Source organism: Tursiops truncatus, chromosome 17, assembly GCF_011762595.2.
Source record: "Tursiops truncatus isolate mTurTru1 chromosome 17, mTurTru1.mat.Y, whole genome shotgun sequence".
NCBI classification, from domain to species: Eukaryota; Metazoa; Chordata; class Mammalia; order Artiodactyla; family Delphinidae; genus Tursiops; species Tursiops truncatus.
In genome coordinates this window covers 33,613,029-33,734,924 of record NC_047050.1, presented here as the reverse complement: position 1 = coordinate 33,734,924, position 121,896 = coordinate 33,613,029, and the positions used below count along the sequence as shown (strand labels likewise).

The window sequence follows — 121,896 nt, the reverse complement described above, 5'->3', positions numbered from 1 at the left end:
GCGCGTCACCCGACTCTACACCTCATTGCAGTCCCCTCCTTCTCCGGTGCCCGCATACTCTCTGATCTTTCTGCCCTCCCAAACGCTCCCCTCAGCATTCCAGCCCTCCCTACGCGGTCACAACCCCTCTCTTTACCCGCTCAGCCGGCTGGGCTGTGCGTCACGGTGGCGGGGCCAAAATGTAGCTCCCGCCAGGCCCCGCCCCGCGCGCCTAAGGCCCCGCCCCCTCTGGCCGAAACTGGGAGGGCACTGCTTGTGTGGGGTCCGGAGTTTCTAACTCAGCGGCATCATCCCACCGTCTCCGAGTCCTTGCCTTTTTCTGAGGCCCTCTACTGCCACCTGAGCGAACGCGGGGAGTCAAGGCCAGGTGTGCGGGGCGCCATGAACGGCCGCCGCCTGATGGGCGCGGCGGCGGCGGCGGCGGCGGAGGGACTGGTCGGCTGAGGGCCTGTTTGGGGCCGAGGCATGTGGAGCCCCAGCGGGAGCTTGCTTCAGACTCTGCCACGACTTCTGCAGCACGACACCCTTCCGGGCCACGCAGAACTGCCGCCCCGCTGGGCCCTGCCGCGGGCGGCGGGCGGGGACTACTCGGCGGACCGCCTTCCCCGCGGGGGCGGGGCGAGCGCGGCGGAGGCGGCGGCGGCAGCGGCCTCCGGAGCCTTGCTCGGAGCTTATCTGGGGCACCACGGTCAGCCTGCGGCCTCTGAGCTGCCGGCGCCGGGCGCGGCCTTGGCGGGCAGCCCCGGGAGCGGCGGCGGCGGCGGCGGCGTGGTGGTCGGCGTGGCCGAGGTGAGAAACTGGCGCTGCTGCTGCCTCGGCAGCACCTGTTGGTGCCGGAGCCTGGTGCTGGTCTGCGTGTTGGCCGCGGTGTGCTTCGCTTCCCTGGCCCTGGTCCGCCGCTACCTGCAGCACCTCCTGCTCTGGGTGGAGAGCCTTGACTCGCTGCTGGGGGTCCTGCTCTTCGTGGTGGGCTTCATCGTGGTCTCGTTCCCCTGCGGCTGGGGGTACATCGTGCTCAACGTGGCCGCCGGCTACCTGTACGGCTTCGTGCTGGGCATGGGACTAATGGTGGTGGGCGTCCTCATCGGCACCTTTATCGCCCATGTGGTCTGCAAGCGGCTGCTCACCGCCTGGGTGACCGCCAGGATCCAAAGCAGCGAGAAGCTGAGCGCCGTTATTCGCGTCGTGGAGGGAGGAAGTGGCCTGAAAGTGGTGGCACTGGCCAGACTGACCCCCATACCTTTTGGGCTTCAGAATGCAGTGTTCTCGGTAAGTGGTGTCCCGCTGGTCCATCTCTCTCCAAGTCTGTTTTTGAGCGATCTTGTGACAGCCCTGGGAGGACGCTCCAACAGATAAATGCCAACAGAGAAGTGACATTAACAACAGGAATTAAAATTACTTTCCGTCGTACCCTGAGAAATCTCAAACAAAGCAAATCTAAGTCCGGCACTCAATAGGAGATTTGGTAGAGAAAGAGCTACTCCTTTTTTGGCGTATGAGTTTGATTAAAAATGAAGAGCCCTAGAGAGGGTGGGAGGGAGGCTCAAGAGGGAGGGAATATGGGGATATACGTATACATATAGCTGATTCACTTTGTTGTACAGCAGAAACTAACACAACATTGTAAAGCAATTATACTCCAATAAAGATATAAAAAGAAATGAAGAGCCCTTTTAACTATGAGGGGAGATGAGTGGAAATATCCATTTTAAACATTTGTCATCTGATTTCTGTAGCAGCTTTGGCAACAGTCAGGGGGTAAAGGCTTCACATGCCTAGCTTTCTCTCTAACCTGCGTAAATGCATCCAGTGTTTTGACTCAAGTTTTTAACAACGTGGGGCTAAAGGAAGTGTTTGGGTAAACAGTGTAGAGGGTAGTTACAGACTCCATATTTTGGAGTTTCCTAAAATTTTTAATAGGCTTTTTTTTTCATCAAGTAATGTGCTTTTACAGTGTAATGAGGGGGAAGCCTCCTTTTTATCTTATTTTGGAGGAACTTCATTTTGAAATCACTAGGTAGTAGGATAAAACAAAATAGGACAGATAACCTTTCTCCCAGTGAGAATATATTTGTCTTTTTACACACCTTCTGTGCTCTTTTTGCCTTGTATTCATATGTTCTGCTTATTCAGTTTAGGTATTTCTAGTTAATGTACATCACATTGTAACTGACTGAGGAAGAGAAACACTGCGAAGTGAGGAAACCATCCCATTGGAAGAAAGGAATCCAGTATTTACAAACTTAGTGTCTTTGGAACAAATTATTAACACTATCTGCCCTTGCTTTCCACTTTTCTAAGGTGAAGGGGTTGAAGTGGTTCCTGAGTTCCTCAAATTCAATGATTCTAAAGTTCAAAGAGTTCATATAGAGATTCCCAGGAACTCAACTCTTCAGCTAGACCTAAAGAAAACTGTGTGAAGAAAGAAATTTAGCACTCAAATCCATAGGAATCAATGTATTTTATGTTATTCTGACACATTCTTTTGTCTCAAAAATAAATTGGTAGTCTCTAGAAACTTTCTCATTTGTTTTATGTTAAGAATAATTCTAACCAACCTACCTCTCTGTGATGAAGTTAAGATTTTTCTCTTTTTTCTTCTTTTCTTTTTAAATGCCTTTTGCAAATCTCATGTTGATTCTAACCAACAGCAGTAATGACTGTAGATTGAAGCTTGGGGAGGCATGGATATAGATAAGGAGTTTTCTGTACAGATACAGTTTGGTGTTTACAGGCAGTTTGGTATGTTCGCTTCCTTAAACTTTTACCTTTTCACAACCTCCTATAAACATGAACTTTGACCCAACCTCGGATAATAATAGGTCAAGTATCCTAAGACTTTGAAAGAGAGTGGGAACTAAGGAACCTGAATAGTTTCATACCTTTAGTTTGCTTCCTCTCTAGTATAATTTCCATGTGCATTTTCTTGTCCACCTACATGTGCCTACTATCCTAGGCTCTTTCCCACATATTATTTCTAATCTAAACTAACCCTGCAGAAGGTGATTATACATATTTTATAGACTATTGTCTAATAGTCTGGAACACAGGGCTGGTGCTCTGGAATTCTACTGTCCCCATAGAATCTGTTGACCTTGGTCAAGTTACTTATCCTCTCTGTGGTTCATTTTCTTATTTGCAAAATGGGGAAAGTAACGGTACCTACTTCATAGGATTATTGAGACAATTAATAAAATAAATACTGCTACTGACCTTGGATTAACAAACACTCACATGTTGGCTTTTGTCACCATTACTGTTGTTATTACCCAGGGTCACCTAGGTAGAGTCAAACTTTGCACTATGGTTTGAAGATAGGGTCTCAACCCATAACTCTGTTTCTTCATTGTATATTTAATACCTAGTATAGTCCCGGGTATATAATGTGGACTCTATATATTTCTTAATTAAAAATAAGTTAGGTTTTTTTAAAAGTAATCTCTTAAACATATTAAACATGTGATTAAGAAGTTATACTTCGTACTTGGAAATAATTTAAGGTAATTATGTAATTGAAACCAAACTTGACAAGGGGCAATTCTCAGTTGGCCTTGTGGGGTCAAGAGAAAAGAAGGAAAAAAAGAAAACTGGCCTCTTAAAATAGGTATTATTGGTACAGTTTTACTGAGGAAGAAATGGAGGCTCAAGCATGCAGGAACTTGTTCAGGATCACCGACCTACCAAGTGGTGGAGCTGAGTTATAAACCCCAGACCAGCTGAAAAAGTGCATGGTACTGTGTGTAATTCTCACTCTTGGCCATAAGCAGGGGGTTTGTGGAGCCATTGGATATAGTCTATTATATCTTGTTCATTTCTATTATTGACTGTCTGCTTAGTAGCTCTTTCAACCAAAACTGTTTACTGAATTCACCCAGGGTATGTGAGTGAAAAGAAAGCTTAGTTTAGGCTGATTTTTGTTTTAGCCTGACTTTCCCTTCAGCCTTCTAGAACTTCATTCTGCCTCTAACCTCTCTGCCCTTCTACCCCTCAGGCTACCCACAGCTGCCCCCTTTCCAGGCATATTTCTTTTGTTTTTTTCTTCCCTACTTATCTTTTTTTTTTTTTTTTTTGCGGTACGTGGGCCTCTCACTGCTGCGGCCTCCCCCGCCGCGGGGCATAGGCTCCGGACGCGCAGGCCCAGCGGCCATGGCCCACGGGCCCAGCCGCTCCGCGGCATGTGGGATCCTGCCGGACCGGGGCACGAACCCGCGTCCCCCGCATCGGCAGGCGGACTCCCAACCACTGCGCCACCAGGGAAGCCCCCTACCTATCTTTTAAATTATCCCATTTCCCCGCTATTTCAGTTAAAACTCATCTTCAGTGTCCACGATTGATTGATCTTTAATCAATGCCCATGATTAAAGAAATTTATCTGGGCCTACTTCAAAGAGGAAGTGAAGTATAGTGGTCATGAGGGGCACAGGCTTTGGAAATAGACAGTCCTTGATTAGTCTGTGCTGAGTTATGAGGCTTAAATAAGCTAATGCAGTGAAGGCATTGAGTATTTGCCTGGCACATACTCAATTCTCAAAAATTATTAGCAATTATTATTCTTAGTGGTTTTTATATTTTAGAGGCAGGAGCTGATTGTAAAAGGTGAATGTATAGAAGAAGGAAAGGTGCTCTCCCTTGCTTCCTATCTATTCTTTATTTCTTTCCTTCTCCCATGTGTGCTAGAAAGGGATAAGCAAACTGACACTCACTTTTGAAAAGCTTGAAATGGAAAATAAGTACATAACACTTCATTGTATCAATTCTTAGATTATAAGAAATATAATTTCCAAAGGACATATTTAAATTTTTTCCACTTTTAAAAATGCACTCATTGTTTCTGTTGGGAAATAGTTAACCCCTCTCCCCCGACCAGTGTTTTTGATGTAGTCTTGTATCCGTAGGTATTATTGTACATTAAGACAGATTTCTAGACGTGCAGTCTGTGTGTGTTTCTAGATACTGTTCTTATCTGGGCACGTATCTAGGATGACTGTTTCTTACTGCTTCAGTCAGGATAGGCTAAGTTATGCTACAGTAACAACCCCCAAACCTCAGTGGATTAAAAAGCAAAGGTTTGTTAAAAATGCAGCTTGAATTATTGTTTATGATGAAAAGGAGATAAATTTAATTTATATTTTGAATTCAGCTTTTATGATTTGGGGGACTATAATATATGCTTCCAGCATTTATAATACAATTAAAAAATTTTTTTTGATTAAATAGACTCTATATTGCATATGATGCCATAGTTTTCCCATGACTTCTCATAAATATATGTTCTTTAAGTATAAAAAAGAAAAAAATCAAAGGTTTGTTTACTTACTTGACACAGATCCAGGTTCAACTTGGTTTGGGGAAGGGGTGGGGAGTCTCTGCTTTATGTCGTTTTTACTTTGGGATCCAGGATGACAGAGCCACCATTTTTCACTTGGTTTATGTGACATGGTGAATTGCGCACTGGTTTTTAAAGCTTTCACCTGGAAGTAATCTCACTTTTTACTGGCCTGAACAAGTTACATGGCCACAGCTAACTTCAAAGGGGTAGTGTGTGTGCCAGGAAGGAGAGAGAACTGGAGTGTTTGGTAGCAGTCTTCATGACTCTGGCACTTGACTTATGGATTCTGCCTCCCAGGCCCTTCAGTTCAGTCCACTGCCACTACCCTGGTTCAGGCATCTCAGGCTCCCATCTGGTCTCCTTGCTTCTTAAACAAGGGTTTCTAATTTTTTCTCTCTCCAGAAAGATCTTTCTAGAATGCATATCCAATCTTGGTACTCCCTGCAGGGAAACTCTCAAGTGGGTTTTCTTTTCCCCTCAGGATAAATTCCCAGTGCTCATCTTACCTCTATAGCCTCTCTCTTATCATTCCACAATTACTAAGTGCCCTTTGATGTGTTAACTATTTCATCCTCATTCTAAGAGGTAGACATGATTATTTCTGATTCAGACATAGCAAATCTTGTCTGTAGCCTCAGAATTTCCTTTTTGTTGATAAAGTTGAAAACTGTAAACATTCATAAGAATAACATCCCATGCTGTATTGAGTAAGCATTAAAGCATTCTTGTAAGGTTTCCTATAAGATGCCCCCTTGGAGACATCTGAACTTCTACAGTTTAAAGTTACCACCTGTGAAATGTCAACTTTAATCCAAATATATTACACGATAATTGGTTGTTATGGGTAACAGTATTCATATTGGTGCTTGCAACTTCCAAAGGGGTTTGATTTTGTTGTTGCTGTTGTTCCATAGGAGATCCTAAAAATCATTCTCTGTTTTCACTTCGGTTATAGAAAAACTTCTCAAACAATTCCACATGGGAAATTTTCTTTCCATCATGGTTAAATCTTTGAAACCTCAAATAAAAACATAAAACATAGTATGGAAGCTCCTCTTTTTCATATGTTGTATACCACTTTACAGTATGCAGAGCAAATTTACATACATGATATTCTTTAATCATCACAACACTCCTCTGAGGAGTTATTAGTGACTTATAGGCAGTTATATAGAGGACAAAATATCACACACTTGAAATTAGATTTAGTTCTAACATTTACTCTGACGTCTTGAGCTACTCTTTTGAGCCATACTTTCTGTTGTAAAATGTGTTTACTAATACCTGCTACAAAGCTGTGGTAAAATATATAGCTTGCTCATTACTTACTATTTCTTTCTGTCTATCCTCTGCGTTCCAAAAAAAGGACATTGATACTCAAAGTTTTTTTGGTTTGTTTGTAATTTAACCATTATTTATATTGTACTTAACAACTGCCAGGCACTGTTCTTCTAACATGTACACATTACTTATTTAAGACTCATATAAACCCTAATCCTCATCTTAAGCTAAGGTAGTTGAGGCAGAGTGATGAAATAACTATCCCAGAAACATACAGTTAGTAAATTGTAGAGTCATGAACTTACCTAAAATTCTATTGTTGATCTGAGCAGAGCTGGGTTGCTCAGAGATCTCCTTATTCCATTGATAGTTGCAGAGCACTTGCCCTAGGGCCTCCCATGTGTCAGGCACTGGGCAAGGTTCTACACAGTTGAATTAGACATCATCCCAGGAAAATGATTTGAAAAAATATCAGAAGAATAATGTTTTGTGCATGTGAGAATTACATGAAATTGGAATTTTAACATCCGTAAATAGTGTTATTGGAATACAGCCATGCTCATTCATGTATGTACAATTTGTGGCTCTTTTTAAGATAAAACAGCAGAGTTAAGTAGTTGTGACAAAGACCCTATGGCCTGCAAAACCTAAGATATTTCCTACCTGGCACTTTGCAGAAAAAGTTTGCCTTAGAGCTACAGCAGTCACAGCCACCAGGCCTGAGCCCCTGCAACTGTAGGAGGAGGCCGTTAAGCTCTCATATATATATTTTTACCTTTGTATTTAGCAAAACCCTTTTTATAAAAAAGACCATATGTGGATAAAAAGAAAAAAAAAAGAAAGAAAAGAAAAGCAATGAGTAAATTTAAAAGTGCAAGGCCTGACCCATCATCCTGGCTCACTTCTCAGTGGAACCACTTTAAAGAATTTTATGTTACCTAACTGTTAGTTACTTTGACTATTTTTATTAGCCCACAATAGGTTAGAAGCAGCAACAGAAAGGTTCTTTGTTTGTTTTGGGAGGGGCAGGGAGCTGTGAAACTGGTGTACTGACTAAAATAATGACAGCAAAATAAGATTAAAGACAAAGTTGAAGCAAATGTAACTGTAGTGTATTTTCCTAGAGTTTGCCTTGAGTAATCAAGAAAAAGATACATTACTTCTAGTAATTTAGTTCACAATCGAACTGAAATTTATTATAATTAAATAAAAGTATTTTATTAGCTAGTGACTGAAAGACCAGAAAAATGGTAAAATCTTAGCCTCATGGACTCTTTGGGGACCTTAGGTTCTGTCTCAGCTCCTGTGTGACTTTGGTGAAGTCCTTTAATGATCTGGCCTCCAGTTTTTGTTATTTGTAAAATGAGAGAGGTTAGACCAGGTCTCAGAGTTTGCTCTTAAAAAGACAAATGTTCTGAGTAACTAGCATTACTTTTTATTTAACAGTTTGGTGATAGTATGTTTTATAAAAATGTTTTCTCATCTTCTTACATTCTGATTCTGTGTTACAGATATAATCATTCATTCATACACAGATGATGGGTCATGATACTTGTCACTGTACCAGTATATCTAATGATTATTTCTTCTTACTATTAAAGGATACTGATTCATTGCCAGTGGTACAGTTCAGGTGGAATAGAAAGACAGAGGCACAGTCTGTGTTTTGAAGGAGCTTGGAGTCATCAAGTCTTAAAGGTTGAGACATGATGACCAAGTTGAAAAATGTCATGCCACCTTAGCCCACATCCTTAGACCTCACAGTACCACTGAGTATAGCTGGCTATTGCTTCCTCAAAACTGTGTTCTCCTGTTTGTGCCTCTTCAGTTATCTCACCAGCTTCTGTGGTTTTCATGTATCATATATGGGGTTAGAATTCACAAATCTGTATCTCTAGCCTGTTGTATCACAGTAATGAATACAGTATATCTTATTACCCCTTCCTAGATAAAAAAAAATTTCTTTAGAGACAGAGAGTCTTATTAAAACTTATTTTAACAGTATTTGCTTTTTCTATGAAATAAGTATTCATTGTAAAAACTTTGAAAAGTATAGTAAGTACAAAGAAGAAAAATCAGTAACATTTCAGTGTTTGTTTTTCTAGTCTTTGCGTTTGTTAATGCATGTGTTTTCATTATATAACATTGTGGGTGAATGTTATAAATGATTTTTGTGACTTTTTACTGAATGTAATGAACATTTTGGTCATTAAGTATACTACAAAATGACTTAAAATGACCACACAGTCAGCTGTGGTTTTCTATCTTTGTATCTTTATCCTTGCTTAGACCTGGGCCTTACGTGTAGAAGGCATTTGATAAATTTTTGTTGAATGAGTAGAAGTAATAAACCTATCGTTTGTCATAACTCTATAAAGAAGATCTTTTTAACTTATGTTCCAGAAATTATATGCAGTAAGATATATATATATTTTCCCCCCCCGGGGAGGAGGTTCAATGTGTGTATTAATCAGATTCTCAAATGGATCACTGACCCCTAAAATATTTAGGAACCATTAAAAGCAGTTCCTAATTTAGGGATAGTAAACTAATGAAAAAATCTGTATATATGAAGATGGTTTCTGCATTGTAGACAGATTTATTGTCCTATCTCTGTCAGTAGAAGCCTCTACACTGATGCTCTCTCTACCTGTTATTGTGGGGTCTCTCAGAGCCCTTGCCTTGTTGGGTTTTTTTTTTTCCGGTAGCAAGACTTTTCTCAGTACATTGAGGGTTGCTGCCTGAACAGAGGGTCTTAACCTTGATAACAGGTTGACCTCAGAGGTTACTGGAAATGCTTTTAGTGTTCATTCAGTATTCACTCAACAAGTAACTGATAGGTACTACTCTGTGCCCACTGCTGTTCTAGATGCTAGAGATACAATAGCAATGAATAAAGCCATCCCAGATCCTTCAGGGTGCTTGCAGTCTAGTGGAGAAAACATTCTGGATATATCAAGGCTAATATTTTGCTGATAATGAATTAATTTCCATTTAATACATTATTTCTCTGAGGGGAAGGGGGAAAGCATGTTTAGTTTCTGAACAGCCAATTACAAGTGGACTTTGCCTCCTAGCCTGTTTATAAACTGGCAACTATTATAAGTCTCCACATTTATAAACAAAACAATTTTAATGTTGGTACAGTCTACATCCAATCAACATATATTTAGTATCTGATATATAGTAGGCATCATACTAAAGACTAGAGACACAATGAGGACCAAGACAGATGGGTCCCTTCCTTTACAAACTTATAGTCGGAGGAAGGGGTAAAGGGCAAACAGATGGTGAAACCTTCCGTTACTCTCTAGTGTGAAGGGACTTGGCAAGTAATAGTGTCTGTCAGAGAACTTGAGAGCAGTTCTTAATGCAGACTTGGGACCTTGGGATAGGTGTACTAGAGAAATTGATGACTGAGTAGTGAAAGATAGTTTGGGACTTTGCCCAAATAAAAGGAGTGGGAGGAAGGGTCTAAGTGTTCTTGCCAGAAGGAACAATGTATAAAGGCCCAAAAAGAAGAGAGCAAGGAATGTTCTAAGAACAAGAGAATTTTGATGTGTCTGGAACATAGTGTGATATGAAGCATGAGACATTCAGAGGCCAGGTCATGAAGCAGTTTGCATGTTGAAGAACCTGACCTTCATTCTGATGGCAGTAGGAAGGAGTTTAAGCAGGATTGGATTTGCATTTTTAAAAGATTTCTGCAAAATTTAGCATAGGTTGTGAGTGGAGGGTAGGTCTAGAGTATCAAGACTAGAGAGGGGGAGACTGAATAGGAATAGGCACAGACAATGGGTAGATTTCTAACATATGTAAAAGGTAGAATCCATAAGAAAGGGTAGATGATTGGATGTGAGAATGAGGGAAGAATGAGTGCTGTGACTGACTTCTGAAGTGTTTAGCTAGGGCAACTGAGATTGGGAACCCTGAAAGAGGTATTTTGGGGAGGGAAGGGAATGGGCAGTTAATGTTTTTCCTTTAACCAGTTTTTAAAATTTCATATTTCTGGAAATGAAAACTACTTGCCATTTGTTGACTATTTCTCCCTCTCTGTTTCTGAAATATTGATAGTAAGTATCAATATTTAGGATATATATTATAAAATATATAATTTATCAATAATATTTAGATGAAAAGAGCAAATGTAGTCATTTTAACTTCTTTTGACCATTCCTTAAAAATTATTATAGGGATTCATGATTTTTTTCTGTATAATATTACTAAATATATATTTTAATTGGAATTTACTTTAATAGTAACTTTGTCAATAAGCAGCATTGCTTTTATATAAACTAAGAAACACACCTATACAGGAAGGTGTAATTTGCCAAAACTAATAGAGATTCACAAAGCTATGGATAAAATTTGAGTTCTTCCATACACAGATCACCTTTATATTCTTCACTCGATCTGTGTCAAGATATTCTTTGTAAAAATGATAAAGTTTCTTAGTGTGTTAAATTAAAGCCCGTAAAGCCATTGTGTAAACAGCCATAAATAGAGAAAGCAGAGGGGCTGGAGGCAGGATTGCCAGGGGAGCTGTGCTTTGTGCCGTGCCTGAAAGGACAGCAGGCCTCAGGTTCAGTGAGCATCTGAGTGATCCATCTAAAGACAGAGTTCTCTTATTGTCAGCTTCAAAAATATGTGTTCAGAGAAGAATCAGCTCTTGCTATTCAGAATTAAGTGTTTGTTTCTCTTTTTTTTCCTTCAGATGGGCACGTCTTTGTTTTCAGGATCTATCTGGTATATGGTAAAGTAATATTCTACAGTAACCCCTACTGACCCAGACAAGTGAGTTACATCTCCAAGTAAATCACAGTACCTCTGAGAATAAGAATGTGTATACTTTCATGGTGCTTCTAGAGTTTTAAAAGCATGGGAAGATGGCTATCAGGTAGCATTCACCATCCCTGGAACACTCACTGGAGTATTTCTGATCACAGAATCTAACCAGCAGGATAACACTGACATCCTAGGCTGAGATTTCTAGGAGTCTTTGGAGTAGGAAAACAGTCCTGAGCCAAGATCCCGGGGTATTGTAGTCAGGAATTCCAGTGGGAATACTCTAGGCTCACATTTAATGTCTTTTTGGAAAGTAGGACAAGGAGTCATGTTTTGTTTTGTTTTGTTTTAAAATCTTTATTGGAGTAAAATTGCTTTACAAAGGTGTGTTAGTTTCTGCTTTACAACAAAGTGAATCAGTTATACATATACCTATGTTCCCATATCTCTTCCCTCTTCCGTCTCCCTCCCTCCCGCCCTCCCTATCCCACCCCTCCAGGCGATCACAAAGCACCAAGCTGATATCCCTGTGCTATGCGGCTGCTTCCCACTAGCTATCCACCCTATGTTTGGTAGTGTATATATGTCCATGCCACTCTCTCACTTCATCACAGTTTACCCTTCCCCCTCCCCATATCCTCAAGACCATGCTCTAGTAGGTCTGTGTCTTTATTCCCGTCCTACCCCTAGGCTCTTCATGACATTTTTTTTCTTAGATTCCATATATATGTGTTAGCATACAGTATTTGTTTTTCTCCTTCTGATTTACTTCACTCTGTATGACAGACTCCAGGTCCATCCACCTCACTACAAATAACTCAATTTTGTTTCTTTTTATGGCTGAGTAATATTCCATTGTATATATGTGCCACATCTTCTTTATCCATTCATCTGTTGATGGACACTTAGGTTGCTTCCATGTCCTAGCTATTGTAAATACAGCTGCAATGAACATTGTGGTACATGATTCTTTTTGAATTATGGTTTTCTCAGGGTATATGCCCAGTAGTGGGATTGCTGGGTCATATGGTAGTTCTATTTGTAGTTTTTTAAGGAAACTCCATACTGTTCTCCATAGTGGCTGTATCAATTTACATTCCCACCAACAGTGCAAGAGGATTCCCTTTTCTCCACACCCTCTCCAGCATTTATTGTTTCTAGATTTTTTGATGATGGCCATTCTGACCGGTGTGAGATGATATCTCATTGTAGTTTTTTTGTTTTTTTGTTGTTTTTTTTTGCAGTACACGGGCCTCTCACTCTTGTGGCCTCTCCTGCTACGGAGCACAGGCTCCGGACGCGCGGGCTCAGCGGCCATGGCTCATGGGCCTTGCCGCTCCGCGGCATGTGGGATCTTCCCAGAGCAGGGCACGAACCCGTGTCCCCTGCATCGGCAGGCGGACTCTCAACCACTGCGCCACCAGGGAAGCCCTCATTGTAGTTTTGATTTGCATTTCTCTAATGATTAATGATGTTGAGCATTCTTTCATGTGTTTGTTGGCAATCTGTATATCTTCTTTGGAGAAATGTCTATTTAGATCTTCTGCCCATTTTTGGATTGGGAGACATGTTTTTTTAAAAGTCGGTGGGTAAAGGCTTACCAGGGAAAGAAGGTTGGATGGGTCTCTTTGTGGGAACAGGTATTCTAAATTAGCTTTGTTTGTCAAAGACTGGAACTAGGTGCAGATTCTGAATAGGATCATGGCTTATAGGAAATGCCATATTAGAATAATTTAGAAACTGTTTATCTTTAATACACTTAGTAATAGTTGAAAAACTGTATGTGTGTGTATTATTGTTTTGTTCTATTGGTTAAATTATTTGACATGCCAGCAAAACAGTTTACAATGATTACCTGAAATTAGTTTCTTTGCTTTATTTAGCTATGCAGCTTTTCAGAAAAGAACCGTATTTAAATAATAACACTTGCTTTTTCTGTAGGATGAGGTTCGGTCATGAAACGTTTGATAAACTTTGATTTATGCTTTGGACAAGGGTCTTGTTAAAGAGTTAAGTGGCAGGGTTGTTTCAGATTTATGATATCTGTTCTTAAAATAGCCGTTTGGATATTATTGACGTCATCCATGAATGTCAATTATGTGTTCTCTTTGGAGAAACTTCATTACATTTAAAGATTATGAACTGAAGCTTTGCATTCTGATATTTTGGAACTTAAATATTTATTTTAAAAATAACTTCCCTAACATATAATGTTATTATTAACTGCAGTGTAATAATTTTTATGATTCATTTTTGTCATATTTACTTATTTTATATATTTGACATGTTTAATTCTAAAGCAAGTTTTCCATTCCTGTAAGTGCTCCAGACTGATAGAGGAACCTTCCTAATACTTAGCCCCATTCATGTCATTCATGTCATTAGACTCCCCAGAGCTTTTCTACTGAGTACAAACTCATTCGCCTTTCACCCAAGGCCCATAACAAGTATCACCCCAAATACTTGCCCTGTCTTTATTTTACAGGATTCCCTTGCCCTATAAATAATCCAAACTGTACTGCTAACTTTACTAATACATCCTGTATGTTCCCTACCACATTGTCCTTATTCATTCTCTTCTTGGAACACCTTAACTTCCTCATCCCACCTATCTTTGCCTGCCAAACCCATATTAGCTTGTGGAGTTCATTTCAAATTCCTCTTATTCCACAATATTGCCCTTTGCCCCCCCCCCCCACTCCTACAGAGATTTTAATCCCTGTTTACTCTTTAATACTTTCTGTGTAGTTCTTCTCAAGGCTCCCTTTCTGCCTGTTTCTGAAGTAGTGTGTGTACTTGTCAGTGTGTAAATTCTTCAAGGTAAAAGTTGTGTCGTACTGCCTCTCTTGCAGGCACCTACCAGAGCATCTTGCATGGAGCAGTCTTTGAGTCAGTAATTGTTTAGGTGAATCTTTAACAAGCAGTCACTGCAGTAATTCTTTCTAAACCAGCAGTGGTGTATCTCCAATTAATCATCTATGAGTAGAGATAAATGTATCTTTATTGAAAACATGATTTACATAATTATTAGGTTAGATTGTAGTTATAGAGTAACCTGTAGCTGATTAAAATACCAGACTCTAAAAATTAATGAAAGTGAAATTTAATAAAATAGCCACTAGCTTTCTTATATAACAGTAATACCCAGTTAAGGATGTGGAAAAGTTATTCTCAAAATTAATGGCAGTAGCAACAACAACTATAACACAGAATGCTTAGAAATAAACTAATAAGAAATAACTGATACATGTGAATAAAACCACCAAACTTTAGTAAGAAATGTGGAGGATTTTTAAGTAATTATAAAAACATTTCTTGATAAGAGGACTGAATATTCTGGAGATTGCATCTCTGTCCAGATTAATTTATAAATTTACCTTAATCCTAGTTTAATATTTACTAATTTTTTTGAGTGACAGAGTGATCCTAAAATATATCTGTAAAAATGAATAGGTAAGAAGGTTATACAAATTTTAGAAAGAAGAGTAATAGGGGTTTGAAGGATGGGAAATTCCTTATGAGATATTAAATTGATAGTCTTTACAATAATTTGGTTTCAACACAAGGTTTAAGATATCAGTGGACAGTATTAGAGTCCCAAATAGAGCCCTTTATATACAGTAACTTCATTTATAATAAAGTAAACATCATATGTTGCTGGAGAAGTTATTGATTATTCAATAAATAATGCTAGGAAAATTGGCTACTGGGGAAAGGGAGGAATAAGGAATCCTCACCTTTAATTCAAATAAATTGCAGAAGGAATAAGTGGTAAATATTAAAAGGAAAATATAATAAAAGAAATATAGGAAGAAATTAACAATGGGTTCTGAAAAGACATTCTTAAGCTAAAAGCAATGGAAAATCAGAGGAAACAATTAATAATATATATAAATAATATATGTATAAATTTAGAAACATTTGAATGTCAAAACATAAAATTAAAGAGACACTTTAAAAGAAAATATTTACCACATATAATGGACAAAAAGTTGCCCTTACTATAAAAAGAATAAATATCATGAATAAATAAGAAAACACTTAACATTTCAATAAAAATGAGCAAATGTGAACAAATAAAGCCATAAAGATGTGCAAATGTATATTTAAAACTAATGTAAATATAAATTAAAATAGTACAGATTAAACAATGATCAAACATTATTTTTACCCCTATCAAACTAAGAAAGATTGAAATTTAAAACTTAAAGTTGGTAAGAGTATGATGAAATGGACACACCTATACATTACTTACTGATAGGTATGTAAAACTGTGAACCTTCTGGGAAAACAGTTTTTACTGTTTGATCCAGTAATTCCATTCCGAATGATCTTTCCTAAAATAATGGAGTTGCATATTAGTCATTTCTTGCTGTGTAACAATCACTCCAAAACTGAATGGCTTAATAAACATTTATTATCTCACAGTTTCTGTGGGTCGGGAATTCCTGTACAGCATAGCTAGGTGCCTCTAATTCAGGTTCTCTCTCAGTACTACAATCAACATGTTGACCAGAAAAAAAAAAAAAAAAAAGATGTTGACCAGAGGTGCAGCCATCTTATGGCTCCACTGGGGGAGAATCTGCTACCAGGCTTACTCTGGTGGCTGTTGGCAGGTCTCAGGTATTTGCTAGCTGTTGGCTGAAGGCATCAGTTCCTTGGTACAGCAAGGACCTCTCCATAGAGCTGCTTACAACATGGTAACTTACCTTCTTGAGGGAGAGATGGAAGTCCTGTTTTTTTTTGTAACCTAATCTTGGAACTAACATCTCATCCTTATGCTGTGCAGTCTGTTTGCTAGAAGAAAGCACTAGGTCCAGCCCACACTCTAGGGGAGAGGATCACACAAGGGCATGAATACTATGAGATGGATTTATTGGGGATATTTTAGACACTGTTCTCCCACAGAGGTTAATGTAGAAAGGTTTTCATATAGGTTTAAAAAATTTATAATAGCAAAAAAAAATACGTAATCACATATACACAAAGAAGTAACTAAGGAAACAATTTTAGATGTTCTACAGCAAAAGAATGGTTAAATTGTGCTACATCCACGCAGTGTTATTGGGTTGGCCAAAAAGTTCCTTTGGCTTTTAAGTAACAATAAAGTATACATTTTTCATTTTCACTGAGAACTTTGTTGACCAATGCATTCACTGTTTTGTTCCACTACCTTCTGCCATTTTCAGGCAACTTCATAATTCCATCTTTCCAAAACTTTTTTTGAGCAAAGAACTGTTCCAGGTGCCTTTTACATCCTTCCAGGAAATTGAACTTTTTTCCATTAAGAGGAAAAAAAAAAATATATATATATATATATATATATTTTTTTTATATATATATATTTTTTTTTGTGGTACGCGGGCGTCTCACTGTTGTGGCCTCTCCCGTTGCGGAGCACAGGCTCCAGACGCGCAGGCTCAGCGGCCATGGCTCACAGGCTCAGCAGCTCCGCGGCATGTGGGATCTTCCCGGACCGGGGCACGAACCCGCGTCCCCTGCATCGGCAGGCGGACTCTCAACCACTGCGCCACCAGGGAAACCCTATTAAGAGAATTTTTTAAAGACATAAATAAATGGAAATCCGAAGGTACAGTGTCTGGTAAATATGGTGGATGAATCAGCACTTCCTAGCCAAGCTGTAACAGTTTTTGCCTGGTCATCAAAGAAACATGCAGTCTTGCATTATCCTGATGGAAGATTATGCGTTTTCTGTTGACCAATTCCGGACGCTTTTCATCGAGAGCTGCTTTCAGTTGGTCTACTTGGGAGCAGTACTCGTTGGAATTAATCGTTTGGTTTTCCAGAAGGAGCTCATAACAGAGGACTCCCTTCCAATCCCACCATATGCACAGCATGACCTTCTTTGGATGAAGACCAGCCTTTGGTGTGGTTTCGCTTGCTTCACGATCGCTTCCATTCCATATTATTGTACAGTATCCACTTTTCATTGCCCATCACAATTTGTTTTAAAAGCAGAATGTTTTTGTTACGTTTAAGTAGAGAATCGCATGCGAAAATACCATCAAGAAGGGTTCCCCCCACCCCCCCCCCACCCACCCCCCCACCCCACCCCCCCCCCCGCCCCGCTTAACTTACAAGGAACCCAAACATCAATGCGATTAACATAACCAAACTGGTGCAAATGATTTTCAATGCTTGATTTGGATATTTTGAGTATGCTGGCTATCTCCCATGTGGTTTAACGTTGATTGTTCTCAATTAATGTCTCGATTTGATCACTATCAACTTACCTGGTCTACCTGACAGTGGAGCATCGTTCAGCAAGAAATCTCCAGCGCGGAACTTTACAAACCACTGTTCAGTCATAGCACCTTCTCCATACACTGCATAAATCTTTTTTTGCGTTTCAGCTGCGTTTTTACCTTTCCTGAAATAATAAAGCATAATATGCAGAAAATCTTGCTTTTTTCTTCCATCTTTAATATTAAAATGGCTACACAAAAATTCAGTTTTGATAAGTTATTGTTTAAATGCACACCGATATGACAGCTGTCACAATACAATCTAACAAAATTGTTTCGAATGAAGTTAAAGACACCTAAGTGCTACTAGAGCCATCTTATGGAAAAAAACTGAATGAACCTTTTCGCCAACCCAATAGTGTAATTGTATAATAATAATAATTTCTACCTTTTTGAGTGTCAGTCATGTGCTAGCATTTGTTAAGATATTTACAAATATTTCTCATCCTAACAACAATCATGTAAGGTAGTGGTTATTATCCTCATTTTACAAATGAAAAAACTGATATTCAAAGACTCCGCCCTTAAATGTCATTCTAGAGTTACCTGGCTTCAAAGCCCAGTGACCACATTGCCATTTAAGTATGCTTATGAAGAATATTTAAATGACATGAGGAAGACTTAAAAAACTGTTTTTACAGAGTGATCTGTGTGTGCACATTTTATTTACGTGTAAGGAAAAAACAATAGTCACAAATGTTAGCTTTCAATGGCAGAATAATAGAATATTAAAATTTTTCTTTAAACTTTTATTTCATCTTTTACATTCTGTATGTATTCCCTTTATAATCATTTTTAAAAACCAGAATGCTTTGAAAAGTAGTTCAGCTTCCTCTACTCCAAGGGAAAACTGCTAGCAAGACTTGTACCACAATTTTATGTAAAGTTGAAATTTTATGTTGTAATGAATCATTCCATTTAATCTGCTCTTCTAGATTACTGATCTCTCCTTACCCAACTATCTGATGGCATCTTCGGTTGGACTGCTTCCTACCCAGCTCCTGAATTCTTATTTGGGTACCACCCTGAGGACCATGGAAGATGTCATTGCAGAACAAAGTGTTAGTGGATATTTTGTTTTTTGTTTACAGGTGAGTTTAAGGCCAAGGCTTGTCTTTTTTTGTTTCCTTTTTGTATGACATTACTGATTCAAATCTAAGAAATTTCACTGAAAATAATTTAAGAAGATTTTTTCCTTTTTACACCTTTTCTTGTTCTTTCAGTACTACTTCATATTTTGACAACACTTACATTTTTAATTGTGTGGATATATGGAAATATATAGAACTGAATTGACACTTATTGAAAATTCTCTTAAACACAAAAAAAAGGAATGACAAAAATAGGTTTCTTTTGCAGTGATTATTTTCAAAGTCATGACTAAATCAAATACTGTTTTGAGTTTGTATGAAGTGTTAATACTACATTTCTAAAGATAATGAGATTTGGTGGGGTTGGGTTTTTATCTTAGTTACTTTACCTTCAAATTTGGAAGGTATTGAACTCTTCTATTTGTATTTTTTAGATTATTATACTGGCAATGTAAATTTATTTCTAGTACATTTTGATGTGAACAAAAATTTTTTAGAAAGTATTGCTTTATAAAAAGTATAGAAGTATTCCATTATAAGTTCAAATAATATTTGTATAATAAATTATTACTACCATGCAGATTATAGCATAGTTTGGGGTACATACAATTCAATATAAGAGGTTAATAAAAGAGGAAACTCCTGCTATGTAGGCAGACTTATTCAGTGCCTTAAAGTATATGCAGGAAGAGTTAAAAATTCATTTGCTTGTGATACATTTCATTCCTGAGATTTACCAAAATATAAAATCACCATAATTTTTGATGACTTAGTAAGATGATGATGATGGTCACTAACATTTATTGAATGCTTTATATGCCATATATTTAAGCTCATTTAATGCCTACCAAAACCTTAGTAGGCATATAATTTTATTATCTATTATCTCGAGCCAATTGTACATTCAGTGATGTCACACTGGTAGCTTGAAATTGGTCATGACGGGGGTATCTACAGTTATGGAAAATGGCAAGTGCTCTAAGTCAAGCTTCCCACCTCTGATCCTTAAGAGCTAATTTACTAGCACACCATTGGATAATAATTTGTCTAATGTCTGAGCTGCAAGGGGTAGGATCAGGATTTGAACAAAGGCAGTTGGTTCTAGAGACCACACTTATAACCAACGGTCTACTGAGCAGATAATACTAGTGAGATAGCTGACTTAACTTACTGGTCCCTTGACTTGTAAGTTTTAATTTATACTGTTATTGAATATATGGTGTCACATTGCAATTTACTGTTAGTGGTATTCTCAATTTATTGAGGTACTATATTGTATTAAAAATACTACGATAAATAAAGCCAGAGTTAATTTTCTTTGTGCTTATGCAGTACAAGTTTAGTAAACAAAGTAAGCCCAAGAATATTTACATTAAACTATAAATAAAGCTTGTCAGTGAAAGGGCTTGCTTTAACAAAAATTTTGTAATAGTTTTGATATTCAGGAAGTCAGTTTTTATTTTTCTTTACTATTTTTTCTTCAGAGCTACATTTTTTTAAGATAACCTGCTATAGGTTTAGAGTTTTTGTTACAGTTGGTTTATTTTTATTAATGTAGCATGCCAATCACATACTAAACTTTCTATGTGTTACGTAGTATCTATGTTAATAATTTATGTTTATAATCATCCCAAGGTACTCTAAGATTCTGATGTACACTACATTCTCAGATTGATTTTTTTAGTATATTTAAGCATATTTTATGTTTTTCAAGTTTCCTGAAAACAATTTGAAACATCTTTTTTTCTTGACATTGTAATTAGAATTCCTCATTATTAGTAGTTTTCAGAAGATATTCACTATTTGATACTTTATATTTCTATGCATCTTAGTAAATTACTCAACTATAATCAATGGAATTGTAATAGAACAAACTAGTTCATGCATTTGTCAGTGGTGCTTCTTAAAATATAGGATGTTCTTTTTTCTAAGCGATTTCTTACCCCTTTGCTTGAATTGGCAAATTATTTAAGCTTAGGATACAAAACAGGGGGAAAAAGGTAAATGTTTCTTAGCCCAGACATTTACAAAAAACAACCACCACAACAACAAAAAAGTGAAGGCATGTTTATGCCTTGATTGGATATATTGATGATGTTACTTGTAATTTGTTTCAGGGAGGATTTAATTTAGCTTACAAAAGATATACAGGAGAATAAAAAGAGAGGAGAAAGAAGTCATCTTGAAGGAGAAAATTAGCATAGGAAAAAAGGATGAAGCATAGGTTAAAGTTAGCAGAGTAAATAACATGAGGTTCCTCATATTCACTAGAAATGAGCCACAAATTTGCCTCCCACTGTAGCCACCTAAATAGAGTCCACAGTGTCTGTAAAATCAAAGAAATACCAAACAGATGTTCAGAGGAAGGCACAAGTATTTACTGTACTGAAATCCAACTTAGATTCCATGGTTTGTCAGTTCAGTTAATCTTTTCCATATATTTTTGTGTGTACTCATCAGCCAAAACCCCAATCCTGGATAAATGCAAGTTTTGATCTGCTTTAGCACCTGCTCTTTTGGGGAAGTCATACAACCAAGCAAGTTGGTGATGTTTAATTCATGGTTGCAAACCTTCAGCTGGTTTCTCAACACTGCCCTATATTCTGTTTCCTTTGTCTTCCCGTTCCCCCATTTTCCTCAATGACTATTTCAAACTTATCCTCACCCTCCTCACAGTTTTTTTCCTCCTCTCCTGGCTTCCTTCTTCATTCTCAACAGATTACCTCTCTTGCTTAACAGAAAAATCAAAAGTCTTCAAATGGGAAACCCCTCAATTTCCAACTAAGAAATGTACTAACCCTCTTATGTTCTGCTCATACTCTCGGCTTGCTTTTCAGTTAACAGCGGAAGAAATCACTTTCTGTAGGCTTTCCCCTTTAAAACTTGTCTTTCTACTTGGGTTTGATTCTTTTGTTTTTCTTTTTGTTCTTTTTTTTTTTTTTTTTTTTTTTTCATTTTAATAGGGAAACTTTTAAAAAAGTTTTTTGTGTTTTTGTTTTGTTTACTTCACTGGGCTGTTGGGAAGAGTCAGTACACATTGCCAGGCCCTGGGCTCCAGAAAGGCATCTGGGGGAAAATCCCATGTAAAGATGTAGCCCATTCACCCTTGCTGGGAACCCAAAAGACTTTTTCAGTGGTTCTAAACTTATTTTCTGTGGCCTCACCAAATTCTTCCCTCAAGCTTTCATCACTAATCTTCTCTAAATCAGATACACTTTCCAGTTCTCATCTTAACAACCTAAGATTCTGTTGACTATGCCTTTTAAAAACACCTTCTTCTCTTAGCTTCTTTGATAACACTCTCCTGATCTTTTTTGCTGTTTGCCTGGCTCATTTATCAGCACCTCCTTCTCTTTTCACCCCTAACTTGGTCTTCCTCAAGATTCTAGCCAGAGCTTTTTAGTCTCACTCTGAAAACTTTTCTTCTTGGTAAATCAAGTTACTGTGGTTGCTGCTATTATGTTTATTGCAAGGACTCCCTAATACACATCTTCAGCTCAGCCTTCTTTCCATACCTTTAGACCCATTCACTGAATTGCTTTGGATATCTAATAGGCACCTCAAATTCAGCATGTCCTAAGCAGAACTTAGCATCTCATCCACACCCTCCCCCAATTAGTTAACATTTTTTTCATCTCTTTACATTGTATCACCATCCACATAGTATCAAACTTAGGGTGTTCAATAAGTATGTCTTGTGTTTTTAAGAGAGCTCATATGTTAGAGAACAAAGACAAGATTTAAAGGCCTACATTTAAAATAACTAATTTGGGGCTTCTCTGGTGGCACAGTGGTTGGGAGTCCGCCTGTCGATACAGGGGGCAGGGGTTCATGCCCCAGTCCGGGAGGATCGGTACAATGAAATAACAATGTGGTATACAATGAAATAACTACTCAGCCATAAAAAAGAATGAAATAATGCCATTTGCAGCAACATGGATGGACCTAGAGATTATCATACTAAGTGAGGTAAGTCAGACAGAGAAAGACAAATATCGTGATATCACTCATATGTGGAATCTGATTTTTAAAAAAGATACAAATGAACTTATTTACAAAACAGAAACAGACTTACAGACATCAAAAACAAATGTATGGGGCTTCCCTGGTGGCGCAGTGGTTGAAAGTCCGCCTGCCGATGCAGGGGACGCGGGTTCGTGCCCCGGTCCGAGAGGATCCCACATGCCGTGGAGCGGCTGGGCCCGTGAGCCATGGCCGCTGAGCCTGCGTGTCCGGAGCCTGTGCTCCGCAGCGGGAGAGGCCACAACGGTGAGAGACCTGCGTACCGCAAAAAAAAAAAAAAAAAAAAAAAAAACTTATGGTTACAAAAGGGAAACTGGCAAGGGAGGGATAAATCAGGAGCTTGGGGTGAACATACGTACACTACTATATATAAGATAGATAACCAACAAGGACCTACTGTACAGCATAGGAAACTCTACTCCATATTCTGTGGTAGCCTATATGAGAAAAGACTCTAAAAAAGAATGAATGTATGTGTATTTGTAACTGAATCACTTTGCTATACATCTAAAACTAGCACAACATTGTAAATCAACTATACTCCAATAAAATTAAAATATTTAAAAAAAGAAAATGTTTTAAATAAGGATGAATAAAATAAATATCTTTGTTTCCTATAACATAAAAAATAGAATAAAATAACTAATTTGATTAGACTTGTATTAAGTAATGGGTATTCGCTTCATGTACAGATTCCCTTGTGCAAGTTCCAGGTTCCCCCATCTACTCAACCTACCTTACTCCCAGTATCCTGCCCTTCCCCCTACCTCCCTCAACGCTTGTATTTAGAATATTTCTCCCATAAAATTATAGGTAGGCTTAATTGAAACAGTGTTATATTTAAGGATCACTATGCTTAGAGCAGCCTTTGAAAGCTTGCTGGGACATTAAACAATATCTACTGAGAATATTTGCTCTGAACTCTAAAGAACTGCTTTAAAATGAACTTTGGAATAAATACCATTTAAAAGATGTAGACTGCTTAGACATTCATTGTGCTGAATTGTATGTAGAATGTTTAAGCACAGAGGGACCACAACTTTTGGACAGTGGGAGAAGCCCATGTGGTTTAAAGGGACTTACCTGAAATCACAGCACTAGTGAGTGGCTAAACCAAGACTAGAACCTGATTTTCAGTTTAAAGCTTTTTCTAGTTATCCCTTTGACTGGCGTTTTTCCCCTCACCGTGTTCCTTTGTTTTTGTTTTGAAAAGTATAGACAGTTTCGTGTTCACAATCTCTAGTTAATTTCTTTTGAAGCTTATTGGCATTTCATTTTTTTTAATTGTTTAATTTATTTATTTTGGGCTGTGTTGGGTCTTCATTACTGTGCGCGGGCTTTCTCTAGTTGTGGCAAGCAGGGTCTACTCTTCGTTGCGGTGCGTGGGCTTCTCATATGGTGGCTTCTCTTGTTGTGGAGCACAGGCTCTAGGCGCACAGGCTTCAGTAGTTGTGGCACGTGGACTCAGTAGCTGTGGCTCGTGGGCTCTAGAGAACAGGCTCCGTAGTTGGGGCACACAGGCTTAGTTGCGCCATGGCAAATGGGATCTTCCTGGACCAGGGCTTGAACATGTGTCCCCTGCATTGGCAGGTGGATTCTTAACCACTGCGCCACCAGGGAAGTCCGGCATTTCATTTTTTAAAAGTGTTTCTTAATATTTTAAATTTTGGCTGCACCAGGTAGGTCATTTGCAAATGGTAGTGCTTCTCTCTAAGTGGGCTTAAAAATACCTATGGACATTTATAGTTCTGCACAGAAATAATACTACATTATTACATTAATAAAGTTTAGCCAGCTTTACCTCTATTGTAGAAATTTTTTTTATTCCTTGAAGGAAACTTTTTGGTACAAAGAGAGAAGCTTGACTTGTATCAAACAAACATCATTTAATATGGACTAAAAGGGATGTATAGTTGCCTTGTGTTAACCGGATACCATATAATGGTTACCCTGTAGATTTTGGCCCTCCACACCTGGCAGCCAAAGGAAGAATAAATGACAACTGTGTGTAAACTATTTAAAAATTTTACCTAACGGTATTTGACAAGCATCCTGTTTGTAACATTTCTAAGACAAATATTTATTGGATATATTTCTCCCCTTTTTCCATGTAAAATATTGTTAACTGTAATATTTTATTTTTATTCACAGATTATTATAAGTATAGGCCTCATGTTTTATGTAGTTCATCGAGCTCAAGTGGAATTGAATGCAGCTATTGTAGCTTGCGAAATGGAACTGAAAACCTCTCTGGTTAAAGGCAATCAACCAAATATCAGTGGCTCTTCATTCTACAACAAGAGAACCCTAACATTTTCTGGAGGTGGAATCAATATTGTATGATTCTAATGAAATGTATGATTGTCAGAGCCTAGTGTGTGGTCCAAGGTCTAGCAGTCCCCTCGCTAGTGGGCAGATGCAAGTTCTAATTGTATTACAGCACAAAAAAACAAAACAAAACAGAAACTGACTAGTTTTTAAATTGCACATTTTTTAAAAAGCAAGAATAATTTTCTGGATAAGTAAGTGTAAATGTAGATGCAATTTTGGCTGCAACTCTTTATCATTTATTATACCCATAATGGCCTATAGGTCTGCACTTTAGTTTTTCTTCATCGTTTTCTTTATGGGTACTTATGAATAGAGAAATAATCCAAATATTTTTTTGCTTAGTGTCTTTATTTATAAAGTCTATGAATAGTTGTAAGCATCTTTCCTACTTATAAAGATGAGTAAAAGTATGCAATTTTAAATGTATAATATTATTGGACATTCTTTGCTTTGGTAGTCTTTCCAGAAAGGATAAACGGTGTGTTTTTTTTTTTTTTTTTCTAATTGTTTTAGGTGGGACCACTTTGCTTTCCTTTTCCTTGCTAGTTAGAAAATAGTCGTGAACTTTTGTTTGAATGTATTTTTGTAAGGATCAATTATACCGATACACACAAGCTTAAATCCTACATTGTGGGACTGAAGTGCTCTTAAGATACCTTTTTTAGTTTCACTGTGTAATATGCAAAGCAAAAGGGAAATTATTTAAATGGGTGGTGGCTCAAATTAGAACTTGAGTTCTAATTTCATTACATTGGTTTTACCCTCCTTAGGTCTTCCATCAAAGGGCTGTCCTATTGCAGTCTTACTAAAACATTTTATTAAAATAAACTTCTTTTTCTTTTTATATTCATAATTAGGCTTTGAAATAAAGATGTTATTCCTTTAAAGTGGTGGGCTTACCATCATTAAAGATGTCACTCAGGTGGCCTTGTTTGATCAAAACGCCTTTCTAAAACACTAAGCTTTAAAATCATGTTTATAATTCCATTGAAGTACATATATATTTTTCCCATAGTCTTCATCTTTAAAACTATAAGTAATGTTAACTTAATGCCCAGATTTGTATTATTTGCCATACTGTAGAGTAGGCTTATTTTGTTTGGTTTCTGGTACTTATTTTTCTCTAAGACTCAGGAATTCTGAAATGTGAAATTAAGTCTCGCAATTCTTTCTCCTGTAGAATGAATTGAGTGTATTTATTAATAGCACTTATGTGTATAGAATATAATGATTTGGCAATATGATTCATATGACATGTTATTCATTTATCACCTTATATTTTTTAAATAGCTTAATTGTGAACTTAATGATTCATTTTTTTTACGATGGAGATTATAGATATGAATGCAAATTTTCTAATAGGTATCTCTTTTTTAGCTATGAAGATGTCACCTTATCAGAGACCTCCCATATGCCTTTTCATTAGGGTAAAATCTTTGCCCTGATTTACTAAAGTGCAAAAGAATTATTTGTAAGCATATTATTTTAGTTTTATGCTAAAGATGCATTTGACCACTTTAATGTGTAAATTTTTTGCCCTGTTGCAGGTATAATTGTTTTCCTGTCCTTCATAATGCCTTTGAGTAACAGTGAAGTTCATATGTACATACCAAGAAGAACTCAGTGCAAATTATCTTATAGGCACCTGGGTCTAGTCTATAGCATTCAATTGGCCTACAAATCCTTCCTTATTTTATTGGTAGAAAAAATATATAGTATTGGAATATTATTATTCTTTTTTGAATCCTAATTACTTGTTTGGTTATCTTTAAAAATTATTTAGTTTAATTATCCCAATAAACAATATGTTTGATTTATTCTTTTCTGTCTAACTTGACAGTATTTCTCTTGTGCTTCTTGTTTGTGTTTAGTTTTTGGTAAAGAAATCAATAATTTAAGATCACTACTTTCATACACTTGTATTACACTTCATGTATTTTGAAGTGCATTTATTTAATTAGCATTTTGTAACTTGAATAATTTTGCCAAATGAATACCTTTTGGTAGTTCGTCATGAGTTCTTCCAACTGTTGCATTTTGCTTAGTACTTAAAATAAATATGTAAAGGTAAAAGAGAAGTAATTTTCTGTATTCTGCCAACATAATTTTATATAATAAAATCATCCATTTTTACTTAAAATAGTATGGATTTACTATTTCTAAAATACTAATCTAAAGCTGCAGTTTTCCTTTTGTTCATCATCTCTAGCCTCCACATAAACTATTTTCCCTTATAGCCATGCTATTTGATAGCTGGTTTTTTATATGAGCTGTCTATAAATTGTACAAAGCATTACCATGCCTTATTCACTCCATCTTTAACTCTGTATCCCAGATTTCTGGCAGCAACAAATTTCTACAGGATCCTTTTATGTTGCCCAAATATTACATCCAGTCGTAGAGTATATATTTATAAGAGAAAATGTTTTGGATTTCTCAGATCATTTAAGTGCAGTATAAAGTTGCTTTATGCATATTTTTAAAAGCACACAATATACCTTATCTCAAATCTGATGAAAGATATGTTCTCTTTTTAATTCGTTGGGCCTTTTTCTTAGTTTTCCACATTTTCTGGGTTATTACTAATGATTTTGTTTACTCTTTGCCAAGTTCTGTCATGTAAATTATTTTTAAACAGCAGCACCTCTTTTTAAAAACATAATAATTTACTAAATGTTTTCATGTCCATTTTCATTTGATCATCTGATTTGTGAAATAACTTGAAATCTGTACTTTGGTTTGTGAAAATAATAGAACCAAATCTCTGTCATTAGAATGTGTATTTTGAGTTTATGTTCAGAAGTGACTTTGTGGGTTTGTTCAGAACCAACCATACTCTCCTTTTAAGCACTTTGTAACCAATTGCAAACCTTTTAAGAAGACTTTCCCCTGATAGGATCAAGCCTATGACTATAAAACATTTCCCTCCCTGAGAAGCTATTAAGTTCAGTATCTACTCTTATTTACCATTGCTCTAACTGAGCTAGGTGGTGGAGCTACAAGCATATACCAGTATGTGTTTGTTAATGTGCAATGCTGATTGGAACTGTTCTTAGGAAAGGTGCTATGGCTTACATACGTCAATATTTGTGGGACTTTCTTTAGAATGCTGAAAGTTGCTAGGTATGTGCCAGGTTGATGCAGGTAAATCCTGAGATGCATGGTAAATCCATGCTGTTCAAAACCAGTCAGCATTTGCAGAGAATAAGAGAGCTTTAATGAGGACCTCAGGAGCAATGATACTGACCTAGGTTGATGACTTCAATGATGGAATTTTGTTTCAGACACAGGCCACTCAGTGTACCAGAATGGTGGTCTGAATAACACTATCTGGTTTTTAAATTGGACATTGCTAATTTCTGTTATAATAAACTGTTCAGGATATAATTTTTTTAAAGGTCATGTCTTTAACCTAAAAAGCTTAAAAGAAGGGAGTGGAATCACTTGTTCCACAGGATATTTAAAGCTAAGGAGTTCCAATAACCTCACATATGTTGAATGAAAACTGTTAAATAATTCAACAACTAAATAATAACTTGGTACTTCTGAATTGCAAAGTGATTGCTGCAAACTATTTTCTCAGGTAGCTGAAGATTTAAAATAGATAATTCTAAAGGTAAATCAGTAAAATCTTTTGATAATTGGTATGCCAGATCACTTGTGTGCCTGAGAAAATAAAAGATTATGCCAGGGGAGGGAGCAATTCAAGAACAAAGGAGGACATGCTCCTAAAAATGGGAATGCTGGTAATTGACCTTAGATGGGGGTGGTTATGGTTATAGCAGAGGCCCTGTGGAGAAATGGTTCTGATGTCTTACACTGACACTCGATCTTCTGTGTTTTTTTTTCTAATATCCCCAAATCATGAAATGCTACCTGCCAGTCAAACAATTGTTAGTCATGTATCTCAGGCTGCAGTAATGCTTATGATGCCTTTCATAATGTTACAGGACTTTGGTAAATCTAATTTCCTGTTGACCTCTACCCTGTTTCTATGACTGTTTCCTTGAGGCCCCATTCCAGCTGCCATAAAACTTTCGTCTTAATACTGAGAAAGACACTTGTTCTTGTTTATTTGTAGCAGATCCCATCCTGTTGCATGTATACGTTTCCTAGACATTTTAGGTCAAAATTGCTTGCTAGAGCATAAAATAGGCCAAAGACGGGACACCACATGTTGCAGACTGCCTTCAGCTGGGGTGGTGCAGTGGAACACTCACTGGATAAATGTGTTAGCAGTGTGTTCATTACCCAAGATTGTACAGTACTTTCTGCCATGCTCACTCTCCTTGGCTGAGGGTGCCTGTCAGCACTCAAGAGTGTGGGGAAAACATATTTTAATAGTATACAGTATTATGAGTTAAATATTATGAGTTAAATATTGAACATTTTTAGGGAAAGCATTATATGTGTGATAGTGTTAAAACAGGATATATGTAGGTGGTAAATTTATATTTAATCATTCTGTCATGTTTCAACAAACCTGATTATCTGAATTAAGTAATTACTAACTGATACTACTGTCTTAACAGTGACTAATATTCTGTGGGATAACCTGTTGATTGAAAGCCTTAAAAATCATAAAATATGCACGAAGCTGAATAGAAAAGAGTGAGTAGAATATATATTGAACCAGAAAAAAAGAGTGATTTGAAAATTATAAAATTCTTGAAGTAGGTATACAATTATGTTTTAATGTAAGTATATTTATCCGAGGATGCATAAAACTCATAACCATCATAAGAGTGAATTCTTTGATTCTGTCTTTGTTAGTTATAAAGCCATTTTCAGTAGAAATGTTTTGATGCATGGCCTGTTTCATGCTCATTTCTTACAATCCTGCACTCAAGTTGACCACAGCTGGGAGGACAGGGAACTGAGTAGTTTTCCACTAAGGTTTTTCAGTTCATTATTCTGCTATTAAGTTAACTAACTGGTTTTATGTCATCATATTTCTACTTTAAATGTATAATAGGACAGCTTTGCTTGGAATCAGCATTCTAGGTAGGTTTCATAGCAGTGCATTAAATTATTAAATGGACTTGGAACAGATTCTGGTAACATTGAACCTGAGAGTGTCTTTGCTTCCCTCCACTTGGCTGCTAGGATCAACTCTATTATGAGTTTGTGGGGGTCTTGGTATAGAAAACCAGAGCAGGGGTTTCTCCTGCATGGGCTGCCAAATGCTGGTAAGAAAGGCTGGAAAGCTGCAGATCTTGGGGAGACTTCAGCTTTGAAATCCTGTGGGTTTCCGAATGGAAGTTTGATATCGGTCGCACAAAAATATGTCAGCTCTCCCTGACCTCTAAAAGGCTGAGAAGGAGCTGAATGACCTTAATATTCCTTGCTGCTCGAAGAGGAGAGAATTCAGGAAGACCATATATAGAGAAGCTTCCTGCAAACTTCCTCGAAGGAATTCGCAGCGAGCCTACTTCACATTCCACCTCTGGCATTTCTGATGCCCCATATTAATTGCAGCATTGTTCTTAGTGCCAAACAACTGGAGACAAAGTGAACACAGTTCATAATAGGGGAATGGCTAAATAAATAATGTACCATCCATACCATGGGAGATTGACTAGCCACTTCCTTAGAAAGGAAGAACCAGATTTATGCCAGTAAATTAGAGGGATTTCCAGGAAGTATTGTTTTGTGAAATAAATGAGATGCAGAAAACTAAGTAAAAATACCACATTTTTGAGAAAAAGTCCTATCTCACTTTCCTGTGCATGAGTTTCTGTATGTGACTTTCTATACATGAATTTGTGTGCATGTGAATAGGTGCATCTCTCCATATCGGATTAAATGAGTAGCGAGAAAAATGTGAAAAGAAACCTACTAGCTTAAGATGGGTTATTTTGATGGTGGTGGAGAGCAGGTGTGGGGGGCTAATAGAGAAGAAATGAAGAGGAGAGAGAATGAAGGTAATACAGCCAAAAGGAAAGTGGGGAAAATTGCACTAATTTTTTTAAAATAGGTAAAGTGAACCTATATTCCTTTCTTTGGCATGGTAGAAGTCATCCTCTTATTAAACCATCCCAATTGATAGATATTCTGTTCAAGTACTCGAGGTCATATAGTACAATATTGAAGTTGGCTCTCTTAAGGCCAACTGCCAGTGGTCAAATCCCAATACCACTGCTTCCTGGCTACATGACCTTGAAACACTAAGAAGTTACTTAACTTCTCTCTGTGCTTCAGTTTCCTCACCTGGATGATAGCCTACCTCGTGGGGTAATTGTGAGAATTAAAGAGATTAAAATGGGTTAAGTGCTGAGAGAATACCTGGTAGGTAGTAAGAATATAATAAGCGTTAGGTATTATTACCCAAAACCAACCTTTTAGGAGTTGAGAAGCACTTTGACTATTTGAGTGTATATTTGGCAGACTACATTGAGTTGATCATTTATGGAACAGAATAGGGGAGAGTATTAAAACTTTTACCTGGCTCCTGTGTTTACAGAGCACACAGTGAAGTTGGAGAGAGAACATATACACAAAATAACTACTATATAATATGTACAGGGTAAAATATCAGTGAAAAATTATAGCACAAATTGAGTAATTAGTGAAAGGAGTACTTAGATCATTGTATTTAGGTAAAGGTTGGGGAAGTTTTCTAAAGAAGATTTAGCTTATTGTTTTTTTGCAGATAGGGGCTGTAAAGTACATGGTTCTCAAAGGGATCTGTGACTAAAAAAGACTAAGACACATTGTTATGTGTCTTAGTCTTTTTAGGTAAAAGGTGAAAGTTGTGCAGATAGGAATTTTGTTCCTTTCCTTATTGTGTACATAGTTTGAATTGGTGCATCAGTATATTTATGTCTCTCCTCTTCCTTTACACCTCATAGACTCTATTCATGTCTGTGAGGCTAGCCACTTTCTAAATGCTAATAAGAAAACAAGTTTCACCAAAGAAAACTGTAATTTATCCTACTTTATGCTATTTGAGGGTTGGTTTTGTTTGTTTGTTTGTTGGAAACTGAAGGAGTTTTCAGTCTAGTAAGTTTTCCCCAGTGGACTGCTTTCTCTACCAGCAGCTCTTTTAATTTTTTAAGCCAACATATAACTTAGACGTATTTGAATTGATATCTTATGAACCTAAGTTATTTCCTTCATAAACAGTTGACTTTAAGTTTATTGCCTTATTGTGGTTTGTGATGCCAATATTACCCTTTTATCAAGATTCGAATTTTCTGAACATTTATTGTCAGTCATTTTTTCAGAAAATACTGAAAAAAAATTAACTAGATATCAGACATTCTGCTAGGCTTTGGAGTTAGAGAGATAGGAATAATACTAGAGGAACTCTCATTTAGTGGGAAAGGTAGAAGAATAAAGGAACAATTACAATAAAATGTGATCAGATCCACGATAAATGTTTATACCATAGAGGCAGAAGGTTAAATTAGAATCAAGAGTTGCAACAAGGACAAAGGGAACTGGGGGTGGGGGGGGAGGGAAATGAACCAGGGTAGGAAAGTATTCCACAGTTAGTGATAACTGAATTGAGTTTGAAAGGATAAGTGCAGATTGTCCAAGGGAAGAGGAAGAAGAGCATTCTAAAGACAAAAGCACAAGAGCATGGCAAATAATTAAATACAGCTAGAATATAGAGAGCAAGTGGGAATATTGAATTAAGGCTAGAGAATTACATATATGATGTGTGTGTACGTGTGTGTGTTATATACCCACATATATATCACATGAATAGATTTATGTAGAATATTAAAAAGTAAGAAGTTAGGATTTTATGTTCATGGATGAGGAGATATCAAAGTGGCAATTGAGTCTGCATTTTATATGACACTAAGAATATTGGAGGAATTAAAGAGTCGAGACTACTACTCACTCTGAAGACCAGGGGAGAAATGATGAAGGCCACAAATAAGACATAACAATAAAAAATTAAAAAAGAGAAAGTGTTACATTTGAGAGGTATAGAAAATAAATTTGGTGAGTATAGGATGAGGGTGCCAAAAAAAGGGGAGAAGCTGTGATGGCTCCTCAGGTTCTGTGAATGGTGACATATTTATGAGCAGTTTGGAGATGTGGGAGATGGTGAGTTTGAAATGTCTATGAGGCATGGAGATCAAGAGGATATGATCTCTCTGATTAAGTGGATATGTGGGTCCAGAGATATGGGCTGGGAATAGAGGTTTGGAACTTATCAACACACATAGATGGTATTTGAGGCTTTTGGTGTGGATTTGGTACCAAGTGAATACGATGGTGACTAGGAGACTGATAGAGAGCAGCCAGAGAGAATAGCAACCAGGAGGGAGTGTCATAGGCAATGGAAGGAAAAAGTTTTGAGAAATAGGAGGCTGTTAAATACTACAGAGAGGCCCAAATAAGTTAAAAACTTGAAAGTATTCATTGGGTTTGACAATTAGGCAGTCATTGGTAACTTGGTGGCAGTAATTACAAGCAAGTAGGGGGTGTGCAAGCCATGTGCAAGTGTGTTAAAGTGTAAATGAAGACTGCAAATGTAGACCACTCTCAATAAACTTGGCAGTGGGAGCATAGAAAATTACAATTAACGTTGAAATTAATTAGAAAAGGACCTGCTTTTCAAAAAGATTTGCATTTCTTTACCTACTCTAAAATTTGCATTGCTTGTATAGTTTCTACATTAATTATGTCATTTAAAGTTTTTAAAAGGCTATGAATTAAAGAGGAGAAAGCAGTAGCTGGGGAGTGGGGAAAGATAAAGGAGGAGGTAGGACTGTGGTTCTCTCACATTGAGTCACCTGGACACCTTTCAAAAAATATCCATGCTTTGCCCTTACTCACCTATTTTCATAATCTCTGCAGGTAGGGCCTAGGCACTGACTATTTTTTAAGAGCTCCAGGTACCTTGATACCCACTGAAGGTTGAAACCACTGAGAAAAGATTTTTCTCTTAAGATGGGAGTGACTGAAGACTGTTTAAATACTGAGAAAAATGAACAACCTATAATTTATATAGCTTATTGATTATATGTTATAATTTATTGATATGAGATACCATTAGCTTATATCAGAAGATACTGTTATTAGAGAATTAAATAGATCATTGACCTGGGGGTTAAGAGACATATGCACTTTATTTCTGACTGTCACCAATTTGCTATATAATTTTGTGCAAGTCAAAAAATATCTACACATGTATACAGTGTGGAGGCTATGATTCTGTACCAAAGGACCATTTCCATCTCAATTTCATTTTATTTTTCATCTACTTCTTGAGCAGAATCATGGCTCTCTAGAGTAAGTATCTAATTTGTATCTGCAGTTAAATATAGTTCCAATTCCAATTAATCTTAGGATGTTTCCTTAATTTTCCTTTTCTTCCATCTCTGAAATAAAAATTTCAAAATGTTTACAGGATGAAGCACATCCTAAGAACTGCATGGCTTAGAGGAAACTCATACTGCGTTTACTGCATTCTCTTCTACTCTCAACATTCATACTCCAGGGAAATTTATTTTTAAATTAGTTTGTTCAATTTTGGAAAAAGGTGTTTTAAAGCTGAAAAGAATGAAGATTCATCTAGTTCTGCATTCTCATGTTGAAAGAGGAGGACACAGGATCAGAGAAAGTTAGCAACGGAGCATCTTATTCCCCCATTCTGTGCCTTCTATACTAGTGCACTCTTTGGCAGATGGGAAGCCTACATAAGCAGTGACACAAAAGCATCCAGCCTGTGTTGCCTTGGTGACATGGGAAGCTTCAGAAGCACCACAAAGCCCAGGGACCATCACCCTGATTAAGTGAAAGTTTTATTACATATCCACTTAAACTTGATATAATTTGATTAACGCTGAATTTTAAACTCACTCTGAAAACATCAAGCCCTAGAAAATTGCATCTATAATAATAACAAATAATTATCAAAATAGTTTGAGACAAATGGAAAAATATGTATTCCAATCTCTTAGTTTTAAATATTTATCATTGAGATCAAGAAAAATGAATTTTAGGGCACTTAGGTTAGACAGTGTCACTCAGAAAAAAGTTTGTTATATGTAAAAATAGATATAATTCCCATGAAGCAAAAGAAGCAAAATCTATTTTCAAAATACAGAGAAATTTACAAAAAGTAATTGAAAGGAAAAGGAAAAGTATTCCTAGGTAGCAGTTGCAAGCGTTATCATATCTCCTGGATGTAGAAGTAGGGCATCAGTTCAGTTATAAGATCATTTCGGCTCCAGCATTAGTCTCAAGCTTAAGAAATGATAGTGAAAGTTCTAAGTATGCATATGGTTATAAAATGCTTTCAAGGTTAAATATGTGCACTAAACGCTCAGGAGTAGATATCAACTGAGCTTATTATCAGACTTAGCTTATGGACTTTTTGTACTTATTGATTTGATAGACAAAATTAGAACTAAAATAGGATTTATTCAAACTGATTGAAAGAAACAATTTTAGTTGTAATACTACAGAAAAGTTGAAATTTTATAGAAACTACTTTGACAAATCATCTAACCTAAAGTTCTGAATTATTTAAATGAGTTAACTCTGCAGAGAGGAAAGTGAACAGTAGTTGGCTTCTGATTCAATTTTTGTACTGTATCCCCCCCAAAAAAGTTAAATGCAAAGCACTTATCCCATAACAGACATTTAAGAAATGTGAATTCCTTCCCTCACTGCTCCCCATTTTTTCAGTGACAGAGTTAATTGCCATTTCTGCAGGGGACACTGTATATAGGCTCCATGGGCGAAAGGGAGGCCCTAATTGTCTCACTGAGATATAAGAGACCAAATAATTGAAAATTATGTCTCTGTTGGGTATCAGAGTTACTCTTGGCTCATCAGTTAAGAATTAGCCTATTTAGATGCAGCTTTTACTACCATTTAGTATCACATAAGTACACTGAATTTCTTGCCTTGTTACTCCTGACACATGAGCTGAAAACTCTTCGTGTTGATTTAACTTGAAGTCAAAGTCAAAATTGATAAAGCATTTTTAAATTTTATAATCAAATTAGAAACACCTCTCTCATTTTGACTTACTCTTTCATATCATCATTCAAATAAATAAAATAAAAAAATAAATAGAATGTTGTACTATTTTTCTTACAGGGATTATAATATATTTAAACTTTTAGCTGTTCTGTTAGCTGGGAATGAGTGAGCGGGACTGTACTATTCTTGTAACATGAAAGAGGCAGTTCATCGCATTGTTAAATCACACATTGAATTCTCTCAAATTATCCTGTCAAGTAGGTCTTCTTACAATAATTATTCCAAAGCATTGTTCTTGATTTTTATTTTAATAAACTGATGCACGGATCATCTGCAATAATAAAAATGTGAAAATGTCCAGGAAAGTTTAAAAAAAAGGTAACAAAAGAGGGCTTTCTGTGCAAAAATTTCATATGTAAAGTCATTGAAATCAGAAGAAATAGTTAGATTAATGGAACAGAAGAGAAAGTGTAGAATCAGACCCATGTATACATAAGAATATATTATGTAAAGAAGGTGATATCAATAAATAGCATTGTGAAAACAAGCTATCTTTTGAAAAAATTAAGGTGAATTAAAGATTTAAAGTGGAAAAAAGGAATTACAAGGTGCTACCCTCAGAATTAATGAACAAGGATAAATTTTAAATTTTTAAAAATAATTCAAGCCTAATTCCACCTCCCTAAAATGTTTAATTTTTTCAACTATTATCCTATACATATTGTTTAATGCAGAAATGTGTGTTCATTATGTTTTACATTACATTTTATTTAATGTTGTATGATTTGTCTTAGGTCTATTTAGTATTTTTAGTTATTTTAATGAAATCTTATCTTTTTAACAGGTATATATAATTCACAACTAACAATTTAGTGCAAAGATTTTTGGATATTTTTCTCTATAAATATGCATCTAAATATGTTTGTATGCATTTATCTCACTGACAAAAATGGAGACATACTATATATACTATCGCAATCCTTAATTTTTTTTCTCTATAAAATATATTTTAGAAATGACATAACCTTTAGAATCAAACTCTCTCATTTTGAAGTTCAAAACAAAAAGACCGTCTGTGGTTTTGTTTGGAAACCAAATTGTAAAGAAATCATTATTTTCTAAATTAATTTCTAGGCTGCATTTAAAATTTTTTCTACTTTGTTATCTATTTTAAAGAATATACTATTTCAAATTATTTTTATTTTTATCTGAGATTTACTTATTTTGATTGATTAATTTTTGCCACTTTTATGTTTTGTCATTTTACTTTATAATTTAAAAATTTATACTTCTCCCTTTTCCTTTTTCCATTATGGTGTTACTCTATTTACATTAATATTTTAATAACGTTTGAAAGTAAATATCGTACTTTTAACACTTTATAAATGAGTTAAAGCAATTCACAGTCATGATACTGCAATTATCAATTTATAACTAATCTGTTCCCTCATTCTTCATCATTAGTTAAATGGGAAAGTCTTTTTGTTGTTAGTTTTAACTAATGTTTCAGTAGTCATAATAAGTAGTAATATTACATCCCTTACCTTTCTAGAGTATTCATAATTACTCTTGTTCTGTCAGTAATTACATCAATTTTTAGTTATAGTAACGTTTTTTACTCATCTCTAAACTATATAATACTTATTCTAAATATTGAACTGCCTCTGTTGGGACCTCTTTATCCCTGTCCACAGGTTGTCTTGAGTTTTCTAGAGATCTTTACAGGAAACATATACTGGGGTAATAAATATTGCAGGTCTAAAAATGTTTTTAGGTACTTTTATACACAGATGATAGCTCTATTAAACAGACTAATCTTTGACTACATACTTTCAGTTTTTAATTCAACTTTTTATTTTGAGATAATTGTAAATTCAATTCACATGCAGTTGTAAGAAATAAGAGATCTTGTGTACTCTTTACCAATTTCCCCCAATGGTAACATCTTGCAAAACTAAAGCTCAATATCACAACCAGGATTTTGACACTGATATAGTCAAGAAACTGAACATTTCCATCACAAGAAAGGAAATTTCTTTCCTTTTATAGCCACAGCATGTTGTTTTTTATAGCCACATTCATTTCCCTCCTCCCACCTCCTCCTTTATCCCTGGTAACCAATAATCTGTTCTTCATTTCTATAATTTTGTCATTTCAAGAATGTTATGAAAATGGAATCATAAAGGATGTAAACTTTGGGGACTGGCTTTTTTCACCAGTATAATTCTCTGGAGATACACATCCAGGATGTTGGATGTATCAATCATTTCTTCTGTGTTATTTTTTCTAAAAGTTTTATAGCTTTATAGTTAAAGTCAGTGATTCATCCTTGAATGACATTGAAAATTTTCCCAGGACATGTTTGATCTTGGTTTCTATTTGTTGGTTTTCTTCTTTACTTCCTCCCCAACTCAAATCATATTTCTTAATATATTGAAAAGCATCTTCAGTTTACAGTTGTACCCCTTATTAGTGATTCTGGGGGGTTTTGTGTGTGTGAATTCTTTACTTAGCACTTCTATTATTCAAAAATTTGTGTCTGTATCTTTTCTTTTCACTGGTGCATGTCCTGCTCTTAAAACAGCACCTGCCACATGGTAGGTGCTATATAATTAACTGTTAAAGGATTAAATAAATATCTTTAATGTTTCTCAGCTTATCTGTCATTTTCTTTCTCTGTTATTTTCCCCTCGTATTTTGTATTTCTTCCTTAAGTTTATATACTATTTCACTAAATTCAATTTTGGTTTTTTGTTTGTTTGTTTGTTTTAAAGGTACAGATTCCTTTTTTTAACATCTTTATTGGAGCATAATTGCTTTACAATGGTGTGTTCATTTCTGCTTTATAACAAAGTGAATCAGCTATACATATACATATATCCCCATACCTCCCCCCTCTTGTGTCTCCCTCCCACCCTCCCTAGCACACCCCTCTAGGTGGTCACAAAGAACTGAGCTGATCTCTCTGTGCTATGTGGCTGCTTCCCACTAGCTATCTATTTTACATCGGTAGTATATATAAGTCCATGCCACTCTTTCACTTCTTGATCGGACTGTTTATTCCAATGATGATAATAACTTGTTTCAAAGACCTGGTGTTTATAAAATATTTTGAGATGGAGTGCAACAGTGTCCCAGAGGAAAGCCTGGGGTTGCTCAAGGAAGGAGCACAAAGTCTAGTGGTGACCTAATGAGGTCATGAGATTGGTTTTATACATGAGGAATAAATAAACACACTGTGTATAATGGAAGTCATGTTTCTCACTGTGATAGGAAGGAGCTACAAATATGGAAAGCAGGAATGTTAGAATGAACTTTTTGGCATTGGATTAGAATTTCAGTCTTGATTTTCTAAACAGAAATAGAGATATGTAAATATATATTTATATATAAGTATGTATGTGTACACATATGTTGTATATGCATATAGATTTTTTTTTTCTATCTCTGTTCACTGAGATGGTCTGGGAGCAATGGCACTCCAATAATAATGAGAACACCTAGTACCCAGATCTTGGTTTCAAAATGCCATTCTCTGCTAAAAGGAACCAGTGCTCCTTGGACAAATGGTTAATCCTAGCTGGGACAAATGGCTAATCCTAGCTTTTTTTTTTTTTTTCACCAGGCAAGGGCAGCTGTGTTCTTCCTTCTCAGACACTTTCTCACCCAGCCTGACCATAACCCGGCCTTGTTCCCACCCCACTTTGTCCCTCCTTTGGTCTTGCTCTTTTTGTGAACAGAGCAGGACAATGTGGTCCTGGAGGTGTTTTTTTGTGGTGAAGAGAAGGAAGTGCTCAAAGAATGATAGGACACCTCAAAGCAAGAAAACAAACAAAACAAAAAAACCAGGAGCTGGCCTGAAAGGACTCCTGCTGGCCAATTCTGGAACAATTTGAGCACCAGCATAAATAAAGATAAAAACAAGTCATAGCCCATTAATGAAATAGGAGTATATGAGTCAACACTGAAAAAAATTAGTAAAGAAATGGGAAAAGAGAAAGCTCTACTTTATAGCAGAATGCCAACTAATAAATCTAGAAGATATTGTGGACATAAAAAATCACCATTCAGCAACTACCAGACTTGTGGTGGAGAAATCTGGCTGGTACCACCTTTAACCAAGTGCATATCACCAGAAATGGTATCATCAAAATTGTATACCACATATATGGTGGCCATGGAAATGCCCTGCTGAGAGAACATACCTTGGAGAGAAAAGCTGCTGACACTTCCAGCCACTATCCCTATGAATGCTGAGGTCCACTTCTCCTAGTCTATTCCCAGCCAATCACTGAGCATGGTGGGGATATTTAAGCCTGTCCATTCCTGCCTGATGTGGGATTCCTCTAACAGGAAACATTTTCTTGGGGACACCCCATCAGTCTGTCTTGAGGTTTTCTCAGAACTGCACTAGAGTGTGAGTTCTTACCTCCTTCTCACCTTTCTCAGGTGTTTGTCCCAAATATTGGTCTAAAGACCCTCTCTCTGCCAATTCCTGCTTCTTCCCCTTTATTCTTCACAGGCATTTCTCCCAATAAGTCTCTTTTGTGTTTAATTCAACTTGGCATGTTTTTCTTGGAAGACAATCCAATATGAGGCAATGAGGGGGGAAAAAACATCACTTCTGTGATATTTATGCCAAAAATGCATAATCTGAATCTCTTTATTAGACAAACCCACACTGAGGCATCTTGTACAAAATAATTGACCTGTAATCCTCAAAAGTATGAAAATAAAAGACTGAAAAACTGTTCCAGGTTAAAAAAGTCTAGAGACAATATAACTAGAATGTGACATGTGATCCTGGATTGAATCTCTTAGTCACAAAGTCATTATCAAGATAATCGGAATTTCCCTGGTGGTGCAGTGGTTGAGAGTCCACATGCCAATGCAGGGGACACGGGTTCGTGCCCCGGTCTGGGAGGATCCCACATGCCACGGAGTGGCTGGGCCCGTGAGCCATGGCCGCTGAGCCTGCGCACCCGGAGCCTGTGCTCCACAACAGGAGATGCCACAGCAGTGAGAGGCCCGCGTACCGCAAAAAATAATAATAATAATAAGATAATCGGAAAACTTGAACTGGTTCTTTGTATTAGATGGTAAAAACGTCTTGATGGCAGGAGAGGAGATACTCACTGAAGAATTTAGGGACTATGAATGCATCATCATATCTGAAACTGAGTTCAGGAAGACCTTTGTCTTTGCCCTATACCTGAAAATTTCCTGTAAATTTGGAATTCTCATTTTTCAAAAAGTAAATCTGGTGGTATGTGGAGTATGGATTAGAAGAGGCCAAGAAGTAAAGTCTCCAGACTTTCACAGGTGCCCAGATGAGAAAGACTGGGCCAGCAGATTTGGCAAAAGCAACAATAGATTCAAGGTAGATTTAAGTGATAGAATTAGTGACTCATTAATAAATTGGGTATGGGGGGGTTAAAAAAAGACTTTTTGTTGTTGGTGGTGTTTTTTTTTTTTTTTTTTTTTGACCACACCAGGCAGCTTGTGAGATCTTAGTTCCCCAACCAGGGACTGAACCCAGTCCCACGGCAGTGAAAGCATCGAGTCCTAACCACTGGACCACCAGGGAATTCCAAAAGAGGTTATTAAAAATAGATTTTTGTTTCTGGCTTTAGCAACTGAGTGGAGGCTAGCCATTCAGTGTAGCAAATAAGATGGAGGGGTTAACAGGTTTGAGAAGAAATTCATGAGTTCTGTTTTAGACATGTTATAATTAAGAATCCTAGTATTAGTAGGCAATTGGTTATATGGGTCTAGAACTTAGAGTAGAAGTTTGGGGCAGAGATGTAAATTTAGGAGTTATTAGCATATAAAAGCCATTGAGATGAATGAGATCACCTGCAGAGAAAGAGTAGACATTGAAGAAAGAAAGTCCATAAATTAAACCTGGATGATCTCCAACATTTACATATCAGTTAAAGGAGGAAAGCAGCTAAGTAGACCAATTCTGATGGAATCTATTTAAATAATTGCTCATCTGTCCCATACTTGTAAAATGCAAAGTAGATAGGATCTGCATATTTATCCAAGAGGAAGGCATGCCAGAGTGCTAGGTTTGTCAGCTCCTCTCTCTCTCCACATAGCTCTCTCTATCCACATAGCTCCCTCTCTCCACATAGCTCCTCAGGCTATGTGGACTGACCATTCCTTCCTTCCAGCATTATCCTCCATTGCAATAGTAGCTGAAAACAGATGAGCTCTAAATCTGGTTTTAAATTTGCACATGCAGTAATATGCTCATTCCTTATAAGAACTTGGGAATTATTGTTTCTCCTGGGGCTCATTTAGAAGCTTCCTAGCATTAACAAACAGGTAACTATTTGCCTTATTACATATATAAGAGAGAGAAAACTACTCTCACTTTCAATTCACTATCAGTATAATCATCAAAGGGGATTGTAAATGAGAGCTTTCTTAAGAAATACAATTAGCTTAAGACTACTTAAGTATTCTTTCACAAAATTTTAACTCTGTCTCTGAAAGATACAAAACATATGTGGATTGATTTTATATATTTTACATTTGCTATTACACAAATTCAATAAAAATAGCTGGCATTTTTATTTTTAAAGATAAGTCGTGGGCTTTCTGGGTACCCCAGTAACTGGTGAATGGGAAAGAAAAACAAAACTAAGTAACCATTAAAACAGTTCTTCCGGGCTTCCCTGGTGGCGCAGTGGTTGAGAGTCCATCTGCCGATGCAGGGGACGCGAGTTCGTGCCCCGGTCCGGGAAGATCCCACATGCCGCGGAGCGGCTAGTCCCGTGAGCCATGGCCGCTGAGCCTGCGCGTCCGGAGCCTGTGCTCCACAACGAGAGAGGCCACAACAGTGACAGGCCTGCGTACCACAAAAAAAAAAAACCAAAACAAACAAACAAACAAACAAAAAAATAGTTCTTCCTAGAAGCAGGATAAAATGGATGATCCTGATGACATTTTGGCAGGGGGATTTCTAGGAAGATGTCACAGATATTCATAGTGACTCCAAGGAAGATATCTGGTCCAGTGTCCATAGGGTATGTACTTTGTACACCCTTACAAAATTGTATTAAGAGAGATATTTAGAATGCTGATGTTGAAAGACTTGAAGAATCTTACTTGATCTGTAAATTTAATAGAAAGAGTTCTATCTCAGCTCTGCCATTCACCTGTGAAAGACTTCACTAAATGGAGTTTGGCCCTGACATTTCCCTCAGTTCATGTTTTTTGTCCTTCTCATGTTTATGAACAAGCATAGCTAGAGTTCTTGGCTCTAACCCTCCAAAATTTTAATAGTAAAATCAGTAGTAGTAGCATATTGAGTTATTTGAATGGTATTTGCCATTGCACAGAGTAAAAGAAGGGGCCAGCTGGAGAAAGTCTCTCTTCCTTATCACTAGCCTGTACACAACTGCTTTTCTTCCCTTTCCTAGAATAGACCAGGGACACTGATTAGGGCTCAGCTGAAGCAGAAATACAGAAACCAGATGTTTCATGGAGTCCTAGTCATAGGTACTATTGTATATTTAATTATTTTATTTCAACACCCTCATTCTCTCAGAGGCACTTGTCTTATTCCCTGTTTTGTTCATCACTGTATTGCCAACACCTAGAATAGTGCTTGATATCAAGTAGATACATTACAAACATTTGTTGACTTACTGAATACTAAAATTAATATGACCTTGTGTAGATGGAATATGACTTGCTTACTTCACTGTATTTAATAAATATTCAAAAATGTTGACTCTAGGGAATTCCCTGGTGGTCCAGTGGTTAGGACTCCACACTTTTACTGCTGAGGACCTGGGTTCAATCCCTGGTCAGGGAACTAAGATCCCGCAAGCCGCGTGATGTGGCCCCCCCAAAAATGTTGACTGTAAATAACTTTTCACTTCTCATACGTGATATAAATGCTAGGGAATATAATTTAATACTCATAATTATACTATACCTGAGGCTCTTTCCTTTTCTGCATTATTGAAAACAAGAACATTTAATTTTTTTGTGAATTTAATAGAAACTTTCTGAATACTTTCATAAATTCACTGAGGGATATTGTAGAGCTCAGTGTAACAAGTACAGCCATTAAGGTTTAGAAATTAGTTTCTTTCTTTACTTTCAGTAATTCAATGTTTATTTTCTTAAGTCTTTTATCAATACCTTAGAAATTTTGATATTTCATAAAAATGGGGTAATTTTTTGATTAATTGATTAACCCTTTGATATTTGTATAGGAAGTATTTTTCCCAATTTATTTTCATTTTATTTTTCTTAGAGTTTTATAGATATCTATAAAAGACTGATATAGATATAAGTTGTTATATGTAAGCCTCATGGTAACCACAAATTAAAAGCCTACAGGAAGTACACAAAAGGTAAAGACACAGGAATATAAGCATACCACTACAGAAACTCATTAAATCACAAAGGAAGAGAGCAAGAGAGGAAGAAAGGAACAGAGAGGAACTACAAAAACAGCAAGAAAACAATTAACAAAAGAGCAATAAGCACATACCTATCAATAATTACTTTAAATATAAATGGACTAAATTCTCCAATCAGAAGACATAGGGTGGCTGAATAGATTAAAAAAACAAGACCTATCTACATGCTGCCTACAAGAGACACCCTTTAGCTGTAAGGATATACACAAACTGAAAGTGAAGGGATGGAAAAAGATATTCATTGCAAATGGAAACCAAAAGAAAGCTGGAGTATTTATACTTATATCAGACAAAATAGACTTTAGAACAAAGACTAAGAGACAAAAATAATAATAGACAAAAAGGGGCATGATAAAGGGGCTAATCCAACCAGAGGATATAACATTTAAAATATTTATGCACCCAACATAGGAGCATCTCAATATATAAATATTAACACACCCAAAGGGAGAAATAGACAGCAATACAATAATAGTAGGAGACTTTAATACCCCACTATGCCAAATGATAGATCACTGAGACAAAAAAAAAAAAATCAATAAGGAACCATCTGCCTTAAATGTTAGACCAGTTAGACCAGTTGGACCAGTTGGGCTTAACAGATATTTACAAAAGGTACCATCCAAAAGCAATGGATACACCTTCTTCTCAAGTGTACACAGAACATTTCCTAAGATACATTGTGTGTTAGGCCACAAAACAAGTCTTAATAAATATAAGGGGATTGAAATCATATCAAGCATTTTTTCTAACCAATGGTAGAAATGAGAAATTAATTACACAAAGAAAACTGGAGAATAAACATGCTATGGAATAACAAATAGGTCAAAGAAGAAGTCAAAAGGGAAATCAAAAAATACTTTGAGACAAATGAAAGTGGAAGTGTAACATACAAAAATTTATGGGATGCAGTAAAAGCAGATTGAAGAGGGATGTTCATAGAGATAAACACCTACCTCAAGAAACAAGGAAAATCTCAAACAACTTAACTTTACAGCTTAAGGAAGTAGAAAAAGAAGAACAAACAAAGCCCAAAGTTAGAAGGAAGAAAATAACAGAGATTAGTGCAGAAATAAATGAAAGAGACTAAAAAGACAATAGTAAAGACCAGTAAAACTAAGAGATGGTTCTTGGAAAAAAGTTAACAAAATTGACAAACATTTAGCTAGAGTCAACAACAACAAAAGAAAAGATTCAAATAAATAAAAATCAAAATTGAAAAAGGAGATATTACAACTGATACCACAGAAGTACAGAGGATCATGAGACCAATATGAACAATTATATGTCAAAAAACTGGACAACCTAGAAAAAAATGGATAAATCCCTAGAAACATACAACCTACCAAAACCAAATTATGATGAAATAGAAAATCTAAACTGACCAGTAACTAACAAGGAGATTGAATCAGTAATCAAAAACTTCCCAACAAACAAAAGTCAAGAACCGTATGGCTTCCTGGTGAAATTTCACCAAATATTCAAAGAAGAATTAATACCAATTCTCCTCAAACTCTTCCAAAAAATAGAATAGTGGGTAATTCTTCCAAACACATTTTACAAGGCCAGTATAACCTGATGCCAAAACCAGACGAGTTTGCCATACACACACACACACACACAAAGAGAAAATTACAAGTCATTCCTAATGAATATAGATGCAAAAATTCTCAACAAAATATCAGCAAATCAAATTTAACAACACATTAAGTGGATCATACACCATGATCAAATGGGATTATTCCCCAGATGCAAGAATAGTTCAACAGCTGCAAATCAATCAGTGTGATACACCACTTTACACCATTAGTAAAGTGAAGGATAAAAATGATATGATCATCTCAATAGATGCAGAAAAAGAATTTGACAAAATTCAACACCCATGTATGATAAAAACTCTCAACAAAGCATGTATAGAGGAAGCATACCTCAATATAATAAAAGCTGAAAGCTTTTCCTCTAAGATTAGGAACAAGACAAGATGTCCACTCTCACCACTTTTATTTAACGTAGCATTGAAAGTCCTAGCCAGAGGAATTAGGCAAGAAAAAGAAATAAAAGGAATTCAAATTGGAAAGTAAGAAAAAACTTGCAGATGACATGATATTATATACAGAAAACCCTAAAGACTCCATCAAAACACTATTAGAACTAATAAAGAAATTCAGTAAAGTTTCAGGATACAAAATCAATATACAAAAATATGCTGTGTATGCTTATTAGTGTATGAGCTATCATAAAGAGAAATTAATAATCCCATTTACAATTGCATCAAAAAGAACAAAATACCTAGGAGCAAAGTTAATCAAGGAGGTGAAAGACCTGTATATTAAAAACTAAAAGACATTAATGAAAGAAATTGAAGAAGACACAAATAAATGCAAAGATATTCCATGTTCATAGGCTAGAGAAATTAGTTTTGTTAAAATATCCATACTATCCAAAACAATATACAGATTCAGTGTAATTCTTATCAAAATTCCAGTGGTATTTTTCATAGAAAGAGAACAAACAATCCTAAAACTTATATGGAACCACAAAAACCTCAAAGAGCCAAAACAATTTTGAGAAAGAATAAAGCTGAAAGCATCACACTTTCAGATTTCAAACTATATTTTGAAGTTATAGTAATTAAAACAATATAATTTTTGGAATAAAAACAGACACATAGATCAATGGAACAGACTACAGAGCCTTTACAACAAAAGAACCAAGAATACACATTGGGAAAGGAGAAGTCTCTTCAATAGATAGTGTTGGGAAAATTGGACAGCCACATGCAAAAGAATGAAACTGGACAGCTATCTTACACAATACACAAATATTAACTCAAAATGGATTAAAGGCTTGAACATGTGCCCTGAAACAATAAAACTCCTAGAAGAAAACATAGTCAGTAAGCTCCTTGACATGGGTCTTGGCAATGATTTTTTTGTATCTGACACCAAAAGTAAAGCAAAAAAGCAAAAATAAACAATTGGGAATACACCAAACTAAAAGGTTTCTGCACAGCAAAGGAAAATATCAACAAAATGAAACGTAAAACTACTGAATGGGAGAAAATAATTGCAAATCATATATCTGATAAGGGGCTAATATCCAAAATATACAAAGAACTCACACAACTCAACAGCAAAAAACAATCCAATTTAAAAAATGGGAAGAACACCTGAATAGACATTTTTCCAAAAAAGACATACAGATGGCCAAAAGGTACATGAAAGATACTTGTCATCATTAATCATCAAGGAACTGCAAATCAAAACCACAATGAGATGCCACCTCACACATTTCAGAATGGCTATTATCAAAAAAATAAGAAATAACAAGTGTTGGCAAGGATGTGAAGAAAAGGGAACTCTTGTGTACTGTGGTGGGAATGTAAACTGGTGAAACCACTATGAGAAATGGTATGGAGGTCCCTCAAGTAATTAAAAACCAAACTAGCATATGATCTTGCAATTCCACTTCTGGGTATTTATCCAAAGGGGAAAAAAATCACTACCTTAAAAAGATATATACATGTCCATGTTCACTGCAGCATTATTTACTATAGCCAAGATATGGAAAGAGCCTAAGTGTCCATTGATGATGACTAGGTAAAGAAATTGTGGTATATATCTACAATGGAATATTATTCAGCCATAAAAATAATGCAACGTTGCCATTTGCAACAACATGGATGGATCTTGACAGCATTATGCTAAGTGAAATAAGTCAGGCAGGGAAAGACAAATACCATATGATCTCTCTTATATGTGGAATCTTAAAAAAGAATGCTCATAGATACAGAGAACAGACTGGTGGTTGCAAGAGGCCATGGGTGGGTGAATTGTTTTTGTTTTGTTATTTTAGTTTAAATAAATCTAATTTAAATTCTTTAAAAGAATTACAAACAGTATTAATTAGCAATAATAATTTTAAAAAGAAAATGAAAATAGGCAAGTAAGAACAGATTTGTTTACAACTAAAGACATGTCTCAGGGGAAAAAAATGGTGACGTTTGCCAGTGAAGCCATCTGGTCCTGGGGTTTTCTGTGTAGGGAGTTTTGGGGCTTTTTTTTATATATATAAGAAAATAATAGATACCACAGAAATTTTACCCAGTATCTCCCAGTGGTAGCATCTTGCATAAGTATAGTACAGTATCAAAACTGGGGATATCACAACTATTGCTACAGTCAAGATATACTACAGTTCTATCACCACAAGGATCCCTCATTTTCCTTTTTCATAGCAACACCCACTTCTCTCCTGTCCCCACCCCCTACTTAATCCTGGCAACCATTAATCTGGTCTTCATTACTATAATTTTGTCATTTCCTTTTTTTGGCCGTGCCACACGCCATGTGAGATCATCTTTCCTGACCAGGGATCAAACATACAGTGTTTGATCCCTGCAGTGTTTCAAAAATGTTATATAACTCATAGCATTCTTCATGGTGCCCAACTTCAGGAAAGACTGAGACGCCATCCTTGTGGGGAAACACAAGTAAGGCCGGATCCAGGGCTCAAACCAAAGCCTCAGGCAGGGGGTCCACAGCCCGCTTTCTGAACCCCCCAAAACTCTTATGCCCTAGACTCTCAGGAGGCCTGCCATGCAGAATGCCATGAGTTAGAAGCTGGGGGAAGGAGGGCTTAGAGGTGCTTGAGGGACGTCCTTAACCTACGTGAAATGTTGGAAGTTGAGGTGAAAAATATGGCTTTGATATCTTCATGGAAAACTGCATTATTTCAATCCTGAATCTGGTTCCGTTCCCTTACTGACTTATTATTATATTAAAAATGTTTATTTAGCAGTGATTGTAAAATAAAAGTAATTAATATGCAATGTTTTTTGTGGGGAGACTAAGGGGAAACAGGTGTTCAGCCTAGAAAAACATTTCTCATTGGATTTCCTGTGAAGTCAGTGTGTCTTGGGTTTAACTTTGAAACAAATTAAAAAGTTTAAAAAGTTTAAAAAAAAAGTTATATAAATGAAGCCATATAATATGTAATCTTTTTGTAATGGCTCTATTTCACTCAGAATAATTCTCTGGAGATTCACGCAGACTGTAAATAATTTGAAAAGAATTCAATCTAGTAATGAAGAAAATATAAATGAAGATGATGGGATACTATTTTGTTAAACCGCCAAAGCTTAAAAAACAAACACACAAACATCCAACATATGTAACACAGCAGGGAAATATACACTTTCATGAAAAACAACTAAAATAACTAACATTGAATGCCTATTACTCAGGCAAGGTTCTAAGTATTTTTCTGTTTTAATTTACTAATTCTTACACAACGCTACGAAGTAAGTGCTGCCATTATCTACATTGTATATATGAGCAAACCAAGCACTGAGACGTTAATTTGCCCAAGGTCATAGAACTAGTAAAGGTCAGAGCCATGACTCAAACATTTATTTCCTGGTTATTTTCAAATAACAGATAAGCATTATTGTAACATCAAAAATTCATCTGCTCACAATTAAAAATCATCACCAAGTGTTCTGGCATCATAATTATTTCAATGCTTCACTTTATCGCCTATGTCCTACAGTGCTAAGCACCAGAGCAACAAATAAAAATTGGTATTATTATCTCTAATACAAATAATAACCAAGTTATTTCTATATTTATAATTTTTTAAATATTTTTTTCTTTTTGACTGTGTCCAAAAGCTCTGAAATCATGATTATCAATACCTAATTTAATAAAATGCTACAACAGTAAGGTGTATTAACATTTTACTCGGTGTTATTTCCCAAGTTCTAAAATATCTGAGGCATCTACAAAAAAATGAAATTTATTTCTTAAAAGGGGGAATTTATTTTAGACATACAGACACAGATATTTAGAAATGAAGGGGAAAGAAATCAATTACCCTGAAAATATCACCTAATATAGTGTTTTAAAACTGTAAGCATTCTTTATGGAACCAGAAATCCACATTAACTCAATGGGTTGCAAATAATCAAAGCTATTATGTTTATCGAAATGATTTCTGAGTGTATATAAGTGAAACATAGTAATAATTTATATAGATTATGTTAATCATTTAAATATTGTCTGTCTACTTTTTTTTTTTTTTTTTGCGGTACGCAGGCCTCTCACTGTTGTGGCCTCTCCAGTTGCGGAGCACAGGCTCTGGACGCGCAGGCTCAGCGGCCATGGCTCACGGGCCTAGCCGCTCCGCGGCATGTGGGATCCTCCCGGACTGGGGCACGAACCCGTGTTCCCTGCATCGGCAGGCGGACTTTCAACCACTGCGCCACCAGGGAAGCCCTGTCTGTCTACTTTTGTAATAAAAAGCTATTTACCATTTTTTCCTCTGATATTTGTTCCACTCTAAAAGTGCTGTTACCGTTTTTCAATTTTAAAACTATACTTTATAAATATATGTACATATACATTAATCAGAGAAAGAAAATTACATAATTATCTTAACATTACTCAGTTAAAAAGAAACTATTTTTCTAAACTTAAAACTACCATATTATGATTACTGTGGCTTGTTGCATTTAAGTGGTGATTAAAATTACAGCAAAGCATTTATGCTTTCAGGCAAAAGTGTTGTATATATGATCAGCTTATTGTCATCATTATACATATAACTGTGAAGGTATATAGACAATCTACCCAATATTAACACACCAAAACCAAAACAAAACAAATAAAAAGTAGTCACTGAAATGTCTGTGAGCCAGAGCACATTTGCATGTGAAATCCCTTACTTCAGATACACAGACTTATTCTTGTCACTAGAAATAATAACAATAAATGTATCTTTCTTTTGACCCCTGCGCCATTATAAATCAAGGTTGAAAATGTGTTCATTTTGGGGCTTCCCTGGCGGCGCAGTGGTTGAGAGTCCGCCTGCCGATGCAGGGGACACGGGTTCGTGCCCCGGTCCGGGAAGATCCCACATGCCGGGGAGCGGCTAGGCCCATGAGCCATGGCTGCTGAGCCTGCGCGTCCGGAGCCTGTGCTCCGCAACGGGAGAGGCCACAACAGTGAATGTGTTCATCTTGGATTTTCTTCTTTTTTATGCTTCTTGAGAGTATAAAATACTATCCCATACAAAATTATTGTGTAATTTTGTACAGAGATTCCTTGTAGCAAATTCTCCATAGGTGAAAATATAGAGAACTCAAAATAACTCTCAACAGATTTCAGATATTAATTATATGTTTTAGCGGGAAAAAAATACCCATTAAATTTGCCCTTCTGCCACAGAACATAAGAATTGGCTAAATGAGATGCTAATTACATGAATGAGATAGAATCTCTGAGAATTAAATTCTATTTAATATTTAAGTATTAACTCTCCTTTCATATTAACAACTATTCAGTTTGATTCACATATTTTGGCTCTTTTCAAGGTAAGTAAAATTACTTCTTGACTTCATGAAATTCACATTCAATTTTATAAAGTTTTCAGATAATAATACTTATGCAAAACCCATATTATCTTAGGTTCTTAATGGTCACAATAAGTAATTTAAATGATATTTTCTTTAATGTAGAAAATAGTTTCATTTCTGAAATGGGACTCTGTGTTTAAAATACTGTAAATTAGATCATGTTTGCCCATTGAATTCTGCTCTGTATCTAGAATTATTCTTTGGGAAAATGTAAGCCACAATCTAGTTTAGATGTGACATGGCTCTCGAGGGCAGAGCATGAAGATTTTGATGGTTATAATGTAGCACTAGCTCTAGTGACCCATTCATCTTATGGGAAGTTTGTGTACCTCTTTACTCCATATGATCTGGCTTACTCATATTCGGATAGTACCAAAGTTTGAGTACAAGGTAACAGCTAACTTTTTTTGAGCTCCTACTGTGTATCAGACATAATTCCAATCACTTTCAGGGATGATCTAACTCTGTGCAGTAGAATTGATTAGCCCCCTTTACAGGTGAGGAAAATGAAAGTCAGAGAGCTCTCATGGCTAAGAAGGGCTTGAGAACACAGTTTGATTTCAGAGATGAGTTTAGGACCACTATGCTATGCTGCCTTCCCATTTTCAAGACTAGAACTTCTCAATCATGAATGGGTAACAAATATGTTCAGATATGGGCCCTCTCAGCACTTGGGATTGATGGACAGGACCTGGAGCCCAGAACCCTGGTCTGTTCCCATGTCTGTGAGCAGCTTCATTTACTTACACCAGTGCACTACACAAAGATGATTTTCTACATGTGCCATAGTGTGAAAAAGTTTGACAAGTATGCTGCCCTAGAGCAAGGAAAACATTTAGAGATAAATATATTAACTGTGTTCCTAATTTGTAACTGACATTAAATTTTCAGAGTCAGCAATCTTCTGACAAGGGATAATTTATATACCTTATATAATTCTACTTTATGTTGCTTTGCTAATAATTTCCTCCACTGATATTTTGTTATGCTTCATATTAATTCTTAACTGGCAACATTTATCCTGACTAGAGTTACCATGAATTCTTTTTTTTTTCAATTCCAGAAATTATCACTTTACTATACAAAAAAACCTAAACATTTACAAAAGAAAATCAAAAGAAGTTGCATTTTTAGACCTCATTGGGAAAGTTACACAAGAGTCTGATGAAAAAACAATATCATAAAACGTCTCCGTACCATGTCAGTACCATCCAGAGAAATCCAATCAACCATTATACCATAGATTGAAGTGTTCAGTACCTGAAAGTCAACCCAGTGCCCTTTTGGTTTATCATTTGCCTATAACAATATAAAACTCTAGCATCTTTACAAAACATGGAATTGTTGTCTATGAACTTTATAGGAATAAAATTTTGTTAAAGGAAATAATATAGTACAAAGATGACATGGTTCAGCTGCCAATCAATATTAACAGGAATTAAGTTATAACAGTCAGTCCAAGCAACATTTTAATAATTTTAGAAATGTGACTATAGTGTGCTGATATTCCAAGCAATCTTGCTCTGACATAGTTTTATTTTACATATATACAAGTCATGTTATTGCATATACACATCAAGAAACTACTCCAGTTATCACATCTCAAAGGTAGTGCCTATTTTTTAGGCCAAAATTTTCCTTTGGCTTCTGGCTCACAACAAGGGGCATAGGCAGCCATTTCTTTCCAAGAGTTTACTACATTCAAGGAAGTCTGGACTCCTAGCTTGTTGTTTTCCTCATGGAATGATGAGCAGTACTGAGGATTTGAACATCGTGTCTCTGAGCATTTCAAACATTAGCTACACTTTTGATTTCCTTGCTTCTACAAGACTGTATGACCCTTTCATGTTAGCTTTTCTAGCAAAGTAAATAATCATTCCAATGGCAGGTATTATTAAGGAGGATGCACAATAGAGCATGAGAAGTTCAGGAGAAAAATAGTTCTTGTTACTTTCTCTTCCTTTAACATCGAGTGTTATGCTTGTTAATTGAAAGCCAACTTCATTTTTAGATTCACATTCATATACTCCCGCATCCTCTAACTGGGCCCTGTGGAGGGTATATGCACCATCTGTAGACTTAGGCACTATGTAGCCTGACTCTGCTTTTTTCTTCAGGATTATCAAAGTTTGGGGAACATTTCCACATGTACAGGAGATAATGACAGTGTCTCCTTCCTTGACATTCTCAGAAGGAAAAGCTGTTAAGTTGTATATCTTTTGGAGCAACTTGGATAATTAATTTGACTTCTTTTCTGCTTATTCCAATCTGTTTAATGCCTTCACAGACATAAATACCAGAATCTCCTATTTTTGTAGACGTTAAGGTGAGAGTGATATTCTCAGAAAGAGGCTATAGATCCCCATTACTTAGCAGCCTGCTCCACAGGATTTTCGAAGCTGGAAGGCCATCGCTAGAGCATGTCATATTCACAGACCTACCTTCCTCCAGGATGGAGGAGGGGCTGACCAAGAGGGTTGTATCACCAGGAGCAACATTAACATATAGTACCTGTGTACTCTGCCTTTGTTTATGTTCAAATTCCATTTCATCAATAGGTAACTTAGTCAGACAAACAAGAACTTTTCCAGTATCTTCAGTGGTGGGGATGAAGATCATTTACAATCTCTTGGTCTCTAGGGATTTCTTACTTACATCTTCCAAAAAGATTTTATTTTTCATAATACTCTCCCCTTTAAGTAATTCAATCTCCAGCCGGTCAAAAGGATACACAACAGGAACCTTGCAGCTTACAGTGACCAGGTTTCCACTCACTAACAGACCACTCATCTCAATTTCTGGATCTCTAGGGAAGGAGTAGAGCTCCACCTGGATTACCTTTTCCAGTTTCTTATGTCCACATGTCATGGTGCAAAATGTTCGTTCTCAAATCTCACAGGGCTCAGGATCAACGTGGACTTGGACCCCTTGCTCCTCACCTTCCCATTCAGAGGGCTGTCTATCTGGGTTCTCCAAGAGAAAGATAGGGACTCGCAACACATGACATCACAGGTCAACACAACTGAGTCGCCAATCTGAGCAGCAATCTGGGATCCAGGAGAGATCTCTACAGTAAACATTTTCTCTTGAACAATTAATTTCACCTCTTTTCTGTCTTTCCCAACCAGGTTAACTCCTTCACACACATAAATTCCAGAATCTTCCATCCTCATAGCAATTAAAGTGAGAGTTGCATTCTCAGAAAGGAGCTGTAGATTCCCATTGTCTAATTTCTTGCTCCAGAAAAATCTGTGGAGCTGGTAGACCTTCACTGGTACATGTCATTGTCATGGAGTCAGCTTCTTGCAGGCTTGTGGAGGGATTCACAGATATAACTGTGTCCTTGGGTGAGACGTAGACTTGCAGTTTTTTTGTAGTCCCCCGTACTTGGGGTTGAGAATCAATTTCATTAATGTGTACTGTAGCTTGACAAACAAGAGCTTTCCCAATATCCTCATAAACAGGAGTGGAGGTTACTTCCAAACTCTTTGTTTCCTGGGACTTCATTTCTGAAGGCTCCAGAAAGTTCTGTGTCTTCACTGTACGGTTGCCCTTCAGTAATTCTATCTCCAGCTTTTCAAATGGGTAAACAGCAGGGACCAAACACGTGACTGTGACTGGCTTCCCAACTTCCAGGGAGCCACTCAAATGAATCTCTGGGTCCTTAGGGAAAGAGTAGATCTCCACTGGGATTCCTTCTTCCAGTTTCTGGGACTCACAAATCACTGTGCACAAGTAATAGTGTTCATTCCCCAGACTAACAGGATCCATGGTCAGCGTGGATTCTGTCCCCTCATTTCTCATCTTCCCGTTCAGCAGACTGTCTGTCTGAGTTCTCCAGGAGAACGATGGGGACTCGCAGTCTGTTGTGCTGCAAGTCAGTGAGATGGAGTCACCAATCTGAGCAATAATTTTGGATTCAGGGAAGATGTTGATTTTAAAAACTTGAGCTGCTAGTATTGGAGGGTCTCCTGCAGAGGTGGGGGTTGGCTGTGGCTTACCACAGGGACAAGGACACTGGCAGCAGAAGCTCTGGGAACTGCTCCTTGGTGTGAGCCCTCCCAGAGTCCGCCATTAGCCCCACCAAAGAGCTGGGGAGGCTCCAGTGCTGGGTTTCATCAAGCCAAACAACCACCATGATTTCTTGAAATCATTAAAATGGAATTTTAATTATTCTTGATAAATTATTTTTTACTGTTCATATGGACTGCCTACTTCTCAATCAGAATTGGCAAATATTTTGGCTTGAATGCTGGAGTAACACAAAGCACATGAGGGTGAATAAAGTATTGATAAATAAGGGAATCCTTTCTTTTTTTTTTAAGATGGGGGGCAGGCTCCCCAAATCCAAGGAGAAGAGTTGCTCAGGGACTTCGAGGTCCAGGCTTTCTTTCTTGCCCCTGAGGATTTCTACTGTGGTCCCCCCACACTTCCGCAGTCCCAGGCTCGACTCCATGCCACTTCCCACACCTCAGCCACTGTTCACCTTGACCCACCACTGACCGCCACCTTGACCGGCCCAGCTGCCAGGAATGCTTTCTAAAGAAGTGATGCTTGAAAGTTAAAAAAAATATATGGAGAGTCTGTTTCTATTTTGTAAATAAGTTCATTTGTATCATTTCTTTTTAGATTCTGCATATAAGTGGCATCATACGCTATTTCTCTTTCTCTGATTTACTTCACTCTGTATGACAGACTCTAGGTCCATCCACCTTACTACAAATAACTCAGTTTCATTTCTTTTTAAGGCTGAGTAATATTCCATTGTATTTATGTACCACATTTTCTTTATCCATTCCTCTGTCGATGGACATTTAGGTTGCTTCCATGTCTTGGCTGTTGTAAACAGTGGTGCAATGAACACTGGGATGCATGTATCCTTTCAGACCATGTTTTTCTCTGGATATATGTCCAGACTTAGAGAATGACTTATGGTTACCAGAGGGGAAGGATTGGGGGAAGGGATAGTTAGGGAAAGTGGGATTGACATGTACACATTGCTATATTTAAAATGGATAACCAACAAGCGTCTACTGTATAACACAGGGAAATCTGCTCAATATTATGTAACAACCTAAATAGGAAAAGGATTTGAAAAAGAACTGATATATGTATAACTGAATCACTTTGCTGTACACCTGAAACTATCACAACATTGTTAATGAACTATATACTCCAATATAAAATAAAAAGTTAAAAAATAATGGAGAGAATAGGAGTGCTGTCTTAATGAGGAAAGCTTGAGCTGTTTAGAAGCCCTTGCACAGCACTGAAGTGAATTTTGAGACTTCACATCACTTCAATGCCAGGATAAAATTAAGACAGAATAGTTTAGAATCCCTGGGACCGTTAGAAACAGCACAGGGAAACCCAACTGGCAATCCCAACTGTCTTAAGTCAACGTGTAGTGATGCATAAACACTTGCACTCAAGTGTTTTCACTGTGTTTAAAATGATTTGTTCAGAACGCATTAACCATGGAAGCTCATCTGGAAGTGTGGTTTGTGGTTTTCCAGATTTTACCTCCATAAAAGTTTTCAGGTAAAGATAAATGTTGCAGGTGAGTCAAAAAGGAAAAAAAATAATTTCCTATTGGTTGCAATAGCCAGAGAATGATTGCCCAATTACACATGTTTGTTCTGGCTTAGAACTTTGGTGGGGGCCATCCTTGGAATTTGGACAGTTTGCCATCTGGTTTAAGTATGTGATTACACGTGAGATACCAGGGAGGGGGAAGGAAAGGTGACTCCAAAGTTGTAAGCCTCACTGATTCAGTAATAATGGGCCATTGTCAAGGAAAGTATTACCAAGAAGAGGAGCTGGTTGGGTGTGTTTGGGGTGGAGAGGATGATGAATTCTTTGGAGAACATGTAGATCTGAAGGAATGAGGAGGAAATCCAAGTGGAGGTTTCATGAAAGCAAATGAAAATGCTTGCTTGGAGTTGTGTGGAGAGATTAGGACTGACGGTTTGTGTTGGAAGTCATCTATTCATAGCCTTAGAAGTGAAAGAGATCTTCTCTCCAAGGAAAAAAGGAAAAAGATAAACTAAAGGGCACATTGCATGGATAACCATCTTCACAGGGGGAGAAAGGTGGAAACAAAGGAGACAGGCCACACTGGCCTCCGTGGTGTCCTTGAACCCACCAAGCATAGCCCCCTGAGAGCTTGCACCTTCCATCCTCAGCCTGGAATACTCTTCCCACAGAGGCAGAGGTGCTTCCTCTGTGCACCTATAATACTCTAAATGTTTCTGATGCTACATTCACCACAGATTATGACTTCTGTTTGTGTTGTCTCACCTGATACATAATAAATATTCAGAGAATGAATGAATGAATGGGAGAAGTGGAATGAGAAGAGATTGCGTTCAGGGCCACATTTCAGAAATGAAGATCTTGGAGTTCTCATAAGTTGGTCAGACAATATGTTATTTCAAGGAAAATATAATCCAGTGCTTATTGTGTGCCAGGCACACAATCATCTGGAACAAAAGCCAGATGTTTTGGGACTTTCCTGGTGGCGCAGTGGTTAAGAATCCACCTGCCAATGCAGGGGACACAGGTTTGATCCCTGGTCCAGGAAGATCCCAAAAGCCGCAGAACAACTAACCCCGTATGCCACAACTACTGAGCCCGTGTGCTGCAACTACTGAAGCCCACATGCCTAGAGCCCATGCTCCACAAGAAAAGCCACTTCAATGAGAAGCCCACACACCGCAACGAAGAGTAGCCCCCGCTTGCTGCAACTAGAGAAAGCCCGCGAGCAGGAATGAAGACCCAATGCAGCCATAAATAAATAAATAAAAGCCAGATATTTTAAAGTAGCGTCAAGACAACTTTCTCCATTTCTTGGCTATGGTTTTTCTAAGTACCGGCCTCATCTTCAGGCAGGTTCTTTTGAAGTGGCAGCAAGTCAACACTCACTCCTTCAAAACGATTCTGTCTCTGCTGGAGTCATTTGCCTACCTTTGTGAAACTAGGGGAGGTTGGGCCCCTGATGGATTACCCAGGCCAGAGGGGGGACAGTTTTGAGAGCAGAGTATGATATGAGGGCAAAATCAAAAAGTAACAAGTCCATTCTTGAAATCAAAAAAGAGGCCATCTAGTGGCACTGTGATCTGAAACAACAGTAGGGAACAGAAGGGGAAAGAATAAATTCACTCTCCCCCTCCTCCATCTTATTGTCAAAATTACACTGTACTGTTCAGAAACAAGGATGGATGCTCTTCCCTGAGATTGCCTCTGTTGTGTGTTTAAAGTTCTGTAGATGAAGGAGAGTTGAAAAAGCATCACCTGAGAATAAAGCCACTTGTTAGTGTTAGAACACTGAGCTTTGATGTTTTTATTTATATAAATCTTGCCTTTGGTATGATATGAAAATATAAATCTAATATAAAAGTTTTATATAAACTTTAAAAAGTTCTCTAAAGTCCCATATATATAATGTTGTACGTATATCATGGGCTTTGTAAATAGGCCCAGGTTCAAAGCCTGCTATACCATTTACTATTTGTGTGAAGCCTAGACATATGAATTAAGCTTTTGTGTCTCATTCTCTCTGGTACTTACCTTAAGGGTTAACTAAGAGAGTGCATGAAAAGCATTTAGCACATTGTCCAGTGCACTAGTCAATATTGGTAGGTATTATTGGCATTATTGCTGTGGCTTAAGAATTTTTTATTATGGTAAATAAAATATGCATAAAACATACCATTTTAACCATATGCAGCTAAGTGGCATAAAGTACATTCACATCATTGTACCACCATTACAAATATCCATCTCCAGAATTTTTTCTTCTTCCCAAACTGGAACTCTGTATCCATTAAACAATAACTCCCCATCTCTCCTCTCCTCCCAGACTCTGATAACTACCAAACTTTCTGTCTCTCTGAGTTTGTCTATTCTAGGTTCTTCATGTAAGTGGAATCAGACAAGATTTCTCCTATTGTGTCTGGCTTAAGATTTTTTTTTTTTAATAACAAAAGCTAAATCCAGACTTTTTAGTCACTGATTCCTAGGGTTCCTGTACTACATAGGCCCCAACAGATGAGCCTAAATTCCACTATCTTGGTGATAGTATCTACTAATTATAGGCACAATCTTAGTAGGTGAGAAATAGTCTCTACAGTGCAGGTTTTAGATACCCAATCTATTTCCACAGCATCACAGAAGCAGAGTTTTTTAGTGTCTATAGAATCTGAAAATATTTCTGAAAGGTAGCTGAAATGCTTGGGTGCTTTAACTGTGGATAAGGATAAAAGTTTTCACAGCTTTTTAGTAATCAGCCTCAGGACCCCTGTCCCAAAGTGACTGTAAATTGTGCAATCAGTAAGCAAAATAGATGACAACGAGGCGTAAAACTTTATTATTAAACAATGATATAAGCCTAAATAAGACTGTTAAGAAAAAACTCTATATAAAAATTTTCTCTCACAACTTGTTTCTTTTTATCATATTATGAGCTTAATGAGTTATTTCCCTGCCTGGCAAATCTGCATTCCTTCAGTTTTACATTTCCTGGACAAAAAGCAAGAACTGCTCAGCCTGTAACCATCAAGTACCAAGCAAGTTGCTTCTGTAGCAACAAATCACCCACATGAAGTCTCTTAGGGTTTTTATCTCTTGACTTCAATGACTTTTCAATGCAAATTTGGCTATTTTCAGTCAAGTGGAAGATCCTAAAACTGCTGCTTAAAAATCTGGGAGCAGACTCTTTCTCCATAGCTCAGCTCCTTTGAGCCTGGTCTCTCTAATGTCCCTGACCCATATTACGATAATCATCACTACAAACAACATATGCCACCACTGACTGTAATTCTATTTTCTTTGTATAATCTTGGGCAAGCAATTTATAATCTCTGAACCTTAGGGTTTCATCTATAAAATAGGCAGATAAAGACAGTTTGTGAAAATGCCTAGCATGGCATGTGGCATGTGATAAGGTACACAGGCAAATATTTAGGAAAGAAGCATGTGTGTATGTTGTACTTTCCAGCCCTCTTTCTCCTTGAGACTATTTTTCATTTCTCTCCTAACAACCGTCTCACAGCTTCTTGCTCTAGTATTTAGGAACTGAAATTATCACCTCATTTGCCCTTCTACTAGCAAGACCTGTCCTAGCATAAGCTAAGACTGCCTTAATCATTGCCCTTCCCACTTAATTATGTTTATCTCTTCCACATCCTGGGCCCTCAGCACTCTGCCTGCTGCTTTGCAGAAAGCAAGTTTGATAGCCTGCTATTTCTAGTTTTTAATCTAAATGAAATGGCATTGATTCAGACATTTGAAAGTACACTGTGATAATTAGAAAATCAAAATTCTGTAAGAACAAAAGCTTAAAAAGTGTTTATATTTTATGTTAACCCTGGGCTTTTTGTCAGAAAAGGTGATGCTATGTTCACTGTATACTTCTATTTCTTTGAACAATTATGCTGGTATTTATTGAGTGCTTACTACAGCCCAGGCACTGTGTTAAACACCTCACATACATTATTATTTCATTTAATCCATCCAGCAATCCTAGTAGGTAGGTGTCACTCATACCCATGTTATAGATAAGGAAACAAAGGCTTAGAAAGGTTAAGTATCTTGCCTAATTTCACACAGAGCTGGATCAAAACCAGGCTGACCCAAGAACCCATGGTCTGGCCACCACACCAGGGTTTTCAGTGGTGTGTTCAAATGCAGGTCCTCAGTCCAGAAAAGACAGTACTGAGTTATTTTAAACTAGGAAGCCTCTGGAGGGCCTTAAATGATGGTCCTTTTTACCGCATATTTTTTTTCCCACTTACCTTCTTTATTTTTCTCTTATTGAGGTCCTTAGGTTTAATTTTCAGTACTAAAATCTATCTGTTCTCTGTTCCTTGCAGTAAGAAACATAAGGCTTCGAGAGCGTCATACAACTTTACAAGTTTGAAATTCCTGTGGCAACATAACACACTGAATCCATTCAAGAGTACATGGTGACCTCAGTGATTCTTGTGGTTGGAATTTTTCTTTTGTAATCAAAATAGTAAGAACACTTGATTAATTTTCTGTGAAAGTGTGCCTGAAATTAAGAATGTTCCCCACATAATATTTTATTTCTTCAAGTAAGAAATATACAGTCCCATGTGCAGAATTTATGAAAAAATGAAAATATGAAAAAAAATCGGAACTCTGATTTTATGTGGGTTATAACAGTTGTCTCCAGAGTGGGTCTTCCAAGTCCCTTGGGAAAGTTCTATTTCTTCTATTAGAATTTTGATTTCTAATTTTTTTCTGCTCATTATTTTTTAATTTCTACATATACTTTATAATGTATATATTTTATACAAAATATATTATATACAATTTATTTGAAATTATGTACTATTATGTACATAACATATGCAATATATATTCACATGTATTTTTATTCTATATATTCATGTATTTTTGTTCATATATATAAAGTATATGCTGAAAACATTTTATTGATGAAATGAGTCATCAAAATTTTAAGCTTCCAGCAATTCTAAAATATAACAAGAATTTATTTTTTTGTAATCTAAACAATCAGAAATTTTTTTAAAGATACAGTATTTTCATGAGAAGGAGCTAAATCATAAATAAATACCCCGTGATAAAGTTAAACGGCCATTTGTAGGATATACCATGTTCATCTAAAATATAATGATGATTAAAAGCTATAACAATGTTCTTGGGGGTTTGCAAAATTCTTAATTATCCTCTAGCTTAAATTGTCATGTGTCTAGTCTAAAAGTAAAATTATATAGAGCCAGTCATTGGTAAGTGATTTTTTTCAAGTTAATTTCTGATACCTGCAGTGGCTCCATTGTCCCTGAGGTGACATACAAGATTTTCTAGTATCCTGATGGTGTCCAATCCTATCTCATTGCTCAACACTACTCTCAAGTCTATGCTAAATTCACTTCTCTTTAACAATTCTCTTGCCTTTGGGCACTTGCAGAATCCATTCCCTCTCTAAGAGAGAAACATCCTTCCCTTCTCTTTGCCTGGCTACCCTCTTCCCATCCTTTCAGCCTCAGTTAAACTACGTTTCTTTTAAATTCATATTAGTTGCCCCCTCTATGTATTCCAGGGCATCCTATACTCTCCTCTCCTTTAACACATTGTATGTCTAGATGTCTGTCTTCCAACCTAAATTTGTAATACTCACCTCACATTTCTGGCAGATTGGACTATTTGGATCCAAGTCTAGGTGGAGAAATAATGGCACATGACTGAAGCCTTCCAACTTGAGTGATACAGAAGTTTCTCTGGCCCTTAAGTGGCACTGCATACCCTCTCTGGTCAGTTGGTTTATACCTTGTGGACTGTTTATTATATGCTTTGATATCTTTACTTAACTCATTCCCTCTTTTTTCTTTTCTCCTTGTCCTCTCTTCTTTTGTTTATTAGACTGACAGGTTAGCCCTGCTAATATTTCTGATTTTCCTCCATATACCTACTGTCTATAGGAAATTAACCTTGCTCATCTAGGCAGTGTTAAAACTTAGGCACTGATCCAGAATGGCCAGTCGAGAAATGCTGCTGAGCAGAGGCAAGAGAATGCACTAGCAGCATGGGGAAGGACCAAGCTGACTTTAGATGAGACCAGATTTAGTAGATATTTGACCCTTGATCAACAATCAGTCTTTTAATGCAAATTTTCCCTACTTTGGGGAAAAAGAGGTAGGTTTTTCTTTCTCAGCTCCTAATCTTTTTTTTTTTTTTTTAAATCACAAAATGCATTTTCTCTATCTTTACATCCACTTGACTCTAGGGCAAGGATAGTTTTTAATTATGCTGTCAGCAAAATTATATTTGATTATGAAGGCAAAAACATTGCTAAATTATTTGAAATTCTATTTCATTTACATTCTAATTCAAATTTGACCTTCCTTGATTTTGTTTGATTGCAATAGTGTATTATAGTCATTCATCAGCCATTTTTCTGGATCATGAACTCAGATTTATATTGTTTGTATTAGTTGATTTGGAAAGTGCTTTCAGTTTTCATTGTATTATTTCTTTGTGGATCTGAATTGTAGATTTGCTCTTCCCACCTCTCATAGTGCTATCATAAGCAAAATAAAGTCTTAAAACCGGCACCATTCTCAAGATTTATTTTTACAATAATTTTGCCTGTAGTGATACTGTTGGCTTTAAAGTCTTCTCAAGATTGTGCCTTACACCCCTTCTCATGAAGGGATGATGTACTCAATTTTTTTGGAAATTACTGGCAGGATGGGGAGGTGATACACTGTTTTCTATCAAAACTGCCTTTCTCGGGGAAGTCTTTGCTGCCTGCCTTGCCCATGGGTAAGGGTAAGACTCGAATACAGATCACTCAGGGAAATAAATTGCAGTATCAATGGAGGGGAAAAAAATGCCTTATATAGAAAATTAATTTGTCAATTTCTTAGTGTCCAAAGTTTTCTTTTAGATTTTGATAAACAGGCAAAATTATTTTAACTAGCTGTAAGTGAAAGTGTGAAACTCTTGTTTAAGGATATTATTTGCCTTTCAATGGTTGAATACATGATGAAGTAAACATCCTAAGGTTCACATTATTAAAGTTATCACAGTAATTGTCAATAATTAATTCTACTTAAAAGTATAAATGATTAATCGGGAGACCATGTATATGTAGAATCACGTTCTGTTAATAATCATAGATTAAGAATAGGCTGAGTTGGACTTAAACATGATGACATCTGGCCTGAGGAATGAGTCCACATAAGTGACTTTTTAAAAGTTGAACTAGTTACTTAAAAATTTTTAAATATATACATTCTTAAAAATCTTTTTTCATGTTGCAAGATGTAGAGAATACAGAAAATCAGATAAACAAAAAGAACATAATTACCCAAAGTCCAACTACCCAGAGACAACTATTGGTAATATTGTGTGTAGAAACAAGTTTTAAAAAGTGTACAAATAGTGTATATAGCATACCTATTTGTGCAAAATGATAGAAAAAGGCAACTTCTCAGTTCCTGGCTGTTGTTTTGTTTTTTCGATAGTACACTTCCTAGTTTTTAATACAGAAATCTTATAGAAAAAATAATATATACATATCTCAACACTTTTTAATAGAGAAAAATAACATATTTACATCACCCAAACTCAGTACAATTTTAAGAAAACAATGCTTGGGAAAGCCTCGAGTTATACTGCAGACACATTGGTAGGTTAAGAATCAAATGTACACGTTTTGGGACGCTAACAAGTGTCAACAAAAGTCATCTGCTTCTCTGAAGTCAGTGCCTAGTCAGGCATACAAAGCAAAGGTTTGTTAGTATGTCTATTATTGGTGATTAGTAGGTGATGTTTTAAGGAATTTTTATCCTAATATTATAGTATGTTACATATATAAACATTTTACTGTGGTTTATATATGATTTAGGAAATTGGGGGTCTGGGGGTTGACATGACACAAGATGCATTAGAATGATAAAAATAGGCACCTGCTTAACATTCTCTTGCAGATTTTCAGGACTGTATTATTAATGTTAATAACACATTACCATTAATGTGCAGGCATTAACATTAACTATACAGGTGTGTGAGATACCTGTATATGTAATTGTGCATACATAAACAATTTCTGGAAGTATATACCAGAAACTGGTATCACTGACCGTCTCTGGGAAGGGGACTATGTCACTGGGACAGGAATGTCAATTTTGAACCATATGTATATGTTAGCTATCAAAAATGAAATTATGTAAGTACAATCAAATATAATGTGAAAAATATACTCATGCCTTTGAATATGACTAGTTTTATCTATTTTCAGTAAAAGCAAACATGATTTAAGACTATGATTCATAGTCTGTATCCATATTAAATGTGCAATGATTTACTAGGGGCTACTGAGATATGAGGAGATGTTCATATCTATAGTAGACTTAGACTGGTGGTCTTGAAACTCTAGTCAGGTATCCAGTGGCCCCTTTAAGGAGCTATTGGGCAACAGCTGGTATCTCTCATTAAGGAGCACTCTAGGGAAAGAAAGAGAGAGAAAGTGAGGGAAGGAGAGAAAGAAAAAAAGAGGAAGAAGAAGAAAAAAATTGCCCTGAGCACTTCTCACTTTTCTGCTTCTTTTTGCTGGCTGTTATCTGATTCACAATCCATTGCTCCCAACTACAGTCGGCCCTCCAAATCCCAGGTTCTGCCTCCTTGGATTCAACCAACTGCAGATTGAAAACATTCAGGAAAAAGAAAAATTCAAGAAAGTTCCAAAAAGCAAAACTTGAATTTACTGTGTGCCAGCAACTATTTACACAGCATTTACATTGTATTTAAATTATTTACACAGCATTTACATATTAGTATTAGGTACTATAAGTAATCTAGAGATAATTTAAAGTACATGGAAACTGTGCATAAGTTATATGCAAATGCTACGTACACTATTATACAAAAGAGACTTGAGCATCCTTGGATTTTGGTATTGGGGGTCTTGGAACCCATCCCCCATGGATACAGAGGGACAACTGTACAACTTTTGTTATCTCCACTGATCAGCTCCAAGTGGTTTTTTTTTTCCTTCCAGTTTTATTGAGATATAATTAACATACAGCACTGTTTAAAGTGTACAGCATAATAATTTGACTTATATACATCATGATTACCACAATAAGTTTAGTGAACACCTATCATCTCATATAGACACAAAATAAAAAGAAAAAAACTTTTCTCCTAGAGATGAGAACTCAGGATTTATTTTCAACAACTTTCATGTATTACATACAGCAGTGTTAATTAATCATGTTGAACATTATATCCCCAGTATTTATTTATCTTATAACTGGAAGTTTGTACCTTTTGACCACCTCCATTCAGTTCTCCCTTCCCCCGCCTCTGGTAACCACAAATCTGATCTCTTATTCCATGAGTTTTTTTAAAATTATTATTATTATTATTATTGGCTGTACCACACGGCTTGTGGGATCTTAGTTCCCCGACTAGGGATTGAACCCTGGTTCTTGGCAGTGAAAGCACCAAGTCCTAACCACTGGATCACCAGGGTATTCCCAAGTTTGTTTATTTTTTGGTGTAGAATTGACCTACAACACTATGCTAGTTCCCAGCGTACAACATGACAATTCAATATTTCCATATATTACAAAATGATCACCATGGTAAGTCTAGTCACCACCTGTTATCATACAAAGATATTACATTATTATTGACTACATTCTCCATGTTGTACATTTCACCCTGTGACTCATTTATTTTGTAACTGGATGTTTATACCTCTCAATCTTCCTCAACTATTTCTTTCCTCTCACCACTCCTCTCCTCTCTGGCAACCACCTGTTTGTTCTCTGTATCTATGAGTCTGTTTCTGTTTTGTTATGTTTGTTCATTTGTTTTTTCTAGATTCCACAGTAAGTGAAATCATATGGTATTTGTCTTTCTCTGACTTATTTCACTTAGCATAATACCCCCTAGGTCCATCCATGTTGTTGCACATGACAAGATTTCGTTCTGTTTTCATGACTGGGTAATATTTCATTACACAGTCATGAAAATACACACACACACACACACACACACACACACCACATCCTCTTTATCCATTCATCTATGGATGGGCACTTAGGCTGCTTCCATATTTTGGCTATTGTAAATAATGCTGCAATGAACACAGCGGTGCATGTATCTTTTCGAACTAGTTTTGTTTTCTTTGGATAAATACCGAGGAGTGGAATTACTGGATCTGGTAGTTTTATTTTTAAATTTTCTTTTTTTTAATTTTTGGATGTGTTGGGTCTTAGTTGCGACACAGGGGATCTTCGTTGAGGCATGCGGGATCTTTTGTTGTGGTGCGCAGGCTCTTCATTGCAGCGTGCAGGTTTTCTCTCTCCAGTTGTAGCACGTGGGCTCCAGGGTGTGTGGGCTCTGTAGTTTGCAAGCATGCAGGCTCTCTAGTGGAGGTGCGCGAGCTCAGTAGTCATAGCACATGGGCTTAGTTGTCTTGCGGCATGTGGGATTAGTTCCCTGACCAGGGATCGAACCCACGTCCCCTGCACTGTAAGGTGGATTCTTTACCACTGGACCACCAGGAAAGTCCCTATTTTTAATTTTTTGAGGAACCTCCATACTGGTTTCCATAGTGGCTGCACCAATTTACATTCCTACCAACAGTGCACAAGAGTTCCCTTTTGTCCATCCAGGTATTTCTTAATGATCTCCCAGATGCTACTTGAGCAAACAAATGAAATCCTGCCTGTAGGAGCAAAGATTAAACTTCTTTCCTGTTCAATGATTTTTGGAAGTGCCCTGTTTAATCCTAGTTCTGGATTTGTCTAGCTCCAGCAGAGTATAGGGACACTGTTAGCTCATGAGGGAAACTCTCAGAGTCCCTGCCCATCTGCAGATTTTTGGAGGCATGTGTTCTAATTGCTCTGACTTATGTCAGAAGTCCAAAGCTAGGTTTCTATTCTCACATGCATTAATCTCAAGATACAGGATCTTCCCATTTAGGAAAAGAATAATGAATGAAATGATTCCTGGCCACCTTTCAGCCTGCTCATCATTATGCCAAACCCTTCATCCTCCAAATGTTTCCAAAAAAGGCTATTTGAACTCTTTTTTGCTTTTATAACACCCTCCTTAGCTTTGGTAATCAGGCATCCACTCTTTGCCTCATACCATATGTACTGGCTTATTATGGAAGTCTAGTCCTGGCTGAAATAAACTGCATGGTCTGTGGCCACTGAGGGTGTGTATGAACTAGTTTTCATATCAGCTACCTGATAAATCTGGTAGCCTGATAAATCATGGCATCTATCATAGTCATGCTATTAAGGTTTATCAAGGCTTCATGTCACTTCCCCTTGAGGACTCATGACAGTCAAAAGCTGATTACTTTAACATGATTTATTTCCAAACCACCAACAGCTCTTCAAATGACAGAAAGTTATCAGAAGTCTTTCAACAGCCAGCCTGACACTCTGTCCTATAAGCTTTAACTGGCTTTCCTAAGAACATTGTCTCTTAAGCAATTCTTCACTCTATAATTTTTAAGCCACTCAACACAGGCTGTACCAAACCAGCTTTTTCCAAATCCTCAGTTGACTTCAGCTGAACACCCTGTTATTATTACTGAGAATAGGTTCCCTTATTGTCATCCTGTCAAGGAAGTACCAGGTGCATGTGTTACACCTAGGCAATGACGCAGTCCTCTTATCACCCACACAAGCACCCTAATGCAGCCTAAGTTCCTATAAGATACCTCTATCAGTCTGCTTTGTCTTCCTCATTACAGTTGTCTGCTTCCTCATATCTGCCTCACATCAGTTTGTATATCTCATGACTTTTCAAGTGAAAAATTTAAACTTTTAACGGTATGCAAAGTTCTGTGCTTGCAGACAACAATCCTTGCTCTTTAGGAACTTATATTTAGAAGGATACAGGAGACATATGCCTTAATTACTGTGACGCCAATCAGCTGATTGTGTGATGTATCAGGAGTCCAGGCAAACCACAATAGAAGTTCAGAGGAAGAGATCTCTGTCTGGGGCGGCAGAAGGCTTCATGGTGGAGACAGCATCTGAGCTAAGATGTGAAGGCTGGCTGGGGTTTTAAACCACAACTAAAATGGAAGAGTTGACATTCCAGGAAGAAGAAAATAGTCAAGTAAATGGAACATCTGAAATTATATGTTTAGAAAACAATCAGCAGCCCATTTCTGGCTGAAAAACAGAGTACATGAAAAATAGTAAATCTAGACATTTTGGGATCATCTTGTGGCATGCTTTGATTTTCCAAATTATAGAGCTGAATTAATATGTATTAAAAATAAAATGGCAGGATTGGAACAATGTTTTAGAGATGAATTTGATACTGAAATGCAGAGTCAGAAGGATGGAAAAATAGTTAAAAGATTACTGAAACAGTAGTAAAGCTCTCTTAGCAACAGGATTGTAAAATAACTGAGTGCTGTAAGGAATTATAAAATAAGTTATGTGATGAATACTATGAAAAAATAGTATCAATGTATGACAACCAGTTAGCTATTTTAGACCTAATGGATGACTTAGAAAGAAAAGGAATGATAACACACTCCGTTTTTGTATGCTATGCAGCATCTATCATTTTTCTTTGCTTATAGTAGGTGTTCTATAAATATGGATTCAGATGCTCTATTTTTAATATCTGATTTCAACATTCAGGATATTTCTAGGTAAGCTAGTCTCAATTTTGTTGTAGCTAATTTAAAATGCTGGATTTATAACTACTAGAAATTGAAGTGCACTATAATACTATTGCTATATTATCATTGAAATTCTTTGATAATTTATTACAAGTTTCACAGGGTATACCATCATAAATTTTAATCCTTACATTTTATCTGCAAGAGTAATACATACTTGTAACAAATTCACAGAATATAAGAGCATATGAAATAAAGGAAGCAAATTCCAACGCCCCTGGAAACCTGGCAGGTAACAACATGAGTCAAGTCTGACACAGAGAGGGTACATACCTTTTAAAGGGGGCAGCGTTTATCCAGCTCAAGCCAATTGTTGCCAGGCAGGAATACGGGTCCTGGGTTTCCAAATCTTATTTTAAGAGAGCTGGAAGTCCAGGTTTTCTCATGAATTCTTTTGATCTTTAAAACATTCTCTCTCTGTAAAAAATACATCTGCTAGTTGAATCAAGCTGGCAGGTCACCAGTTTGCAGTCTCTGATATGAAGTAAAAAAGTAAAGTCTTTATGCTCTAGCCTCATTTCATAAAGATGTGCATTGTGGACAATTTGATGCACTATGATATGATGATTATGTCTATTAGTCTATAAATTGGTTTTTGAAATTAACAATAGATTGAGGACATTTTATATGCCAGCCTATGGAGATGCTCTCCTACTTCATCTCTTCCATCTTCCTTCTCTGGGCTCAGTTTTTCATTGTTGGAATTACATAATTAAATTACCTATTTGTACCACTTTAAGGGAAATTTATATTATTTCCCTTTTTAAAAGTTACCATTGGTAACAGATGGACAGCCTTACAGAGGTATCATTCTTCTCTTGTGCTAACATGGATTCTGTGATGTGGTGTTGCTGGGTGAGTGAAAAGGCACGTAAATACCAGATAGAATCTTAGACATTTTTCTCAGCCTCATTAGAAATGTTGTATTTGATTATTTTTTACTGGTGAGGTCAAGTACCTTTCTCTACACTAATTGGTCATTTGTAGTCTTCAATAAATTTCTTGCTCATAGTTTTTGCTCATTTGTCTACTCAGGTTGTTTGCCTTGGTTACTGATTTGCAGCTTAGTATTTTCTCCCATCCTGTTTGCTCTTGGCTATGGTTCATGTAGTTTACCTTTGGACTTTCTGCCTTTCACTGTATGGAAATGTTAATTTTCTATATAATCAGATAAGATCATCACATCACCAAATATTTCCTATGTGTCTTCTGAGTTCTAGGTCATACTTGGAAATGCCATTTTCTCTTCAAGATTATAAAAGTATTCACCCACATTTTCTTGTACAGTAATATATATATATATAATATACATAATATGCTTATATACATATTAAATACTACTATATTGAATTTAGATATTTAATCCATAAGAAATTTATTTTTCTAAATGGTTGGGGTAGGGATCTACCTGGTTTCCTTCAAATGGTCCAACTGTCCAAATATCATTTGTTTGGGTAACTGGACCAGCTGATTTTAAGTGTCACCTTTGTTATATATGATTTCCCACACATATGAGTTTGTTTTTGTTCTCTCTATTCTGTGCTACTATTTATCTATTCTAGTACCAGTACCAGATTTTTAAATGTCTATAGCATTATACTACATTCTTATATACAGTAGGAAGCTCCTTTTTAAAAAATTTCTTGACTATGCTGAAGCTAAACATCATTTGACAGTGACTTTTCTGATTCGATAATATATCATGTATTACTATTAATCCAAAACTTCTACAATGTTAGTTGAAAAAGTTTGAGTTTATTCCTAGATATTTTATAATCGGGGTTTTTGGTAAATGAGTTTTTGCTTTTTTTATATATATAACTCATTACTTGGATACAGTTGTCATATAAGAAATCTATAGTTATTTATAGTATCTTTGGGGGGACCATTTTATCTAACTTAACTATTTCTAAGCAGATGATTTTAGTCTCCTGTCCTGTAGGATGTTGAGGAGAAAATGATCAGTGAGTTGAGCTGCCACAGAAGGACCTGAGATTTTGGCAGCCTAGTATGTGTTTCTAAAAGTCTGGAAACTCTCAGGACTAGGTAGTGTTGATGATATACATTCTAAAGGAAATTAACTACTAGTTGAAAATAAATTAAGATGTTAGCATTGCATTCCAAAATAGACAGTGGCACTCAATTTAAAGTTCTAAAGAAAACTGTTATAAATGATTATGCTCAGAGGCATTTGTCTGAAATGTTTGCACAACGATTCAGCACTTTATTAAGGTGAAATTTTAAAAAACTGATCACCAACTTGAGTCAATAAGCATATGTTTCATAAACGGACTTACACTGAAAGGTAAAAAACATCAAGTTCTTTTATAAGTGAATCTGACAAATATTTCCTGTAGCAATAGCAACCATTTAAATTTTACAGAGTTTTGTAGTTTACCTGCAATCATTTAATCCTCAGAAAAATTCTATGAGATGGAAAACAAGGCTCTAGTGTTATCCTCACCTTCTCAATGAAGAAACTGAGGTTTAATGAGGTTAAATGAGTTGTCCAAATTTATATAACTCTTAAGTGGTAAAGTCAGGGTTTAGATGCAGATCCCCTGAAGCTTATATCAATATGCACTGCAATCCACACTGCTGCTTCCAAAAGGATCCAGCATATTGTAAAATGACATATGAAATATCCTGATGATCTTGTCTTTGATCCTTGATTACATGGCTGTGCAATCACACATGCAATCTGTGTGACCCCTATCTGACATTAACATTGCATGGGTACACCAAATTCTCCACCATGCAAGTCTGAATACTGTCTTTCTGCCATGGCCAATGAAAGATTTCATTAAAGCCCTCCAATGTTTTTTTGATATCCATATTGACTTTATGCTAAGCAATTGTGTTCTATATAATAATCAATTACAACATAATTCCAAAAGAAGTTTTTTAGTATTTACAATCCTAAATTCAATGAGCTCTTTACTCTGCCATTGGCATGACAACTTGATGTTCACAAGGATTTGACATTTTTGAGTTTCAGAATCTAGAATATTTTAAAAAGCATTTCTGAACTTTCCATAACAATTTTTTCCTTCAAATTGTGAGGCTGTAGAACTCCTTGTGTATTATTTTTCCTATGTCAAATGCCCTCTTCCCTGGTAGAGAAGGGCTGTAGAGAGGATGGAATATTAATGGATTAAATCTCAATGAATGCCCTACTGATGGCTGGGGAACATACTTTTAAAAATTTAATTATACACTAAAACTTTCAAAAAAAATTGAGATTTGTTATGATTCTTACTTCTAAAACCCTCACTTCCTCTCTTTTACATCCCTTTCCTGCCCCACCCTTGTCATATTACTTTTTCCTCAAATTCACCAGATCACCAGGGACTAACACATTTATTCTAAGCCATCTCTATACAGCAAAGTGCTGGATAACAGGTATGAAAAAAAAGAGCCTTTCAAATATTTCTAGTTGAGGAATAATACAGATAAAAGAATATCTTAAGGATTAACTTCTTAGTTCTATTTTGTGTTGGCTCCTGTCAAGCTTCCATAATTTGAACTTTGAATAAAAATACATATGACCTAAAAATTAGTAATCAAAATGAAGTAAAAAAAGTACCTTTCTGTGAAACTCTCAGAAAGTTGTACTTAAACAAGGAGAAGTCAGTATATCATATACTGTATTCAACACTTTTTTCAGATTACATGCCAGGGTTTAACAGAGTAAACTGTCAATCCAAATTATGGCTAGATTAAAACCTCTCTCTAAACCAGTGACTGTAGTGAAGACAAGGAATATCACATAAAAATGTTTTCTCTTAAATAAAAAAGCCTATACATAATGTTCTAACCAAGACAATCCTTGTTTCATGCTTACAGCTGAACTCCTTATAAAATGGAGATATGCTGTCATGGCATTATATATGTAGCACCTCAGGAAAAATATTGTCAAAGCAATAAACTTATGTAGAAATACATAAAACATTCACAAGTCTTTCCATATAATATTCTAGCATATGTTTAATAATTTTCTCACTTATTTCTATGAGTTGTTTACTGTTTACTTGGCTAAAGAGTAAGATATTACCATAATGAGTCAGAATAGTATATTCCCTAAACAGAAAATTCTCTAAAGGTTTAGTTTCTTAGCATAACTTTTTGCCTGCTAATAAATGTTTAACAAGAACGCTCAGGTTGCTTGAGTGCAAGAGATATTAGTTATGTACCAAAAAAGTTTTAATTAAATATTAATTTTGATGTGAAGACATACCCCCTATATTCTCCACCAATAAAATAGGGCCAGTAGCCTCTGCAACAGTTAGAATTTTTCTTTATTTTAGAGAAGAGGAAGTTGCTCAAAATAATAATTCCTGAAATATATTGGCATTTGCTATGTGCAGGAACTATGCTAACGATCTAACAGGATAGAAAATGGGTATTTACACCCGTTTTTCAGCTAAGAAACCTGAAGTTGTGAAAGTCACTTGTTATAAATGGTAGGGACAGGATTCAGTCCAGGTCTACTTAAATTTAAAACCTGAAGCTTCAACTAGACATACAGCTACAGAAGAGCACAGGGAATATCTGGCTTCCCCTGAACATATTTTTGAAAAGAATATGCTTTCTTCTTTTTAAGAAGAAAATTAGAACATTATGTTGATACAATGGTTATGATTACAATAGTGGCAGCAGTGTGAAAATAATAATGTCAGATTCTGGCAACAACCCTGCTTTAAATCACTACACTATAGTACTTTCCACAACACTGAGTACTTCACGAGGACTTTTTTTTTTTTGTCTGTTTTATCTATTCACCCATTGCCCGATTATTTGTTATTTCCTGGTTACCTTGTCTTCTAGCTTTAGAAATGGCCTAGAAGTCAGACATCATTTTTTTAAAAAACTTCTCAGAGAGGAAATATGTGGTCCTCCTAGAATTCCTGGAAGGACTGGATTATCTTTCTTCTCCCACAATAATAATACTATCTTATGAAGAAAATGTCAGGAGGTCATAAAACAGTTACTCTTCCTGATAGTGGTGGTAACTGCACCTAGATGTAGTCCTACTCTTTCACGTGCCCTAGTGACATATATTTTTAGGACATCTGGTAAGATTCAGTAGGTTAGAGAAGCTTACAAACAATCTTGGGGTATTGAGTTACAGCTTCAAGGAAAAGAGCATGAATGTATCCACTGAATCATCACTACTAAAAAAAGACTTCAGAATCTCTCATAGTTAGACTTTGATTCATTAGGTTTTCAATAGCAAAGACTTTCTGCACACAAGTAGACAACAGACAGCTTGGTCAGGAATTAAATATGATCCTGGACTTCACAAAGTTTGCTTATGACATTGGACAATGCTACAGTCTATTCAATGAAATGTCCTAGGTCTGAATCTGTGTTGGGACAGGTTGTTTGCAACTAAAATATTTATCCCACATCATCTAGGTCTATTATAGGTTGAACTATGTCTCCTACAAATTTATATGTTGAAGATCTAACCTCCAGTAACCTCAGAATGTGACCTTATTTAGTAACAGTCATTGCACATGTAATTAATTAAGATAAAATGAGGTCATATTGCAGTAAGGCGGGCTTCTAATCCAACACAAACTCGTGTCCTTGTAAAAAGGGGAAATTTGGACACAGAGACATGCACACAAGGGTAATACCACGTGAACACGAAGTCAGTTGGAGGTGATACATCTACAAGTCAAGAAATGCCAGATTTCCTGCAAACCACCAGAAGCTAGAAGAAACACATGAAGATTATCCCTCACAGCCTTCATAAGAAACCAATCCTGCCAATATCCTTGATATCAAACTTCTGACAATAAATTTCTGTTTGAGCAGCCTAGTTTGTGGTGCTTTATTATGACAGCCCTAGGAAACTTATACATGGTCCTTCAAGAAAGATCTTCATTGATTTAGGATGAAATATATGTCTCTATGCCTTCAGAGGGTTGATATGAAAAACGCTGTTTAAATCATCCTTTATATTTTATAAAACTATTGTTAAAATAGCCACACACTATGATAAAGACTATTATAATGAATTCCCATGTGGATTTAGTTGCAAGAAGTTTTGCCTTAGTATGCTTTTATGTTTTCCTTTTTAATAGTACCTCAATGTGCTTCTCTTCTTACTCTAGCACCCAGAAAGCTTGGAACCAAGTGTATTGCCCCAAACTGAACATGTGTATCTGAAAACATCTACTCCTGAAATGAAAACATTTGCAAAACATCCTTTAGATGTTTTCTCTTGTTGTATCCTTACTGGTCTCATCTGAATGTAATTCGTAAGTAGTTTTAAAGCCTTTCAGGAAAGAAAAATCAATTTTTAAACAAAATGATAGCATATGCCCTCTAGAAGTTAGTCATAATTTGTGACAGTGTCAGAAAAATTAGAATTACTAGCTGAAGAACAGCGTTTGGGTAGCCGAGTACTGAATAGCTATTAATTAGGAAAAAAGTGTTGGGGTGGGGGGGTATGGGCATGGAATCATCCCTTTGAGATCCAGGAAAACTCTTATACAAGAGAAAGCATCAAAGACACAAAGATTTTTCCCATATGGTGTTTCATCAGTTCATCAATAACATTACTTTCTGTGATTGGTTCATGATGTCTAGAAAAGGCTCACCTTTTTTTTTGTAAAAACTGAAACAAGCAGAGGTAGTATATTAATGTCCTAGGAAGAAACAAAAAACAGTTAAGAGGAGGACTGATGGTGGCAAAAGCCTAAGCAGGGAAGTTGAATGATAATTGTGGCAGCAGAGCTGCAAGTAAGCAGGTGTCTTGATGTCAAAATGAAGCAAGTCAATGAGTCAATACCAAATATCAATGAGGTCTGAGTCTGGTGATACAAACTGCAGCTTGCATCCCTGCACTGAAGCCCATTAAGCCAAAGACACAAGAAGTCCAGAAATACAGAGCATCGACAGTGATGCCACAGAACATGTGTGCAGAGAGCATAGCATGAAATTCAAGAATTCACCTTAACCTTAGTAATTCTCCAGATGATGCACGGCAGTATGCCAGGGCACATCAACCAACATATCCAAGCAGCTGGCAAAGTAGGTGGATGTTTACAGTCACTGCATGTAGCTCAATGTTCATAAGCTGTGTCATAGCTCTATGTCATACCCCCTCTCCTTCAGCTACTACTGCATCTGTACCTAGGGCTCCATGAGCAGCCATGAGTTCCAGGCACTCAGATAATTTATGATCTCATGTCATGTTCACAATAACAGTATGAAATAGGTTTTTTTTTAAAATCTTGCTTTAAGGTAAGGAAACAGAGGATCTGAAACGTTAAGTAATTTGTTCAAGGTAACCCAGCTGATGAATGGCAGAGTGGTATTCAAACTTAGGTCTGTTGGAATTTCAAGTGTTCCTACCCAGCCTTTCCAAAGAATCATTGCTATTGCTAACCCAATCATTGTCCCTGCCCAGTTCGGAAATCTCCAGATCAATATTGTCATTTTTCTTCTTTAGGAGAGTATTTCTGGCTTTTCACAAAATGTCTTGCCCCCTTTACAGTCATCCTTGTCATTTCACTAATGTCACTTATTCTTCCCCTCCATAGTGCTGTTGATGGCAGCTTATCTCTGGATACAAGGTCTTTTAGGAGAGGGTGGATAATTGTGTCTACTTGGAATCAGCTGTAAGTATGCCTTCTGATTTCTTCTCAGCATCTCAGAACGATTGATATTGTCCCTGGTGTGACCCAGTTGTCTTGCCCCTTTACAAAGCTGGAGATCTGAAGTCAAAGTAATTTAAGGTCTGAATTTGCTCTATGGAGAAATTTCAACAGCTCTAGGCTCACACAATGGACAATGACAAGAGGGTCTTAGCATCTGCGGGGCATATGGGTCTGGCCACCACACTATGCCTTCTTTCTTTTAGCTTACATTATAGTATTTAAGTCAAGCAACTTAAATTGACACTCATTGTAGTAGCCTGAATAATGACAAATTATGTCCATTTCCTAATCCCTGAGACTGTGAATGTTACCTTATACAGTAAAAGGGACTTTGCAGTTATGATTAAGGATTTTGACACAGATTATCCTGGATTATCTGGGTGGGTCATAAATATTATTACAACTGTCTTTAAAAGAGACAGAGGGAGATTTGATTGCAAAGGATCAGGTGATGTGATGGATCTGATGATGCTATGAAGCTCTAGCAACAGAGAAGACAAGGAAAGGGATTCTTCCACCCAGAGTTTCCAAAAGGGAGTACAGTCCTGTTTACATGTTGACTTCAGCCCAGTGAAACCAAATTTCAGACTTCTGACTTCCAGAATTCTAAGTAAATGTATATTGTTTTAAGCACCAAGTGTGTGTTAATTCATTATAGCAACCATAGGAAACCAATGAACACATATTTTTAACCTTAAATGGAATGGGCCCCAAATACTTGAAATGCTACCATCTTCTTTATCAATGTCTTTCAGAAAATAACTCCCTTAGAGATTCCACTCAGTTTTACTAATAAGGGGCTGGAAGCCCTGTAATACAACTTCAAAAAAATATGCAACCCTTCTTTTCAATAAATGTGTTAATTAATGTGAGCCACAAACTTTGCCTTTTAATATTCTTTGTTCAGCTGGCATAATACAGCTGGGGGTCCTATGCTTAAAAGAAATAGTAGGAAGAGTTCTTGAGTGTCCTTGACTATGCCCCCTCCTCCCCCCACTTACCTTTTAGTGCTGAGGGTCAGGCTGCAGAATGCAAATTTATTTTGTAGATTAGATCTTATTTCTTGTACACCAGGTCTGTGTAGCTGCTTATTTCTAGTATCTGGGTGAAATAAGTCTAGAAAATGCCAAATAGCCCTATGCAAAGGTGAAAGAAATGAAAAATTATCAAAGAATGTCAAATAAATATGCACACTTATTATAGTTATTTTTGTGTTTACCATGTAAAACCATTAGAATATTACTACTCTTTCTGTGGCTCATATGAATTTATATTGATAACTTCTTATTCTAAATAGACGACATGAAAGACCTTTGGATTCAGCTACTTTCCTTTTCAAATTTCACTCTCAAGAAAGTGAAGCCAATGATCAGGAATTGGCACAGTGTACATTTTAGACAGATTCTTAGGCTCATGACCCAGTTCTGCTACTGCTCAGATTTCTGACTCCTCCCTGGAGCTCATCCAAAAGCACCTAAAAGCCACTTTTTACTTAACCATGGTGATTTCAGGGTCCCATCGATCTGGTTCATCTCAGCAAGGCTAATAATTCATTGAACAACATACCCAGGAAAAGAAAACTTAAAGATGTTTTCTGGCTTTATTTAAAATGACTTAGAGCAAGATGCTATTTTGTTCTTTGTGGCAAGTGTTCCTGTTTTAAAGACACAGTACTCCAGTAAGTCTTCCAATTTTGACCAGGAGTTGCTTTGTATAATTCAGAAATTACTGATTGAAAATCCTATAAATCCTTTAAAGTTTTTTCCTCAATATTTCAAATAGGTGAAGATTTACTGTTACCTAAAGCTTTCTAATAGGAACATTTTGATTTAAATGGGATTTGGGGGGCTTCCCTGGTGGCGCAGTGGTTGAGAGTCCGCCTGCCGATGCAGGGGACACGGGTTCGCTCCCCGGTCCGGGAAGATCCCACATGCCGCGGAGCGGCTGGGCCCGTGAGCCATGGCAGCTGAGCCTGCACGTTCGGAGCCTGTGCTCCGCAACAGGAGAGGCCACAACAGTGAGAGGCCCGCGTACCGAAAAAAAAAAAAAAAAAAGGGATTTTGGTCATATTTGAAACTATCAGTTAAAAATCACTGGACTTCCCTGGCTGTCCAGTGGTTAAGACTCTGTGCTTCCAATGCAGGGGGGATGGGTTTGATCCCTGGTTGAGGAACTAAGATCCTGCATGTCACACAGTGTGGCCCAAAAAAAAAAAAAAAAAATCACTTCTTTATAATTCTTAACCAATTGGGTGCTGTTTTTCTTGCACAAATTGAAAAACAATTATTGACCTTAGAGAGGAAACTGCATGCCCTGGGTTGGTGATGAGTCCTTTTCATAATTCATTGTACATACTCCAAATCTCGGTGGAAATCTAGAAATACTATGGAGCAAAAGAACAGAGACTTGCCTAGTGGGCAGAGAAGTTGGGCAAACTTAGGTTACGGGGCAAATGCTTGGGCTAGAAGCATTTGGGAACAATTAGGGAAAGAAACTGAAAAAACAAAAGAAAGAAGGAGGATAGAAGCACAAGGTCGTAAGAGGCAAGAGGGCTCATGGGAGGTTAAACTGTAACAGAGGAGAGGGACGTTCATGAACTTAGAAAAGGGAAAAGTGGGACTAAGTGCTAATTTGTTAAATTTGGAAATGGAAATTGAGGGATGTCAGATGGCATCTATTGTTTCAGTGAGTAAGATAGGAAGGAGACTAGAGTTCAAAGAGGGGAAATGTTCAGGATAATATTTGTGAATATGACAGAAAGTCAATTAATGACTGAAAAAATTGTTGAGTGGAATGAAGGCTGGGTTGAGACTGCATATCTTACAAGTCTGTAATAGAACAATCAGCTAGGCTATGCTTTGCAAATTCAGGTACCCTTGGGTCTATCAGCTGTGTGCCTACAATAAACAAAGCTGTAGGAATAACAACATCTTCCTCTAGTATCAGTTTTACTTGAAACATTTGAATGAAATTTTAAGTGCTTAACTGAATGTTTTAAAAATATTTTAATATAGACAGAATGAAAATCAGGGTAAATTTTTTAAGATAAATGAGAAACTTCAAACAAATTAAGTGCTTGTGGTAAGCTGCTCTTGATTATAACCCCCAACACTCTCAGGACTGCTACATGTAACTGTTCATTTTCTTCTACCCTTGGGGAATGCCTACAGAAAAGTTTCAGATGCTAGGGAGCTGTAGACAACGTAAGCAGGAGCAGAGAAAGCAAGAGGGCTGATTTCTCCCTGGGATTGGCAAGGGCTGGAGGCCAATGAGGTGAGGAATTATAAGGTGCTTGTGCAAGGCATTAAAGGTGGCCTTTTACTCCATAGGATAAAGTGATTCTCCCAATCTGTCTGACATAGATATTATATTTATCTGTTTTACAGATTTGGAAACTAAACCTCAGAGTGGTAAACCATTTGCCTAAGACACATAGTTAATAAGTAACAAGGGAACTAAGTGTGGTCAGAAAGGCTCTGATGGCTTAGGAGACCAAGAGGCAACAGAGGGACTACAGGTCTTGATGACAGTAAAGGCAGGGTCAGCAGGGGCAGGGCCTAGGCAAGGTAGAAAGACATCAAAGGGAGGCACTGTATTTATTGGTTGTTTGAAACCAAAACGTCATGGTTTAGATTTAACAAAACTCCGTAAGCACCATTCAAAAAAATCAAATCAGCCTTATATCCCCACCAGCTATTTAGGGTGGCTGTTCCTCTGCCTCATTTTTCTTTCCTGGAGGACAGAAACTTCAATAAGACTGAAATTTCCTTCTGTTATGCAACAATCACAAATTAAGAAAATGGAGTAAACTACATTGGATTAGTAAGCAGTGAAGTTTTTCTGCACACCATTATTTGGGGAAAAGCACAATCTCTAGCAAATTGTATCTTCTTGCTTCTTAATAACATACATATAGTATGCCAAAGATTTGGGACCTATGAGAGCTTCTGTTCCTCCCAGTTACACATCATTGTGTTGCCTGTGGTCAGGCTCCCTCATTACTTTAAAAGACATTTTCCACATTAAGAGCAACCTTTTCAATCTCTTGGGGATTTCAAATTATTATTTTTGTTACTGTTCATTTAATATGTATTTATTGAGCACAAGCTGCATTTTAAACATTGTGCTATTTGGGGGGCAGGGGGCAGCGGAGGGAGGCACCAAGAGACTTGTTTACAACCCAGGACTCATCTTTAACTGCTACCTAGTTTACCTACAAATCAGACTTAAACCTGTTTTCTAACAGATGGAAATCCTAAATTATCAATAGTAAGGTCAAATAAAGGAGCTTGCAGTAGGCCTGGTTGGTCCATTTTGGAGCCTGGTGTTTCCAGAGAAGCAGGATTCCAGAGAGTGAAGAGTCAGGCAGAGGACTTGGGGGACTAGGTATGAAGTAAAATCACTGTGTGCAGCAGAGCTGGAAGGTCACAATAAAATTCCCACAAATTAGGGAGGTTAAAGATGCACTTGGTGTGCTTTAAAATGCATTCATGAGCTGTGTGCCAGACAGGTGAGAATCAACCAGGGCAGCTCCATCCTTACCCATGATCCCCTTCCTCAGTTCAACTCATCAGCAGTAGCAGTTACAGATTAAAAATAGCAACAGTAGCTCTATGTTGGCTAATCCTACTCCAGAGAGGCCACTATGTCTATATACATTAAATGGCTTTACCAAAAAATGTCCATTTGAAATGATGGACAGGAAATGAAATTTCCTGGCAAAGGAAGTGGTGAATGCTGATTAGAAGACACTGTCTTTCATGAACTCAGTAGAGTAGACTTCTCTATTAAAAATAAGAAGCAATCTTATTGCTTTGTCTGGGAACCAATATTTCCAGATTCTTTTGATATATTTGTCTAAACAGTGGAGGCTGAGTGGAGAAATGTTACTGATTTTCAGATTAGACAAGTTAATTGTTATTACAGAATCGACTAACTTAACAAGTGTGTATCTGAGTTGACCAGAAGTACCTCACCTCATGCAAATCAGTTTCCCAATTAAAAGAATTTCTGAGATCACATCATTTTGTTTAAGGTAAATGGACTAGCTTTTGATGTAAAATACCAAAATCATAATTAAGACTAAGAAATGTGAATGATCCATAATGTATTTTGAAAGCCAAGTAGGTAAAAATCCAAAAATTTAATCATTCAAGAGCAGTAATGCAGAAATGTCATGAAAAACATAAATATCAAATTCACAAATACCATCTGACAGACATTTCAGGTGAATGGTAGCAGTGTGGGTCCAATAACAAGAACAAGAAACAATTATAAAATCTAGGGGGCCTTCCAGTCCTTTCCATTAGACATTTACATGACAAGTCTGAAGATGTCTTAATAGGAAGTTTGGAGATTTTATCAGAATGACTTTTTCCTTCACAGACTCTAAGGAATGAGACATGTATACCATTGGTGCAGATATTGAGATTAAATATCCTCCATAGGATTGTGCAACATTCATTAAACATTCTGGTGTGCAAACTATGTTCTAAGTGTTGGGATAACTCTGAAAAATCTACTTAAGCTATTTTTTAATCTTTAAGTGGAAAAAAGAGGTGTGGGGAGAGAGGCAGTGTGAAAACGGCACTAAGAGGGATATGCTGGGAAAATACTGGAAAATCAAAAGGGTTTCTGAAAACTTGGGCAAATTTAATAACTATGTTTAGGAGAGGCAATTTAGAAATCACGACTATAGGAGCCCCTGTATTGTGTGAGGTGCCATTGCATGAGCAAGGATGGTGTGAAAAGGGATATCCCAGGCTGCCACCATGGCTGACCTGGGTGGATAACGGAGGATCAGTAAATATTTCTTACAAATCTTCCTATTAGATTGCCAGTTGTGGTAACATATTTGTAATTTTTGAAAAGCAATTAGGTCAGGAAAAGATTTTCGAGTTTCTGAAGGTTTTGGGGTTGAGGATGAGTGCTACCATGACCAGGATGGGGGCTCTGAAGCCCAGCCCTCTCCCCTCCCAGCCTTGTGTCAGCACTGGTGGTTTTGGTGAAGTTTAAAGGAGAAGCACATACAGAGCATCTGCATTCTACCTGGTACAAATAAGAGCTATCCTGATCACCAACATCTTTTTCATCATCACTCATAAAGTGCTGGGATATATATGAGACAAATGGTGAAAACTTAATATTTAAACAAAGAATTTGAAATGAAGAGGAGAGTTACAAAAACAACAAGACCAGAATGAGCAGCCAACTCTCAAGTGCCAGGTTCCAATGAAGAGTACACATGCCAAGGGAAAGGGCTCCCAGCCTTTCCTGTCAGCAGGCAGGTTCGGGGGAGAGTAGACTAGAGCACATTTCTCAAAGGGTGCCCACCACATTCACCTGAGATGTTCTGTTGGAAAGGTGGATGTCTTCAAATCACTTCCCAGGCACCCCAACTCAGGAGTGCAACAAAGCACAAATGGGAAAGGAGCCACTGTCAGCAGGGGCGACTCATGGGGATGTCAGGACTCACTTGTTGCTCTCAAACTACTCAGCTTCACAGACCTCTGAGTTTTCCTGAACTTCTCTGTTGCTCTGGTAGTATGAGAACACGTTTCCCAAGGGAAAGGCCTTGTGGAGGGATTGCTTCTTCTCCATGGCATGGAGATCTCCTGTCCATCTTTGCCCTGTGGGAGAAGGCTGTGGCAGAGGCCCCTGGCCTGGGGGTTCAGTGCCTGGGAATCCCACTCAAGCCCATGCCAGGGGGGTCTGGCAGGCAGTCCCTACCTCATTGATGTGCAGGGCCACAACCTCAGTGGAACCATTGTTGGCAGTTGGCACCACCTTCATGAAGCTCACTTTGCTGGGGTCCTACTCCTTTGAGAGGCAAAGTGCTGCTGCTGAACCCTTCTCAAGCCCAGCTCCATGATCCCCAATGGGGAGGCTGCTGGGGCTGCAGCTCTCGGGACATGTTCTGGAACATGTTCTGGGCTCTAGGTGTTGGTTTGGTCATTCCCCAGTCTGTCACTGGGCCAAGGGACAGCACCATGCTGGACACCTCACCATGCCTCTGGTCCAGCTTATATCAAAGCTGGGGTCACAAATAACACCCAATGCCCAGAGCTCTGCTGATGACATGAACTCAAACAGGAAGAACAATACCTGGCATGAGGTTTGCTCTCAATCCACATGAGCCCTGTCACAGGCCACCTGGCCTGCTGCCTCTTGCCCCCAACCCATCACTATTCTTCCTTATGTCCTTAAGTAATGACAGACAATGAGACTTGAGGATTGTTCTTAACTCAGCTAAGGGGCTTGGTGTTCTGTTTTCTCCACCTGGAATAGTCACACAATTGGCTTCAGGCCTTTGCTCAAAGGTCGCCTTCTCAGGAAGTTGCCCCTGGATGCTCCATCTAAAGTTCCCTCACAACATTCCTATCCTTGTCCTGATTTTCTCTCTTTAGCATTGACTGCTGACTATGAGTTCTATCTTCCCCACTAACACCATAAAAGCCATGGGTTTGTCTGTTTTGTTCACTGCCATTTCCCAAGCACCTAACATATGGAGGCATTGAATGGAGTTCAATTAGTGCTCCCTCAATCCTGTGAGATGCATCCACCCCACCCTCTGCTGCCATGGGTGTTTGGGGGATGGGGGTAGGAGGGGAGGCACAGCCCTGATCCTGAGAAGCAAGGCCCTGCCCCTCTGAGAGTTCATGGGCCACCAAAGCAAGCAGAAAATAATGAAAATAGACAAATTTACAAACTCTGGTAACCTATGAAAGAAAAGTGCAAAGCACTACATGGGGCCAGCCCCACGGCAGTCCGTTTGCAGAATAATCACAATGGTACTCTGAGGTATGTGTTACAGTTCTCACTAAGGACCCTGGCTAAGATCCCTGATGCAAACCCAGATCTTCCTGTCCTAACCTCACAGCTGATTAGCTCTTCTTTGTTCTTCATCCTTGGAGAGAAGGTTAACAGTCATACTTTTTATTTGCAGGCCAACAGGCGGCGCCCCCCCACAACTCCCCTCCATTCTTTTGTCCCTTGCTGGGGTCTTTCATTGTACTGACTTGAAGCCACCAAGCCCAGAAGTTTGAGCCCCTCCCCAGGGATAAGGCTTGCTGGGATAAGGGAGATTTCACTCTCTCGGAAGAGAAAGAGGATTCAGTCCACTTTTGAGGGGGTGAGGGATTCCTGTCTTTCTGCAGCCCTTGGTGCTGTTTCCTTTCCCTCTTCTTTCAGCAAACACATGCCTGGGATCTGAGGGGAGGCTGACTAAAGGCTGAACTCAGTGCTCATGGCTCCAAACCTGGTGGTGTCATCTGAGGCAGACCCAGAGGGCCTGATATCAACTGCTGACCCAAGGCAACTCTCACTCATCCATATTTCAGGGCTAAAGGTCACATGCACTATCTTGCTGTTGTATCCTGATGGCAGTCTTAACTAAATCACTCTCGTCTTGCAGAAAGGCATGAAGACTCCAAGCAGTTAAGTCACTTGCTCACAAATAGCTCCTGCTCCTCCTAAACGCTGCATTAACTGCATTTAAAACTACCTTTGGTCCACACAGGATGGGGGAATGAAAGGGTGAGCCTCTGAGCATTGTACAGTAGGACTAATGCTCAATACTCAAACCAAGTTTCATAGATAGAGAAACCTACCCTGCAGGTCTAGCCTCACAATTTGAAAAGCAAGATAGGAGATAAGACTACAAAGAAAACAGGGCCGCTTCCAGGAAAAACCAAGTACCCGCTAACATGGGACCTAGCATTAACAAATCCTATCAAACAGCAACATATACCGGGCCCAGCGCTAAACTATGGAATCTAAATGACCACACCAGGAAGGAATTCCAGAGAAGGGAAGTAACCGGCGCCAGGGTGGCACAGCAAGTCAGCAGTGGGGTCGGGATTTAGCCAGCGCAAAAGGGTGGAGAGCACCGCTGGAGACCTAGGCCCAGAAAATGCCAGGCCCAGGCAGGGTTGGGGACGGACACAGCGCAGTGGCAAAGCCCGACCTTGCTAGGGATTGTGTTCGTGCGCAAGCACTTACCGGGGTGCAGCTGAGCGCGCACTGCGCGTGCTCGTACCAATGCGCCGAGAGAACGGTGAGAGCGCGAGGCACATGGTGGCGAGCGCGAGCCACATGGCCTCGGGGACCTACGTCCAGCTGCCAGCCCTAGCTGCCGCGGCGCCCAGCCAGGCCAGGTAGAGCAGCCCCTCGAACGGCAGCACCGTGAGGCGCCGCAGCAGCGCCAGCCACCGGTTCGGCCACAGGGCGGCGACCAACACACTCACTGTGAGTGCAGGTCCAGCAGCAAGGAGAGCGCGCGCGCGCGGCAAAGAGGGTACGCGGCTGCAACCTGGGCTTGGGCTGCTCGACGGGGTGGGCCAGGTCTAGCAAGGCGGAGCCCCTCAAGACAGGCCGCTGCCCCCAGGCCCAGCCAACATCGTCCCCGTCTTTCCCAGAGCCGCGCTGGTTTCCGCATAGGCACCGCCTCACTTCTGACGTTTTACTTCCGCTGAGCCTTGGGCGCCACCAGAGCATCGCGGAATCAGAACAGCTGGGGACACGTAGTGGGCTGGATCCGGAAGTGGCTACTCAGGGAAACGCCATGACAGGTTGCTGCCGGAAAAAGAGGCTGGGCGCCGCCATGACAGAAAGGGCTTGAAAGGGCTAAAGGCGGCTTGTCTACCCTGCCACGCCGGACTGAGACCGGAAAAAACGAGGCAAGCCCGGGCGCCGTGACAACCTGAACCGGAAAAGGCGAGTCCTCCTCCGAGACTACACGGCACCGGCCTATCTGGTTCACGAAGGACGGAACTTGTACACTTCGGAGGCAGGGCCTGTCAGGGAAAAGCTGGTGTTCAGGGGGCGGGGCTTGCTATGAGGTGGGGCTTGTGTCTCCTGATGAAAGCCTCCGCCTTCAGGGTCCTGGGGAGGGCTCAAGACTGGCAGGCTTACAAAGGTAACACAGGACACAGCCACACATGACAAGAGCCATCATGCAATAGATAGTAATTACTCACAAAATTACTACTTTTAACATAAAATATGAAAAATCGGTGTTTATTTGAAATGATGTATTTTTTCTGTATTATTTACTTTCCAGTTACATAAATGCTGTTGTTTGAACAAAACCAAAATAGTATTGTATTACTAATAGAAAAAGGTATATCAATATGTTTATAGTGTTTCTGCCCTCTGATACAGAATTTATGAGCTATATTTTCAACTGTTTATTGGATATTGAATTTTCTGTTACATTGCATGTTCTTAAGATTCTTAAAATACATATGTGTAAGACTGCAAAAGGAGAATGTAAATGCACTAGGACTTGGATAATATTCTATATTTAATAAAATAACGGTGATGTTTCTTTTTTTCCCGTTACACAGTAGGATATTTTTACTCTTTCACTCTTCTTTTCCAATTATGCTTATATGAACAGACTGCGACCTTTAGAACATCCTTTTCTTTTATGTAGTTATAAAACTAAGGCAAAGATGACATCATTTTGACTTGCTCTTATCAAGTTCACAATTCTTGATTCTTGGTGTCATTCCAATGTGATGACATCAAGCTAAATATCCTCTCAACTAAAGCCTTTCTTTACTTACTAACAACAACAAGCTTTTTGACTTGTAGGACTTTGTTTCTAGTTCTCCAAAGCAGGTTTGTTTTGTAGACCAGCTTATTTATCAATCAAGCCTTTGCATCTATAAATTCATCATATGCTGCTATCGGTGTCCAAAATGTTTGTAGATTTTTGAACACTCAGAAGCACGTGGGATATCAACATACATTAAACCTCCCTTTCTCCGGGAGAATGGTTTTAAAGCATAGAGGTAATTTGAAGTTGTAAAATCAGAGTTGGATTCCAAATAGTTACATTTTTAGGAAAGAAACTGAGAATTTTTTGTTTAGTTTGACTGCCCTTTCCTTATGACATTTTGAATTCTAAAGCAGGTTTATTTCAAAAAATGAGTAATTTTTTGCCATATGAATTTTTGTCACAACCTACACATAGTGTTCAACAACTTAGGGGCAATTGGTTCATCCTTGTCTTGTGCTTTTGGTGTCATATGCAAGAAATTGCTACCAAGACCAATATCAAGGAGCTTATTCTCTCTGTTTTCTTCTAGGTTTTTACAGTTTCAGGTCTTATGTTCAAGTCCTTAATCCATTTCAAGTTAATTTTTGTGAGTGGTATAAGATAGAAGTTCAATTTCATTCTTTTGCTTTTGGTATTCAGTTTTCCCAACACCATTTGTTGAAGAGACTACCTTTCCCCATTGGGTATTCTTAGTTCCCATGTCAAATATTTGTTGACCATATATGCATGGGGTTTTTTCTGGGTGCTGGTGGCCTTATGGAATGAGTTAGGAAGAATTCCCTCTGCTTCTGTCTTCTGAAAGAGACGTAGATGTAATAATTGGTATACTTTCTTCCTTATAGGTTTGGTAGATTTTACCAGTGAACTTGTCTCGGTCTGGTGCTTTCAGTTTTGGAAGGTTGTTCATTATTGATTCAATTTCTGTAATAGATAAATGCCCATTCAGATTGTCTGTTTCTTCTTGTGTGAGTCTTGGCAGATTATGTCTTTCAAGGAACTGGTTCATTTCATTCAGCTTATCAAATTTGGGGGCATAGAGTTGTTCATAGCATTCCTCTATTATCCTTGTAATGTCTATGAGATCTGTAGTGATGTTCCCTCTCTCACTTCTGATGTTAGTAATTTGTGTCCTCTTTCTTTTTTATCAGTTAGCTGGCTAGAAGCTTATCAATTTGATTGATCTTTTTCAAAGAACCAGCTTTTGGTTTTGTTAATCTTCTTTATTGATTTCCTGTTTTCAACTTCATTGATTTCTGCTCTAATTGTTATTTCTGCTTACTTTGGATTTATTTTGCTGTTCTTTTTCTAGTTTCCTAAGGTGGAAACTTAGGTTACTGATTTTAGATCTTTCTTCTTTTCTAATATATACATTTATGTATAAAAATTTTCTCTAAGCACTACTTTTGCTGCATTGTAACAATTTTGATATCTTGTTTTTTTTCATTTTCTTCTAGTTCAAAATATTGGGTTGGCCAGAAAGTTCATTTGATTAATGAATATGTTGTTCAAGAAAATTATTGGTGAAAATGAAAAATGTGTCTTTTACACACATTTACTAGAGAATGGACTTGAGGATATGGGGAGGGGGAAGGGTAAACTGTGACAAAGCGAGAGAGAGCCATGGACGTATATACACTACCAAACGTAAGGTAGATAGCTAGTGGGAAGCAGCCGCATAGCACAGGGAGATCAGCTCGGTGCTTTGTGACCACCTGGAGGGGTGGGATAGGGAGGGTGGGAGGGAGGGAGACGCAAGCGGGAAGAGATATGGGAACATATGTATATATATAACTGATTCATTTTGTTGTGAAGCAGAAACTAACACACCGTTGTAAAGCAATTATACTCCAATAAAGATGTTTAAAAAAATGTGTCTTTTACTTTTACTTAAAACAATGAACTTTTTGGCTAACTCAATGTTTTAAAATTTCTCTTGAGATTTCTTCTCTGACCCGTATGTCCTTTAGAAGTATGTTGTTTAATCTCTGTGTTTTTGGATTTTTTCAGTTATCTCTCTGTGACTGATTTCAAATTTAATTCCATTTTGGTCTGAGAGAAGACAATATGTGATTTCTATTTTTATAAATTTTTAAGGTGTGTTTTTTGGCCCCAAATGTAGTCTATTTTGTTGAAATGGTCCCTGTGAGCTTTAGAAGAATTGTAATCAGCTGTTGTTGGATGAAGTAATCTATACATATCTATTATAACCAGTTGACTGGATATGCATCTCTTCCAACTGGCTGTTCCTGAGTTATATCTTTTTTTAAAAAACTGGTAACCTAGTAAGTAAACTGTTTTTCTGAATTCTGTGAGCTGCTCTAGAAAATTAATTGAACCTGAGGAGGAAGTTGGAGAAACCTCTGATTTATAGCCTGTAGGTCAGAAGTACAGGTAACAACCTGGAATTGTAATTGACCTCTGAAGTGAGTGGGAGAAATCATGTGAGACTGAGCTCTTAACCTGTAAGTTTGATGTTATCTCCAGGTAGATAGCATCAGAATTGAGTTAATTGCTTGGTTTTGTTGGAAAAACAAAACAAAAAAACACATACCAGAGTGTCTGACATTAGTTGGGGGGAAATTCTCAGTCATTAACGTTTCAAATGTTTCTTCTGGTCCTTTTTCTCTCCTTCTGATATTATTATTATATGTAAACTACACTTTTTGCATTTGTCCCACTGTACTTGGATAGCTGTGGTTTTTTGTTTTTCTCTTTTTTTTTTTATTTTTGGAGATTTCTATTAACATATCTTCAAGCTCTGAGATTCTTCCCTCAGCCATGTCCTGTCTACTAATAAGCTCATCAAAGGCATTCTTCAATTCTGTTACAGTGTTTCTGATCTTGTGAAAGAATTTCAATTTAAAATACAACCAGAGGATATAAAATGGAGAATCTCACACATGTGCCCTCAGGAAGACAAAATTTAAGGACTAAGAGAAAGGTTTCCCATAAATGCCTGCTTTACAGAAAACTGATAGTGTCAGAATTTTCTCAGATGATAGGGATTGATCAAAGTTGTCTTATACCAATTTTGGAAAGTTTTGCTGGAGACATGAATAGGTGATAACCCAGGTTGTGTTGATCTCACAAAGTGGGCTGAATTGAGCTTGGTTTGTGTGACTGGACTGATTTTGTTAGCTCAGTAAGTTTTCATGGCTAGTATATATTCTTTATTTTAACGGACTCTAACTGAACTTTCTCTTCTTTACATTTCCTTTGCATAAATACAGCCTACTCCAAGCCCTCAATGGGCTCACCTGTAGCTTGCTACACTTTGCTTGCCCTGACTTGCAATTCCTCTAACTATTCCTGCACAAACTCACCTTTTCGAGCTTACCTCAGTTTATATCTTTATTGTCAACAAACTCTAACACTTCTATTTTGTTATTTCTTAGGATTTTCATCTCACTGTTTACACTGCCCATCTGTTCTTGCATGCCATCTACTTTATCCACTGAAGCCCTTAGTATGTTAATTATAGTTGTTTTAAATTCCTGGTCTGATAATTTCAACATCCCTGTCATGTTTGGTTTTGATGCTTGCTCTGACCCTTGAAATTATGTTTTATGCCTTTTGGTATACCTTGTAATTTTTTCTTGATAGCCAAGCATGAGGTACTGTGTTAAAAAAAAAAAAAACAACTACTGTAAATAGGCCTTTAGTCATGTGTGGTGAGGTTTCAGGAGCAGGGAAGCAATTTATAGTCCTATGAATAGGTCTCAGTCTTTTAGTGGGCCTGTGTCTCTAGGCTCTCCCTTAAGTGGGAGAGAATGGCTAGAGTTGACTGGGATTAGTATTTCCCTTCCCTCAGGTCAGGTAGGCTCTGATAATACCCCAGCAAATTAGGCTTTGGTTAACTAGTTTCCCCTGAGGACAGGCCTTGTTAAGAACAGTTCTATGACATTTATCAAAATGGTTCCTTTTTGGAGGGGGATGGGGAAGATGACAGAGTAAGAGGATGTGGAATTTACTTCCTCCCACAAAAACATCAAAAATACATCTACATGTGGGACAATTCTCAAAGAAAACTAACTGGAAACTGGCAGATCTATACAACCAAAGCTGCAAGAAGGATCTCCACATAACTGGGTAGGATGGGGGAAAAAAGCCATCACATCAGGACCAGCACCCCTGGGAGGGATCTGTAAGGAAGAGAAGGCCCACAGATGAACACTCAACCTGTGGAGCCCCCTTCCTGCTGAGAAATCTTCTGATACTGATTAGCCTAGACTCTACTCATGAGGAGTGTGCGTGTGCTGGCTTGCTAACAATCAGTGCAAAGAAAGACTTGCACTGGCAGCTACTGCCTCACTGCACTTCCCAATCCAAAGGGGTTAATGCCCCAGCCCTGCTTACTCCCCACCACAGCCTGACATGAGAACAGGACAAAGATTTGGTCTAGCTGTGCAGAGACACAGGTGGGGGAGCCTGGGGTGTTATTTTTGCAAAACTACAGAGACCACTGTCAGTGCATGCACAGGGGTGGTGGGTAAAACCGGGCAGACATATTCAGCATGCACACCAGGCAGTGCCACAAGAACGCCAGCAGCTAAGTGTTAAATCTCAGGGTAGACAGTCCCTGGGAAAGGATCTAGCTATGCAGAGACAGACTGGAGTTTCTGGGGTGTGATCCAGGTGAAGCCGCAGAGCCCATTATTAGTGTGTGCACAGAGGCGGCAGCTGTAGCCACAGAGTTCATTGTCAGCAAGTGCACAGTGGTGACAGGTTCAACTGTGGCAGACATTGTCAGTGTGTACACCAGGTGGTGCCACATGAATGCTCAGGGCCTAGGTGCTAAATCTCATGTGGTCAGGCCCTGGGCAGGAGTATGTGGTGATACATTTCCTGGAGGAAGCAGCCCAGCTCTACCCACTCCACACCACAGCTTAGCACCAGATCTGGGGTGGACAGGTCCTGGGAGAGTTCTGCCATAGAGGCAGCCCAGGTCCCAGGCAGAAGAACAGCCACCTAGATTTCTGCAGCCACAATGCCCTGATCCCCAGGCCCAGCCTGCTACACACCACAACCTTGCATTAGATCTGGGATGGACACAATGGAGAAAGGGACACAACCTTGGAATGCTTCTGTGCAGAACCACAGACACATACACAGGCAGTGCATAGGTTCACTATGCCTGGACATGCCTCACTTGCTTCAGCAATCACATTCTTTGGGACAAGGCATGCACTTAAGGGAGATGGAGCCTGATAGAACCTGGCCCTAAGGGCCACTATTCCATCAACTGGGGATCAGACCCACATCAACAGTGTGATGACAGCCAGAGAGTGAAGAGAAGGCCCCACCACACATCCAGCACAGACTCTGGACCCCCCAAAAAAGTCACACTCCCTTTCAAGGGTATAGCGACCAACACACTCTGAGGAAAGATGTGGCTGGCATCCATACCAAAACCAGCCCTCCCACCAAAATTATTTGATGCGCAGTTTACACAGGAACATTCCTACATAAAATCACCACTTCAAGACCACAATAGATAACTGTTTCTCCTAAATTCATAGACACAGAGAAAGTTAAGTAAAATGATAAGGCACTACTCCCAAATAAAAGTACAAGAGAAATCTTCTGAAAGAACAAACCTCAGTCTACTAGACCTCGAGTTCAAAAAGGAGGTAATAAAAATGCTGAAAGAATGGGCATAGAAATGCAGATAACTGTAACAAGGACCAGAAACTATAAAGATGACCCAATTAAAATTTGACAATTCGAGTTCCAAGGTAAAAGTAAATCTAGAAACAATGAATAGCAGGCTAGTGACCCAGAAGAACAAGTAAGTGATATGGAATATAGAATAATAGAAATCACCCAATCAGAACAGCAGACAGAAAGACAAATGAAAAAACTTTGCAGGCCAGAAGGGAGTGGCATGATATATTCAAAGTCCTGAGAGGGAAAAACCTGCAACCTAGGATACTCAACCCAGAAAAATTATCATTTAGAATAAGGTAGATAAAGGATTTCTCAGATAAACAAAAACTAAAAGAATTCACCAGTACTAAACCTACCCTAGAAGAAATGTTGAGGGATCTTCTGTAAAAGAAGCAAGAATCTATAGGAAAGGGAAAATCCCAATAGGAAAGGCAAATATATAGTAAGTATTGAAGATCATTTAAACAAGCAAGTATGTGGATTAAAAAAACAAACAAAAAATGTAAAAGCAACCATAACTGCAATAAACAGTAAAGGAATAAGAATGAAGATGTAAAATATGACATCAAAATTACAAAATGTGGTGGAAGGGAATATAAAAATGTAGATTTTTAAGAACGTTTTTGAACTTGTAGGACTATCAGTTTAAAGCATGTAGCTATTGTTATGGATTAAAATACTTGAACTCCATGGTAACCACAAATCAAAAACCTATAGTAGGTACACAAAAACCAAAAGCAAATTAACTCAAGCATACTACAAAAGAAAATCATCAAACCACAAAAGGAAAAACAAAAAGAAGAAGAAATGAACAAAGAAGAACTAGAAAGACAACTGGAAAACAAGGTTTAAAATGGCAATGAGTACATACATATCAATAATTACTTTAAATGTCAATGGACTAACTGCTCCAATCAAAAGACACAGACTGGCAAATTGGATAAAAAAACAAGAACCTACAATATGCTTCCAATCAGAGCCTCACTTCAGGATGAAAGACACACACAGACTGAAAGTGATAGGAAGGAAAAAGATGTTTCATGAAAATCAAAACAATAACAGTGGAGGTAGCAATACTCAAACAAAATAGACTTATAAACAAGGGCTATAGAGAAAGACAAAGAAGGACACTATATAATGATAAAGGGATCAATACAAAAAGAGGATAGTAAAAAAGAAAGGGGACGGGGGACTTCCCTGGAGGTCCAGTGGTTAATACTTTGCCTTCCAATTCAGGGGGTGCTGGTTCAATCCCTGGTTAGGGAGCTAAGATCCCACATGCCTCACAGCCAAAAAACCAAGACATAAAAGAGAAGCAATATTGAAACAAATTCAATAAAAATTTCTAAAATGGTCCACATCAAAAAAAAAAAAAAAGAGGATATTACAATTGTTAACATATATGTACCTTATATAGGAGAATCTAAATGTATAAAACAAATGCTAACAGACATAAAAGGAGAAATTGACAAGAATACAGTGATAGCAGGAGACTTTAATTCTCCATTAACATCAATGGACAGATCATCCAGGCAGAAAATCAATAAGGCAACAAAGGTCCTAATTGACACCATAGACCAGTTGGACTTAATTTATATCTACAGGACACTACACCAAAAGAATCAGAATACACATTTTTTTTCAAGTGCATATGGAAGATTCTCTAGGATAGACCTCATACTAGGTCACAAAACAAGCCCCAACAAATTTAAGAGCATAGAAATTATTTCAAGCATCTTTTCTGACCACAAGGGTATGAAACTAGAAATCAACACAGAAAGGAAAATGGGAAAAGAAGTAAAACATGGAGACTAAAAAACAGGCTACAAATAAATAAATAAATATATATAACAGGTCAATAATGAAATCAAAGAAGAAATCAGAAAATACCCCAAGACAAATTGAAATAAAAATAAAACCATGCAGTTTTAAGAGGGAAGTTAATAGAAATACAGGCCTTCCTCAAAAAATAAGAAAAATCTCAAATGAATAACCTAACCTAAACCACCACCTAAAATAACTAGAAAAAGAAAAACAAAACCCAAAGTCAGCAGAAGGAAGGAAATAATAAAGATCAGAGAGAAATTTTTAAAAATAGAAATAAAAAAATAATAGAAAATATCAATAAAACCAAGAGCTGGTTTTTGAAAAAATAAACAAAATCTATAAACCTCTAGCCAAGCTCACCAAGAAGAAAAGCAAAAGGACCCAAATAATCAAAATAATAAATGAAAGAGGAGAAATAACAAAACTGATACTGCAGAAATACAAAAAATCATAAGAGATTACTATGAACAGTTACAGGGCAACAATTTGGACAACACAGAAGAAATGAACAAGTTTCTAGAAACACACAGCCTTCCAAGACTGAGTCAAGAAGAAACATAATTTGAACAATGAAATAGAATCTGTAATAAACTCTCAGCAAAGAAAATTCCAGGGCTGGACAACTTCAATGGGGAATTCTACCAAACATACAAAAAAGAACTTATACCTATACTTCTCAAACTATTCAAAGAAATTGAAGATGAGGGAACACTCCCAAATTCAATCTATGAGGCCAACATCACCCTGATACCAAAACCAGACAAAAGCTCTACAAAAAAAAGAAAATTACACACCAGTATCTTCGATGAATATAGATGTAAGAATTCTTAACAAAGTATTAACAAACTGAATCCAACAATACATAAAAAGGATGCATGATCAAGTTGTATTCATTCCAGAGTTGCAAGGATGGTTCAACATTTGCAAATCAATCAATGTGATACACCACATTAACAAAAGGAAGGACAAAAACCAAATGATCCACTCAATAGGTGCAGAAAAAGCATTTGACAAAATTCAACATTTATTCGTGATAAAACTCTTACCAAAATGGGTATAGAAGGAACATATCTCAACATAATAAAAGACATTTACAACAAACCCACAGCCAACAACTATCACCACTTCTATTCAACATAATATTGGAAGTCCTACCCACAGCAATCAAAAAAGAAAAAAATAATCAAAAGATATCTAAATTGGATAGGAAGAGGTAAAACTGCCACTATTTTCAGATGATCTGATACTCTATATAGAGAACCCTAAAGTCTCCACATAAAACTATTAGAACTAATAAATGAATTCAGCAAGACTGCATGATACAAGATTAGTATACAGAAATCTGTTGTGTTTCTATACACTAAAAATGAAATATCAGAAAGAGAGAAAGTAAAAAAGAAAATGGCTTTTAAAACTGCGTGGAAGGGCTTCCCTGGTGGTGCAGTGGTTAAGAATCTGCCTGCCAATGCAGGGAACACGGGTTCAAGCCCTGGTCCAGGAAGTTCCCACATACCATGGAGCAACTAAGCCCATGTGCCATAACTACTGAGCCTGTGCTCTAGATCCTATGAGCCACAACTACTGAGCCCATATGCCACAACTACTGAAGCCCACGCACCTAGAGGCCGTGCTCCACAACAAGCCCCAGCAATGAGAGCCCACACACCACAACGAAGAGTAGCCCCTGCTTACCACAACTAGAGAAAGCCCACATGCAGCAATGAAGACCCAATGCAGCCAAAAATAAATAAATTAAAAACAAACAAACAAACAGTCTGGAAAATAATACAATACCTATGTAACTTAACCAAGGAGGTGAAAGGCCTATACACTGAAAACTATAAAACACTGATGAAGGAAATTGAAGATGATTCAAAAAGAAATAGAAAGATATCCTGGGCTCTTGGGATGAAAAGTTAATATCACTAAAATCACCATACTACCCAAAGCAATCTACAGATTTGATACAATCCCTATCAAAATACAGAGGTGAATTGTGTGAACATTTAGAATAGAACTAACACCTATCCTTCTCAAACTCTTTCAAAACAGAGCAGAGGGAGGAACACTCCCAAATTCATTTTACAAGGCCACTGTCACCCTGATACCAAAACCAGAAAAAGATGTCCCCAAAAGAAAACTACAGGCTAATATCACTGATGAACATAGCTACAAAAATCCTCAACAAAATACTAGCAAACAGAATGCAACAGCACATTAAAAGGTTCATTCACCATGATCAAGTGGGGTTTATCCCAGGAATGCAAGCATTCTTCAGCCTATGCAAATTAATCAATGTGAAACACCATATTAACAAACTGAAAGGTAAAAACCATATGATCATCTCAATAGATGCAAAAAAGCTTTCAATAAAATTCAACACCCATTTATGGTAAAAACTCTCCAGAAAATGGGCATAGATGGAATTTGCTGCAACATAATAAAGGCCATATATGACAAAACCCACAGCCAACATCATTCTCAATGGTGAAAACATGAAAATATTTCCTCTAAGATCAGGGAAAAGACAAAGTTGCCCACTCTAATCACTATTATTCAACATAGTTTTGGAAGTTTTAACAAGGGCAATCAGAAAAGAAAGAGAAATAAAAGGAATCCAAATCAGAAAAGAAGTAAAACTGTCACTGTTTACAGATGACCTGATACTGTACATAGAACATCCTAAAGATGCTACCAGAAAACTACTAGAGCTAATCAATGAATGTGGTAGAGTAGTAGGATACAAAATTAATGCACAGAAATCTCTTGCATTTCTATATACTAACAACAGAAAAATCTGAAAGAGAAATTAAGGAAACACTCCCATTTACCATTGCAAAAACAGAATATAATACCTAGAAATAAACCTACTGAAGGAGACAAAACACCTGTATGCAGAAAACTATAAGACACTACTGAAAGAAATTAAAGATGATACAAACAGATAGAGAGATATACCATGTTCTTGCACTGAAAGAATCAACACTGTGAAAATGACTATACTACCCAAAACAAACTACAGACTCAATGCAATCCCTATCAGGCTGCCAACGGCATTTTTCACAGACCTAGAAGAAAAAAACTCACAATTAATATGGAAACACAAAATACCCCAAATAGATAAAGCAATCCTGAGGAAAAAAAAAAAAAAGGAGCTGGAGGAATCAGGCTCCCTGACTTCAGACTATACTACAAAGCTACAGTAATCAAGACAGTATGGTACTGGCACAAAAACAGAAAGCTAGATCAATGGAACAGGATAGAAAGCCCAGAGATAAACCCACGCATATATGGTCACCTTATCTTTGATAATAGAGGCAAGATTATACAATGGGGAAAGACAGCTTCTTCAATAAGTGGTGCTGGGAAAACTGGACAGCTGCATGTGAAAGAATGAAATTAGAGCACTTCCTAACACCACACACAAAAATAAATTCAAAATGGAATAAAGACTTAAATGTAAGGCCAGACACTACAAAACTCTTTGAGGAAAACATAGGCAGAACACTCTATGACATAAATCACAGCAAGACCCTTCTTGACCCACCTCCTAGAGAAATAGATATAAAAACAAAAATAAACAAATGGGACCTAATGAAACAAAAACTTTTGTACAGCAAAGGAAGCCATAAACAAGAGTGAAAGACAGCCCTTATAATGGAGGGGCTTCCCTGGTGGCGCAGTGGTTAAGAATCCGCCTGCTAATGCAGGGGACACGGGTTCGAGCCCTGGTCTGGGAAGATCCCACATGCTGTTGAGCAACTAGGCCTGTGAGCCACAACTATTGAGCCTGCGTGTCTGGAGCCTGCGGTCCGCAACAAGAGAGGCCGCGACAGTGAGAGGCCTGCACATGGCGATGAAGAATGGCCCCCGCTCTCCGCAACTGGAGAAACCCCTCACACAGAAACGAAGACCAAACACAGCCAAAAATAAATAAATAAATAAATTTGTAGAATGGAGAAAATATTTGCAAATGAATCAATGGACAAAGGATAAATCTCCAAAGTATACAAGCAGCACATGCAGCTCAATATCAAAAAAGCAAAGGACCCAATCCAAAAATGAACAGAAGACATAAATAGACATTTCTACAAAGAAGATATACAGACTGCCAACAAACACATGAAAGAATGCTCAACATCACTAATCATTAGAGAAATGCAAATCAAAACTACAATGAGGTATCACCTCACACTGGTCAGAATGGCCATCATGAAAAAATGTATAAAAAATAAATGATGGAGAGGATGTGGAGAAAAGGGAACCCTCTTGCACTGTTGGTGGGAATGTAAGTTGATACAGCTACGATGGAAAACAGTATGGACGTTCCTTAAAAAACTAAAAATAGAACTACCATATGACCCAGCAATCGCACTACTGGACATATACCCTGAGAATACCATAATTTGAAAAGAGACATGTACCACAATGTTCATTGAAGCACTATTTACAATAGCCAGGACATGGAAGCAACCTAAGTGTCCATTGACAGATGAATGGATAAAGAAGATGTGGTACATATATACAATGGAATATTACTCAGCCATAAAAGGAAACGAAATTGAATTATTTGTAGTGAGGTGGATGGACCTAGAGTCTGTCATACAGAGTGAAGTAAGTCAGAAAGTGAAAAACAAATACCATATGCTAACACATATAGATGGAATCTAAAAAAAAAAAGAGAAGTTTCTGACGAACCCAGGACAGAAATAAAGACACAGACGTAGAGAATGGACTTGAGGATATGTCAAAGACATATGAGGATATGTCTTTGAGAATAAAGACACAGACGTAGAGAATGGACTTGAGGATATGGGGAGGGGGAAGGGTAAGCTGCGACGATGTGAGAGGATAGCATTGACATATATACACTACTAAATGTAAAATACATAGCTATTGGGAAGCAGCTGCATAGCTCAGGGAAATCAGTTCTGTGTTTGGTGACCACCTAGAGAGGTGGAATAAGGAGGGTGGGAGGGAGGGGATATGGGGATATATGTATACATATAACTGATTCACTTTTTTTAAACATCTTTATTGGAGTATAATTGCTTTAAAATGGTGTGCTTCTGCTTTATAAAAAAGTGAATCAGTTATACATATACATATGTTCCCATACTTCTTCCCTCTTGCGTCTCCCTCCCTCCCACTCTCCCAATCCCACCCCTCTAGGAGGTCACAAAGCACCGAGCTGATCTCCCTGTGCTATGTGGCTGCTTCCCACAAGCTACTTATTTTATGATTGGTAGTGTATATATGTCCATGCCTCTCTCTCTCTTTGTCACAGCTTATCCTTCCCCTTCCTCATATCCTCAAGTCCATTCTCTAGTAGGTCTGTGTCTTTATTCCTGTCTTACCCCTAGGTTCTTCATGACATTTTTTTCCTTAAATTCCATATATATGTGTTAGCATACAGTATTTGTCTTTCTCTTTCTGACTTACTTAACTCGGAATGACAGACTCTACGTCTATCCACCTCATTACAAATAGCTCAATTTCATTTCTTTTTATGGCCGAGTAATATTACATTGTATATACGTGCCACATCTTCTTTATCCACTCATCCGATGATGGACAATTAGGTTGTTTCCATCTCCGGGCTATTGTAAATAGAGCTGCAATGAACATTTTGGTACATGACTCTTTTTGAATTATGGTTTTCTCAGGGTATATGCCCAGTAGTGGGATTGCTGGGTCATATGGTAGTTCTATTTGTAGTTTTATGAGGAACCTCCATACTGTTCTCCATAGTGGCTGTACCAATTCACATTCCCACCAGCAGTGCAAGAGTACTGCTTTTCTCCACACCCTCTCCAGCATTTATTGTTTCTAGATTTTTTGATGATGGCCATTCTGACTGGTGGAAGATGATACTTCATTGCAGTTTTGAATTCCATTTCTCTAATGATGTTGAGCATTCTTTCATGTGTTTGTTGGCAGTCTGTATATCTTCTTTGGAGAAATGTTTATTTAGGTCTTCTGCCCATTTCTGGATTGAGTTGTTTGTTTTTTTATTATTGAGCTGCATGAGCTGCTTGTATATTTTTTAGATTAATCCCTTGTCAGTTGCTTCATTGCAAATATTTTCTCCCATTCTGAGGGTTGTCTTTTGGTCTTGTTTATTGTCTCCTTTGCTGTGCAAAAGCTTTGAAGTTTCATTAGGTCCCATTTGTTTAGTTTTGTTTTTATTTCCATTTCTCTAGGAGGTGGGTCAAAAAGGATCTTGCTGAGGTTTATGTCATAGGGTGTTCTGCCTATGTTTTCCTCTAAGAATTTGATAGTTTCTGGCTTTACATTTAGGTCTTTAATCCACTTTGAGTTCATTTTTGTATATGGTGTTAGGGAGTGATCTAATCTCATACTTTTACATGTACCTGTCCAGTTTTCCCAGCACCACTTATTGAAGAGGCTGTCCTTTCTCCACTGTAAATTCCTGCCTCCTTTATCAAATATAAGGTGACCATATGTGCGTGGGTTTATCTCTGGGCTTTCTATCCTGTTCCATTGATCTATCTTTCTGTTTTTGTGCCAGTACCATACTGTCTTGATTACTGTAGCTTTGTAGTATAGTCTGAAGTCAGGGAGCCTGATTCTTCCAGCTCCATTTTCCATTCTCAAGATTGCTTTGGCTATTTGGGGTCTTTTGTTTTTCCATACAAATTGTGAAATTTTTTGTTCTAGTTCTGTGAAAAATGCCAGTGGTACTTTGATAGGGATTGCATTGAATCTGTATATTGCTTTGGGTAGTAGAGTCATTTTCACAATGTTGATTCTTCCAATCCAAGAACATGGTATATCTCTCCATCTATTTGTGTCATCTTTAATTTCTTTCATCAGTGTCATAATTTTCTGCATACAGGTTTTTTGTCTCCTTAGGTAGGTTTATTCCTAGATATTTTATTCTTTTTGTTGCAATGGTAAATGGGAGTGTTTTCTCAACTTCACTTTCAGATTTTTCATCATTAGTGTATAGGAATGCCAGAGATTTCTGTGCATTAATTATGTATCCTGCTATTTTACCAAATTTATTGATTAGCTCTAGTAGTTTTCTGGAAGCATCTTTAGGATTATCTATGTATAGTATCATGTCATTTGCAAACACTGACAGCTTTACTTCTTCTTTTCTGATTTGGATTCCTTTTATTTCCTTTTCTTCTCTGATTGCTGTGGTGAAAACTTCCAAAACTATGTTGAACAAGAGTGGTGAGAGTGGGCAACCTTGTCTTCTTCCTGATCTTAGCGGAATTACTTTCAATTTTTCACCGTTGATGATGACGTTGGCTGTGTGTTGGTCATATATGACCTTTATTATGTTGAGGAAAGTTCCCTCTATGCCTACTTTCTGCAGGGTTTTTATTTTAAATGGGTGTTGAATTGTGTCGAAGGCTTTCTGTGCATCTTTTGAGACTATCATATGGTTTTTCTCCTTCAGTTTTTTAATATGGTGTATCACGTTGATTGATTTGTGTATATTGAAGAATCCTTGCATTCCTGGAATAAACCCCAATTTATCATGGTGTATGATCCTTTTAATGTGATGTTGAATTCTGTTTGCTAGTATTTTGTTGAGGATTTTTGCATCTATGTTCATCAGTGATATTGGCCTGTAGTTTTCTTTTTTTTTGACATCTTTGTCTGGTTTTGGTATCAAGGTGATGGTGGCCTCGTAGAATGAGTTTGGGAGTGTTCCTCCCTCTGCTATATTTTGGAAGAGTTTGAGAAGGATAAACATTAGCTCGTCTCTAAATGTTTGATAGAATTCACCTGTGAAGCCATATGGTCCTGGAATTTTGTTTGTTGGAAGATTTTTAATCTCAGTTTCAATTTCAGTGCTTTTGTTTGGTCTGTTCATATTTTCTAGTTTTTCCTGATTCAGGCTTGGCACGTTGTGCAATTCTAAGCATTTGTCCATTTCTTCCAGGTTGTCCATTTTATTGACATAGAGTTGCTTGTAGTAATCTCTTATGATCTTTTGTATTTCTGCAGTATCAGTTGTTACTTCTGCTTTTTCATTTCTAATTCTATTGATTTGAGTCTTCTCCCTTTTTTTCTTGATGAGTCTGGCTAAAGGTTTATCAATTTTGTTTATCTTCTCAAAGAACCAGCTTTTAGTTTTATTGATCTTTGCTATCATTTCCTTCATTTCTTTTTCATTTATTTATGATCTGATATTTATGATTACTTTCCTTCTGCCAGCTTTGGGGTTTTTTTGTTCTTCTTTCTCTAATTGCTTTAGGTGCAAGGTTAGGTAGTTTATTCGAGGTATTTCCTGTTTCTTAAGGTAGGATTGTATTGCTATAAACTTCCCTCTTAGAACTGCTTTTGCTGCATCCCATAGGTTTTGGGTCATCATGTCTCCATTGTCATTTGTTTCTAGGTATTTTTTGATTTCCTCTTTGATTTCTTCAGTGATCACTTCGTTATTAAGTAGTGTATTGTTTAGCCTCCATGTGTTTGTATTTTTTACAGATTTTTTCCTGTAATTGATATCTAGTCTCATAGTGTTGTGGTCGGAAAAGATACTTGATACCATTTCAATTTTCTTAAATTTACCAAGGCTTGATTTGTAACCCAAGATATGATCTATCCTGGAGAATGTTCCACGAGCACTTCAGAAAAACAACAATTCTGTTGTTTTTGGATGGAATGTCCTATACATATCAATTAAGTCCATCTTGTTTTTGTATCATTTAAAGCTTGTGTTTCCCTATTTATTTTCATTTTGGATGACCTGTCCATTGGTGAAAGTGGGGTGTTAAAGTCCCCTACTATGAATGTGTTACTGTTGATTTCCCCTTTTATGGCTGTTAGTGTTTGCCTTATGTACTGAGGTGCTCCTATGTTGGGTGCATAAATACTTACAATCGTTATATCTTGTTCTTGGATCGATCCCTTGATCATTATGTACTGTCCTTCTTTGTCTCTTGTAATAATCTTTATTTTAAAGTCTATTTTGTCTGATATGAGAATTGCTCCTCCATCTTTCTTTTGGTTTCCATTTGCATGGAATATCTTTTTCCATCCCTTTACTTTCAGTCTGTATGTGTCTCTAGGTCTGAAGTGGGTCTCTTGTAGACAGCATATGTATGGGTCTTGTTCTTGTATCCATTCAGCCAATCTGTGTCTTTTGGTGGGAGCATTTAGTCCATTTACATTTAAGGTAAATATCAATATATATGTTCCTATTCCCATTTTCTTAATTGTTTTGGGTTCGTTATTGTAGGTCTTTTCCTTCTCTTGTGTTTCTTGCCTAGAGAAGTTCCTTTAGCATTTGTTGTATAGGTGGTTTGGTGGTGATGAACTCTCAGCTTTTGCTTGTCTGTAAAGGTTTTAATTTCTCCATCAAATATGAATGAGATCATTGTTGGATAGAATAATCTTGGTTGCAGGTTTTTCTCCTTCATCACTTTAAATATGTCCTTCCAGTCCCTTCTGGCTTTCAGAGTTTCTGCTGAAAGATCAGCTTTTAACCTTATGGGGATTCCCTTGTGTGTTATTTGTTGTTTTTCCCTTGTTGCTTTTAATATGTTTTCTTTGTATTTAATTTTTGACAGTTTGATTAAATGTGTCTTGGCATATTTCCCCTTGGATTTATCCTGTATGGGGCTCTCTGTGCTTCCTGGACTTGATTTACTATTTCCTTTCCCATATTAGGGAAGTTTTCAACTATAATCTCTTCAAATATTTTCTCAGTCCCTTTCTTTTTCTCCTCTTCTTCTGGACCCCTATAATTCGAATGTTGGTGTGTTTAATGTTTTCCCAGAGGTCTCTGAGGCTGTACTCAGTTCTTTTCATTCTTTTTTCTTTATTCTGCTCTGCAGTAGTTATTTCCACTATTTTATCTTCCAGATCACTTATCCGTTCTTCTGCCTCAGCTATTCTGCTATTGATTCCATCTAGAGTATTTTTAGTTTCATTTTTTGTGTTGTTCATTGTTGTTTGTTTCATCATTATTTCTTTTAGGTCCTTGTTAAATGTTTCTTGCATTTTGTCTATTCTATTTCCAAGATGTTGGATCATCTTTACTATCATTATTTTGAATTATTTTTCAGGTAGACTGCCTATTTCCTCTTCATTTGTTAGGTCTGGTGGGTTTTTATCTTGCTCCTTCAACTGCTGTGTGTTTTTCTGTTTTCTCATTTTGCTTATCTCACTCTGTTTGGGGTCTCATTTTTGCAGGCTGCAGGTTCGTAGTTCCCGTTGTTTTTCATGTGTGTCCCCAGTGGCTAAGGTTGGTTCGGTGGGTTGTTTAAGCTTCCTGGTTGAGGGGAATAGTGCCTGTGTTCTGGTGGATGGGGCTGGATGTTGTCTTTCTGGTGGGCAGGTCCACGTCTGGTGGTGTGTTTTGGGGTGTCTGTGGACTTATTATGATTTTACTCAGCCTCTCTGCTAATGGGTGGGGTTGTGTTCCTGTTTCTCTAGTTGTTTGGCATAGGGTGTCCAGCACTGTAGCTTGCTCTTCATTGAATGAAGCTGGATGCTGGTATTGAGATGGAGATCTCTGGGAAATTTTTGCCGTTTGATATTATGTGGAGCTGAGACCAGTGTCCCATCTTGTCCCACACTTGTGGACCAGTGTCCTGAATTTGGCTCTCCCACCTGAGAGGCACAGTACTGACTCCTGGTTGCAACACCAAGAGCCTTTCATCCACACGGTTGAGACTAAAAGGGAGAAAAAGTAGAAAGAAAGAAGTAGTAGAAGTAGAAAGAAAGAAAGAAATAAGGAAAAAAGGAAGAAAGGAGGGAGGGAGGGATGAAGGAAAGAAGGAGGGAAGGAAGGAAAAAAGAAAGAAGGTAAAGTAAAATAACATAAAATAAAAAAATATATAATAAAGTTATTAAAATAAAAAATAATAATTAAGAAAAAAAAGAAAAATTGGACAGATAGAACCCTAGGACAAATGGTGGAAGCAAAGCTATACAGACAAAATTTCACACAGAAGCATATGCATACACACTCACAAAAAGAGGAAAAGGGGAAAAAATCATAAATCTTGCTCTCAACGTCCACCTCCTCAATTTGCGATGATTCGTTGTCTATTCATGTATTCCACAGATGCAGGGTACATCAAGTTGATTGTGGAGCTTTATTCCACTGTTTCTGAGGCTGCTTGGAGAGATTTCCCTTTCTCTTCGTTGTTCTCACAGCTCGCAGGGGCTCAGCTTTGGATTTGGCCCCACCTCTGTGTGTAGGTAGTTGGAAGGCATCTATTCTTCGTTCAGACAGGACGGGGTTAAAGGAGCCGCTGATTCGGGGACTCTGGCTCACTCAGGCCGGGGGGAGGGAGGGGCACGGTATGCTGGGCGAACCTGCGGCGGCAAAGGCCAGCGTGACGTTGCACCAGCCTGAGGCGCACCATGCGTTCTCCCGGGGAAGTTGTCCCTGGATCCCGGGACCCTGGCAGTGGTGGGCTGCACAGGCTACCCAGAAGTGGGGTGTGGATAGTGACCTGTGCTCGCACACAGTCTTCTTGGTGGCGGCGGCAGCAGCCTTAGCGTCTCATGCCCGTCTCTGGGTTGCGCGCTTTTAGCCGCGGCTCGCACGCGTCTCTGGAGCTCCTTGAAGCAGCGTTCTTAATCCCCTCTCCTTGCCCACCAGGAAACAAAGAGGGAAGAAAAAGTCTCTTGCCTCTTCCGCAGGTCCAGACTTTTCCCCGGACTCCCTCCCGGCTAGCTGTGGTACACTAACCCCCTGCAGGCTGTGTTCGCGCCACCACCTCCAGTCCTCTCCCTGCGCTCTGATAGACACCCGAGCCTCAGCTCCCAGCCCCGCCTGCCCCGGGGGGTGAGCAGACAAGCCTCTCGGGCTGGTGAGTGCTGGTCTGCACTGATCCTCTGTGCGCGAATCTCTCCATTTTGCCCTCCACACCCCTGTTGCTGTGCTCTCCTCCAGGGTTCCCCCTCCGCTGCCCACAGTCTCTGCCCGCGAAGGGGCTTCCTAGTGTGTGGAAACCTTTCCTCCTTCACAGCTCCCTCCCACTGATTCAGGTCCCGTTCCTATCCTTTTATCTCTGTTTATTCTTTTTTCTTTTGACCTACCAATGTACATGGGGAGTTTCTTGCCTTTTGGGAGGTCTGAGGTCTTCTGCCAGCATTCAGTAGGTGTTCTGTAGGAGTTGTTCCATGGGTAGATGTATTTCTGGTGTATCTGTTGGGAGGAAGGTGATCCCTGTGTCTTACTCTTCCACCATCTTCCCCTCGTCCCCCTGATTCACTTTTTTATTCAGCAGAAACTAACACAACATTTTAAAGCAATTACACTCTAATAAATATTTTAATAATAAATAAATCTCCTTTTGTGTAACTTTTTATATGGAATTTCCAGATTGAATTTTTAATAGTTTCTTGAAGCTACGGAGCTAATCCAAACAACTGCCATCAGTCTTCACCTGCAATGCTCACAGATTTGGGTACATTCCTCCCTTCTGGAGGTCCCCCAAATATCCAGGAATTTCTGTGCCTGCCAGGAAGTTATCTTATTCACCAGTAAGGCTGCTGGGAACCCTGTAAGCAAGGTACCAGGCTGTTTTTCCAAGGGGTTTTAATGGTTCCATTAAGTCAACCTTGGTTCCTTCAAGCTGTCTCATCATGCCTTTCTGGTCTGTGTCTATATGTGCCTCTCTCAAGTATGACATTCCAGTCAAAGGCTTGGTAATATAACCAACGCTTCCAATTTTGTACTGTATAACTGTACACGGAATAGATTCTTACTGAACCTATGAAAATAAATATATTGCCAAGAAAATAAGAATATTTATAGAGGGCTTCTGAATTCTGAAGGGATATTGTAGGGAGAAAAAGATAAATGTTTCAATTCTGCCTACAAATGTATAATTTATAATATTTCTATAAATCTTTAAAATATCTTTGTATCTGGAAAGCAAAGATTTTAAAAACTAGTAATATTTTAGACAGAGTTATAAAAAATTAAATCCATATTCATCAATTCATTCAATCCCTTGTAACTACTTCTTGTTCTGCTTGAGTCTAGTTTTCTGCTAGTTCTGACACCTTGCCTGATTACTGAGGGTGGTAGTGACACTGATAATTCCAAGAAGTTTGCAAGTTTTTTGTTAAGGCTCCTATGATTTGACCAGTCAAGTTGGTGCCCTGATCACTGAATATTGTTGAAAGCATACCTCAAGTGGAAAACACATCTTCTAACAGTTTTATTGCCACTGTGAGAGCATCAGTCTTGTAGCCAGGGAAGACTTCAACACACCTAGAATACATACATACAATACATACAATACATACATACAAGAACATTTTGACAACCCATACTATGTGGGAGATGAAAGAAGTTCAGTTGCTGGTGTTTAATGGGTTCAGAGGAAGGAAGTCTGAGGCCTTTGTGGACAAAAATAGATTTTTTCCCCTAAGTTATGAACCTGACTGGTCAGATATTGTTGGTAAACTGTTTTCACAACTTTATAGACATCTGCCCACCAATAGTTACAATTTGAATCATCTTAAATGCACTATGGTGGGTGAAGGAATGTAAATTTTAAAATGTGGTTTGCCAGAGCCAAGAAGAAACAAGTGCTGTCTTGGGTTTCCCATAGCCCCAACTGGTTGTTTAATTTACCATGCTTAATTATCCACTTAACCAAAATAACAATTAAAGACTTTATAGGTAAATATAAATTATATAGCTGAAAAAATTTAGTTATTTTAATATGAGAACTAGGTTTGCTTAAATAATCAAAGACCTGATAAAGATAATACAGAACATAATTGATTATTTTGAAAAGACACAAGAGCTTTTTTAATAGGTAAATTACTTAAAGGTAAAGAAAAACCTTTCACAATCTCTTACTATCAAGAACAGATCAATAAAAAATGCATAACTTTATCCTTAGAGAGAAAACCAAATTCACATTTTTGCATCAGTTTACTTTAATATTAAAAATCATTTACCTAATTTAATTAATTCCAATCTTGTCCAGTCCTGACCACACATAAAATTCTTTTCAAAGATTCTTTATTCAGAAACATTTTGCAACTTTATATGTCCATTTTAGTTTATCCCTCATTTTCTTTCTCATTTAGAAATAACCAGCTTTAGGATAAAATTACTTTCTTTATACTTAACAAAATATTTCCAGATCTTATACCCTTTCTTACCCCAAAATACATCCAATTTCTATTATTATATCTGGTAGTGTAACCACACATATTAATTAAAATTCATAATCCTTTGAAATCTTAATTTTTTCACGAAAAGAAAGAAGTTAACAATTGTGAACTTTATTAACATTTTGTGGCTTGGCGAACTTGTAAACACATTTTATAATTTCTAGGAACATAATTTAACACATAATTTAACATAGCAAAACACTAAGGATGTAAATTACCAAAGAGATTTAGGAAATTATTTAAGTAGACATATCTATAAAAATTATTGTTAAAAAGTACACTTAAAAACTCTTATCGCATTTAGGTCTATTTAATTTATTTGTTCTTAAAAATCATGCAAAGATTACTCATGAAAATTTCATGAGACACTAATGCGGTTTGCCATTTCCTTAATTTTGTGTTTGCTTCTTCTTTACCAACAAACTTTACAATAGAGACGAAATTAGCCCATTTGACTAGAAAATCTAGGTGGAATGAAAGTTGAATAAATGAATTATATTTAATGCTAACTCTGAAGACACAACTGTACTAACTGACAATCTTAAAATTAGCTTTAATTTACTAAATATCATCCTAAATCATGTGAATTTGAAAATCATTTGAGTTAGTTTTTTACTATACTTTTGAGAATTTTTATATAGACATTTGTTTGCTAAAGCCAATATTTTCTAAATATATGACAAATTATATTTTTCCTCCTTATTTTATACAATTTACATTTAGATGACAATTTTCTTTTAATTTTTATTTTATATTGGAGTAGAGATGATTTACAATGTTGTGTTAGTTTCAGGTCTACAGCAAAGTGCTCATTTATACATATACACATATTTATCCTTTTTCAGATTCCTTTCCCATTTAGGTTATTACAGAATATTGAGTAGAGTTCCCTGTGCTATACAGTAGGTTCTTATTAGCTATCTATTTTATACATAGTGGTATGTATATGTCAATCCCAATCTCCTAATTTATCCCTCACCCCACACCTTTCTCCTCTGGTAACAAAAGTTTGTTTTCTAAGTCTGTGAGTCTATTTTTTATGTAAATAAGTTAATTTGTATCACTTTTTAAGATATCACATATAAGTGATACTATATGATATTTGTCTTTCTCTATCTCACTTATTCACTTAGTATGATCATCTCTAGGTCTATCCATGTTGCTACAAATGGAATTATTTAATTTTTTTTTTTGAGGCTGAGTAATATTCCATTGTATAAATGAACCAAATCTTCTTTATCCATTCATCTATCAATGGACATTTAGGTTGCTTCCATGTCTTGGCTATTTTAAATAGTGCTGCAATGAACATTGGGGTGCATGCATCTTTTCAAATTAGACTTTCTCCAGATATATGCCCAGAAGTTAAGTTGCTGGATCATATTCTAGCTCTATTGTTAAGGAACCTCCATACTGTTCTCCATAGTGGCTGTATCAATTTACATTCCCACCAACAGTGCAAGAGGGTTCCATTTTCTCCACACCCTCTCCAGCATTTGTTTGTAGACGTTTTGATGATGGCCATTCTGACTGGTGTGAGATGATAACTTATGGTAGTTTTGATTTGCATTTCTCTAATAATTAGTGATACTGAGCATCTTTTCATGTGTTTGTTGACCATCTGTATATCTTCTTTGGAGAAATGTCTATTTAGATCTTCTACCCATTTTTTAATTGGGTTGTTTCCTATTTGGTGTTGAGCTATATGAGATGTTTATGTATTTTGGAGATTAATCCCTTGTCAGTTGCATCATTTGCAAATAGGTTTTCCTATTCTGTGTGTAGTGTTTCCATTTTGTTTATGGTTTCCTTTGCAGTGTGAAAGCTCTGATGTTCAATTAGGTTGCATTTGTTTATTTCTGGTTTAATTTCCTTTACTCTAGGGACAGATCCAAAAAGACATTGCTGCTATTTATGTCAAGGGGTGTTCAGCCTATGTTTTCCTCTCAGAGTTTTATAGTGTCTGACCTTACATTTAGGTCTTTAATCCATTTTGAGTTTATTTTTTATGTGGTGTTACTAAATGTTCTAATTGCATTCTTTTATATGTAGCTGTCCAGTTTTCCCAGCACCACTTATTGAGGAGACTGTCTTTTCTCCATTGTATAGTCTTGCTTCCTTTGTCATGGATTAAGTGACCATGGGCGTGTGGGTTTATCTCTAGACTTTCCATCCTGTTCCATTGATCTACATTTTTTTTGTGTGCCAGCACCATACAGTTTTGATTACTGTAGCTTTGTAGTAGAGTCTGAAGTCAGGGAGCCTGATTCCTCCAGCTCTGTCTTTCTTTCTCAATATTGCTTTGGCTATTCAGGGTCTTCTCTGTTTCCATACAAATTGTAAAATTTTTGGTTCTAATTCTGTGAAAAATGCCTTTGGTAATATGATAGGGATTGCATTGAATCTGTAGATTACTTTGGGTAGTATAGTAATTTTGACAATATTGATTCTTCCAATCCAAGAATATGGTATATCTCTCCATCTGTTTGTGCCATCTTTGATTTCTTTCATCAGTATCTTCTAGTTCTCTGAGTACAGGCTTTTGCCTCATTAGGTAGGTTTATTCCTATGTATTTTATTCTTTTTGTTGCAATCATAATGGGATTGTTTCCTTAATTTCTCTCTCTGATCTTTCCTTGGTAAGGTATAGAAATGCAACAGATTTCTGTATATTAATTTTGTATCCTGCAACTTTACCAAATCCACTGATGAGCTCTAGTAGTTTTCTGGTAGCATCTTTAGGATTTTCTATGTATAGTGTCATGTCATCTGCAACAGTGACAGTTTTACTTCTTTTCCAACTTAGATGTCTTTTTTCTTTTTCTTCTCTGATTGCCAAGGCTAGGACTTCCAAAGCTATGTTGAATAAGAATGGTGGAAGTGGACATCCTTGTCTTGTTCCTGATCTTAGAGGAAATGTTTTCAGCTTTTCACCATTGAGTATGATGTTACCTGTGGGCTTGTCAAATATGGCCTTTTTTAGATTGTGATAGGTTCCCTCCATGCCCACTTTCTGGAGAGTTTTAATGATAAATATGTGTTGAATTTTGTCAAAAGCTTTTGCTGCCTCTATTAAGATGATCATAGGGTTTTTATTCTTCAATTTGTTAATTGGTGTTTCACAATGTTTGATTTGCACATATTGAAAAATCCTTGCATCCATGGAATAAATTCCATTTGATCATGGTGTATGATCCTTTTTATGTATTGTTGGAGTCAGTTTCCTAGTATTTTGTTGAGGATTTTTACGTCTATATTCATCAGTGATATTGACCTGTAATTTTCTTTTCTTGTGATATCTTTGTCTGGTTTTGGTATCAGGGAGATAGTGGCCTCATAGAATGAGTGTGGGGGTGTTTCTTCCTCTGCAATTTTTTGGAATAATTTCAGAAGGATAAGTGTTACCTCTTCCCTAAATGTTTGATAGAATATGCTTATGAAGCCATCTGGTCCTGGACTTTTGTTTCTTGGAATTTTTTAGATGACAGATTCAATTTCATTCCATGTGATTTGTCTATTCATATTTTCTATTTCTTTCTTCAGTTTTCAGAGATAGTACTTTTTATGAATTTTTCCTTTTCTTCTAGGTTGTCCATTTTATTGGCATATAGTTGCTTGTAATAGTCTCTTATGGTCCTTTGTATTTCTGTAGTGTCCATTGTAACTTCTTTTTCATTTCTAATTTCATTGACTTGAGCATTTTCCCTTTTTTCCCGATGAGTCTGGCTAAAGTTTTATCAATTTTATATGACTTTTAGAAGAACTAGATTTTAGTTTCACTGATCTTGTCTATGTTTTCTTTGTCTCTATTTCATTTATGTCTGCTCTGATATTTATGATTTCTTTCATTCCACTATCTTAGGTTTTGTTTGCTCTTCTTTCTCTAGTTCCTTTAGGTGTAAGGTTAGGTTGTTAATTTGAGATTTTTCTTATTTCCTAAGGTACAATTGTATTGCTGTAAACTTCCCTTTTAGAACTACTTTTGCTGTGTCCCATAGGTTTTGAATCATCGTGTTTTCATTTTCATTTGTCTCTAGGTATTTTTTGATTTACTCTTTGATTACTTCAGTGATCTGTTGGCTGGTTAGTAGCTTATTGCTTAGCCTCCATGTGTTTCTGTGTTCTGCAGGGTTTTTGTGTGTGTGTGTGTGTGTTTTTTTTGTATTTGATTTCTAACTGTGGGGAAAAAAGATGGTTGATATGATTTGTTTTCTTAACTTTACCGAGGTTTGCTTTCTGCCCCAGCATTTTGATCTATCCTGGAGGATGTTTCATATGCACTTGAGAAGAATGTGTATTCTGCTGTTTTTGAATGGAATGTTCTATAAATGTCAATTAAATCCATCTGATGTAGTGTTCATTTAAGACCTGTATTTCCTTGTTGATTTTCTGTCTGGATGATCTGTCTGTTGATGAAAGTGGAGTGTTAAACTCCCCCACTATTATTGTGTTACTGTCGATTTCTCCCTTTATGGCTGTTAGTATTTGCCTTATATATTGAGGTGCTCCTATGTTTGATGCATATATATTTACAATTTTGATATCTTCTTGGATGGCTCCCTTAATCATTATGTAATTACTTCTTTGTCTATGTAACATCATTTATTTTAAAGACTGTTTTGTGTGATATATGTATTACTATTCAGACTTTGTTTTGATTTCCTTTTGTCTAGAATACCTTTTTTAAAAATTTTTATTGGAGTATGCTTGTTTTACAATATTGTGATAGTTTCTACTGTACAAAAAAGTGAATCAGCAACACCTATACATATATCCCCACTTTTTTGGATATCCTTCCCATTTAGTTCACCAACGAGCACTGAGTAGAGTTCCCTGTGCTATACAGTAGATTCTCATTAGTTATCTATTTTATACATAGTAGTGTATATATGTCAATCCCAATCTCCCAATTCATCCCACCCTTCTTTCCCCCTTTATATCCATAATTTTGTTCTCTACATCTCTGTCTCTATTTCTGCTTTGCAAATGAGATAGTCTATATCAATTTTTTCAGATTCCATATATATTTGTTAATATATGAAATTTGTTTTTCTCTTTCTGGCTTACTTCACTCTGTTTGACAGTCTCAAGGTCCATCTATGTCTCTACATGACCTAATGTTTTTCTTTCTTATGGCTGAATAATATTCCATTGTATATATGTACTATATCTTATTTATCCATTCCTCTGTTGATGGACATTTATGTTGATTCCATGTCCTAGCTATTGTAAATAGTGCTCCAATGAACATTGGAGTGCATGTGTCTTTTTGAATAATGGTTTTCTCTGAGTATATGCCCAGAAGTTGGATTGTTGGGTTATATGGTAGTTCTATTTTTAGATTTTTAAGGAATCTCCATACTGTTCTCCATAGTAGTTGTATCAATATACGTTCCCACCAACAGTGCAAGAGGGTTTCCTTTTCTCCACACCCCCTCCAGTATTTATTGTTTGTATATTTTTTAATGATGACCATTCTGACCAGCGTGAGGTGACACCTCATTGTAGTTTTTATTTGCATTTCTCTAATAATTAGTGATGTTGAGCATCTCTTCTTGTTCCTCTTGGCCATCTGCATGTCTTCTTTGGAGAAATGTCTATTTAGGTCTTCTGCCCATTTTTTGATTGGGTTGTTGGTTTTTTTGATATTGAGCTTCATGTGTTGTTTGTATATTTTGGAGATTAATCCTTTGTCACTTGCTTCATTTGCAAATATTTTTTCCCATTCTGAGGGTTGTCTTTTCAACTTGTTTATGGTTTCCTTTGCTGTGCAAAAGCTTGGAAGTTTCATTAGGTCCCATTTGTTTATTTTTGTTTTTATTCTCATTACTCTAGGAGATAGTTCAAGAAAGATCTTGCTGTGATTTATGTCAGAGTGTTCTGCTTATGTTTTCCTCTAAGTTTTATAGTGTCTTCCCTTATATTTAGGTCTTTAATCCATTTTGAGTATACTTTTGTGTATGGTTTTAGAGAGTGTTCTAATTTCATTTTTTTTTACATGTAGCTGTCCAGTTTTCCCAGCACCACTTATTGAAGAGATTGTCTGATCCACTGTATATTCTCACCTTCTTTGTCATGGGTTAGGTTATCATAGGTGCATGGGTTTATCTCTGGGCTTTCTATCCTGTTACATTTATCTATATTTCTGTTTTTGTGCCAGTATCATACTGTCTTAATTACTGTAGCTTTGTATTATAGTCTGAAGTCAGGGAGCCTGATTCCTCCAGCTCTGTGTTTTTGTTTCTCACGATTGCTTTCTCTATTTGGGGTCTTTTGTGTTTCCATACAAATTGTAAGATTTTTTTGTTCTAATTCTGTGAAAAATGTCATTGGTAATTTGATAGGGATTGCATTGAATCTGCAGATTATTTTGGGTAGTACAGTCATTTTGAAAATATTGATTCTTCCAATCCAAGAATGTGATGTATTTCTCCATCTGTTTGTTTCATCTTTGATTTTTTCATCATCACCTTATAGTTTTCTGAGTACAGGTCTTTTACCTCCTTCAGTAGGTTTATTCCTAATTATTTTACTCTTTTTGTTGCAATGGTAAATGAGATTTTTTTCCTTAATTACACTTTCTGATATTTTGTTGTTAGTGTATAGGAATGCAAGAGATTTCTTTGCATTAATTTTGTATCCTGTGACTTTACTAAATTCATTGATTAGCTCTAGCAGTTTTCTGGTGACATCTTTAGGATTTTCTATATGTAGTATCATGTCTTCTGCAAACAGTGTCAGTTTTGCTTCTTCTTTTCCAATTTGCATTCCTTTTATTTCTTTTTCTTCTCTGATTGCAATGGCTAAGACTTCCAAAACTATGTTGAACAATAGTGGTGAGAGTGGGCACACTTTTCTTCTTTCTGATTTTAGAGGAAATACTTTCAGTTTTTCACCATTGAGAATAATGCTTGCTGTGGGTTCATCATATATGTCCTTTATTATGTGGAGGCTTGTTCCCTCTATGCTCACTTTCTGGAGAGTTTTTTAAATCATAAATCAGTGTTGAATTTTGTCACAAGATTTTTCAGCATCTATTGAGATGATTGTATGGTTTTTAATTCTTCAATTTTTTAATATGATGTATCATAGTTATTGGTTTGCATATATTGAAGAATCCTTGCATCCCTGGGATAAATCTCACTTGATCATGGTGTATGATTTTTTAATGTGTTGTTGGATTTGGTTTGCTAGTATTTTGTTGAGGATTTTTGCATCTATGTTCATCAGTGATATTGACCTGTAATTTTCTTTTTTTGTTATATCTTTGTCTGGTTTTGGTACCGGTGTGATGGTGGAATCATAGAATGAGTTTGGGAATGTTCCTCCCTTTGCAATTTTGTGGAAGAGTTTGAGAAGCATAGATGTTAGCTCTTCTCTAAATGTTTGATAGAATTTCCCTGTGAAGCCATCTGGTCCTGGACTTTTGTATTTTAATCACAATATTTTAATCACAGTTTCAATTTCAGTGCTTGTTATTGGTCTGTTCATATTTTCTATTTCTTCCTGGTCCAGTCTGTTAATGTTTGCCTTATATATTGAGGTGCTCCTATATTAGATGTCTGATATAAGTATTGCTACTCCAGCTTTCTTTTGATTTCCATTTGCATGGAGTATCTTTCTCCATTCCCTCACTTTTATTCTGTATGTGTCCCTAGATCTGAAGTGGGTCTCTTGTAGACAGCGTATATATGGTTCTTGTTTTTGTATCCATTCAGCCAGTCTATGTCTTTTGGTTAGAGCATTTAATCCATTTACATTTAAGGTAATCATAAATATGTATTTTTTTGCCATTTCATTAATTGTTTTAGATTTGTTTTCATATTTTTTTGTTTCCTTTCCTCTTTTATTTTCTTCTCTTGTGATTTGATGGCTAAAATATTGTTTGTTTGGATTCCTTTTATGTGTGTGTTTATGTATCAGTTGTAGATTTTCAGCTTGCTGTTCCCATGCAGTTTTTATTTTTTTAATAAATTTATTTATTAATTAATTTTTGGCTCTGCTCATGCTTTCTCTGGTTGTGGCAAGCACGGGCTACTCTTCGTTGTGGTGCAGGGGCTTCTTATTGTGGTGGCTTCTCTTGTTGCAGAGCATGGGCTCTAGGTGCATGGTCTTCAGTAGTTGCAGCATTTGGGCTCAGTAGTTGTGGCTTGCAGGTTCTAGAGCACAGGCTCAGTAATTGTGGCACATAGACTTAGTTTCTCCATGGCATGTGGGATCTTCCCAGAGCAGGGATTGAACCTGTGGCCCCTGCATTGGCAGTCAGATTCTTAACCACTGTGCCACCAAAGAAGTCTCTCCCATGAAGCTTGATATAGCAGTCTATATATATATATATATATATATATATATATATATATATATATATATATATATATATATATATATATATATATATATATATATAACTGTTTTAAGTTGCTGTTCTTTTAATTTCAAATACATTTCAATATAATGCATTTATACTCTCCTTACAATTGCAGGTTTTGATATCATATTTGTTTTTGAATGATTTCCTACCTTTACTGTACTTTTGTCTTTACGAGTGAGCTTTCCCATTCATAATTTTCTTGTTTCTAGTTGTGGCCTCTTCTTTTCTGCCTGTGGAATTTCCTTTAGAATTTTTTGTAAAGCTGGGTGGTGGTGCTGAATTCTATTATCTTTTGCTTCTCTGTAATGCTTTTCCTTTCTCCTTCAAATCTGAACAAGAGCCTTGCTGGGTAGAGAATTTTTGGTTGTAGGTTTTTCCCTTTCTTCACTTTAAATAGATCATCACACTCCCTTCTGGCCTACAGATTTTCTGCTGAAAAATCAGTCTATAACCTTATAGGAATTCCCTTGTATGTTATTTGTTGCTTTTCCCTTGTTGTTTTTAATATTTTCTCTTTGTCTTTAATTTTTGTGAGTTTGATTAATATGTGTCTTGGCCTGTTCCTCCTTGTGTTTATTCTGTATGTGACTCTCTGTGCTTCCTGGACTTTGGTGAGTTTTTCCTTTCCCATGTTAGGAAAATCCTTTCCCATGTTAGGAAGATTTTCAGCTATTATCTCTTCAAATATATTCTCAGCCCCTTTCTCTCTCTTCTCCTTCTGGGACCCCATAATGTGAATGCTGGTGTGTTTAATGTTGTGTGGTGCGAATGTTGTGCTGTGTGAATGTTGTGTGTGTTTATATATATACAAACACTTCTTAATCCAATTGTCTGTTGATGGGCACTTGGGTTGCTTCCATCTCTTGGCTATTGTAAATAGTGCTGATATGAACATTATTGTGCATGTACCTTTTCAAAATAGGGTTTTCATTTTTTTCTGGATGTATACCCAGAAGTGGAATGCTGCATCTTATGGTATTTCTATTTTTAGTTTTCTGAGGACTCTCCTTACTGTTTTCCATATGGCTGCACCAATTTGCATTACCACTAACAGTGTATGAGAGTTCTCTTTTCTCCACCACCTTTCCAACATTTGTTATTTGTAGACTTTTTGAGGAGAGCCATTCTAACAGGTGTGAGGTGATACCTTATTTGGGTTTTGATTTGTATACTTCTAGTAACTAGGGAATGATGAGCATCTTTTCATGTTACCTATCTGTATGTCTTCTTTGGAAAAAAATGTCTATTCAAGTCTTCAGTCTATTTTTTTATTGAACTTGTTTTTTGGTTGTTTTTTTTTTTTAGATTGTGTTGTATGAGCAGTTTGTATATTTTGTATATTAACTCCTTGTCAGTTGCATCATTTGCAAATATTTTTTTACCATCCTGTAGATTTTCTTTTCGTTTTGTTTATGGTTTCCTTTGCTGTGTAAAAAGTTTTGTTTCATTAGGTTCCATTTGTTTGTTTCTGCTTTTTTTGTGTGTGTGTGTGGTAAGTGGGCCTCTTACTGTTGTGGCCTCTCCCATTGTGGAGCACAGGATTCGGACGCGCAGGCTCAGCAACCATGGCTCATGGGTCCAGCCACTCTGCGACATGTAGGATCTTCCTGGAATGGGGCACAAACCCGTGTCCCTGCATCAGCAGGTAGACTCTCAACCACTGCACCACCAGGGAATCCCGGTTTCTGCTTTTACTTATTTTGCCTTAGGAGACTGATTTTAGAAAATATTGCTACAATTTTTGTTAAAGAGTGTTCCTTCCATTTCTCTTCTAGGAGTTTTATGGTTTAATGTTCTACATTTATGTCTTTAAATCTAAATTTATTTCTGTATATGGTGTGAGGAAATGTTCTAAGTTCATTATTTTATGTGTGGCTTTCCAGTTTTCCCAGCACCACTTGTTGAAGAGATTGTTTTTGTCCATTGTATATTCTTGCCTTCTTTGTCATACATGAATTGACTGTAGGTGCATGGGTTTATTTCTGAGTTCTCTATTCTCTTCTGTTGATCTGTGTATCTGTTTTTGTGATAATAGCATGCTGTTTTGATTACTGCAGTTTTGCAGTAGAGTCTAAAGTCCGCTAGGGTTATACCTCCAGCTTTGTTCTTTTTCTCAGGATTGCTTTGGCAATTCAGAGTGTTTTGTAATTCCACACAAATTCTAGCATTATTTGTTCTTGTTCTATGAAAAATATACTGGGTATTTTGATGGGGATTTCATTAAATCTGTGGATTGCTTGATGTAGTATGGCCATTTTAATAATATTGACTTTTCCAATCAAAGAACACAGGATATCTTTGCATTTCTTTGAATCATATTCAATCTCCTTCATTAATGTTTCATAGTTTTCAGAGCACAGGTCACTCCCCCTGTTGATTAACTTTATTCCTATGTAATATTTTTTCATGATATTTTAAATGGGATCTTAATTTTAACATTCTCTTTCTGATATTTCATTATTTTGTATAGAAATGCAACAAATTTCTGTATATTAATCTTATGTCCTGCAAACTTGCTGCATTCATTTATTAATTCTAATATATTTTTCCTAGAACTATGACTTATAACATTATATCAGAACACTTAAGATTTTTAGAAATTTCATGTAATGTCTGAAACATTTTATATTAACATATTTCCATACAAATTAACCCAAAGAAAATTTAGTATTAGTTGTTTTGTTTCTTTGCTTTTTATACTGCAGGGTCTTATTAGTCATCAATTTTATACATATCAGTGTATACATGTCAATCCCAATCGACCAATTCAGCACACCACCAACCCCACCCCACCACGGTTTTCCCCCCTTGGTGTCCATATGTTTATTCTCTACATCTGTGTCTCATTTCTGCCCTGAAAACTGGTTCATCTGTAAAATTTTTCTAGGTTCCACATATATGCGTTAATGTGCGATATTTGTTTTTCTCTTCTGACTTACTTCACTCTGTGACAGTCTCTAGATCCATCCACATCTCAACAAATGACTCAATATCGTTCCTTTTTATGGCTGAGTAATATTCCATTGTATATATGTACCATATCTTCTTTATCCATTCATCTGTCGATGGGCATTTAGGTTGCCTCCATGACCTGACTATTGTAAATAGTGCTGCAATGAACATCGGGGTGCATGTGTCTTTTTGAATTATGGTTTTCTCTGGGTATATGCCCAGTAGTCAGATTGCTGGATCATATGGTAATTCTATTTTTAGTTTTTTAAGGAACCTCCATACTGTTCTCCATAGTGGCTGTATCAATTTACATTACCACGAACAGTGCAAGAGTGTCCCTTTTCTCCACACGCTCTCCAGCATTTGTTGTTTGTAGATTTTCTGATGATGCCCATTCTAACTGGCATGAGATGATACCTCACTGTAGTTTTGATTTGCATTTCTCTAATAATTAGTGATGTTGAGCAGCTTTTCATGTGCTTCTTGGCCATTTGTATATCTTCTTTGGAGAAATGTCTATTTAGGTCTTCTGCCCATTTTTGGATTGGGTTATCTGTCTCTTTAATTTT

The 121,896-nt window shown here is 37.2% G+C and overlaps 1 protein-coding gene, 1 non-coding gene and 1 pseudogene across 3 annotated transcripts; 2 read left to right on the top strand and 1 right to left on the bottom strand.

The window, feature by feature from the left end:
- The first annotated feature begins 227 nt into the window (after positions 1-227).
- On the top strand, positions 228-62,298 carry TMEM64 (transmembrane protein 64). Of its 2 annotated transcripts, none has more exons than XM_073794582.1 (3): positions 228-1,269; positions 18,597-18,752; positions 61,790-62,298. In XM_073794582.1, the coding sequence occupies exons 1-3, from the start codon at positions 466-468 to the stop codon at positions 61,790-61,792; spliced, it is 963 nt and encodes a 320-aa protein (XP_073650683.1). In that variant the 5' UTR covers positions 228-465; the 3' UTR covers positions 61,793-62,298. The 2 variants fall into 2 exon arrangements, with proteins under 2 accessions (XP_073650683.1, XP_019780715.2); XM_019925156.3 differs by lacking the exon at positions 61,790-62,298 and adding an exon at positions 24,927-27,246 and having other exon boundaries at positions 232-1,269.
- On the top strand, positions 43,815-43,887 carry TRNAK-UUU (transfer RNA lysine (anticodon UUU)). Its single transcript has one exon. It is a non-coding gene; the product is annotated as a tRNA-Lys (tRNA).
- On the bottom strand, positions 52,959-55,991 carry LOC109548336 (vascular cell adhesion protein 1 pseudogene; annotated as a pseudogene).
- Positions 62,299-121,896: the final 59,598 nt, after the last annotated feature.

Excerpts from the sequence above, each read along its gene's own strand:
- TMEM64 (XM_019925156.3), top strand. The coding sequence starts at position 466 with ATGTGGAGCCCCAGCGGGAGCTTGCTTCAGACTCTGCCACGACTTCTG. Across the intron at positions 1,270-18,596 it reads TTCAGAATGCAGTGTTCTCG|ATTACTGATCTCTCCTTACC; the intron begins GTAAGTGGTGTC and ends CTGCTCTTCTAG. Across the intron at positions 18,753-24,926 it reads ATTTTGTTTTTTGTTTACAG|ATTATTATAAGTATAGGCCT; the intron begins GTGAGTTTAAGG and ends TTTTATTCACAG.